Consider the following 144,179-nt stretch of genomic DNA (forward strand, 5'->3'; position numbering starts at 1 on the left):
AAACAAATCATTTGGTTCAGTGAGCCGGAAAATATGCAAGAAAGCAGGGGTCTTGTTGAGGTGTTAGCCTGTGGCAATAAGTCTCCATGTTGGTCCTCTATGATCCACCAAAGATCTTCATGCCATTTGTATAGTCCACTCCCATGTTGAATCAAGGCTGGTCTGTGTCACCAATAGAATATGGTGATAATGACAATGGGTGACTTCTGAGGGTGGTCTGAAAAGGCATTGCACTTCTGCCTTGGACTCCTGCATTACTTGCTCCAGGGAAAGCCAACTGCCATGCTCTGAAGATATTCAAACAGTTTTGTGGAGAGCCACTGAGGCCCCATCTTGCAGCAAGCACTAACTTGCCAGCCCGGAGTGAATTAGCCAGGAAGTGGATCCTCCAGCCCCAGTCAAGCCTTCAGATGATGACAGCCCAAGCCCATGCAACTCATGAGGGACCTCCAAGCCAGACCTACCCAACCAGGCCACTTCCAGATTCCTAACACTCGGAAACTGAGAAAGATAATGTACAATTGTTGTTTTTAGTTACTACATTTTGGAGTAAACAGAACACAAATTTTCTGAAAACAAACAAACAAAACCTGTCACATACTTGGGTAACTGTTCAAGCATGAACTAGAAGAGAAAGAGATGGTCTGAGAAGTCTCCCTCAGTTGGTGCCTTTCTAATATGACCTGTTGGCCAAGGTGATTGATGACATTATATGAGTTTAGAGAGTTTTTCCTGGGAGCGATGGCTAATACTGCATTTGCCCAACCAGCTGCACAATCTGATTAGAGATATTATGATGTTGGCAAATTGCAAGACATTCAATGTCTAACTGTTGAATGAATGAAAGAAACAACAAACAGGGCAAGCGTCACTAATTAATAAAAAAATTTGAATTTGCTACAAAATTACTTGCATTTATCCTCCTTCACCTTAGAAACAATACATAAATATCCTTTTACGAACTGCTAGTCTCACTACCTGTAGCCCAGAATGAGAAATTTAACATTTTTAAACTGCGTTTGCCAGAGTGTCTCTCAGCCTGAGGACATCTGTCTGCGGAGCTGCTGCTTATGCATGCTGGGTACAGCCGGGGTCTGGGTAGGATTGGGCTGCAGAATGGAATAGGTCCAAGCTTACACTGACTTCTTGCGGAGGGCAATTGTATTAGTCCATTTTTGCACTGTTATAAAGAAATACCTGAAACTGGGTAGTTTATAAAGAAAAGAGGCTTAATTGACTCACAGTTCCACAGGCTGTACAGAAAGCATGGCTGGGGAGGCCTTAGGAAATTTACGGTCACAGTGGAAGGCAAAGGGGAAGTAAGCACATTTACATAGCAGGAGCAGGAGGAAGAGAGTGAAGGGTGGGAAGTGGGGTGCTACACACTTTTAAACAACCAGATCTCATGAGAACTCTACCATAAGACGGCCGTAGGGGACGGTGCTGAATCATTAGACACCACCCCCATGATCCAATCACCACCAGGCTCCACCTCCAACACAGCGGATTACATTTCAACATGAGATTTGAGTGGGGCACAGAGCCAAACCATATCACCAATTCTGCGAAGCTTGTACTACTGAATAAAGAAGATCCTTCATGTATGCATGCTTGTACACATGAACTCACAAATGTTTACTGAGTTCCTGCTATGATTTAGGTCACATGCCAGGCTATAGGGATACAAGGTGAGCAAAGACAGATGTGATCCCAGTCCTCATGGAGCTTACAGTCAAGCTGGGTGATGGATGAGTAGCCGTGGAGATAAGTATGAAAATTCAGCCACGGGAAGGACCACAAAAGCAAGTTCTATGGTGCTGTGAGTGAGTAGAAAGGGGAGATTTTACCTGGTCAAAGGGTTCTAGGGAAACTCTAATAAAAGCTGAGCTTTGAAGGATAGGTGGTAAGGCAGAAAGGAACAGAGGATGGGATCAGTTGGTGCAAAAACCCTGTGAAGAGGCAGCAAGACCCCATGACTGAAAGGGCAGGGTGACTGGAGTGATCGTGGATGGGATCTTCTATGGAGAAGGGGGAAGGAAACTTGAAAAGGGCTCAGCACTGCAGAGGAGATGGAGGAACAGAGGCAGGAGAAGCAGAAGACAGGTCAGGACAGGCTCCAGTGTCAGAAGTCAGGGAAAGATGCTTCCAGAACAAGGAAGAGGCCTGTAGGCTGAATGCGCTGAGGGCTCACAAAATCATGATTGAATCTAGACAGAGAGTAAGGTCCCTTCCCAGAGTGGAAGCTACCTATAAAACAGCTCAAGCCTGCTTTTTCATTTCAGAAGATCATATGAATAACAACTCAGTACTATCTGTGAGCTGTGTTAGGGAAGCACATTGATTTGGATGCTACAGAATCACAGAATATTTTCTCCTAGATGTTTTTGTGCAGATTCTAAAGAATGTAATGAAAATCGACTTCGCTTCTCAAGCGTGGCCAGAGAGCAATAGTTATAATGTGGATGCAGAAGATGGTGCTTTTTCCTAAGTCAGGGAAATCTAACTGTAAATAAAAGAGGCCCTCATCCTAAATGCCTCCCTGTCAACATTTTATTACTTACGAATTTAACACTGGAGAATTCTTGTTTTGATGGCCTATTGTGCAAAGAGCACTTTGTTTGCAGGTGGAGTATCAGGGTTTGCCTCCTAGCTGTGCTATTCGTTAACTGCATGAACATTGGCTGGACACAGAACCCAAGTTTCTGCCTCTGTGAAATGAGCATAACAAAGTGTCACCCTCCCTGATGGTTCATGTGGATGAATGAGCGCACACGTTGTGACTATGTGAGTTGCAGAGCACCGCATCCTTATGGAGAAAAGACCACAAAGCCTTATCAGTCACTTATTTACATCCTAGTTAGAAGGAGGTGATTGGATCCTTGAAGGAAGGCTTGATGGGTGGTGAGAAGGGTGCAGTATGAAAGGGCATGATGTGCTTGGGTAGGTGCCTTAGAGGGAGACATCAGCCAGGAGGGAAAGGGGCTGGGATCACCACTGGCGAACTGTCTACTTCATCACTTCCTCCAGGCCAGTCACACTGCACAGATGGCAAAGCCCCTGTCAGTTGTCAGCTGGTGCAGATGCCATTTCACAGGTGACCACAGGTCTGTGCTCCGATCATGGACCAGGCACACAGGTGGGGTTCATTATGGGACTACTGAACAAATAATGAATGTCCCCATTTCCAGAGTGAGTGCCTGTCTGTCCTTATGCTATCTGAGGCATGAGGGGCTTGAGTGGCATGCCCTGTACACACCAGCATGGGCTCGGGTGGGCAGCTCTGCACTGCTCATGGACTAGCAGTTGTGGTCTGCTCTTGACAAGACGCTGGGAGTCAGAAAAATGCAGCCTGGGAAGGCAGCCAGACATATGTTTTCTTAGCATAATGCCGGGCCAGCTTTTCAAACTGCCAACTGCAACTTAAAGACTACAATTTGAGCTCTTGTTCTACTCAGATTTACTAATGTCTCCTCCCCAAACTGTGCTCTTTTTAATTCCATAGGATTAGCGTGATTAGAGTGAATGTCTGCCTATGGGAAGTAGACATAGGGTTAAAAATCTTCTTGGTGGGAAAATAAGTAAAGGAAGTGTTGGGCAACATTCATAAAAATTCCTTTAAGCTCCATGGCCTGAAGATTACAGCACTTGTCACATTGGATTGTGATTGTTTTCAGTTGTTTGTTTGTTTATCTGTTGCATTTGATTGTGAGTGCTTCAAAGCATGGGCTATCTGTGTCTTAGTCACATTTGCACCCCCAGATTCTACAACATGGCATGGAACAAAAATAGGTGTTCAACAAAGGCTATATAAAGGAATAGATGAATGAATGATTTTTCTTGTCCCCACTGACAAGCAGTAGTTGGCAGAATTGGAATATCTTCTTCCATGTGTGGAATGTAGGCTGGATTGACCTGGGCCATTGGACAGAAACTTAGAACACAAATCTGTGAGTTTTTTTAATTTAATCATGCCAACCATGCATATGTGAGGCTGGTGTCTGACACCTTAATCCTTCATGTTTCACTAATTCCCAGTAGATTTGTACAACAGAAGAGAATTGCCTTGGCACTGCCTTGCAATGGAAACATGTTAGAACTTCTGTGCACAGGAAGTGTGTTTTGGGCAATGATAGATTCATGGCAGGGTTTTTTTTAAGAAGCACCATTTCTTGTCTGCATCTTTGAAACTCTAAGAACATGAGTGATATAACATCGAGGTCTCATGTAGTTGTTTGCTAAGAGGGATTGGTCACTATCTGGATGATAAGGAAGTGTCTCCGATAAATCTGCAGTGGGTATGGGGACATGGGGTGTGCAAAACAGACCTTTATTTGTCCTCTCTCCCTTGATCCTCATAGTTTTAATGAAAATGAGAGAGAGGGACCTTCTGAGTGTCATGTGTGGTGGAGAGAGATGTGTACTTGGGGTCAGAGGCTCAGACTGGACTCCTAGGCTCACCAGTTAAAGGGCCAAGCACATGCCACACAACCTCTTGGAGCCTTGATTTTCTCCTATAAAATCAGAATAGTGCCCCTAAAGTTGTTATGAGAATCAGAACAAAATGAATACTGTTCAAGAAAAGTAGTAAAGCATTATTTTATTATTTTATTTTATTGCCAATTAGAAGCTATTTCTATCATCCTTCTCCCAGGCAAGGTGAAATTGAGATGGCAGTGTCGACTTGCCTGCCTCTATTTTCTTTTCCCTTTTCCCTCTGTTCATAGAATGCTGGGGACTGATTCCTCCAGATCTTCTGTGTCTGATTTATTGAGCTCTCCACAATCACAGCAAGTGCTATAGGTGCAAACTCTCTTTTGTTCTCCTTCTATGTTGTCTTTTAAAAACACATCACTATTGTGTAATGGGTATTGTGTAGTGTCCTGCGGCGGTCACAATATGCGGATATATTCAAATGTGGTGCTTAAAAAGGAATTAAAGAGCCACATGAGCCAAACTGAAGACTGAACAAGATTTGATGTCAGATGAATAATATGAGACACACACTTTCAACGCTTTACTTGAGTCTGTACTGGAAGGTCATTTGAACTTGCTTCCCATGTATCCATATGAAACTCAAGAATAGCATTTTAATTTACCCTATCACATAGGAATGCCAAGACAATGTATATGAGGAGTGCTGAACTCCTTGGATGTATGGTTATTTTAAAAACAACTAGAACCAGAAATAGGGTATATGAACATAAGCTGATCTGTAAAGCCAGAAAAAACCACAGAACTAAGGCAGACTAATAAGTCATTGATTTTAATGACTGGCCATCCATCTAGCCCCAGAGCAACCTCCACTCTGTTTGGTTTTGATGAACAAAATACAAGCAACAATCAGGACATCAGGAAATTATGTGAAAAAATATTAAAATCTTAAAATCTTTCACAGGACAACAGTATTGACATTGGACTCAAAACTGACAAGAAGGAAGAAAACTTCCTTGTGCTCATATTTTTGAGATGACCACATTCAGAACAGATGACTGACTCCGAGTTCCATTTTCTTTAAGATCTTTTAAACCTAAAGGTAATAATACCTTTTGATTAAACACACACTCCCAAATTTGTAATGAAATCAGAATCAAAACTCATAAGTGTCAGTAATTTCATTTAATATCAAACAGCCCATGGTTGAGGGTTCTGAAACTCTAAAATTGGAAGTAGTTTTGCATTGTGCTTCACTCTGAAATGTACCCCTAAGAAAGTTGCTCTAATAAGTATCATTCTGGGGAGGAAGATACGTGCACATGCATCTCATGAGGATGGAGGGAAGGAAACTGATGTCTGATGAGCTTTCACTGTGTGCATCTACAGATTATGGCATATGATTAGTTCATTAAAATGAAATTAAAGAGTGACATCCTGAAATTACAGAAGTCACAATGGAGAGTTAACGAGCAGCATGAGAGCAGTGTGACTTGGTATATTGCAAATCCTCTTTTTCTCTACATCCAATGAGTCAGAAAATCTCCCAAGCCATACCTTTAAGATGCATCCAGAACCTCGTTGGTTCTCATGCCCCACTGCTGTCCATCATGTCCAAGCACCGTCTTGCCTCACTGGGATTGTAAGAGCCTGCTTACCCGTGTCTCCTCTGATCAGAATTCTCCAGTGTCGCCCTTCACCTCTCAGAGTGAAAGCCTAAACCCTTCCTGCAGCCTGTAAGGTCCTCAGTGCTGCCTCCCCTTCTTTGCTTTTAACTTACCTCCTGCTATTCATCTGCTTTTAGTCACTGCTAATCCCCGGGGTCTACAGCAGTGTTGGGAACAGAGCAGATCACAATAAGTATTTGCTGAATGAATGAATGAATGAATGGCAATTAACCTCAGCATTTCCTGGATGTTACTGTGTTTGGTTCTGTGATGGCCTCTTTTGGGTGACAGATGAGCAATAAAGATAAATCTTGGTTCTTGCCCTCTTAAGAACAGGGGGGAGTGCACTAGTCAAGACTCATTGGTTATAGAAAATAGAAATCTCATTCCAAGCTAGCAAAAGGGAGTGTGCTGTCCCCAGAACCAGTGTTCAGAAAGCGCAGGGGTGAGGCTGGAGCCCGGGACTGTTGCACCTGCCCGGCGCTTTTCCATCTGCTTGGCTGCTCTCCATGCATGGCTTCCTTCTCTCTGGCTGGTGTCCCTGGAGGCTGGAGCCAGAGCCACAGGCCCACCCTGGCTACTGCATTGGTGTCCTGTGGCCGCTGTAACAAATAATTACAAACGGGGTGGGTGGCTTAAACAACAGAAATTTGCTCTCTCAGTCTTGGAGACCAGAAGTCTGAAATCAGTTCCACTGGCCTGAAGTCCAGCACAGGCTCCGGAGGAGCCTCTTTCAGCCTCTGGTGGCTGCCAGCATCCCTGGGCTGTGGGTGCATCGTTCCCATGACTGCCTCCGTCCTCACCTGGATTTCTCCTGTGTGTGTCTATCTCCCTCTCCTTTGTTTTATCAGTTACATACATGACTGCATTAGGGCCCACCCAGATAATCCACGATAATCTCTCCGTCTCAACATGCTTAATCACTTTTTAATAAACCATGTAAGGTGACATTCACAGGGCCAGGGACTAGGACAGGAATGTCTTTTTGGGGAGGAAGGCTGTGTTTCAGCCTGCCGTGGCTACCATCCTTCCAAATCCACGAATGATGGGAGGAAAAAGACCTTTCCACCAGCCTGCGTTAGAAGAGTCCCGACTCTGAGTGACCCTGTCTAGGCCACTGCAGAGCCCTGAGCCAGTGGGAAGTGGGGCTTTGGGAAGGAGTGGGAGTAAGGAGGGGGCCTGTCTCTTGGTTGGAGTTGGGGAGGGAGCTACCATTCCCCCAAAACAGGCAGAGCCGGGTGGCTGCTGGTGAGACAGAAACCACACAGCTCCATTAAATGGCATGCAGGGAAACATGGTAACATAAGGGAGTAATGCAGGAAAGTGTGTTTAGGCTGGGCGTGGTGGCTCACGCCTGTAATTCCAGCACTTTGGGAGGCCAAGGTGGGCGGATTGCTTGAGCTCAGGAGTTTGAGACCAGCCTGGGCAACGTGGGGAAACCCTGTCTCTACAAAAAATACAAAAATGAGCTGGGCATGGTGGCTGAAATCTGTAGTCCCAGCCACTTAGAAGGCTGAGGCAGGAGAATCGCTGGAGCCTGGGATATGGAGGTTGCAGTGAGCCAAGTCTGCACCACTGCACTCCAGCCTGGGCGGCAGAGGCAGAGGGAGACCCTGTTTCAAAACAAAAACAAAAAGAAAAACAAAAACAAACAGACAAAAAAAACCTTTGCTGGGAAGCAGGAGAGTTCCCTGGAAAGGAAGGCGGTAGGTTTACGCCTTTCCTGGGTGCTCAAATTCAAAGAGATACTGTATTTCTAGTTTTCATCTCTTTACAATTCATTTACCTTTTTTTTTTCCTCTCTGCAGAACACAAATCCGGTCAAGTTTTGGGTTGTCATGAGGGAGAACTGACAGCGCTGGGCGGTGAGTTCAGCCAGGTTATCTCTGCGAGGACACCGGTCGGCGGACAGCAGCACGCGGCGTCCAGGACCCGGCCTTCCTAGAACTCGGGTCACTGTAGCCTCCAGGGGCGCTCCGAGTCCATCTGGAGGGCCGCGAGGCTTCCAGGCTGGAAGGAGGAATAGGGAGAATGAGGAATAGGGAGACCTGGGGCAGTGTTAAAATTACAGAAATTACTGTAAAATTAACAGAAAAAATTACAGAAAAAGGCGAGGTCCGCTGAGTCCTCGGCTTGGGCAACAAGGCACACTGAAAACTGGGTTCCTTTTCGACCGGCATCGTGCGCGCCCTAGAAATGACAGCCAGACGGAGCAGGGTCTAAGGACGCTGAAAACCCCTGACGTGGGCGCGCTGGGTGCGGGTAGGGACGTGGAAGGACTGGGCTAGCCACAGGAACTACAGCGCTGCGGGCCGGGTGAGGGGTCCTGGCCCGAGTCCCCACGTGGGGCGCACAGGTGTTTCTGTAAGGGGACAAAGGGCATTCCTCGGCGCGATGGGCGACTTCCCCAGCCAGAAAATGAGAGGGTTAGACGAGGGGAGGAACTTCCTCAGCCACTTGGCCCAGCACAGCTACCGCCGCAAGTTCAGAACCTCTAAGTCAGTCCGGGGCGCTCCGGCCCCTCCGTCCCGCGCCCCTCCCGCCTCCAGCCCGGGCCCCGCCGCCCCCGTCGCCCCCGTCGCCCCGGTCGCCCCGGTCGCCCCCGCCGGCCCAGGCCCCGGCCCCGCATGCCGGCAGGGGGCGCCCGAGCGCAGCTAAAAGGCTCGGCGGGAGGTCGGCGGCCTCAGTGGCGGAGCGAGGCTGCCGGTGAGCGGCCTGGAGCGATCGCCGCGGGGCAGGGGAGCGGCGGGCACCGCGCAGAGCGCGCAGAACAGACGGACGGCGGCGGGGACCCGACGGCGGCGCCTCTGCACTCCCCAGACTCCGGCCAGCGCCCCCCTGCCAGCCGCGAGCACCCAGCCCCGGCCCACCCCGGGCTCCCGATGGCCCCTGAGGCCGGGGCGACCCTGCGCGCGCCGCGCCGGCTGTCCTGGGCGGCGCTGCTGCTCCTGGCCGCGCTGCTCCCCGTCGCCTCCTCGGCGGGGGCCTCAGGTACGCGCCGCGCCCGGGCCCCCGGCGCTCCTCCGCTCCCCGCGCACCCTCCTGCGCTCGGGCCCCGTCGTCCCGCTCAGTGCTGGCTACGGGTAGTGTCACTAGCCTGTGCGTCCTCGTCACTCGCGGGTCGGGGCACTTGGCGCCCTGTGTGGGTGGCGGGAGCGCGGACGCCTCGGTGCCCGGGGACCGCAGCGCGCTGGCGTTTAACTTTGCCATCGCCCGCCCTGGGGTCGGGAGGCTCCAGGCGTCTAAGTGTCCCGGGAGATTCAGGCACAGCGGGGAAAAAAGGAAAAGAAAGGCGACTTTCGGCGTGCGGGCTGGGGTAATGCCTTTCTTTGCCCAGAATTTCCCGGGAGCGTAGGTGGTCATCCTTCTTTCTCCGCGTTCACCTCACCCGAGGCAGGATGACAGGCGCACTCGGGAGACCGGAGGGAGGCAGAGCAGGGCTATTCTAGAAGGTCGTGGGGAAAGGCTGCGAGCTGCCTCACGGCGTCGGGTGCCTCTGCGCTCCGGAGGAGACGCGCTCCAGTGCCAGCTCGGCTCCAGGCGGCAGGAGGTCCGCGCGCCCGGGGGGAACGTTCAAGCTGGGAGAAAATGTTTGTCTTGAGAGGAGGGAGAGGGAAATGAGAAAGCTGATTCCAGAGAAGCTCGTCCTTCCCCGATGGCTGAGGCTGCAGCCAGGATGGATGCTTCCTTTGAGAGCAATGCTTTTCAGAAAATGCTAGCGCGCTCCTGTCAGATTTCTTGCAAGTTTCCTGCAGAGAGAGACAAGTTTGTGGCTAGGTTTTCATTCCTAAGCCTTTGGCGGCCCTTGTTCCCACCTCCTGTGCAGGCATTTTTACACTTGAAACTGGCTTTTAGGTCACTGGTTTGTAGAAATCCAAGAAGCAGACAATGATTGTCAGATACTATTCCAACGAGGGTACCAGTTTTATGATGCTATTTAGTGTATATATTGTTCTCTTACTTCAGAGGTAAAGGAAGAAAAGTTGGGGATCACATTACTTTGTGACTTTTTGGTAGATACATCATCCCAATGCTTGGCTCAGGTTTATGCGAGGTATTCTGATGCCAATGCCACTTTCTCATAAAAGGCAGTGCCTGCCGTAGGGTCTTTTTCTTCCCATTAGTGATCTCTAGGAAAGTATTCACTGAACATTTTGCACAGTACTTGAGAGGAATAAAACTAAATAAAGTCTTCCAACTTCCCCATCACAACTCCTGGCTTTTGTTTTTCTAAGTGAAAATTTTCCGGGTGCTGGAAGAGTTTTTGTTTCTGAAAATGGTCTGAAACTGGAACCAGTGCTGCCCTGGCTTTGTGGCGATTCCAGCCTTCTGCCTTTCCGATTCCTCTGCCACCTGCCCGTGGGTTGCATGTGAGTGGGTCCGAGCGGGGTTGTTTGTGAGAGCTCCTGGAATCCCACCGCGATCTGCACTCTTGCTTCTTTCGCCTTCTGCTCTGTGAATCACTGTGCTGAGGAATGCTGGGGCTGGACGGCTTCCCAGCCCTTCTCTCTACTGTGTTGACGTGGGATCTACAGTCAAATGATGACCAGACTACAAGTGGACAAAAGAGGACAGGCACATTTCAGAATGAATTCTACTAAATTTAAATTAAGTCATAGAAGGATAGAAACAGACATAGCAACCTGTAGATAGCTCCCCATGCTGTGGATGAAATTATGGGGTACATAATTTCTTTCATGGGCTCCCTTTGACAGCAACGTCATGGATAGACTGCTCCCTCTCTCTGGTTGAACTAATGCATGGACCAAGCGAGCTGCCTGTGTCAAGCTCTCCCCCTCACCACCCTTTTGGGGCCAGAATCTCTGTAAGGAAATTACCCACGGCCACATAATAGTGGCTCCGAGGGACTTTGCTTAAAGCAGGACACACTGAAGATCTGGATAAGCCCTTCAGTGTAGGGTCAATTAAACATAAAACAAAATAAGCAAGCAGTGTTGCCTCCTCCACACACATCCATCCCGACAATAGGATACTATGCAAACATTAAAATTATGATGGCCTTGCCAGTCTGGTATGATACATTTTTCTAAACACATGTGGATGTACTCACACATGCACATATTTACAGTGGGTATCTTAGGGTGGTTAGGGGTGATTTTTATTTTCTTCTTTAAAGAAGCTTTTAGGGAATTTTCCATGTCAAAACTATTTTCAAAGTAATACTAAGATTACTAAGATGCTATTTTCCTTTTTCACAGTTGACATTTGCACTGAGGGTGCAAAAGCTTGATGGGTAAACTGCGGGTGCCTTACTGAGAATCAAGGCAGGGACATCGCCATGCACTAGTAGTCTTTGAATTTTGGGGGGCCTTTGCAGTTAAAAAAAATTTGCCAGTTTCATTAAGAATGTTCTTGATGCCACAGTAAAATTATTAATTTTACCAAATCTTTGTATCTTTGAGTGTATGTCTTTTTAATAGTGTAAATAAAAGGGAAGGACACATAAGTTACTACTGCTGATGATGAAGTTCAGTGGCAACTCCAGGGGGAAGCACTGGTGTGATTGTTTGAGTTGTGCATTAAGCTAGCTGATTTTTTAAAATGGAATGTGGTATTTACCACAAAGAATGACAACAGACAAACTAGAGTTATTCTGACTTGGGTATTTGGCCGATGTTTTCTCAAAAATGAACAAAGGGAACCTGCTACTTCTAGTAAAATAACTGCTATTATTGCTTGCCAATGATAACATTTCAGCTTTCAAGTGAAAATCAGAATTTTGCCAAGTTGTTTCCACCACTGTAAGCTTGAAAGTTTCCCAATATTTAAATTTTTTTCTAGTGAGATCAATGGTGATATAAATGAATGTGATTTGTAAATGTCATCTTATAAAGTGTCAACATTTGGATAATCTGCATAATCAAATAAACCAATAAATCCAAATGACCAGTGGAGCCTTACAACAATCTTGCATGGGTAAAAGATCTGTTCAAAGTGCATGATAGCCCAATGGATTTTTAATGTAACAAAATATGAAAAATTCTTTATATGATTTCAGATTCTAAGAATTGGCTACTTGATGAATTTTGGTGTAATATCAAAGATTTTTCAAAATTATCCAAAAAGGCTATTGAAATAGTTGTCCATCTACACATCTGTGTGAGGCTGGGTTTTCTCCAACCAAAACAACGTATTGCAATAGATTGAATGCATAAGCAGATTGGGGATATTCTATTAAAAAGATTTGCCAAAATGTAGAAACAAAGCTGCTCTTCTCACTCATTTCTCTTTGTTTTGGAAAACAGTTACTTTTCATATAAATATATTTGTATGTCAACATGTAATGGTTTATTATTGTTTTTTAAAATAAATAAGTACATATTTTAGTTTTAATTCCCAGTAAAGTCAATAAGGATAGATAAAACTCACAGAAACATAACCTCCTTGGCATCCTCATAAATTTAAGAATAGAAGATAATTCAGACACCAAAATGTTTGAGACACACTGGTATATATGGAGGGAAGCCGGTTAAAAATCAGGATGCCTGGGTGTGAGTGGCAGTGCTGTCTTGTACCCCTGGGGGCCTTGGGCTAGTCTCCGCTTCAGAATAGGCCAATTGAAGGAGGCTCCTTCCATCTCTGGAAGCCTTTAGAAGATTGCCTGTGGCTCAACCTGCATGTGGCTTTATGGGGTTTCCCTGTTACTTCAGTCCTCTTTGAGAGAACGTGGTGAGACCCTCTCTCCTTTTTTGTGCACTGGAACCCGCCAATGGCAGATGGAAGAGCTGTTTTGTTCATCAACTGATCATGAAATTTATTCCTGTGGAATCAGAGGTTGTAATAGGATTGCAGAGTGACAATTTGCATCCCTAGAAAGTTATCACCAGACAGTTCCAGAGCATGATCAATATACCCTACCAAGACCATTCACATCATACTTAAGTTCTAAAGGCCCGTTGCCTGAAAACAGGAGGGGAAGGAGAGTGTATTCATTTCCTATTGCTATAACAAATTGCCACACACTTAATGACTTGAAACAATACAAATTTATGATCCTTATTATAGTTATAGAGATCAGAAGTCTGAAATGTGCTGCGCTGGGCAAAAATCAAGGCCTGCATTGAAACTTTAAGGGAGAATCTATTTCCTTGCTCCTTTTACCTTCTAGAGGTGCCCACATCCTTGGTTCTCGGGATTAGGACAAGGACATTTTTGGGGAACCATTATTCTTCCTACCTCAAGGGAAGGGGGGGGCAGGGAGCCTGGAAGCAAACATTTCGGGAGAGGCTCCATCACCCTTGGCTGATTAAGGAGCAGACCTCTTTTCATTGCCCCCCCCCCATGGAACTTGGGGATTTCTTGAGTTATAATTAAACTGTTATCAGAAGCTTTTATTTCAGTCAAAAAAATAGAGGTATTTAAAGGTATAAAAGTAAAGGAGAGAAAGGAATATGTATGTGTATGTATTTACTTGTAACTGCACAGGACGTTTCTGTTAGAATACCCATGAAACGACAAACTTTAGTGCCTTTGGGGAGGAGAGCTGGGTCGCTGGGGGACAGTGGTGGATACTGTTTCATCCATCTCTTTTTACCAACTTTTGTAGATGTATGTTAGAACATTTGGAATCAGGGAGATGTGAATTGGTTATTCACATTCGTGAGCACCCTGTTTTCCTCCCTCCGAAAAGTTATCCTTGCCTATGAAAAAACCTGCGTCTTCCTCCCTCGGCCAGGCCTGGGCTGCGCGTGCGCTCTGAGGCCCTTAGAGGGCGCTCCTGGACTTCTGGAGCCGAAGCCACCACCCGCAGGCCCTTCCGTGCAGCCCTAGTTGGACTTGGCTGGCTCTGTGGCTTTATAGAGATAAGCAAATTAGGACAAACATCCAGTTATCTGCCCTGTTTCTCCCTTAGTGCTTGCCTTTTGGCAATTTTTCTACTCATTGGCGCTTTCTTCATATATTAAATGGGAAAGGACAGATCACTAATTAAGAGTCGAAATGGCTGCGTGTTAGCAAATTCAAATAAGCACTAGTGAGAAAGGAAATTGCCTAGACCTGCAGCTGGGGTCAGAAGCCCGCTGGCTGTTGGGGTGCCGCTGGTGCCTCTGCAGGCCTCCACCAAAGATGCAGCAGCTGGAAGATGGGGTGAGCGTAAGGGATGTCGCAGGGGTACCAGCCTTAGTAACTGCCTCCTTGGCCCTGATGGGTCACGTCTCAGCCTCTCCCCTCCACCATCAATGTTAATTTTTGTATCGAGAGGATAATATTACAAGTATAATGTCTAATTATTATAATTATATACTATGTATTCTAATTATTATAATAATGCTACACTTGTAGCAAAATAACTTGAGAGGTGTTCATGTTAATTACAAAGTAGATGCTGCTCACATTTTTTTACTGCGGTCTCCTATATGTGGAGGAAATGATTTAATTATGGCATTCTTATAATCTATAAAGTACAATCTACGTAATTCTATTTTCAGTTTTATGAGGAATTCCTAGGTGTACATTTTTACTTCCTTTTAATAATAACTGGCAGTTTAGAGTGTCACGGAGTTCACCATTTCTCTCTGTTATTTAATTTAATTTTCACAGTGACCTTGTGAAGTCAGTAACATCCTCATCTTGCTACTGGGGGAACTGAGGTCAGAGAGGTTAACTGGTTTTCCCAACGTCTGTAATCTAATACTCAGTCTTTGGGGTCCAGATCCCACACTCTCCCTGCAGACACTCCTGTTCTGGTTGGTTTGTGCGTTTACTGTATCTCCTTGTTTTCTTCTCTAGGCTGAATGTGACTGCCAACACTCACATCTTTGATCTGCTCAGAATGCCTTCCTGAGTTTACTTTTGTAACATTGCTGTTGGCTGTTGAAAAATGATTATGTGAGGTACTGAAATGTGTTGAACTCCAGCAGGGCTTAACTTAAGACAAAGTGGCAGTGAATCTAGCCTCTGCTACAAGTCGGATTTGGCCTGTGGATATGAGCAGGGTCCTCACTGTGGGAAGCCCCCTTTCCTTGGTGGTCCTGTCAAGCTCGCCTGTCAGCTCCTTGAAGCCGGTGCTGAGTGTCTAACCTGTTACCCAAACTCTTTACCACTTAATTTCAGGGGCTCTCCGTGAGTGCTTGATCCTTACCATGGAAATCACAACTTTGAACCTTTGAGACTGTATTTAAACAGAAGGCTCCCGGAAGTGCCACCACCTTGTGCTAAGACATTCAGTTTTGTTTACTGGACCATTTAAGTCAAGGAATAATGCTGAGAAACATTAGTGGCTAATATATACGGTTGACAAGTCCCTACGTCTCACAGAGGTGGTGAGGCTGATGCTCACAGCGTTAAAGTGTCTTGAACTTCTCAGGAGAAATGTGCCATTTAAATGCTGGGCTCTGCTATTTAGGGACTGTTTTATGGTGTCACGTCCCTTCATCTGCTTTATTAGGTCCTAACTGATCCACCAATTTGGCTGTGTGACCTTGGGTGGGTCATAACTCCTCAGGCCTCAGTTTTCTCATCTGCAAAGGGAGGGGATTGACCTAGATATCGTGAAGGGCCCCCCAGCTCTAACTTTGTGTGAGTCTCCATTTGAAGGATGTCCATTCATTCATTCATCCATTCAGCAAGGGTTACTAGGAGTCAGACAAAGACATAAAGTCAGATGAACATAGTGCCTGCTGTCAGAGGACACACAGGCAAGGAGGGCTGGATGAGGATAATGCAGACAGGTGATGCGTGCTAGGACAGAGGTGGCACAGGTGTCTTGGGGGTGAATTGACTGGGAGGTCAAGGCCAGCTATATTTGAGCCCTTTTGAGAAGGGCATAGGCATTAGCTGGAGAAAGACGCCAAGGAAGGACATCTGTGGTCGAGGAACAGACCCTGCTGCACATGTGAAGTCACATGCAAGGAACCAGGAATGTCCAGGGTGGCTCCTGCTAAGTGCTGCTCTGGGTCAATGGGTGGCATTCGGGGTTGGAGGTGTAGGAGGCACCCAGCTCAGGAAGGTCCTGGGGTCTGACCTTGATCCATAGTGTTGGTGGCCACCGAGGGAGTGCCATAATGTGGCACGTCGCTGGGTCAGTGGGAGGTCAGGTAGCAGCCAATCCCAGTACTGCATGGGGCTCTGGCCAGAAGGGGCCATTGCGGCTTTTGTTCATTGTTTGGGGCTTCTTCTATATTTGCCTACTTGTCTGGGGCCTTCTTCATGACCATATAGAGCAAATGCCTATATTGTATTGCCTCCAGTCATATCTCATTTGAAGAATCATCTTTGTTCCATGTTTTCTGAAATGGCTCATATGTTCTAGAACAGTCCTATTTTGGAAAGGGCTCCAGGGTAGCATAAGTCTCATGTATTTACATGTGGGCAGTCTGGTAGGATTGAATTATAGTGCAGGTCTTGAACAGTTGAGTATGTTGGCTTTGGGGCCAGGGGTGGGTCTGTGCCGAATTCAGTGTGGTTCCCGAGGAAAGACCCTGTGCAATTTTAGGAGTTCATGGGTGGGGAGTGGTAAGTAACTTGGCTTAAAGAGGAAATAAATGGACACGATTTACTGAGACTTTCACTAAGTCTACAAACAGAGTGGAGATGAGCATGTGCCGCTCTTGAAGAAGTGTGGATAGCGGGTACCTTAAGCCCTAGTGCTGTGGCTGGAGTTAGCTAGCATTTTAATAAAGTACCTTAGAAAGGTGTGCAGTGATGTCTCCTAATTTTTCATGACCCCTCATTTGTCTGGAGATGAAGTCTCATCCACAGTCACCCATGGCGGAACTCACGGGGCTGGATGGGGTGTGACAGGTGTGGTCAGGTGTGGTGTCCTAGGAGCTCAGGAGAAGCCGCCCTAGCTAGGCAGGGGAGGGCAGGACCTGGGGCAGGCGGGCTCACTGTGAACCCCTTCTGAAGAATCAAGAGGAGAAGCTGCTTTTGACAAAAGCTCTGTGAAATTTATGGGTGCTCTGGGGGCTGGTGGGGAAAACTGCCATGGTGGCACAGAATCACATATAAAATAAAATCCCCCTGCAGAGAAGGCTCGGCCTCCTCTGATGGATGTGTGCTCGTGATGATGCATCAGTCACACTTAGAGGACAGAAAGCTCAGGTGTGCCCTTCACAGAGAAGCTGGCGTGGCTGTGTTTACTTTAGTGCAGTGTCGTGGGGTGCTTTCAGTGATCATTTCTTATGGCCGATTCTGCTGTGCCCATTCCCCCCTAGACATAAAGGTCGGCGGTTTGGACTTCACCCTAGGCTTAAATGCTATTTTTCAAAAAATGTTTTAAAAAAGTTTTAATTTTGAGATAGTCATAGATTCCTGTTCAATTATAAGAAGGATGAATGTTGTCAGAATCAAAATGGAGTCACTTGTGCTAAAACCCCTGACAAACAGAGCCATGAAAGGCCAGGAGGGGAGGGTTCTATGCACGAATGCCTGATAACAAGAGCTCTCAGCAAAGACTACAAAAATTACAAGCTTGCAAAAGGCCGTGACAACCTGACATCTGCCCAGCAACTTCCTGTCCATCCTCAGATTGGCACTATCCTCTTCATTGATCCTTGTAGCCAAGGATAATTATCTCAAGACAATTGCTATCATCCTTATTTTCGCTTTAAAAGCCTTAGTCTTCCTTTCACTCCCCGAATATGCCTATAGTTCACCGTGGCATACAAATTCCCATTGCAATACATACTCCTAAATCAACATCATTTTCTCTTGGAGTCTCCCTCTCTGTTGTTTAGGTTGACAGCAGTAAGGTGGACGTACCATGTACCCTCCACCCAGTTTCTCCTAAAGGCGGCATTTGTGTAGCTGTAGTGCTGCATCCCAGCCAGGACAGTGAAGATGCAGAAGAGTTCTCTGAGAAGGCCCTGGTGCTACCTAATGTAGCCACATTTACCTTCCTTCCTCCCATCCACCCCAGACACAAATCTGTTCTCCCATTTTATAATTTTGTCATTTTAAGAATATCATATAAATGCCGTTCTACAGTATGTCACCTTTTGAGATTGTCCAAAGCCTATTTTTAAATGTATTTTGCCCATTCTGCTTGTGATCACTGCAGTTAGCTTGCAAGTGTTTTTTTTTTTTTTTTTTTTGTAAATGGAGAAATCATGGCATGCAATTTGGCATCTCAGGGAAGTGTGGCTACCACCCTGGTCCAAACTGTATTACCTGGATTTTTGCAGTGACCTCTCCATAGTCTCGCTGCTCCTGTCCTCTCCCGCAACATTCCAGTCTCAGGACAGCAGCTGCAGCGATTCTCGTGATGCACAATGTCACAGAACCTTCCAATAGCTCCCTGACTCCCTCAGATACAAACCAGAGTCCCAACAGGTTTTCCAGACTGTGCATGATCCTTTCCATATCACGCCCTCCCTCGCCGTCTGCCATCTGCTTTGGCCTCCGGCCTCCTGGCTGGTCCTGCAATGTACGAGGCCTCTTCCAGCCTTAGGGCTTTTGCACTGGCCATTCCTTTTGCCTGAGCAACCTTCCATGAACATCAGTGGGTTGATAGCTGGGTGCAGTGGCTCATGTCTATAATCCCAGCACTTTGGGAAGCCAAGGCAGGCAGATCACCTGCCTGAGGTCAGGAGATCGAGACCAGCCTGGCCAAAATGGTGAAACCCTGTCTCTACTAAAAATACAAAAATTAGCCAGGCATGGTGGCAGACGCCTGTAGTCCCAGCTACTCAAGAGGCTGAGGCAGGAGAATCGCTTGAACCCAGGAGGCGGAGGCTGCAGTGAGACAAGATTGGGCCACTGCACTCCAGCCTGGGCGACAGGGCAAGACTCCATCTCAAACAAAAACAAAAACAGTCTATGGGTTGATGCCTCATCCTCTTCAGGTTCTTTGTGCAACATCTTCTCAAGAGGCCTCCTGGACTTCTCCCTGCCTTTTACAGGGTAATCCTATCTTTACCCCCAGCACATCTTATCACTACCTTATTTTGCTCCACACCCTCATCAACACCTGGCATTTCATATATTTTACTGGCTTATTTGATACTTGGCTATCTTCCTTTGCTGGAATGTAAGCTCCATGAGGGGAGGACATTGTGTTGGTTTTATTCCCTGCTGTAGCCTCTGTGTCTAGAATGCTGCCTGCAAATAGCAGAGGCTCAGTGACTGCTTACTAAATGACTGGATGTGCTTTCTTTGGTATTAGTTACATATGATATACCTAAATATATTTATGTATGTTGACCGGCCTCCAGCAGAATAAGGGGGTGGTGCCGAGTGTGGGACAGTGCCCTGCTTCCCTCCCACCCTAACTGTGTGGTGTCAGCATATGCATTAGTGAGAGAGTTGCTTTGTGTTGGAAGTCCATTTTCAGTTGGAGAGAAGAATTGAATTTACACAGTATGTGAGTGTCCTAGGGCTGCTGTAATAAAATACCACAAACTGAGTGGCTTTAAACAACAGAAATGTATTATCTTGCAGCTCCGGAGCTGGAAGTCTGGAATCTGTAGAGCCAGTCATACTCTCTTGGAAGGCCCTGGGAGAAAGCCTGTCCTTGCTTCTTCCTAGCTTCTTGTGGTTTCCTTGGCTTTTAGACACATCAGTCCAACCTCTGCCTCCACGTCATATGGCATTCTCCCTGCGTCTTCTCTTATAAAGACACTGGTCATATGGGATTAGGTTTGGCCATCTTAACTCTGTAAGACTGTATTTCCAAAATTTCCCAATAAGGTCACATTGGGTTAGAATTTCAATATATTTTTGGAAGGGATACAATTTAACTCATAACGTATGGTGTGCTTACCAACATGATTCCTTTTCTTTTTTTAGTTTTTAATTTAATTGTAATTTTAAGTTCCAGGGTACATGTGGAGGATGTGCAGGTTTGTTACATAGGTAAATGTGTGCCATGGTGGTTTGCAGCACCTGCCAACCCATCACTGAGGTATTAAGCCTGGCATGCATTAGTTATTTTTCCTGATGCTCTGCCCCAACCCCTGTCCTCCCCTGACAGGCCCCAGTGTGTGCTGTTCCCCTCCCTGTGTCCACGTGTTCTTATTGTTCAGTTCCTACTTATAAGTGAGAACATGCATGTTTGGTTTTCTGTTGCTGTATTCTGCTGAGGATAATGTCTTCCAGCATCATCCAAGGCCCTGCAAAGGACATGATCTCATTCCTTCTTATGGCTGCATAGTATTCCATGGTGTATACGTCCCACATTTTTAAAATCCAGTCTATCATTGATGGGCATTTGGGTTGATTTCATGTCTGCTGTTGTGAATAGTGCTGCAATGAACATACGTGGGCATGTATATTTATAATAGAATTATTTATATTCTTTTTGGTATAGACCCAGTAATTAGGTTGCTGGGTCAAATGGTATTTCCAGTTTTAAATCTTTGAGGAATTACCACACTATCTTCCACAATGGTTGAACTAATTTAAATTCCCATCAACAGTGTAAAAACGTTCCTGTTTCTCCATAACCTCGATAGCATCTGTTGTTTCTTGACTTCTTAATAATCGCCATTCTGACTGGCGCGAGATGGTATCTCATTGTAGTTTTGATTTGCATTTCTCTAATTATCAGTGATGATTCCTTTTCAGTAGGCAAAAGAGTTCATCAGCTTCCAGCACTGGGCCATAGCTCAGATGAGGAAGGGATAAGCCCCTGAGATGCATTGTGTGCTGAACTGTCAACCTGGAGTTCCAAAGACCTATGGACATTCAAGTGGTCTTAATTATTTGATCAAGCCTGGCTAGGTCTTTCACTGATAGATTAAATAATAAGTAATTAACTCACATCTTCTGTGGGCAAGGCACTGTGCTAGGCTCTGGGGTTACAAAGATTTAGCAATAAAGAAGTTGGGATTGCTGTGGCCATCAATGACAATCAAATATGATAAATGTAGCAATATAGGATCATCTTGGACTTTCTAATCAACTTCTACTTGCCAGATGTAGTGTTTTTACATTGAAACATAGAAAATTGTAAGATCAGGAAGAGGAACCACCAACTATGTCTGAGAACTTTGCCTGGTGGGCACACTTTGGTGTTGACTCAATCTGAAACTCAAAAAATCAGTACATTTTTTTTCCTATTCTGTAAAATTTGGGATGTGCCTTTCTCTTTTTTTCTGTCTAGATTGTATTTTCTAGTTGAGACTTCCAGGTCATGAGATGAAGGCAGTCTTGTTCTACCACAGATGGTCCATGGGCCATGGATCTGATAGCCTTTGACCTTCTTGATGATATGGAAAACCACCATGTTCTCTTTTCCTATAACATGTGCCCTGGCTCCAGTCTGTTTTTTAATACCACTTTCCACCTCACCCAACAATTTCCTTCTACTGCTTTCTGATAGACTGGGAGAATTGAAGTATCTTGTTTTGGCTAATAATTCTCAGAATCCACATATGTACCTGCTGATATTCAAACAAACCACACCCAAAGGATGTGAGGCCTTGGGGTGATCTTATTTTCACAGCTGCATCATGACTGCATGTTCAGTGCTAGCACCTAGGGAGGATGAGGTTCAGGGGACAAACACTAGATATCATCTGAGCAGATTGTGTGTCCCTCTTAACAAGCATGCGGAATCTGACTTGGGGTCCTTGGGATGAGTTCTGTGGGGTCCACTGGCACTCTGAAATTGTAATGTAGTTTCATTACAGGAAACAATTCTCAGCATTTTGAGGAGTCAAAGATAGGCTGGGTCACAGCCACAGAGAGGGACAGACTATGAGTCCTCTTGGAATTCAATCCCTGGAAAGCAGTGAGTGACCCAGGGCTTCCACACATGGGGAAAATCTCTAGTAAAATCACTCCTTGAATTCCATTAATGCCATACTCTGTTCTCTGATTATCCTAGCTTTGGGAGGACTTCTGTTCCCCTGGACCCTGATAATGTTTCTTGTTAGTGGCACTCAGCTGATAGTAAATGCCTGATACCCTCACTCTTTCATGTGCCACTGTATTGCTTCCTTCAGTAAATTGAAGCCCATTGCCTTTCTTACATATCTCCAAATTAATTCACTTGTATTCTCAGGGGAGTGGCTTGCTTAGTAACTCTATGTCACCCAGTTGAATAGCATATTCACAGATGTTTACCTTTGAAGGTAGGGAAATGTGTTGGAATTTGACTGGGTCTGTCCAGTCATGGAAATCATTGAAGACTATTTTGGATTTACAATCAATAGGCAGATGGAAGAGGAGAAGCTGAATCAAATTATCTAAGTTTCCTTTCAACTGTCAAGATTTTAAAATTCCAATTAAAAGTATATTTTCCAAGATGGAAGGAAATGAGGACCAAATGCCAGCTCTGCTGTGTGCGGAGGGAGAATTGGCCAAGAGCTGAGATACTGGGAATCAGGCTGGGTCATTTTGTACTGGGTTGTGATTGGGGATATCAGGTGTTTTGTGGCATTTATTCCTCATATTGATGTTATCTCACATGTGTGGAGTGTTCTATGATTTTCTTTCATATTTTATTCTTGCATCAATCCTATGAGGTAGGTAGGATTAGCTACATTCATAGAAAAACGGACTAAGTTTGATATTTGTGGAGAGAAACTTGAGTGGCATATTTGCTTTCTCTGAGGGCCTTGAATGGTGGTGGACACTCTCTTTCAAGAGGAGAAAAATGGGCTCTTTTCAGCCTCGACTTGACTTGACACTGGTGGACATTCCCTTCTTCCTGAAAATCTCTCCTGCTTCTGTGATGCAACTTTTTTCTGGTTCTCCTACCACTAAAATTTCAGATTTAAACGATTTAAACTGTCATCCCTCAGACCTCTGTGTTCTTTGGGTGGAGATGTTGAGTAGACAGTTGGACACACTGGAGCTCAGAGGAGAAGCCAGGGCTGCAGCTGGGAATTCAGGAGCCTTCCACATATGGATGGTCTTTGCAGTCATAGCACCAGGTGTGCTACATGGGTAGAGAAGAAAGGAGTGCAGCAGAGAAGAGGGAAAGCCAGAGCTGGGCTCTACAGTGCTCTACCATTTAGAGTTCTGGCAGAGGAGGAGGAGCTGGCAAAGGAGACCAAGACGGGGTAACCGACGATGTGGAAGAGAAACCAGGGAGTGTGGTGTCCCAGAAGCTAGTCTAGTGGTCAGGGAGGACCCGAGAAGAGTTGCTTCTAGGTGGAGACGCTCACTGTTGTTGGACATAGAGTAAGCTGAGGAGCAAGAGATGAAGATTTGGCAGCATAAAATCTTGCATTCACAAGATCCATTCAGGGCACGAGCTCATGTGTCCTTACGCATTCAGCTGCCGCCACTAGCTTTCAGTTTTATATCTTTGGTTCTGATTTATCTCCAGGTTTATACTTATTGCTTTTAATTATAATTACAGCTGAGAGGGAACAAAGTATAGTAGAAACAGCATGGTCCATAGTTTCAGATGGGTCTGAGCTTGACTGTCACTTACTAGATGTGTGCCCTTGGGCAAATCACTTAACTTTCTGTGACTCAGTTTCCTTATTTATAAAAATGCGAACACCGAAGTGCAGTGCACAGGCTTTGAAATGGGGATCAAAGAGAAAATAGTTATGATAACACAGCTGATTTTAAATCACTTCTATGTTGCTAGTTCCTTGCTTAGAATCTGACATATAGTAGGCACTCAGTAAATATCTGTTCCATAAATGAATGAAATGGCTGGCACTAAGTAGGTGGTCAGCAAATGTTCCTTTCTTTTCTTTTTTACTTCCTTAAATATTTTTTTCTATTACAAATGGATCCAAAACTTAAACTCTTAGCTTATTAGGTGTGTAGTGTATTTTCCCCTTTTTATTGATAATTTACCTATGCCCATTCATAATCATTAAATGAGTTTTATTATCTGAAATGTTTTAAAAATGGCTCATTAGCAAGTGGCGTTGTCACTGGGTCTGTGTGGTAGCTGGCTCTTGGTCATGTCTGTCTCATTCACTCTGTTTCAAACCTACCTCTCCAGAACCTTTGCTTGGCCTCTCTTCTAAGGGTGTTTTTCAGGGAGCTTTCTGAGTAACAAGAGTGGTGATTTTGGGTACAGTAATGCCCAAGTGTTTAACATAGTTAGACAATGACTTTCACATTTTGGGAAAACGAATAAATTTTCAGGGAGTGGTTTTTGGTCTGGCATGCCAAGCAGTTTATAGTAGGCTGAGACTAGCTGGACTAGCAAACAATGGTCATTCTTTAAGAAACTATTTCTTGGTTACAAATTGAATTTGAAGAATGTGCGAAAAAATTCCACAAAAACCTGCAAAGTACTGGCTTCTAGTTGGGTCTCTGATGCCTGCCAATGGAAGGCATGAGCCCTTCCCAACTATAGGCATTTGCTCTTTAGGGCCTGTTATTTCTTATGATTGTTATAAACAAATATATCTATGGAATTCCTCCAGTTTCATTTCCCTAAACCATTCTGGGAAGCTGGTGGTTTATATGGAGGGTGGCGGGGGGAGTCTTGTTTTTGCTCTGAAACAGTAGCTTTTGCTTACACTGGATCCTAAACAAAATGGCCAAGAACTTTAAAACCTCAAATCCTAATGATTGAATTCAGCCAGATCTGATGGTGAAGTTCAGTCTGACTTACGGCTGCATCACTCTCTGGGCAGATGTAATTACTTAAGTCAATGGCCTACTGACAAATAAGCATTGAAATGGTCAAAATTAAATTCCCAGAGGGGATCCCTTAAAAATAACAAACAGAAAGTAATGAAAATTAAACCAAAGCAGTTCTCATTTAAAAATCAGGACGATGATTTGATTTTACAAATCCAGAAGTGATGTTAGGTAGCAGTGGGTTGGGCTGCTGACAACAGTGGCTAAACAAGTAAGAGAATTATCTCATTCACCAGTAAACTTGGGAGCAGAGAGACCAGGACTGTCCCATGGTTTAACAAGGTTATGGACACACAGCCTTGTTCCATTTTCCACTTTGCTGTCATCATTCTCAAGATTGTCACTCCATGTTTTAAGTTGGCAGCTGCATCGCCAGGTATAATGTTGACATCCCAAGGGGTAAAAAAGGAGGAAGGTACAAAAGGCCACCAGCCCATAACAGCCAAACCTAACCCCTTTAAAATGCTTTCTGAGAAATGGCAGGACGAACCTCCCTATGTCTGTCATTGGCTAGAGTTGATCATATGGCCATCCTAGCTGCAAGGGAAGCTAAAAAGTCATGACTGAATGTTTAGTATTCCAGCCTCTGTAGTAGAAGGCAAGGGAGAAAGAAGCTGGGAATAGCTTTTGGGTAGCCAATCCATAGTGTCTACAGTGGTGGTTTCTGAATTTAATGCAATCTGCCAGACTGTTATATATTAGTTGGGAAACTGGACTTGAATGGGACTAATAAAAATCCAGCTTAAAATGTCTCAGAAACATCTTGAGGGATAAGGGAGATTTATTTTAAGAATATTCTCTGAGCAAATTACAGTCAGTTCCTATTGGCTTGAGAGTTTGATTTTAGTTTTGCTGCTTGCAGTTTATTTTGAAACAGAATTTCTTCATGTTTCATTTTACTGTTCCATTTTTGTATTTTTCTGCTTTGTAGATCTTTTCCAAGTTGGCGGGTGGTGGAGAAGGAGGGAGTAAAGTAGGAAGATAATGAAAGGGAATAATGAAAGATGAACTATATTAATGAATATTCTTTCTCTTTGCTCCAATTTCCCCTGAAATGCAAATAAACAAACAACCTAGAATCTAACACATTCTAGGCAAACTTTGTCCATAAGGAGCCATTAACCCTTGAGATAATGAGAGCGCTTCTGAATGAAAGGCTTAGTTTGCCCACATCGTGCAATGGTGCAGGCGAACTTGGCTGGAGGTTGGGAGCCAATTCCTGAGGTCCCTAGAGGCAAAAGTGAGCTGCCCAGGCACCATGGAAGCTCTTTCCATGGGACCTTTTCATGTGAGGTAGCATGCCTGGCAGTCGCCTGCATGGCAAGCTGACATGCAGCCCCCAGGCAGAGCCCAGAGACACAGGGGTCTCTGGCACAGGATGCAGTCTACTGAAGCCCAGGTGTGAGGATCACCCTGACATGCAGCCACTTGAAACTCACCAGAGGTGGAAAGCACTCGCACAGAAATGGGTGGAGGTGGTGGTGGCGCTGACAGTCTGGAGGGGATAGAAATGGATCTGACAAATGCCATTTAAAGATTGGCCAGTGGTTCCCCCTTGGAGATTTGGATGGCTTCACCATTTGGCTTCTTTGAGATGATGAAGAAAAAATATGATTCACAACTGTATTCAGTGACTATCCAGTGTACCCTTATAAGTACATTGGCATGCATGCATGAAAATTTGGCCTTTTTGTCTGAATAAAATGATGCGTTGTTATCAAAATGCTGGAAGAACAGCTGGTGACAACCACAGGGAATTTACGTGGGGCTGGGGTGGCTGGAGAGGTGAGCCCAGGGGTGCTGCTGGCTCCTCTGCTCAGGAGTGAGTATTGGCTGCAGCCAGTAATGGGGACCTGCAGCCTAGGGCAGAGCTCCTCACTCCATCAGTGTCCACCCTCCCCAGGTGAACATAACAGAGCGCTTAGGGGCCTGGAGTAGAATCCAGTAAGTTAGAGTTTCATGGGGAAATGGATTGGGCAGTGAGGAATGTGAACCAGGGATAAAGTCTGTAGGACACGATCTGCTTCCATTGCTGTCCTCCATCTCCCCTGGGACCTGGGACACCTGCTTGCCTTGATGTTCCTCTGACCTGACAAAGCACCAGGTGGTGTCAGAGTTTTGTTTGTAAAGCTCTTTCAATTTCCTAGTGTGTTTTATAATAAGTTCAGACTCCGAAGAGCTAGGGTTTGATTTTATTTTTTGTACAGTTATCCTTAAAGAACCCAATGCCAACTGTGGAAAACACTTCTATTGAAACCCATGAGTATTGAGAAATGTTAGAAGGGGACCCAGGTGGTTATTTTCATACCCAGACTTTGTCTACCCAACAGCAGCCTCCTCGGGGAAAATTCAATCCACCATCCGCTAATTTTACTAGTATTAGTTTTACATCACAGAACCATGAAACAACCTGGACTTCCAGGGTTTTTTTTTCTGGGTGGGGGGCTGGGTCATAAATATTTGCCAAATATAATTCCAACATCCATTTGAAAAAATATTTAAAATTTGGTCAGTCATTTGAGTCGTTCTAGTGTTTTGCCCATGTGTTGTCAGCCATCTGATGTTTCTGAATTTCTGAATATTTCTGTGCTGTCTGGTATCGTATGAATAATAGCTGAATTTTTCCACCTTTCCTCTGAATCCTAGTCTCTGTGTCGTATATCACATTGATTCCTACCTCCAAGCTATACTGCTATTGTAGTACATCCTAACCTTTTCTGGCTGATTATCTGTTGACTTTTTGGTCCAAGACGTGTGGTTACACTGAGATCTGTGTTTTCTTCATTTCAGAGTCTGGGAAGTATTTGGCGGTTTCCAATGGAAAGTAAAACTTGAACTTCAAACAAAGATGAAGTAGGGAGACTTACGTAAGCATGAAGGGTTTGTTGCAATAAAGAGCAATCTTTGGTATACTTAAGAAATAACTTCAGCATTTTTGGGGTTTTATTGGACCAGTGTATTTCCAAAGCCCTTAACATTCCTTTGGGAGCTTCTTTGTAACTTAGGCTGTCCTCACTGGCTCCTTGGCATTTGCTGCAGGCTGGGTGGGCTGCCGTGAATGCTCCACTAGGAATGGCAGCCGTACCAGGTGGTATCTGCCTCAATTTCTTTTTTTTTTCTTTTTCTTTTTTTTTTTTTTTTGAGACAGAGTCTCACTCTGTTGCCCAGGCTGGAGTGCAGTGGTTCAATCTTGGCTCACTGCAAGCTCCGCCTCCCGGGTTCACTCCATTCTCCTGCCTCAGCCTCCTGAGTAGCTGGGACTACAGTCGCCTGCCACCAGGCCCAGCTAATTTTTTTTTGTATTTTTAGTAGAGACGGGGTTTCACCGTGTTAGCCAGGATGGTCTCGATCTCCTGACCTCGTGATCCACCTGCCTCGGCCTCCCAAAGTGCTGGGATTACAGGCATGAGCCACCGTGCCCGGCCGCCTCAATTTCTTTGAGTGCGTCCAAATACACTGGCTGTGGGAGTAGCTTCAGAAATGTTAATTTTTACTTTTTTTTTTTTTTTTTTTTTAAGATGGAGTCTCACTCTGTCATCCAGGCTGGAGTGCAGTGGCGAAATCTCAGCTCACTGCAACCTCCGCCTCCCAGGTTCAAGCGATTCTCCCGCCTCAGCCTCCAGAATAGCTGGGATTACAGGTGCCCACCACCATGCCTGCCTGGCTAATTTTTGTATTTTTAGTAGAGACAGGGTTTCACCATGTTGGCCAGGCTGGTCTTGAACTCCTGACCTCAGATGATCTGCCCGCCTTAGCCTCCCCAAGTGCTGGGATTATAGGCGTGAGCTGCTGCACCTGGCCAATTTTTATTTTCATAGAAGATCTCGATTAATAATGTTCTAGCCCATCGGGGTCTGACTATGGATGGCAAAAACCCAACTTGAGCTCATTTAAATTCCAGAATTCACTGGTTCTTGGCACTATACCATGGGATAGGCAGGGGGCCAGCTGGCCTTTGGGATGCCTAGAACTAGGGCTGTAAGCATCATTGGAACTCTCTCCTCACCTCTGGTCTCTTCTCAATGTGAGAGCAAGAGCTGGTCACCAGCAATGCCAGGATTCTTCCTCCACAGCCTCATGAGTAGAAAATACTGGCCATATCTCCGGTCCAGCTCCAGTTAGAACAATTCCTGGGAAGTTCCCTGGGCAGTTTGGGGTCACACGTCCATTACCAGAAGAATCAGGGGAGCTTTACTGGATAGACAGAAATGATGTGTATTGTTTCCACAATACAGTGTGGATTGGCTTCCTTATGGAGATTTTGTGGAGGACTCTAAGAATTTAGGCAAGCAGGACACTTTGGATTCACTTATTCTTACTTCAGGGAGCCCTGAAGAAATGGCACTGATTTCAGTGAATGATGGCAGAGGCCACAGTTGCTAAGGGAACTCTCACCCCTCCTGGGCATTGGAAAGACTCTTCCCTGGCTGAGGCCGAATAGTATAAGAAGTAAAGGAGGAAAGCTATTTGGACTTTAATTTCTTTCGGTTTTGAGCTATGAGACAAAGAAAGCCCTACTTTTGGACTTTAAATTTCCCCTGGGAATTTTGTGATGGGAGGGATTTCTGTGAAAATCTGGGTGTTTTTATATTGCTTGTATTGTGTTATGAGCAGATTGTCATGCCGTTATGTCATCTCATTCCTGGGACTGTGCTGGGCTTTTTCGGACAGCATAAACTGGGGAAAATTTGGCATTGGAATAGGTCAGGACAGCAGTAAATTTTCAGCCTGGAGGTCAGCTTGACTTTGGAGTTGGCTAAAGAATGAGTTTTACCCATGTCAAAGCCTTCTGGGGTCCTGATAGGGGCGGTATTCCCATCTTTAATCCCAGTAAGATACATGGCAGGTCACTGATGAATCCAGGTCATCTCCTGAAGGTGGGGCAAGGTGGTCCTCATCCTCACCCTGAGGGGCAGCCACAGCTTGACCACAGGTTGACCGTTGCACCCATTGGGTCAGGGACAAGCAGCTGGGGATGTTCAGGGAGCTTCCAAGGAGAGGAGCTGTGGTGCCAATGAGCACAACAGAGGACGTTTCTGGCCTGTCCCCTATCCCGCACTCCACGCTGCAGCCGAGGGCGATTGGGAGGAGTACAGCCTGGTCGTCCTTCTTTCTTTACCTGGTGGCGTGAATGGATTAGAAGCCACAGGTGTGAGTGTCTTCTCTCAGGTCTGCCTTCCTACGGGAAAGTTCCATTTGGCTCCACTCCCACATCCCTGTGGGAGTTCATGGGGTGAGGTCTAGGCCGGTTGCTCTCTGTCCACAGCTGGGAAGCTGCTTGCTGAGTAGTCTGCCCTGCAGTCTCCTTCTGGGTCCTCCAATGGTCCAGAGCTGGAGCAGGGAGACGAGGAGGTAGGAAGCACAATGGTGACCACACGTTAGAGCCCACATTCTCCAGTTCAGCTTTGTCAGCAATAAACCTGATATTTTGCTTTCTGACTCTTTTATCTGTTTGTTGAATTTTGTTTTGAACTCAAATGTTCATCATGAGCACTTTTGTGCCTCATGCTTCAAGTTCAGGAATGGGTGCTTCATACATTTAGCCTGGGGAAATGAAACTGAAATGTAATTTGTTATTGATCAGCACACTAGAAATATATAGGCCCTTTTATTGCTTGGCCAAATGTATTCCATTTGGTATTTGTATCAGTTCGTTCTCATGCTGCTGTAAAGAACTACCTGAGACTGGGTAACTTAAGAAGAAAAGAGATTTAATTGACTCACGGTTCTTCAGGCTGTGCAGGAAGCAAGGCTAGGAGGCCTCAGGAAATTTACAAGCTTGGCGGAAAGCGAAGGGGAAGTAAGCATGTCTACGATGGTGGAGCAAGAGAGCGAAAGGGGAGGTGCCACACACTTTCAAATAACCATATCTTGTGAGACTCTATCATGGGACAGCACTAGGGGGATGGTGCTAAACCATTAGCAACCACTCCATGATCTCATCACCCCGTACCTCCAACACTCAGGATCACAATTCAACACGAGATTTGGGTGGGGACACAGTGCCAAACCATATCACTATAAGAGATGGGTCCTAGGAATCAATGAATTGTCTAAGTACAGTGGGACCAGGAGTTTTGAGATCCAAAGATAACTCAAATCTATTATTTGAAGACTTGATTTTCAAATCAAATCAAATGGATTTTTAGTTACTTGAATAATTTTCTCAAGGGAATACTTGGTAGAAAAATCAAAGAAGAAATAGCATTTGTTTTTCTTGCAACTGTTCCATCATTTATTATCTCAGAAAATATTTGGTTTTACCTATTCAACATTTTATTAGTGGATTTTTTTAAATCTCAGCTGTGTATTTTAACTTCATTATCTACAACGATTATGTGAGTGGTAAGCTCTGTTTCAGTGCAATCACAGAATTAAAAAATGTAAGCATGCTTATCAGTTGCTATTTTGTTTCTAAATGGTAGGCTGACTGTAAATCAAACTTAAAGTATTCATTTATACACCTAATATTGAATGCTGACTCTGAGCCAACACTTTCGGTGCTGTAGAACATTTGGCTAAAATCAGTGCATTTCAAAGTTAAAATGGAGCATATGCAAAGGAATTATGCCTGATAGAAGATGATTTTATTCTTTGTTTATCCCTGGATTAGTCGTCCTTTTTTTTTTTTTTTTTTGTGACAGGGTCTCACTCTGTCGCCCAGGCTAGGATGTGGTGGTACAATGATAAATCACAGCTCACTGCATCCTGCCCTCCCAGGCTCAAGCAATGCTCCCACCTCAGCCTCCCATGTAGCTGGGACTACAGGTGCACGACACCATGTCTAGCTAATTTTTTTGTATTTTTTTATATATAGAAATGAGGTTTCACCATGTTGCTCAGACTGGTCTCAGACTCCTGGGCTCAGGTGATCCACCTGCTGCAGTCTCCCAAAGTGCTGGGATAACCTACGTGAGCCACCACGCCCAGCCATGTCATGCTCTTATAACCACCTCTGCCCCCACCTCTAAAATCTACCATCCATTCATCTTTTTCCTTTTACCTACCTTGAGAACTTAATGAAGTAACTATATGTCATTAAAAAATTGAAACAAAACCAAGACCAAAAGCAACACTTTTAATCCAGAAAGATTCAGTTACTATTTCAAATCACAGTTTTCTCAGCATGATTTCTTTATGAATTGTGTCATTATGGCATTATTTTTACCATTGATTCACTTTATTCACTGATTCTGAACCTTCCTTCTCTTTATTCTGAGAAACAGTGCTTGACAGAGTTCCCTTGAGAGGAAGCATGCTTATTTTCGTCCACCATGGATATGCCTGGACACTGAAGGATGATGCTGAACATCTAATTCAGGTGCTTGGACAGGTGGTGTTGTCTGAACCAAGATTTTGAATAATTGGATATTGAATTTCATTCTGAAAGTGTTCAGTTTGAAACTCATATTGGACCATATAGACAGTAGGGGAATATTGGTCTGGAATGGTTAGGCCAGAAATAGACATGCAGAAGTCAACAGTTTTGCTGGTAGTTGAAGCCTGTGTAGCATCCCACACTCCTCTCCCTGAAGGCTTGCTGGGATGCATCTCCCTACTTCTTGGAGCCCAGGACAGCTTTTTCAGAGCCTTCTGGTCTCTTGAGGGACAGAGGGGAGGTCTGGGGGTGTGATGTGATTCCTTGGACAGATCTGTACCTGATGCCTTCAGGGGCTGGGATTGCTCTAGTTCCTCTCCAGACTTTAGCTTTCATCTTGATTCATAGACTTTCCTCACGGACCCAGATTCACAGAGTCTCTGAATTGAAATTAGACACGAGGAAGTTGTCTGGGTCAACAACTAAAGGATTTCTTCTGGGGTCAAGGTAGAGGTCACTGACTGGCCGCCAGTGGACTGAGTCTGGCAGCTCGTGTGTGTATGTGTGTGTGTGTGTCCCTACGTAGTGTTTTTTTTTAATGGAGTTAATCACCAATTAATATACAATTGGGAGTTTTCACACAAAAATCAGGGTTTTAGCTTCTTAGAAAAAAATCCCAGAATGTCTGACAATGTGGAGCCTGGACATTTTTGTCTGAATTTCTTTTCATCAGCAGGAACCTAAACTGAATTGTGCCTTTAGATGGAGCATATATTCTCCATAGATGTCACTTGCTGGAGGTTCATGGTCCTTGTAGGCATTTCATGGTCTTCATTACTTGCAGGCATGGTCCTTGGAGACTCCTGGATTGATCTTGTTGGTCTTACATCTTTTCCTTCAACCATAAACCATTTAAGTGAGCACCAAGTGTGTAGGCAGCCCTGAGTGAGAAGATGAGGTATGGTGCCCCATCTACTATGATGAACAGACCCTGCAGATATATTGGTCAGGTTGGCCCAGAGACCTACTGCTGGACTCAGGCTTAGTTCTGGACTCAGCATGTCAGCAACCCCGGGGAATCTCTGGAGGCCTGTCTGTGCAAACTGAAGACTCTTCAAGGACAGACATTGAAGAGCCATTGGAATCTTGGAATCCATCTATCTAAGAGCAGTCATGGATCCATACTTTGACCCTTGGACCAAACTGGCCTCTTTGGGCCCTTTTGCATAAGTCCTGGAGTTGGTGCTAGACCAAAGTAAGAAATCTAGGTGCTGATTGTGCCCTTATTTTTCATTCTCCAGCAAACCAATAGAGGTCCTATTCCCCATGGGAGCTATGGCACAGAAGTGTCTAGCCTGGCAATTGCTGGGTATCTGAACGGCCACCAAAATATTATTTTGCCACTCAGTCCCCAGCAAAATATTCTTGAATCTGAATAAAGTTTACTGGTATGAACTGTGGAAGTGATTTTGCTGTGTTATGAAATCTTTGAAGTCATAGCAGGCTGTTACTGGCTTTCTTCTTCTGTCTGGAGCACCTTACCATCTGTCTCCACTCAAAGACAGTCTTGAATGAGGAAGGACACAGACAGGAAATTCTTTTCATGTAACCCAATTCCCTTAGGCTGCAACTTAAGCTCATTTTTGCATCCTGTGAATATGAAAAAAACATCTTGTCATGGCCCTACCTTCATGCATGGACTGTGAAGTTTCCTCCCAATGTTCCCTCTATTGGACTATATGATTCCTGCTGAATTGATGTTTGGGTTTGTCATTTTTCTTTAGAGACCCAGTGCATGGATAGATAGCTTTAAAGAATGTATCCAGTATCATCTTCATTAGATGAGAATACTGTAAATGATTACAAAGATTCTATGATTCATTTGTCCAGCAGAGAGGATGGTCTGTTTCAAGTTTCTAAGAATACTTAAAAATAAACAAGGACTCACTTTGTCATATTTCATCTTTATGCTATCAAAGTGCTGATTCCAGAACACAGAACTCAGAATGCAACCAACAGAGCCCAAAGCCACATTCACACTCCTTATAGCTTTATTTCACATTGAACGATTGCACTCATGAGACCATCAAAACAATGATCGGGAATAGAACAAACTGTCATACTTCTAACCCCAAGGATAAGTTTTCTGTCAAGCAATCTAAGCTCATGCACATTGATTTGTGCTTGCTGGAATGACTGCTCCTTAGTTAGATGCTGGTTTGATGACTTCACTCAGAGCTGAGGCACTGCAGGTGAGAGGCAGGGCTGGAATGATGGGCGGGATTGCTTTTTATCTGGGTCTCCTATTTGTCTTTTTGTCCAGTTCTCTCTGAGTTAGTCATGGACGAGTTAGGCATGAAGCACCAAAAATGACATCAATTTTAATATCAACGTCGATGGGAATCCAGGAAATGAAAATATCTCATCAGGTCAAGTGTTTTGTTTAACTGGCCCAGTCTGTGTGTGGTGCGGTGGGTGGGAGGAGGAGGTCGCGATATTTGGCCTAAGGCATTTTGAGAACCTTAAATTCAGAATTGATCTTATAAGGAGACTGACGATAAGGTTGCCTGTAAGGTTTTGTTTCAGGGTCCCCAAAAGGCCTTTATGTTAAAAATAACCTTCATTAGGTAACTCTCTAAGGCTTAAATTGTCACTATTAGAAAGTCACTCCTCTGGTTTAAAGTTTTGTCATAAGAAGCAAATTCCTGAGAGAGAACATCACTCACTTATTCCATTCCTTCCAGAAGAGAGGGGTCGATGAGGACGCGCAGCACAAGGTGAAGTGATTGTGGTGGGTAGGGAGGAAGAGTGCTCCCAGGAGAGGAAGATGGTGGGGGAAGGTGGGGTGGAGGGTGGTGGGGTGGTAAACAGCTCTGGAGATCTTACAATTTGTTTTAGGATAGTATGTTTCAGTGGATATGGTCATTGATCATTGATAATAAGAGAGCAATTCCGAGGGAGCATGAGCTTCTGGCAGAGCTGGGCTTTAGAGTTGGGCAAAGCCATGTTTGTAGTTGGCTCCATCCCTGGTGTAGCTGTGTGACTCAGCACAGAATAATTTCCAAGGATAAATGCAAGGTATCGCAGAGAAGAACAATGAACATATTTATAAATTGCTCTTTTCATGTGTCAGTAATAAAGGTAAATCATGTTCTGGCCTAGGTAGCTGTGTACTGATTGAATCACTAGTGCCCGGTAGAAAATGTGACAGTATTTAGGTTTCACGTTTCTCACATTTTAGAATGTCTATTCAAGATCTCGCTTTTCTTGATGGAGATTTGCTGTAAAGAAAAATGCGATATGTATATTCATTCATTTATATTCTTCCTTGGGAGAAACATTCAACCATGAACTTCCATTTGTAGTTTTCGGATATCTTGTTTTGCTTCTACACACCTTTTGGTCAGTGTGAAATGTTGGATTCCTGGGAATGATTCCTGCTGAAGTTGCTTGTAGGTAAGGAAAGGTAAATGAAATTAGAGAAGAGTAACCACTATTGCTAATTTTAAATGCCTAGAAAATGATTGGTGTCTTCATAGTCTTCCCAACTCAAAATTTCCCAAAGAGCATGAGGCCACTTACCTGTGATTCCTCCCTCACAGGTTTACAGGAACCTCACCTCTGGAGTTGGGAGGGAATGCTTTGTAGATTTTTGTCCATACCCTAACATCATGCTTCTGTCTCCAGAATAGACATTCTTTCTCTAACGCTTCAAAATCCTCAAATTCATACTCTTCTTTCATCCCTTGAATTTCTCTAAGGAGTTCTTTCCCTTGCTAATCATTTTACTCCAGAGGCAATGGGCAATTTTGGGAGGACTGATGTGTGTTAGAATTATCTATGTTTATTCTGTTCAGAATTTTCATCCAATATTAAAATCACATACTAACTCACATATATGTCATCACTAAACATGCTCCTTTTCTTTTCTTCTTCCCTGAGCCTCCAAATGCGTTTTTCTTAAAGTTACTGTTTAAAGGCTGTTGGTTTTGTTTTTAGGTTACTTTTTTCTTTCTTGCAGCATGCTTTACTCAATAGTCAGTTTCAGTTCCAGGTTTGCCCTAGATTTGTTTGACTGTTGCTTGAATATTTCACACACGTTTATATTATGTTGCATTACAATATCAGTTACTTAGTGAGTAGAGAGATTTTGTTTGACAAAATGTTATGTTTCACTTTAGTAATTTTGAAAATGAAGTGAATTTCTTTGGAACCTCATAAGTCAAGATAAAAAAGTGATTGTACTTGGTACTAACTTGTTTTTCTTCTGGAACACAATATGGAAACATTTAAATTAGACATATGCAGATAGAACCAGAGTTTTACTCACCCTTTAAGCTGTTGATGATCTTGGTTTGTTTTCTTTGTGGAAATGAATGCTTCTGTTATCTCACTTAGAATACAATGGATATTTTTCTTAATCAGGACAGTTTTATGCTGTTTTCTCAGAGATGTTTAAAGATTGTCCAACTGTATCACACAACATACTAATAACTTATTTACTATATAAATGCTACTGGAGAGTATGGCAAATCACTAATTTGTTATTCTGTCACTAGCAAGACAGTGTAATCAAGCCAGACAATGCCTAGAGTTTATATTGATTTATTTCCCTTTTGGTTTAAATTTACCACCCACAGTTATCCAAAATACACGAAGGCCTGTGGGTTTGGTATATTTGTTTTGTTGCCATATTGTAATGCTGTGCAAATACATGACTGTCCTTAAAGTATTTCGGATCATACTGATTAAACGTCATTTACTGTTTTCCTAACAATATCAAAGAGGATTAAAAAAATTCATTTTCCCAATCTGTTATTGCCATGAGTTGATAGTTGCGCTGTTTACATAGTTGACCACCCACTGAAGCCAAGGCACGTGAAACTGCTGTCCACTAAAATGGGCCTGAAAGTCACGTGGGACCCACCCAAAGATGCTACCAGTAGACCTGTGGAGCATTACAACATTGCCTATGGGAAGTCACTGAAAAGTCTTAAATACATCAAGGTGAATGCGGAGACATACTCCTTCCTTATTGAGGATGTGGGTAAGTGACACTCTGATCTTGTTCCCAGTCAGAATTAACTGTGCACCAACATTCTCAGTTGCGTTCTTAGGATGACTGTGAGACAACCCATGGCTGGGCTCAAGGTCCCTTACGATTCTTTGGGAATGGAGAGCTGAGTTCTGAGATGCTTGTCAGAGGCTGCTGTTTGACAGCTGGCGTTGGGCACTTGGGCTTCCCCATCAGTGCATGTGAACTCAAGTATTCCTGTTTCCAAACTGATGCAGCAGATGATTTTTAGTTTCTGAATGTGTTTTCAGAAAGTAGATTGATCCTTTTTTGCTTCATAGAAACTTGACTGCTAAACAATTGAGTGGGCTGATCTAGAGACTTCGAACTTATATGCCATTTTATAATCAGGGATTGGGCAAGTTGTATGTCCCTGTAGATGTGGAATACGTTATGCCTAGCCACGTCTGGTTAGAGATGTAACACTTTGCCCCATTTAAATTTGATTTTAACTTGATTCTGGAGGTTTGGAATATTTGAGATCTTGCCTCAATATATTTTGTCTTATAAGTGCAGATGTAGTTGGTTTTGGGCTTAGGCTTCGAGCTGCCTCTGAATCCTCTGTCTTCCACTTTTTGATTCCAGTAACCTAAAGCCCCATTGATTCTTACACCATGTCATGGCCCAACGTTAAGATGGATCATGAGGAAGGAAGAGAAGTCAGCATTTAGGAAACAGGTCTCCTCTTGTGCCACCTTAGCACTTTGATCCTTTAGTGGATCATGGGCTCCTCAGCTTTGGTCCCCTGACCACAGTTGATCACACTTACTCCTTCTCCACCTCCTGCATTTGACATCACGCTTCCTGAGTAACAGAGCAGAAAGTGTATAAAAGAGAGATGAAGGAAGACAGACTCCCTTCCTCATGGCTTCAGCTAAATGTCCATTTCCCTTAATCTCTTCCACATCACCTTGGCTCCCCAAGTCCAGCTGTGAGGTTAAATGGAGATTCTATCAGATCAAAGGCATGAGCAGATCATATCTGCTTGCTCAAACCTTGGGTTGTTATGATGGCTGCAGAGAAGAAAAACATGTGAAAAGAGAGTCGTAGAGCTCACTAAAAAACAAATAGTATCTCCCAGACAACTTTCTGATGAGTTAACTCTATGGGTATCAAACACATGTGGATTAAATTTCTTTGAAATACAAACAAGCTCAGAGTAAAGAGAGAAAGTGTCTGGTGAAGCATGATTCTGCATTCTGCCTGACCCCGGGGCATTTCCCAATTAGCCTGGTGGGTCGTGCCAAACCCTGAATGCCACCAGGCCCTGCTACAGTGAGATAGAAGTCACTGTCTTGATCACAGCAGGCATCTCAGGGGGCATCAGCCAGGCTTCTGTTCATGGCCTCTGTCTTGAGGACTGAGTGAAGTTTTGTTACAGTAATGCTCCCTACTTTGAGAAATGTCATTGTCATTATGACCTTTGACAGAACTAACCCTCATCTCTCCAGCTCTCATCCCCTGAAATACCCACAGACTTTCATCTCTTCAAGGAATTGGCACCCCACTTACCTGTCACAAGAGAGTGATTCATTTTCAGGAAACCTAGTACTTAGTAGGGTTTTACTTTGCAGAGCTACACGTTCAGGGTGCCCTCCCCTGTAACACGGATCTTCATTTTTTTTCCCATCCCATCAACTTTAGGAGCTCAGCCTAAGAGACCTCTGCTATTTGGCCTTGACCCCTAGATGAAAGTCAAAAAGTGAAGCCCAGTTATGTCAAGATTAGCATTTCCAAGACTCCAGGATATATACATTTTTCTAGCTTTTTGTTGGAATGGTCAAAAACAACGTGCAGACATAGTAAGGGGAACATTTTATTGTGAAAAGGAGAAAATTTCATGAAGCTTTACGTATTGCAGTGAAGATTTCCCATGTGCTACATTTTATGAGTTACATTGACATTTCTTATTATTTTCTGGAGATTTTCATCTGGAGCCTCTAATGGGGAAAGATTATTAGTAGTGATTGACAGTGTATGTTCAAACACCTATTTAGTGGACAAGGAGTTCCTGTTTCCTACATGGATTTCACATTAAAACCTTCGAAAGCTCTTTTTGTTGAGTGTTGATGAATCCAGGTTTATTCCACATGGCATGTACCTTGTATGAAATAAAGTTTATGTTCTTTGGGTCATGTGTTTTTCAGTTGCATGAGAAGAATGTTAGTGATTTTAATTTAAAAAAAGAGAGACATCTATCATTATGCTTGTCACTGAATTTGGATTTTTGTATTTGGTTATAACTGGTATAAGGAAGATGGTTATTCATGGTTAGTGAGTGAAACTCTGTCATTCTTGGAGATCTGAATCGGTGGCTTGATATGAACCGTATGTTTCAGAGCCGGGGGTAGTGTACTTTGTGCTGCTTACTGCAGAAAACCACAGTGGAGTGAGCCGTCCTGTTTACAGAGCTGAAAGCCCACCTGGTAAGTCCTATCTAGAATCAGAGGCTGTAGTGTTGTTACTTAGATTGGGAGAGACATCCCTCCTTGCTTCTTCCAGTAAATATAAATTTAGAGTTATTAAATAATTTTTGAACAAGAACGTTTTAGACTTGTATAGCAAGCTGACAGATTGAAAAGCGGAAGAGGCTTATCTTTTCTTTTAAAATAGTTTTAATGTAGGTTATTAGCATTTCATCCAGACGTTTTGAATACTCGCTAGAGTAAACCATATGTAAAAGACGTAAAATATGTATTGTCCGTAAAGCTGAGGTGTTGAGTCACTAACATGGGCTGAGCAGATCCTTTTGAAGATTGTTGAAAAGATCATTTAATTATACATTATGGATGCACTGTAATGTGGAAAACCCAACAGTCCTCGTTTCTAACTATCAAGTTGCATTTCCCTAATTTAGGAGGTGAATGGATCGAGATTGATGGTTTTCCCATTAAGGGTCCAGGACCATTTAATGAAACCGTCACAGGTACTACTTCCTCTTTCGTGTCAGATTCATGTTTTCACTGAAGCAACGTCTCGCAAGAGAGTTGTGCTTCCGTCACACACATGTGCTCACAAACCTTCACTGAGTTCCCATCGCTAAACTAACACACACGCCACACAGTCTTGGTCAACCTGTTCTGCACCCGATGAACTAGACTGTAACCAGTGTTGCTTATTGTTCACCGTTCTTTCATGTTCTCGCGTGGGGAAGTGTCTGTGTCTACATCTGGGGATACTGTTGCCCTCTTCATAGGCAAATATGGTGGTTGAGATGGCAGTACTGACCAGATTAGGATATTTATAGCTCTTCTACCAGTGAATCAATGAATGGGGTCCCCCCAAAATAGTGGCTTTTACGGGCTAACATGTTGCTTCAAGTCTTGCTTTTTTCTTACGACCTTGGGATATTTTGTGATATGTTAGATGACCTACCTTCCATCTCTGCTCCATATTTGTGTATCTGTTTGTTTTCTCATTTGGATGTTGATGTTGTCTGGTCATGTTGTTTTACTTACTGAGAAAAGTGTTGACCTTTCTTGTGTGTTTCTTGAATATATTTAATTGATGGTGAAAAAATAATGTAAAATGAATGCAGTTATTTCAGAGTGTGGTTGGGTAATACCTCGAAGGCACTATGGTGAGGAGCTATGTTTTATTTTCACGTGTCGTGTGTTTAAATATATCAATCTGGCATTGTTGTTGACAGGAAGGTGAGTATGATGAAACCAATGACACTTATCTGCTTTTCAGACCAGATTTGATGGTGTAGGCAGTCTTCACAGTGCATGCTATATGAAAAGGGGGTGGAAGAACAAAACATAAGAAAAGAAAACTGGCTTTTGGGGAGAGACTAAGTGTTCTTGTTTGAATGACTATGAGGTGTTGCAACGGAAATTTCTTGTAGCTGATTTGAGAAGAGAGAATGGAAGTTGGAAGAGGGAAGTAAGAACGAGATATGGACTTAGGAGTCATGCTATAGGGCAAAAGTTGAAGTAGAGAGCTCATGAATGGCTGAGGATTAGCAGAAAGAAGAGCAGGAGGCCGGGAGTCAAACCATGGAAATACTGACAGTAAAATGGTCAACAAGTTAGTACAACTAGCAAGTGTGCAAAGAAAAAAAGGTGTTTATTTTCAGAGGTTGTTTACCTCTGAAGACACCCACGTAAACAGACACGTATGAACCTTTTACTGATGGATGTTTGCGCCTTGCATTTGAATCTTATATTTTGTATTTTAAATAAGCGTTTTATTTTTACATCCTTCCTGATAAAGTTTTTTGAATGACAGTAGTTTTAGAAAAAGTGATTTTCTTCTTGCTTTTTCAGGAGTAATTAATTTCTTATGCCCTCTTTAATAGTGTGTGTGCACACACATGTATGACCTTTCTGAGTAAGTAAGCAGAAACCCTGGGGACCAGGGATCAGACAGCCGTGTTCCAGCTCATTATTGGTTGTATGTATTGTGAGATTATTTAACTTCTCTCTGCAGAAGGCTTTGCAGGCCCTGGTCGCCAAACCACTCTGCTATAATACATGATGTTTCATTTGTCATACCTGGTGATTAAAAAAGATACCAGAAGAAACTGCTGGCTCAAACCGCTTGAAGCATGTAACATAAAGCAGAACTTAAAACAACAACAACAACAACAACAAAAAAACAAACCAAGAATATCCAGAATGCACAGACTAGGTTAAAGTACTTCACAAATTACATTTCATTGTTAATAAAAAATAATAATTTATGTGAAATTATCAGTAAGTGATCACCATGTATCTATACTTTTTGACGAGGCTTAGAAAATATGATCTGCTATTATTCTGAGAAATTGTTAAATATATGATAATCTTGTCAAACAAAAGAAGTATTCAGAATTCCCTGTCTTCATTCAAAGAGGAATTTGCCTTCAGAAATGCAGACATTAGCATGGGCACCTGGTGTAAGGCCCAAAGGGATTCACTTCAGTGCTTTGACTGATAGGGTCTCACGTCCTTCCTGTGTTTTATTAGAAACCAGAGGAATAACCATTCTTTTAAGCTGCTAGAAACAATGGCTGCAGTTCTGATTCCAGAAGGCCTCCTTTTGCGGGCTTACAGCTATCTCAACTGAACTGTCTTTACCTAAAAATAGGACTTTAATTATTTAATTCATTTATTACAGTCGGAGGTCTACGTGTTAAAGATACAAGCTAGATAAGGGATCACCTCAATGAAACTTACATTCTAATGAGAAAGAAAGATAACAAACAAATATGCACAAAATGATGCATATAATCTATTAATTTGCTGGGGCTGCCATAACAAAATGCCACAGACTGGGTGGCTTAAACAACACAAATTTATTTCTCTTGATTATTGGGTCTAGAAGTCCAAAGTCCTGATGTTGGCAGGTTTGATTTCTCCTGAGGCCTCTATCCTTGGCTTGTAGATGGTCACCTTTTTGCTGTGTCCTTGAATGGCCTTTTCTTTGTGAACATGCATCCTTGGATCTGTGTGTCCACATTTCCTTTTTATAAGGTCACTAGTCAAATTTGATGAAGCCCCAGCCTAATGGCCTCATTTTAACTCACCTCTTTGAAGACCCTATTTCTGAATACGGTCACATCTGAGATACTGGGGTTAGGACTTCAACATATGAATTTGGCAAAGGGGGCACAATGCAGCCCATACCACAATCATAAATTATTTTAAAAATAAGCAGTACTGTAATATAGAATAAGCAGATGGGAGTGAGGGTTTGGGAGCCTAGGAGACCTGATAAAATGGTGGCACCAGTGAGATCGTAAGGGACTGTGAGGGTGAAGTCATGTGCGGAGGGGAGGAGGAGGACCATGCCAGAGAGTCCTGGAGTTTGGGCAAGACTTAAGCAATTCCCAGACTGGTCAGTCGTCCAAATATGAAACCTCTCAGGACTCAGGAAATGACAGGACCGAGCGAGAATGCGGCACGAGGGCAGCAGTTTTGGCTCCTCTTGTGTTGCTCATCTCACTTCTTCCAGCCAGAAAGCTTTCTTTGTACTTAATGCAGAATCCCTCTTGCTGGGATGGAAACCTTTATCCTCTTGTTCTGTCCCCAGGGAAGAGATGTCACAAGTCTGTTCATTTATTGGAATACTATTATGGAGCTTTTCTGTAGACCTCTTTTCTGCAAGTTGTTTTGGCTTTTTTCTGTAACAGGATCTGGGTAACCTGGCAGTGCAGAGCCAGGCCCTGGGGGTCAGGACAGGGACACAGACACGTCCCCACTCTGCTACCCGCCAGCCTAGAGCCTCAGCCCAGGTAGTTAGTCAGCTTTTGTCAAACTCTTCATCTGGGAAACAGTATTAGGTTCTGGTTAAGTATAGTTCTGAATATGATCATATCTATTTAATCATTTTTAAGGTTTTTCTAAAAATCAAGTCCTCTGTGCTTTTCTCAAGTTTTGGAGCCTAAACTAGGCCTAGTACTGAAATCAAAGTCTAATTTCTGCCTCATTTTTCTTTACATTATATTTTAGTTCACGATGCTTGTTCATTTTTTTGGACAAACGATAGCTTGGACTCAAGTTCAGCAGAGAGTCCACAATTACTCCTTGGCCATTTCCAGATGATGCTGCGTGACAATCGCTTGCGGACCAGACATTCCCTTATCTTGGTCACCCACTGACTTCCGGGTTGCTCCCTAAATCCAGCACCTTCAGGCACTTGGCGCATAGTGGGTCTCTATTCCAGGCATCCGTGACAACGGCCCATTTGATATTCTCACCTCCTGGCTCTAACTTCCACCTCCCCTCATGGAGTTAAAGTTACAGATAGAGTTGATCCCTTCCAAAATCTAGACTCCTGGAATCCCCATCTGATCACCACCATTTCACTTCCTCAACGCCCTCGCGTCAGAAGCTTAATTTCAGACCATAGTAGACTTTGGACCTGTAGACCCTTCCCAGCTGCGGGGTCCAGAAGCTGCCGCTGTCCTGTTTCTTCTTTACTTTATCCAGGTCCCATCATTCCAACCACACTCCACATGCAGGTCTGCCCCCGTCATTTCAGTGGCCTCACTGCTGGAGCACTGCCTCTGCCCGTGGCTCTGCCAGGACCCCCAGCTATCTAGCTTTCTCTGTCTGCCATGCTGATGGCTGGGCTTCGTGAGACAGATGAAGAGCTGATCTGATCTGAGTTACAACGGCTTGTCAGAGCTGGTTTTCTCACTTCATCCAGGTCCTCAGTGCTGCTTGGCCACTTCCTGATTGTCCTCACAGTTTCCTTTCTTTATGCCACAGTGGCTAGTCCAAAATGTCACCACTGTGCTCCAGCCCATTTCCTGGCCTGGGTTCCTTTCACTTCTAGTAGGTGACTTGCTTCCTGCTTCCCTGGGGGGATGAAGGTTTCAGCTGACATTGCCCCTCTCCCTTCTTCTCCCTCCTGAACCCTCACTGCTCCCTTCCCTCCTGCTGGCTCTAAAGAAGGGCTGTTGTCACCTTCTCTTTAAGGCTGACTTCATCTACATCAGTTTCTTGGAAAGCATGGTAGACCTGAGGGCAGATCTGGGGTGGGATTCATTTTTGCATCCCTCCCAGTGCCTGGTTCAGAAAGTTGATACCTACTGTTGAACTAATTATTTGACACCAAAACAATGAAACTATGAAAACATGAAAAACCAAAGTTTGGCATTGTAAAGATTTCTTATCTAGCACTCTTTTCATGGGCATATCTATAGATTGATGGGACATGTATACCCCAGACTTGTATTTTGGCCTTTTCTGTCAGTATTTCATCAAAATGAGCACCAATTTTCAGGCATATGATCTTGCCGGTTTATTTAAATATGACTGATGTGGAAGTTGAAAACTCTAAACCTAATGTCTTGAGATGGCTCTCTCTCCAATCTGCTGATTCAAGAGCATAATTAATCCACCAAACCATAATCTCGACACTGTTCACCTCTGAACACCTGGCTCCGGCTCCAGGTTCAGACCCTGACTAGCTCTCAGCCATCAGCAACTCCTGTCTTCCAAGCACCAGATTTCTCAGCTATGAAATGATGGGATTCAACAAGAGGCTTCTAGGTTTCTTTCTAAGAACTTTCTTAGGCTCCAAAGTTCTTTCTAAGGTTCCAAGTTTCCTTTTAGTTTTGAAATGTCATGAATCTATGAGGCTGAGTGGACTGATTCCACTTTTAATGAATGATGCTAAGCTTTGTGAGCAGTAGAAAACCATTTGTCATACTGAAAAAATGGCTGTTTTCCTATTTCTTTACCCTACTTTGAATGTTTTAGGTCAGTGCATTCAAAAGTCATATTAGTGAAGGAAGAAATGCTAAATTATAATTGCTGTATTTTGAGAATGTACTTAAACACACCAAAGGTACACAGAAGAAAGACTCATCCCCAGTGATAACGCTGGGAAGCACCTCTCCCAAGGCCCCCTTATTGGGTGTCCTCCCCTCTGTTTGCAATGGCGGAATTCTGCCGAATGAACCAGTGGAGCTGGCGATGTCAACTTATTTAAACTGACATGTGTCATTGGCACTTGGTACAAAAGGTGCCAGCAGAGTAAACCAATAGGCAAAGCAAGGGCTCCACCAGATGTTTCTGCAGCCAGGCAGCGGAGCTGCCGTGCACCAGACTCGTGCTTAACATGTACCCCAATTCAAAATCAAGGAATTAATTATGAATCAAAGACTGCCTTCTTTCCAAGTACAATTTCAATCAAAGCCTTTGGCCAACGGGGAATTAATACTGTCTGTGGCATTACTTTCACAGTAGCTTTCTCATGCAATTATTAGTTTTATTTAGTGTGCACTTCACAGGGCAAAAGTTCATGGCCTGGAAGGTGAGCTCCTTAAGGGCAGGGTGCTTTGATTTACTCATCTTCCTATCTCCAGAGCCTGGGGCAATTGCACAATGGGTGCTCAAGAGACGTTTGTTCAGTGGAAATGCATTTGGCGGTTGCTTCTGCCCCATACCTGTGCTTGGTAGAGGAGCGGGCATTGACAAGAGTGTTGACAACAGCTGGGGCTTGGATGTTGCAGAGGTGCCTGCGAGAAGATTGGGGTCATCTCTGTCTAGTTCAACGTTGATTCGGGGGGGTCTGGGCAAGCCAGTTTGCTGAACTCAGATTGGTGCTACCATTAATCAGAGATTCTATTTCTTGCCTTTTGCTACTTTGAGGGCCTGGGCAAAAAAAAGTGTGAATCTGTAAAGTGGAATTCTTTGGGCTGGCTGGTCTATGAAGATGAGGTGTTTGCACAGCCAGATCCATGGGCTGTGGGGTGGCCTGCCCACTACTCCCTCCCAAGGAAGTACTGCCCCAGAACGAGCCCTTCCATCTTAAGGGCTTGGATCTCTTTATCCGAGTGCTCGTTTCAAAGCTGCCTCTCATGTTAAAATATAGCTAGACTTTGCTAATTGTAGAGCCCATTCTTTAGGTAATAAAAATGTGGGAGACAGAGGTTTGTGTGAGAAGCTGTTTGACTCCATTTAGCCAGATATCCCTGGAGAGAAGCAAAGGCCTCAGGAGTCCCTGCTGGCACCCCCCTACCCCAGAAGAAATGCCATGGAAGGGAGGCAGGAAGGAGCTAGCTGGCCAGAAAAGGGATTGATTGGGCACAGCCTTCTCTTACCTTTGAGCTGAAATCACAGGCATTTCATGTGAAGACGCAAGCAGTGGGGGTGAGGCCCTTTCTTAGGACACCAGGACGTGTGCCTATTTCAGAGGCTGATGAGCAGCTGTTCCGAGTATGAGGGGCGGGGGCTCTGGGAAGGTGGGAGATGGGTAGTCCCTGTCTGTGCCGCCTTGCATGAAGCCCTTGCCTTCAAGTCCTGGACTTGCCTTCCAGTTCTGGAAGAACCTATGGTAGTTTAACAAAACCTAATACTTCTGATGAGGCCAGCAACTTGGGGTTCAGTTGCTGCTTTCTGATTGATATCTGGGCTTTTCTCCGGATGTCTGTGAGAAAAAGAGGGCAGGTGTGGGTCTGTGATACCTCTGAGAGGGGAAGCAGCTTTTGTGGGATCCTTGCAAATTCAGATATTAATCCTGAAAGGAAGCACTTTCCTTTTTAAAGTTATCAACCTACTCATATATTGTAATTGGATCTTTCATTTGCAAGTGAAGCCAATGTGTGTGTGTGTTGGAGAACAGTTAAAAGTTGAAGTAACCAATAGCTATTCAACAAAACAAGGTCTTTGATTGCCAGAAAACAACTGCATTACTTACTATTCTATTCCCAAAGGAAACAAATACAGAACTTTAAACTAAAACAAACAACCCCCGACAAATCAAAACTCTTTGAACTGACATCCGGTGTTAAATTTTCCTTAGAATATTTAACACTCCTTCTCTTTGCTTAGAGGCTGTGAGGCCATCTCTGTGTTATACTGTGGGGATCCAGCCATTAAGGTTGGAAAAAGATTATTGCTTTCTTTGCTTTCTGTGGCCCTCATGAATCCTGTAGGGGAATGGCTGAGAACTAAAGCACCACAAGATGGATCTAGAGTAGATGCTTCTAATGACTCTATACACTCACACCAATGATGGAGGAAACTTTCATATCCAGTCCCCCAGAGAAGCTGCCTGATCCTTCCACACTGTGTTGGTGGGGATTGGGCTGGGGATGGGGAGTGAGTGAGCTGGGCTCAGGGTAGGGCTGACCCCAAGCTGCTGTTGCAGATGGCACAGCGATGTCTACATCAGAATCATGAGATGGCTGAAGAGGGCAACTGGTATTGGTCTTCTGGGTCTAGAGATAAGCTACAGCCACAAATGGGTCACAGAGAATCTAGCCTTGCCTACACAGTGGTAGGATAAGGGAAAGATTCCCCTCAAAAGGCTTATGATCTATACAAATTGAGAGCCATATCCATGCAAGCAACTGTAGAACCTCTTAATTCTTGTGGTCGTGGGAAGGGCTTCATGGCCATCCTGTGTAGAGCTCTTCATTGTCACTAATGCAGGGGATGACCACTGTCTCAGGGCCACTTGGCATTCTGCAGCCCAGCACAACCTCAGACCTGTACCATGAAACTGACGGCACAAAGTAGTTTTTATTGATATTCATAGCACTCCACTAGGGTCAATACCAAAGTCAGCTACTGACTGACATTTTGGGTGACATCCTGAAGCCACTGCCATACCAGTGATTCTCAGGGCTTCTCAAACTGGGGTCCCCAGAACTTGGGAGAACGTGACACAACCAAGATTCCATGAACGCATAAGGTCAATGGACCATGTCCAACAGGGAGAATTTTCCTGATGGCCAGGCATTGAAATGTTATTTTTATTTTTTTTTTTTTTGAGACAGAGTCTCGCGCTTCTCACCCAGGCTGGAGTGCAGTGGTGCAATCTTGGCTCACCGCAACCTCTGCCTCCTGGCATCAAGCGATTCTCCTGCCTCAGCCTCCTGAGTAGCTGGGATTACAGGTGCATGCCACCATGCCCAGCTAATTTTGTATTTTTAGTAGAGACGGGGTTTCTCCATGTTGGTCAGGCTGGTCCTGAACTCCCGACCTCAGGAGATCTGCCTGCCTTGGCCTCCCAACGTGCTGAGATTACAGCCGTGAGCCACCATGCCCAGCCTACTTTTAATTTTTAAACAAACACCAAAATATTATGGAGTAGTCTACAAAATGTAAATGCAATTTTGAGATAAAAATGAAGATTAGGAATGAATTTCCACGCTCCAGGCTTCTGGGGAGGGGTTCATTCTCTCTGCTGTTAGATAGACTTTGGTGAGAAGTTGGAAGAAAGCTTAGTTAAGTGACAGAGTGATTCAGCACTTTTTCTGTGAAACAAACAACACAAATTCTTTGAAATGGAGTGGCCCCAGGATGGCTTAAAGAGTTTACTTTGCACCTGAGACAGTCCTGATGGATTTAGGGTATCACGCTTGGGGGCACAGATGCCAGCAGCCTTGCACCGGCAGCCTTGCACCATCATCTGACAGCAACATCCCTTTCTTGACTCCATATCAAGTGGCATTTCCTGGGGCTTCCTGATTTGATGACACCCAGGATGTCAGGCAGGATCCTGGAAGGCAGGAAGCCAGAGTCTCTGAAAAATTGGATGCTTGCTGTGGGCAGCAGAAATCTCAAACTGAAGGTGGTGATGTTGTCTGGTTTGTTTTGAAAGTCAGTGTAAATGCTTTATAAAGGCTCTTTGGGCTTCCACGATCCATGACATTAATAATTGGCATTGATTAGCTCAGGGGAGATCAAGGTCCTCTTTCTTTTTCTTTCTCTTTTTCATCCTTTTTTTTCTGCTTTTAAGACCTCTTCTCTTCTTCCAACCCCTGAAAATGCAGCAAGAGTTACTAACTGCAGGGGTTGGCCGAGGGGTGCTTCTCTGGCGTCTCTGGAGGAAGCAGGGTGTTGCTGTCTTTAGTGTGCTGGCCAGATACTTGACTCCTCATCAGTGGTCTTTCCCAGAGCACTAGACACTTACATATTTAAGAGGAATAGTGCAATGAGCAGATCTTGATGGGACAGATGGCGCTGATTCCCCCTGAAGAGCAGTCAGGTCCTTGGGAACTGTGCCAGCTTCTCTGTAAGTGGGGCACATGCACATCTTGCCATGGCGTCCTGGTGCTGCCCACCACATCCTTCACCAGTGGGATTTAGGAGGCACCGAGAGGACCTTCCTGTGGAGAAGGCGTGATGCTCATGCCACACATGGCTACTGGTGACACCAACTCTGCAACCACCATGAGCTTCTCAACAAGAGGTGCTATGGAGAGAGCTAGGGCTACCGATCCGACAGATGGGGTGCCAATTCTGGCTTCGGCTTCCTGCAGTCTGGTTTTGAGATGTTCCCTTAGCCTTTCTGAGCCTCACTTCTTTGGTCGGCAGATGGGCTGTGATTGGGTGACTTCAAGGATGTCTGTCAAGTGCCCTTTCTCCTTATTGTTAACTAGCTGGGCCTAACCAAATATCACAGAAAACCAGTACATTGTTATAAGTATTGAGGCTGCTTATGGGAGAGAAAATATGGCATTAAGGAGGGACTTTACAGTAAGTATTGCAAATATTGGGTATGTAGAAGAAGAGTACTGTAAATCAATTTGAAGGTGTTTCAGGAGGGTTATGTGTCAGAACTTGCACAGGAAGAATGAGCCTGTGGTGGATGCAGGCTGGGGAGGTGTTTGCTGGAGCTCACTTTGGCGATGTCAGGCAGCACCAGGCCTGGGCATGAGCTGGGGTCAGGGAGTTCAGATGCAGAGTGTGGCCAGCAAAGCTGATGTCCTGCCTCCATCTGGCTATCAGCAGCCAACCTTCACTGCTCCCGGACACACATTCCCTCCCCTTTCCCTGCCCCCTCTTTCTTTTTCCTCTCAGGCTTCTCACCTCTTCCTTATCAAGCTTCTTCATCGGGAGTGTGCAGAAGGCCTGGTCCTGATGGAGGTGGGAGGCCAGGTGTGTTTTCACCTGGCCAGGTGCTTCTGGTGCACACTGAACTTTGAGCACCATGGCTCTGGCCTAAATGGCTGGACACCCCCTGACCCCCACCCCCCACGTGCAGATTGGTGTCCACAGTTATACTGAAGGCTGGTGCTGGGGATGGTGGAGCAGCTGCCTGGGGTGAGGTGGGTATTTGAAGGCCCGTGAGCATCAGGCCTGCTCTTTCAGGTCACGGGGATAGAGATCAGAACCATCTTTGTGAAGCTGGTGGTCAGCGCAGTGGGGTGTCAGATTGGCCAGTGGGACAAATCAGACAAATTGCGGCTCTTCAAGGCTGTAGATGGAATGAAACCTCACATTCTGCTGGGAAGTGAGCATGTCCTGCCAGGCAAGACCTGGGCCAACAGAAAGTGGCCACCAGACAGCTGTGGTCATGCATTCTTTTACACCAATGAAGAGAGGGATTTCGAGTCACTGATAATTGCTAGATGTTGATGAAGATGAATAACGCTCTTCATCTGGCTATAAGCAACCCCATATTTGAAAATATTTTCAATGTAAAGGGTCCTTGGCAATAAGCCCTCTCTTTTGCTCACATTTGGTTCTTTGAAACACTTTTTTTTTAGTGCTCCTGTATGCAAGGCCTGGTGGTAAGCTCTGTAATACATTCACGGCTCCCATTCTGAAGGGGGCTACCCACTCAGGTAGTGAATCTAATAAGCAAGGGATTTCATTTTTGTCAGTTAAACACAACTAGTGTGTATTAAACACAACTAGTGTGCTTAATACAGCATATGTCAGGTATGGCACCAAATGCTTTACATGGTTATATTACAAAGCGCATATGCTGTGCACTATTTTACAGAAGAAACTGAAGTTCAGAGAGAAGTCTAAGCCACATAGCCTGTAATAGATTCGATTCAGACTTTGACTTCAGAGCCTGTGACTTCAAGCCCAATTCAGAAGCTACCAAGTTTAACTAGCACAGAATGGGTAAAACATCATATTGAATTTTAGATTTTTTTTCTTTGTAAAAAGAAGAGATTTTGATTCTGTACAACTTCAGAATATTTGCCAATTTGCAAAGCTGGTGGCACAAATCAGGAGAAATACTTGAATCCTGTCTGGTTTCTGAGGCCTACTGCAATCTGGATGGTAATTGTTTCACCCAGGGACCTGCCAAGTGGGTGACATATAATTAGTTGCCACAGGTCTTCTGTTATCAGCCAGTTCTGAGTGCAATTCACCTGATTACATTGTACCAACAGCAGTTGAGGGAATGTGTCCAGCCAAGTTCGAAGTACATTCAGTGCTGGTGGATGCGAGTTCCATTACCCTTGGCAGTTGTGACTTCCTGTTTTCAAGATAAAAGACTTACACAGATTTATTAGAGAATTTCAGAAGGCTTTGGTGAGGCTATCACATACAGCCCAGAGAAAACACTTAAATAGTTTAATTGCAAATGAATTTGAACCATATGGCTAGTTTTCTTAATATGCACATCAGTTTAAAAGAGGATTACCAGATGATCTATAAAAGATGTTTGATGGTATATATAACCCAGAGTATTAAAGAAAGGAAATTTTCAAAATACTTGAAAAAAAAGATGGGGTTGGTTTTTCTAAACCCAAAGATTTGAAAGAGAGACAATTGTGTTTAGGGGGAGGACATTCTCACTTCACTCCAGTTATTACTGAGACAGCGAGCTCCATGTTGTCTAGGGAACAGTTCTTCCCGGGTGGTCTTTGGTGACAGTCCTTCTCTTGTCTGTTTGCTACCTGCTGAGAATACTTTTTGTTATATGTAGTGTCTACTGGGCAAGGCAGTCATGTGTTTATACTCTGAAGGGAGCCTGTTGGCTCAAAACCCTTGTTTCACATTCATTAGAAGAGGTTGGGAGGTTGGTGGGATGGCCCATGGGGTAAGGGGGAGCTTAAATGAAAGGGGCATCATGGAAAGGGGATGAAACTGGGAATCAGAATGGCTGAACTCAGGTCCCTGCCTGGCCCTAAACAGCCATGTGACCATCTGTCAGCTACTACTTCCGCTCTGTGAGCCACAGTTTTCTCATGGGAGTGATGAATCTATCCTACTTACCTTGGAGCTGTTCTAAGGACAGCTAGATGAACTATGTGAGAGCTTGCTGCAGAGCGAAACATTCCATAAAATAGGGGGATTGCAAGAGCCAGCCTCAGCCCTGTCCCCAAAGCTGTTCAGTGGGCCTGGTCTCATTCTAGGATGGACAGCAAGGCCAGAGCCTGGAAGGGGGAAGCGTGTGCAGTGAGCAGGAAGCTGTTGTCCCTGCTGTTGGGGTGTGTGGCTCATGCTTAGTGAACCTGGCATGGTGCAGGACAGAGCCACCGGCAGACACTGCAGGCAACAAGCTTGTGCCATCTGTGACCAGGCTCCTTGTCCTTGGAACTTCACTCCTGACTCCTCAGGGACCCTGCCCCTCAGGAAATTTCAAAGGCCTTTAAAATAATTTTTATTGCAGCTTATTACTGTTGAGTGTCAGGGACTGCCGAGTCAGAATTGGTTTGTCCTGGAACAGAGACCTGCCATCCTCCCCAGGGCCCAGCAGGGACACTGTGACCCCCAGTATCAGTTTCCATCCCCACACACATGGCTGGGAAGGTCTCAGGACTGGAGCAGAGCTTAGGGCAGAGGATGCTGTCTTTGCTCAATGATTTGTGTTTCAGCTGACTCACATAAGACCCGCGTGTGTGTTCTCAGTAGATCTGCTCATTTTACTGGACTATACTTTTGGACTAAAAACCAACAAACAAAAACTTTAAAAAAATTACTACCTTGATTATTGGGGAAAGTATTTGTTGAACATGCCATGGTGTTCTCTTAGTAGCCTATAGGAATGGGGTGCCCAGTGACTGGTTGGGTAGCTCCAGCTAATCTACAAGTGGATATTCCTTTTGGTTAGATTCAGGACGTTGGAACCAGGTGTCTGCCATTTCAGCATCTCCAAAGGCTACCGATTTATGTGTTCTTGAAGCGCATGCTAAATCATGATATTAGATTTTGTTTTTATGTCTTAGTGTTGAAATGTTAGCCTAGCTGGGAATTTTCAAGTCTAATAAAATTAGTCAGAATTGGTGATGGGGTTAATGTATATATGCAGGAAGAATGCTTGGGAACTAACTGCCTTACACAATTAAAGAGGTGCTCCTTAGCCTAACTGGATCCCCAAATGAGGGCTTACAATGTGGTTAGTGGCAGTCACATGATCCATAACCCTTGTTTCCAAACATACCAGCTCTTAGTTGATATACAAGCAAAATTTTAAACACTAAGTATTGACCACCAGGATACACTGCTTTGGGAAAGTTTACAGTGAGGGCATTTCTTGAGATTAACTGGCTTAGCAACAGATTTCTCAAAATTGATTAATGTAACAAGTAAAAAAAACAACAGACACAGAGGATAGCAACGATGGTGTAGCATGGCCAGGCTTTGTCTGGAGGAGCAAGGCTTAGACATGGAAGAAAAATTAGGACCCAAAATAGAAATCAGTTAAGGATTCATTGTGAAGGCAAGGAAAGCCCGTCTTTTCAACATTACAGTGAAAAAGCTTTCTGGAGGAGAGTTGTAAATAGCGCATAATTTCTCTCTGCTATATTTTGCTACTGACCTTTAGCTCTTGCCAGAGAATATATAGTTTTGGCCTAAAGGGGACAAAAGGAAATAGATAAAAAGGGACACTGTAAAACATCCAAGATTTCTGGCGGGCAGTCTCACAACATGGAATGTTTTATTTTAATTTCTTGAGACCTTTTGGTATGAAATGTGGGAAGGAATATGTGGATAGAGTATTGATACCCTTGGGGGAAAAATGTCCTTACTAGAATTAGTTACCAAGAAATGCATGTTTGAAGCTCAGCAGCTAATTGTTGAGGCTCAGGGTCTGGAGACCTCATGTGCGTGATGGCAAACTCTAAGTGGTCTACTGTCTAACCACTTTTGTGTCCTGCCCTCTTTAAGAAAAGGAAGTGCCCAACAAGCCCTTGCGTGTGCGTGTCCGGTCCTCAGATGACAGGCTGTCCGTTGCGTGGAAGGCACCACGCCTGTCTGGAGCCAAGAGTCCACGCAGATCACGGGGTTTTCTCCTGGGCTACGGGGAGAGTGGCCGGAAGATGAATTATGTTCCACTGACAAGAGATGAACGGACACACGAAATTAAAAAGCTAGGTGAGTTTCATATTCATTGGTATTCAATGTTTCCATGGTCTTTGGGATCATTTCAATATTTAGAAGCTCATTCATGACACAGCATTATATTTTAGTTGTAATGTCCACTTGCCAGGTGTTACAATGATTTGAATCTCTACTGTTTCTTCCATCTCCATCCTGGATGCCATCATTTTAACCTTTTGTTAGTGGCAGCCCCAGGCTGCCTTCCTAGTGCCTGTCAGTTGCTTCCTGATCTGACAGCACAGACTCCTTCAGTCAGGCCATTTTCCTGGACTTGAGAGTAGGGCTAATCTTGTCATCTTGGCTGTTTTTGTCATTTTGTTCTTTGAAGCTTTGTCTTAGAATCCTAGGACACTGGGCCTTGGGTCCCATTAAGATGAGTCATGGTAGCTCAGTGAAACTGCAAGTCAGGCTTTATTAGGGTTCTCTAGAGGGACAGAACTAATGGAATACACACACATATATAAAGGGGAGTTTATTAAGTATTAACTCACACAATCACAGGGTCCCACAATAGGCCATCTGCAGGCTGAGGAGTAAGGAGAGTCAGTCCAGGTTCCAAAACTGAAGAACTTGGGGTCCGATGTTTGAGGGCAGGAAGCATCCAGCACAGGAGAAGGATGTAGGCTGGGACACTAGGCCAGTCTCTCTTTTCACATTTTTCTGCCTGTTTATATTCTAGCTGGGCTGGCAGTTGATTAGATTGTTCCCACCCAGATTGAGGGTGGGTCTGCCTTTCCCAGCCCACTGACTTAAATGTTAATCTCCTTTGGCAACACCCTCACAGACATACCCAGGGTCAATACATTGTATCTTTTTTTTTTGTTGAGACGAAGTCTTGCTTTGTCTCCCAGGCTGGAGTGCAGTGGTGCGATCTTGGCCCACTGCAACCTCCGCCTCCCGGGTTCAGGCGATTCTCCTGCCTCAGCCTCCTGAGTAGCTGGGATTACAGGCACGTGCCACCACACCCAGCTGATTTTTGTATTTTTAGTAGACACGGGGTTTCACCATGTTGGCCAGGCTGGTTTCGAACTCCTGAATTCAGATGATCCACCCACCTCAGCCTCCCAAAGTGCTGGGATTACAGGTGTGAGCCACTGCACCAGGCCAATACTTTGTATCCTTTAATCCAATCAAGTTGACACTCAGTATTAACCATCACACAGGCCATCCTCCCTTTTGTCCAGCCCCTTATTGGGCAAAGGAAGCACTGGCCAGGGAATGCTGTTGGGAACCTTTGCTGTGACTGGAAGAGATTATGTGCTCGTTCTGGCCTGGAGGGAGTCCTGATCCCTGCAGGCCTTATTCATCCATAAGCCTGGATAGCTGACATAGGCTTGGCTCTCTGAGAGGCACGACTTGTCGACTTATCCCTTCGGCCTGATGCTTCCTGCCTGTGGAGATAGTGCCAAGAGCCCTCTCACCCCCTGCTCCCTGCCTCTCTCATTGGTGAGTTGGAAGGAGCATGGGGTAAGCATGGTTGGGCCCTTTCATCTCTGCCCCTCGTGGGGAAGCCGGGCCACAGAGAGCACACGCAGGGCCCAGGGCTGCTTGAGCAGAGAGCCTAGTTCTGGGTTCCGTGTAAAGTATACTTGCCCTATGTTCTCCAGCTTGCTTCTTACTTACTGTCATAAGGCTTTCGGCCCCCACAAATGACTGTTCTGGCATTTCCTAATCAGGTCAGTACTCAAGCAAGGAAAAGGATGTGATTTATTGGGCCTTCTGGAAGACTCCAGTAAGACCCAGCCTCTCTTCCCTTACCTGGAGGGATCTCTTCTCTTACCTGGAGGGACCTCTTCCCTTACCTGGTCTCTTCCCTTGCCTGTAGGCAGCGTTTCAGCTTCCTGCCCCGTGGTGTGGAGGCTGGAGGTGGGAGCGGTGGGGAAGGTGCGTGTGCTATGTGGGGATGCGCTGCTGAGAAGGCAGCCTGGCACCCATTGCGTGGCGCCTACTTAGTCTTAAAAGGTAAAATCCTTCAGACAAGGAGGGGGATGGGCAGTGAGACTGAGACGGATGAGACCAGACAAGGGCGTGGTAAAGGAGGAAAGGGGAGAGTTGCCTAGGAAGAGAGATGCCGGCCTGCACAGAGAGAAACCGGCTCAGGAAACAGCCAAGGCGGGCGCGGAAACAGAGCACTTGCTTGGATGGAAGCCCGGCGAGCCCACACTCCTGGGCGCTCTGAGAGCTCCTAACTGCGGAAGGCACAGCCATGCATTTCGGAGGCTGGATGAGCCGCTCTGCGCTCTTCAGGACCTCCGAGGCCAGCCCCCTGGGTCCAGGTAAGCTGACTCTACTTTGTGTGATGCGGACCAAATTCTACCCCGCGTATCAGCAGTTTGGATTTGATCTGGTGGAGACATTGGGTGGATGGTCACATCAGATCCCTTCCCTGATACAGCCTAGGACGTCCCTGTTCTGTTTGTCGCTGTTCAGCCACCTGCTGAAGACTGTCTTGGAGGAGCTCTGCTGCCTGGTGGGTGTTCCAGGCACGGGCTGACCGCATGGCATTTTGTGTGTTTACATGGTCTCCACACGGTGGCATAGGCAGCGGAGAGAGCCAGGCGCAGCGTCACAGCCAGCCCAGCGTACGGCCTCCAGACCTATTTAAGCAAAAAGGAGACCAGCCACCCCTCTGTTGCAGCGGCACGTGAAATGTCAAGGGAATGCAGGAAGCAAAAGGAGAAACTCTAGAGTGATGTGCTTTGCCAAGCATGACTTTAGTATTAGCAGCAAGACCTCGAATTAGAGACTCAACCCCCTGAAGCCACAGAGTAATTTGTATACCCTTCAGTCATTCCTTCCTGAGCCACCCCTACACAGGTAAGCCGGCTCTACTTTGGTGATGCGGACCAAATTCTGCCCGGCATATCAGCAGGGAAATAGAGTCCCTGGTTTTGCATCTCCGCTGCTGCAGGGGAGCTTTGTTGCAACGGACAGCTTGCTTTGTTCTGAGCCTTTCGGGAACGGCACACACTAAAGTGTCACTTAGCATCAACAAGTGCTTCAACTGGCTGGATCTGTTGTTGTTGTTGTTTTTATTTCTTCAGTAGTGAACTGCTGGCTCACCCGAACATAGTGGAAGGGTGTTTTTTGCTGCCTGAACGTAAGCAAATATTGGACCTGAGATCGGGGTGGGCTCCGGTCCCCACCTGGGTGGACCGGACAGCCTCTTGGGCTTCTGGTAAAATGAGTTAGCTCTTAAATTTTCACACATATAAAGCACTAGACTTGCTACCGTGAATGATGTAAGAGGTCACCGTGAGGAGGAGGGCTCCTGGAAGCTTGCCCCATCGCGGGTAAAAGCGGGTGCAGGATGGGGCTGAAGTGGATTCTCCTTGCGGTGTTGGAATGGACCTGCCGTGTCATGGGAAGCCTGTCTACCCACTTATCCTGCATGAGATTTTCAAGCCGTTTATACCAGAGAGGCCACAGAGCCCTTGGTACTACAGAGAGTGGTCACATGCTAAGGAACCTTGAGGGGTGGGCCTTATGTCCTGCAGCGGAGTGCCACTCTCCGAGCCACTCTCTGTCACTAAACACGTCTTACTGGACATCTCATGCATCAGACGCGATCCCAGGGAGGCACCAGTGTTTAACTGACTGTCCAAGGAGGCTCCACAGAGAAGGTGGCATTTGGGCAAAGACTTGCAGCCGGAGGGGCCCTGGAACTGTCAGGGGAGAGGAGGCTGCAGGATGGGGAGCTGAGAGGGAGCAAGGGACTTCCTCTACAAGTCACCAAGGAGCTGTGGGAGTGGGGGAGGGCATTTGTGCTGCATCCATTACACACTTGAGGTCGGGATGTGGGCAAATGTGGCGGCACTGACTGGGGGTTCCTGGGGTCGCTGGGCTGATGATGTTGGGGCCATTCTGGGAATTTCATTTCCCCTCTTTTTTTTTTTTTGTGACAGGGTCTTGCCTGTCACCCAGGCTGGAGTGCAGTGGCATAATCTCAGCTCACTGCAACCTCCCCCTCTCGGGTTTAAGCGATTCTCCTGCCTCACTCTCCCAAGTAGTTATGACTACAGGCACCTGCCACCATGCCCAGCTAATTTCAGTATTTTTAGTAGGGGCGGGGTTTCACCATGTTGGCCAGGCTGGCCTCGAACTCTTGACCTCAAATGATCAACCCACCTTGGCCTCTCAAAATGCTGGGGATTGCAGGTGTGAGCCACCTCACCCGGCCATTTCCCCTCTTTATTCAAAAATCAGGGGCACAGAAAGAGGTCATCTTGACACCATTGCATATTCGTCAAATCTCTATGAGGAAGAGACAGCTTGCTGGGTGGCTGTGGCCTGTTCAGCTCTGCACCCGCACCTCCTCATCTGCAGTTATTGAGAGCCAGGCTTTGGTGCCCACAAGCCTGGGTGTGCCTGTTTCCTTGTCTGTGAAGTGAAGACAACAACAGTAGCTTCTGCGCGGGGCTTTGTTAAGACTCAATGAAGAAGTGCGCGTGAGAAACTTAGCACAGGGGAGAGCTGTCACTTTTTCTTAATGATAACCTTGGGCCAAGTTTAGTTTCAAGAGTGCAGCAAATCAAGAAATCTGGGCATTAAAAAAAAATCTCAGAACTTTAAGAAATACATTGAAGGCATATACAAATTTCAGTTGTGGGAAATTATTCGTTTCTTGGTGGTTCTTGAGAAATGATGGGACACTGCTTTCCACATTTAGTTACTTGCATGCGTCCCTGGACTGTGAGGTTGAATGGCCATTTTTGTTTGTTTGATACTTCTGATGAGATTCAGTCGTCAATAGCACCGAGTAATGAACAGATCTGAAGTGACTCCTCCATATAGAAGCTTAGTTTGATGTTCTGTGCATTCAAGTGTTACAAACTATTCCCTCCCTTTTACAAAACACACATTTTAAAATTTTCTGGTAGAATAAGAGGTGAGTGCCGAGTGCCTCCATGTAAATAATTTACTCATTTATGGCTAGAGTATCACCCGCTTTCTCTCTGGAGAGAGCAGGCTGTCAAATATTGTCCTCTTCCCTTGAAACCTCTGATTCTTCTACAGCAGCTCACTCTCCATAAACAGTCCCTCTGTGTGAGAATTTTGAACACAAGTCTTCTTTCATGTTTAGCACAACATGCTTGTAAAGACAAAAGAGCTATTTCCTGCTGCCATCTGAACACGTGCAGTGCCTGAAGGAGAGTGTGTGCTCTCAGCTCCCCTTAGGATCTTAGTGTCACGTCTGTTAACTTACTTAGGTCCTACCTGATATTATAACTATTGTCACTAGAAATAGGCCAGATTGCCTCATTTTTATTCTTGAAATGATTAAAGCTGCAACAGAAGCCTTGGTCAGAGAGTCTGGAGTAAGGCATTAGCAATTTTGGATTCAGGATAGACTGTAAGTTATTAAGTGTGTGACCTGGGCAAGTCACTCAATTGTTAGGGCTTTATGTTCTTATTTGTAAGATAAGAAGGTCAGATAAAAAATAAAAAAGGTTTTACCTGGGTCTCAGACTTTATGATTCCATAGTAATCGAGAGGACAAGTTTTGTTCCATCATTGCATTTTTTTCTCCAAATACAATGACCCCTGGTATACACTGGATTGGCTCCAGCATTCCCTGAGTATACCCAAATCCATGCAGACTCAAGACCCTGCAGAATCCACATACAGTAAAGGCTGGCCCTCTCTGTGCATGGGTTTGGCACCTCTGGAATACAATCTTATCTGCATCTGGTTGAAAAGAATCCACGGATAACGTGGATCTGCACAGTTCAAACCTGTGTTGTTCAAGGACCAACTGTTCAATTTTCAAATTCAGGCTAAGTTGCATGCTAGTGGGACCCTCGGAGGGTGCGGGCAAGAACTGACTGAAAGAACCATCCAGAAATAAGGGGTACATTTAAAGTCTTCCATTTGCTGTTAGCAAATCTTCAGAGACTCTGTTTTGAGGATTTTAGTTCTGAAGGGCACAGCATTCCACAGGGAAAGAAAGACCTGGGCTACTCATGTTGCACATTGGCTATTCTTTTCTTTTCTTTCTTTCTGGTGACAGATTAAAAACAGAGTAACCTCCTCTTCTAAATTTTGGAAGTAGAAAGAAATTGGGGGAATTATGTGGGTAAACGTGTTATTCTTTTCTTTTTTAAACATTTATCTCTTTTTGATGATTTTGTTTTTGTTTATCTCTTTTTGATGCTGATGAGGTAGAAACCTATTTTTCAGGAATTACTGGTAAAAATCAGTTCCCTATTTTCTAACATAATAGTGTTCTTTTTGAGTTTAATTCCTGCAGTTCTTGGGCTCGCCCTTCATGGTCCTCAAGAAGTGGGAATGCCCCCAGAAAGAGGAAATGGAAAAAGGGGAAGGGGAGGAGGAATTCAGAACCCCCCCCTCCAGCCCCAGGGGATGTGTGTTCCTGAGAAATGGAAGTCAGAATCTCATCCCTCACTCCCTGGTCCACAGCCTCGGAATCCGTGTATGTGGTCTCCCTGCAGTCCATGAACTCTCAGGGCCGGAGCCAACCAGTCTACAGGGCTGCCCTAACAAAGCGAAAGATTTCAGGTATGTTTCTCAGGATGCATTTGATCAAACCATAGTCTGGTATGAATGCTATGTTGTTTCCAAATGATGCTGGCTGAATGATGAGTTACATGAATTTTATTGAGGCTAAAAGAAATAACAGGGCAAACGTGGTCACATTTTGGGTGTAAGCGTGCTGCTTTTATACGCAAAGGCTAGAGTGCTTTTGTGATGGAATACATTTCACTGTTTATTTTGAGCCACTTCACTGTGCAGTAGATTTGCTGAGATAGGAGCAGCCAAGCGTTCGTTCCAGTAAAGGTGCAGTGTGACCCAAGCCTAAATTGCCCTGGGTGATGCACTGAACGACGTGAGAGAGAAGGAAGAGCAGGCGGGAGGTGGTGCATGCAAGATAAGTACACACATGTTATTTCAGCTATATTTGCATTAAAATGGCATTGAGAATCCTCAGAAAAAGCATCATAGTGGTTTGCTGAGAGCCTGATCATTGTCCACATGGTTACATTTCCCACGTCCCTTCACAGGCATTTTCTATATTCCTGATACATTAACAAATGACAGGTACCTTTTCTGGACCACATATCTTAATTTAAAGAGGCAATCTACGACATAATTATTTTCATGAGTTCACAACATAAAATGAAAGTTATACTGTTTTACATTGTATGAAGTTCCACAAATACAATGTTTCACTCTTATTATTGATGAATTGCTGCCATAGGATAAGTCCCTATATCACTTTTCTAGCAGGCTAAATATTTTCACCTTCGCCTGCTGGTGGTAAAATCCACATCCTTTTGAAACACGTTCCCTGAAAAGTGAGAAGAAAAAATGAAACAAAAAACTAAAACAAACAAAAAACCCAAGAGATTACAGAGTAATATTGAAGACATCTTGTGAGTCTTTTGAACTAAGACTATAAGCTTTGTGACTGTGATATGTTCTATTGGTAACAAAGATAAATCTCTGTAAGAAATTGGCAAACTGACTTCTAGTTCATATCTGAACATGTTTTAATCTGTCTTGGACTCACACCTTCTAAAATGTGAGGACATCAAACCCAATGTGAATCTTGTGGTTGTTTGAACCAGAATTTTCATTTCATGCCATGATCATCAAGGAAATGTGAGTTGAGCTTTCCTTCTCCTAAACTTTTGCTTCTCATGAAAATGTTATTATTTTCCAGAAACTTACAGTGTATATTGAGAAAGCACTGAGTTACTTGGACCATCTTTCACCCAGGCAAAGCATCCCCTTTGTACTGTTTTATATGTCGATTGGGTTGGGCAGCTTTTAAAGTGAAATACTCATTTTTTGTTTTTTTTTTTTTGAGACGGAGTTTTTGCTCTGTCGCCCAGGCTGGAGTGCAATGGCACAATTTCGGCTCACTGCAAACTCCGCCTCCCGGATTCACGCCATTCTCCTGCCTCAGCCTCCTGAGTAGCTGGGACTACAGGCGCCTGCCACCATGCCCGGCTAATTTTTTGTATTTTTTAGTAGAGACGGGGTTTCACTGTGTTAGGCAGGATGGTCTTGATCTCCTGACCTCGTGATCCGCCCGCCTCGGCCTCCCAAAGTGCTGGGATTACAGGCGTGAGCCACCGCACCTGGCCAAAATGCTCATTTCTTAGCCTGTGTTTAAGAAATGCAAGATGGAGATTTTTGTTTTTCTACACTGACCAATCAAATAATTGTTTACCTTTCTATCAATTTCATTTTGTCTACCTTACACACAAGCAATCTAAAACTTATGCAGGGTGAATAATAGCCTGTCAAGGACTGAGGAACTCAGAGCAGAACCTGTTGTGAGAGAAAGCCTTTCTCTGGGTCTCATTGTCATTTCAGAAGAGGACGAATTGGATGTACCTGACGACATCAGCGTCCGGGTTATGTCATCTCAGTCTGTGCTTGTGTCCTGGGTGGATCCTGTTCTGGAAAAACAGAAGAAAGTTGTTGCATCGAGGTACTTTTGCTTATTTATTTGTCGTTATATATGAGAGATGGGGTTTTTCTGGCCCTGAAAAGACATGTATTTAAAGATTTTATTTTCTGACTTCCATGAATGCTCGTCTCTTTTGTAGCTGAATAGCTGAATGGTAAATATTCTATAACAATCTAGTTAATCCCAAGTGTGCTCACACATTTCCCACAAATCAGATGTTAGCAGGGCCTCGTGTGTAGTGCACACAGCAGGAACTCACATCTCACTTGCTCAGTGATTTATCTTGTGTCTGGAAATTTCCTAGATTCCATTTCTTTCTTTGCCTCTGTTTGTGTTTTGCTTTCTCTCATTGATGTTCTGTTCATGCACAGGGTCAACTTTGGGAGGAGTCTCACCGTTCCTCCTGTGATCCAGGAAGAGTCACTGTAGGATGGACTTTATGTAGAGTGGTGGACAATGTCTAATGCCTCACACTTAGTAGTTCCTCATTAGACTTTGCTGAACACTGACTTGCTTCATGTCTGGCTCATTTATACATAACAAAATGCACCTTATCTTCTCTTAAACCGTGATGTTATGCTATTCTGCCTTTTATATTCATTTGCAACAGCAATAAAAGGCAAACCAATCATAAGGTCATAAGGTTAAAATATTTTTATGTTAAAAGGCCACTAGTGAACATCATTTCTAGTTAGTGGTAGGTTAATATAGCCATGAAAATTGTAGTTCTGTGACTGAATACATTAAGTAACCAAGAGAAAGCCACAGATGTGGTGGCCTGGTTATTATATATTAATTTTTCAACCTCTCTGCAACCAGGAAAAGGGAATATAGTTTAAAATGAATGGGATACGATGACATTATATATATATATACACACATATAAATGATTATTCATATTAGATATATAGTTTCCTTCACTGTCTGCTAGTAAAAAAGATAGCTGCTTTTTTTTGAAAGACCTCAGAATATTCATAGCGATTCTCTCCCTAGCCATATGGTCTTCTTCAACATGAAGTGTTCCTTTTACCATTGGACTTTGATTTCCAACATCTTGCTGAAACCAGAGAAGGCTTGAGTTTTCTTAGCAGAACTGTTGTGTTAATTGGTGTGCTGTGTCTTCAACTGAAATCTTCTCTTGACATATTCAGTATAACAAATAGCACATTTTTAATGTATCAAATGCTTTCTACTGCAAAGAGATCACAAAGACAATTTCTTTGAAAGGGAATCTAATAAATGGCGTTTGCAGCTCTTAGAGTGTTGAGAGTGTCCGCTGTCAGGGGTTGCTGAACTGTCCATATTTGGTCATACTGTATTTCTTCCCTGATAACCATGCACCACAGTTCCTTTTATAGGCACCTCTGTCCTGCTCTGTTTATTTCACATTTTCGCTCCTTTTCACAGTAGTAAGTCTACTCAAAACCACGTGTTCCCGTTCCTCCTGAACCTATGGAAAACATGCCTGATTTGGGATGAAATGAGTATTTTTTGTCTTTCTTTTCTGGAGAGCTGAGATAACCTTGGGCCAGGTCCCTACTGGTGCCTTGAGTAGACACAAATACAGACACACACACACACACACACACTCTAACACACACACACACACTCTAACACACACACAAACACATATCCCTGATAAAGTAGTTGCCTCATAAATGCTGTCTCCCTTCTCTCTCTTCCCTTTGTAATCTCTGCTTGCTCTTTTGAACAGTAAGATTTTTTTGGTCTTGAAAAGACACTAAGCTCTGTATTTTTCTCCTACTTTCTTTGCTTGGAACTTTGAGCCAATAACGTAGTCAAAAGTTTAGATTTTTCTCCTCTTTGATTTTCTTACTTACCTCCCAAAGTCATCACTTATGAGGAAGGAAAAACAGCAAGGCATCTAGTGTTGAGTTGCAGAGAATTTGGATAGATCATTGTGTTGTGTTTTCTTATAGACAGTACACCGTGCGCTATCGAGAGAAGGGGGAATTGGCCAGGTGGGATTATAAGCAGATCGCTAACAGGCGTGTGCTGATTGAGAACCTGATTCCAGACACCGTGTATGAATTTGCAGTCCGTATTTCACAGGGTGAAAGAGATGGCAAATGGAGTACATCAGTCTTCCAAAGAACACCAGAATCTGGTCTGTATTTGAAATGGCCTTTGAATTTTCAGTTTGGGAATTACACCCAAAATAAGATTTAAAGACAATGTAAAATGCCAATAGTGACAAAGGCCAGCATGGGCATTTTTGAAAGCCATGTTAACCCTAAATTATGGTAGAGTTTCTATGCATACATGCAAAGAAGTTAAGGAACTGTTTTTTGGGTCCGTGTTTTACCGTCTGTTGGCCTTTTCCACTAGCATGTTGTTCATGTTGTTCTGACATGTGGAGCCCATTAAATCCCAGTGTGTAGCATGCGTCAGTCACCATTGTATGCGCGAATGCCCCCGGTGATGGATGGCTCTTGCATGTAGGAGAGCCTTTGCTTTCCTGAGGCTGAGGTTGCATTTGATTCTGGGAAAAATTTTGGTCTGTATCCAAGGCTACCATTCTTTTCTCTTAAACTATGTCTTTCAAAGTTTTATTAAGAAGAAGTTGGAACTGGATCTTAATCTTCTTTGTATATTTCAATATTTGGCAATGAAAGAAATTCTGAATTACTAAGACCATTTCCCTAGATATGTCTAAACTCACTAAATGAACTGGTTGTAGTGACATAAATCACTATATTACACAAAGAACCAGTGTGGAATTTTCTCTCAGGTATAATAAAAATTAACACAGTAGCTCTTCAATTAAAAAAAATGTCTCTAATAGCACTAGAGACCAAGTGCTATTTACATCTAGAATGTCCATTAAGGCATTTAAAAATGTTTCTTTCCTTGTCATTTTGTAGCCCCTACCACAGCTCCTGAAAACTTGAATGTCTGGCCAGTCAATGGCAAACCTACAGTTGTCGCTGCATCTTGGGATGCGCTACCAGAGACTGAGGGGAAAGTGAAAGGTGGGAATCTCACTCCCTAAACTGTAAGATGCATTCATTCTGATGAACATGGCCTCTGCTTATGGCTTTGTTGACTGAAAAAGAAATAGGGAAGCAACATATGTCTAAGAGGTGCTCACCCAAGGGACGAGGATATTTCATGCAAGATTTTCATTGGCCAAGATCCAAGCAGTCACGAAAGTGACTGTTCTTTTCATCCTCCTGTGAAGGCTTTTTGCTGTTGCTGTTGGGAAGGATGTTTTTCATTGCATGGGTGTGACAACATAACCTTTTCACATCTGAACAACACCCTAGCTTCCATGCTATTGGTCTTTTCATTGTGCTAGGAAGATCACGAAAGCAGGTGTCAGCAGGAATCCTGCAGAGCCATCAGTATCTTTCATGGGACCACAAATACATTTAATGGGTTTGAAAAAACTCAAGTAATAATTGCTGGAAAATGGATTTATTCCCTATTTGTCACCATTTATTTATGTGTTTATTGATGTCAAGGAAAACATAACACCAAAATAGCAAAAAAAAAAAAAAACTAGATATTTTAAAGAATAAAAATAGAGTAAAACATTCACAACTGGTTAAATTTTAAAATAGTCTGTTGAGAATACTAAATAAACACAAAAATCTTTTATTTTTAATGTAAAAGCATTTAAGAACCTTTCAGAATCTGTTTGGATACATTTTAAAGAGCCATACTGAAGTTTTTCCTGGCACTGCCTATGCAAATGTACTCTAAGGGTAGGAAGGAATGGAGGTTTCATTCAAGAAAGAAATAATTTTTATTGTTATTAGATTTGAGGGGCAACTTTAAGTCTAATATGTCCAGAAACTATAAAATGTTTGTATAAGCTTAAAGAAATCCAGAAAATTACTACTAGTCTCCTTTGAGAATTTCTTAATTGAAAAAACTGAATGGTTCTCTTTTATATTCGTCCAAAAGTTATGTTTGCTGACATGTAGGATGTCTTTTCTTGGAATAATAGAAGTTAAGGAAGGTCGATGTGGAACTGTATTTTCTATACTTAATGCTTTTTCACTTTTTTTTTTTTTAAGAATAGATTGTACTATTCTTCTTTCTCTTTTTTTTTTGCCATTGGAATAAATCCACAACAAGAGAAAAATATTAATTTGGTCCCTTTAAATCAGGGGTGTCCAATCTTTTGGCTTCCCTGGGCCACACTGGAAGAAGAATTGTCTTGGGCCACGCATAAAATACACTAACACTAATGACAGCTGATGAGCTTTAAAAAAAAGGTCCATGCATAAGTCTCATAATATTTTAAGAAAGTTTATGAATCTGTGTTGGGCTGCATTCAAAGCTGTCCTGGGCTGCTTGCAGCCTGTGGGCCACGGGTTGAACAAGCTTGCTTTAAATCATTCTTTTTACCACGATTTGAACTTTAACTCCCTCTGTATTAAGTATTGTTGTGCTGCCGAGAAGACCTCTGAAAATTGAATAAAGACTTTTTTTTTGCTAACTACTTTTTGTTAGTTAAAAAATGAGAAGGTAATTATTGCACCTCTAGTGACTTTATTCCCATGCTACCTATGTACTCTTCTCTCTCCCTCATCTTAGTTGATATTTACAGTTCCTTGGCGAAAGAAGTTCCATGGTAGTCAATTAAATATTGCAGAAATAATAACAGCTACTGAGTTTTTATGTCCAAAAGAACTCGCATATCTTAAGCCTGCTTAGGTCGTTTTTGTAAGGGTGTAGTGGTGAGATTAAAATTAATAATTACATCGGGGCATTTTCTATGTACAAGAAAGATAAAACGTAATAGAAGAATATACTTTGACAAGGCTAAATTTATTTTCCAGATGGATTTAATTTATTTTAAAATTTGAATCACAAATTTTTATAGACAATGGTTCTCTTAATTCTTACTTTTGACCACCACAAATGACAAGTTTGTTGATTTTCAATGAGAAATGAATGCTGTGTTTTTTCCAGACAAATGCTGCAAAAGCATTTTTGGTTGAAAAAAAATTTTTTTTTAAATGAATGTACTTTTTAAAAATTGGAGCTAAGGGAAAAGAAAAGATCATCCATGCTCCTGATAATTCTTGACTTTTCTGTGATTCAAGTTATTTTTCTTTGCTCCTACTCATTTCTTTTACTTTTTTCTTTTCTTTTCTTTTCTTTTTTTTTTTTTTTTGAGACATAGCCTCACTTCATCACCCAGGCTGGAGTGCAGTGTGCAATCTTGGCTCACTGCAATCTCTGCCTCCAGGGTCCGAGTGATTCTCCTGCCTCAGCCTCTTGAGTAGCTGGGACCACAGGCATACACCACCATCACTGGCTAATTTTTGTATCTTTAATAGAGACGGCAGTTTCACCCTGCTGGCCAGGGTGGTCTCAAACTTCTGACCTCAAGTCATCTGCCCGCCTTAGCCTCCCAAAGTGCTGGGATTACAGGCGTGAGCAACCATGCCCAGCCCCTGCTCACATTAATTTGATGTTTTGTAAATCTTGGGTTCATTGAGAGGAAATAGGCATGACAGTTTTTAGTTGAAGGTGAAAATTATTTTTTAAAATATTATTCCCTTATGTTATAACATTTCCAAGTGAGCATAGACATATTTTAGTTCCTTGAACTGAATTTGCTATGGTTTTCCAAATTCAGGGCTATTATATGACTCTAGTGCGAGCCAATTAAAGATGAAAACATTAGCTATCACATAAATCTATTACTTAGCAACTTTTCTTCACAGCTCTAAAATACTGTGAAATATCTTTATCAGGATATACTAAGAACTTTTATAATTCCTACAAAAATGAAGTTATATTTCAAATATGGAATTTTTCTGGCTAAATGTGCTAATAAAAATAACCCAGGTTAATAAAGTAAAACTCTTGAAGATATCAGATGCTATTCAGGATCCATTCCTAGCAGTTGTCACTTCTTTTTCCTTAGTTTATTCTATCACAACATATCAATCATAGCAAATTAGTAAATAAATACAATTTTAGAAACCCAATGGTGTGTAAATTTGGGGTGAATTGTATGAAGACTGGCCTCCTGGCTTTCATATGTTTAATTTGCTTAAAATAGCGAAGTGTCAGCTAATTAAATACATAGCCATGTCTGGTTGCCTGAATGAATGTGAGTTCACCTTCTGCTGTGTCTTCATGCTCCAGCTGGTGACTTGGCGTGCATTGCTAGCGTATTAATTTTAGTAATGCACGTTCTAATTCGTCCTGCCCATACAGTCTGTCTGCTGGACACAGGACTGTTTTCAGTTTCCTCCTTCCAACCATCTGCCAAATCATTTCAGAATACATTCTTTCATACGCCCCGGCTCTCAAACCATTTGGAGCAAAGTCCCTCACCTATCCTGGAGACACTACTTCTGCCTTGGTGGATGGTCTGCAGCCTGGGGAACGCTATCTTTTCAAAATCCGGGCCGCAAACAGAAGAGGCCTAGGACCTCACTCCAAAGCCTTCATTGTCGCTATGCCAACAAGTAAGCATTATGTGTCTGTGGCTGTCTTCTCTCTCTCTTCATTCCTGCTGTTTGTTTTGTGTTCCTTTGGATCATGCTCTTGGGTTTGGAAATGCTCAGCAGATGATTTTTCCAGGCTAAGTTGCATATTGATTTTTAAAATATTTTTGTGTTTCCTTTAGAAATTAGTCTTCTCAAAGATGAAAATGTTATTGATTATTAATAACATTATTATTTCAGTATTATTAATGTATTAATTATATGATTAATCTGACATCATTATTTAATTTTAGGCTTGTGGTAACAGGGAAAGAACATTTTTACAAATGGTAATGTGACATTTTTCATTGTCAGCTCTCTTCAATTTCTATGTAGCTTTAAAAATGTTTAGTTGCAAAAGCAGAAAGGACAGGAAATGGGTGAGGGTTAAAAAAATTACCCGCTGGGTACAATATTCACTGGCTGGGAGATGGGTTCACCAGAAGCCCGATTCACCATGATGCAATGTATTCATGTGACAAACCTGTACGTGCAACCCCTGAATCTAAAATTTAAAAAAAAGTAAAATTTAAAAATAAGATGAAAGTAAAATTTTTGGTTTGTATTCCATTATTTAGTAATGCAGCTGTACGCAGAAGGATTTCAGTTGTCTAGCTTACCTGATCAATATCCAAACCAAACAAGTTAATAAAGATCCACAACTGGAAGGGAGTGTTTTTGGACTGTGTTTTCTTTTCTACTTCCTCACATTTATACTGGATATTGGCAGCTTTTCCTTCATTATGTGCTACGAAGACCCATGGTAGACTGCAATATTAGACAATTTTGTCACGGAAAAATCTGTGAAATGGATGACATTTGCCCCTCCAGCACTCTCACTGCAATATAGGTTCCTCTCCCCTATAGAATCTCTTCCCTCAGTCAGTCTGCTCTGAAGACAGAGTGATTACGGTACATTTAATATAATGTTTGCCTCTCCCAGGAGTTTTTTTTATTTTAAGCCTTATTTTAGAATTATAAATGTGTCCACTATTAATGGAATTTTAAACAAGAAGGAGGAAGCAGGTAAGGACATGCTATGAGAAGAGGGAAATTTTTGTAATGCCTTAAAAATTAGAAATTGGTTGCTCATCACACATTCCCCATCACTTTGAGTATAGATTATTCAGCAATTTGCACCAGGTGTATTCATGTTTCTTGTCTATTAAGGGCAGCTATAATGCATTTGTAATTCACTGACAATTAGTTTTATTAAGAAACTCCTATGAAGATTTTGCATTTATAAAATAAATGAGTTACTTCAAAGTACTCATTTCAGAATTTCTTCAAATAATAAGATGTGGCATAACCTGGTTCAATAGATAGAGATTCAATTCACTTATATTTTCTAGGACTATATTTGTTACTTAAAGCAAAATATAAGTTTTAAAAAGAATGCTATCATTGAGAAAACACGTTTCCAGTGTTCTAAGGAATTAGAAGTTAGCCATTATGACTACTGATTTGAAATGCCTGCATATGCTGTTTTTAATACTGTGTCTCACCTCCGCTTTTGCTTTTGAGTTTCTTCTTTGACAGGCAATTCTTTAAAATCTGTTGCAGCCAGTAAGGCGGATGTTCAGCAGAACACGGAGGACAATGGGAAACCCGAAAAACCTGAGCCTTCCTCACCTTCTCCCAGAGCTCCAGCTTCCTCCCAACACCCCTCTGTGCCTGCTTCTCCCCAAGGGAGAAATGCCAAGGACCTTCTTCTTGACTTGAAGAACAAAATATTGGCTAATGGTGGGGCGCCCCGAAAACCCCAGCTTCGCGCCAAGAAGGCAGAGGAGCTGGATCTTCAGTCGACAGAAGTCACCGGGGAAGAGGAGCTGGGTTCCCGGGAGGACTTGCCCATGTCACCCTCAGACACCCAAGACCAGAAACGGACCCTGAGGCCGCCAAGTAGACACGGCCACCCGGTGGTTGCTCCCGGCAGGACTGCGGTGAGGGCCCGGGTGCCAGCGCTGCCCCGAAGGGAAGGCGTAGATAAGCCTGGCTTTTCCCTGGCTACGCAGCCCCGCCCAGGGGCGCCCCCCTCGGCTTCGGCCTCTCCTGCTCACCACGCGTCCACCCAGGGCACCTCTCACCGTCCTTCCCTGCCTGCCAGCTTGAATGACAACGACTTGGTGGACTCAGACGAAGATGAGCGCGCTGCGGGCTCCCTCCACCCCAAGGGCGCCTTCGCCCAGCCCCGGCCAGCCCTGTCCCCCAGCCGCCAGTCCCCGTCCAGCGTTCTCCGCGACAGAAGCTCCGTGCACCCCGGCGCAAAGCCAGCCTCGCCGGCGCGGAGGACCCCCCATTCAGGGGCCGCGGAGGAAGATTCCAGTGCCTCAGCCCCACCCTCAAGACTTTCTCCACCCCATGGGGGATCATCTCGGCTGCTGCCCACCCAGCCACACCTGGGCCCTCCACTCTCCAGGGGCGGGAAGGATGGTGAGGATGCCCCAGCCACCAACTCCAATGCGCCATCACGGTCCACCATGTCCTCCGTCTCTTCTCGTCTCTCGTCCAGGACCCAGATCTCTGAGGGAGCGGAGGCTTCTGATGGTGAAAGCGACAGTGACGGCGATAGGGAAGACGGCGGAAGGCAGGCGGAGGCCACCGCCCAGACGCTGCGGGCCCGGCCTGCCTCTGGACTCTTCCATTTGCTCAGACACAAGCCCTTTGCTGCCAACGGGAGGTCTCCAGGCAGGTTCAGCACTGGGCGGGGACCTCGGCTGCAGCCTTCCAGCTCCCCACAGTCCACTGTGCACTACCGAGCCCACCCCAGGGTTCCCTCTCACTCCGATTCCCACCCTAGGCTTAGCTCAGGTATCCATGGAGACGAGGAGGATGAGAAGCCGCTTCCTGCCACCGTTGTCAATGACCACGTGCCTTCCTCCTCCAGGCAGCCCATCTCCCGGGGCTGGGAGGCCTTAAGGAGAAGCCCGCAGAGAGGGGCCAGCCTGCATCAGAAGGAACCCATCCCAGAGAACCCCAAATCCACAGGGGCAGATGCACATCCTCAGGGCAAATACTCCTCCCTGGCCTCCAAGGCTCAGGACGTTCAACAGAGCACAGACGTGGACACGGAGGGTCATTCTCCCAAAGCACAGCCGGGATCCACAGACCGCCACGCGTCCCCTGCGCGTCCTCCCGCAGCACGGTCACAGCACCATCCCAGTGTTCCCAGAAGGATGACACCCGGCCGGGCCCCAGAACAGCAGCCCCCTCCTCCCGTCGCCACGTCCCAGCACCAGCCGGGACCCCAGAGCAGAGACGCGGGGCGGTCACCTTCCCAGCCCAGGCTCTCACTGACCCAGGCCGGGCGACCCCGCCCCACGTCGCAGGGCCGCTCCCACTCCTCCTCGGACCCTTACACGGCGAGCTCCAGAGGGATGCTCCCCACGGCCCTCCAGAACCAGGACGAGGATGCCCAGGGCAGCTACGACGACGACAGCACAGAAGTCGAGGCCCAGGATGTGCGGGCCCCCGCGCAAGCCGCGCGCGCCAAGGAGGCAGCTGCGTCCCTTCCCAAGCACCAGCAGGTGGAGTCTCCCACAGGCGCAGGGGCAGGTGGCGACCACAGGTCCCAGCGCGGACATGCGGGCTCCCCCGCCAGGCCCAGCCGACCCGGCGGCCCCCAGTCCCGCGCCCGGGTCCCCAGCAGGGCAGCGCCCGGGAAGTCGGAGCCTCCTTCCAAGCGGCCCCTGTCCTCCAAGTCCCAGCAGTCGGTCTCAGCAGAGGACGAGGAGGAGGAGGACGTGGGGTTTTTTAAAGGCGGGAAAGAAGACCTTCTGTCTTCCTCTGTGCCAAAGTGGCCCTCTTCCTCCACTCCCAGGGGCGGCAAAGACGCCGATGGGAGCCTCGCCAAGGACGAGAGGGAGCCCGCCATCGCGCTTGCCCCTCGCGGAGGGAGCCTGGCTCCTGTGAAGCGACCTCTCTCACCACCTCCAGGCACCTCCCCCAGGGCCTCCCACCTCCCTTCCCGACCGCCGCCTCGCAGCGCTGCCACCGTGAGCCCCGTCGCGGGCACCCACCCCTGGCCGCAGTACACCACGCGCGCCCCGCTTGGCCACTCCTCCACTACCCCGATGCTGTCCTTGCGCCAGAGGATGATGCATGCCAGATTCCGTAACCCTCTCTCCCGACAGCCTGCCAGACCCTCTTACAGACAAGGTAGTTTATTTTTTCAAATGGTCTTTCTTTAAGGTGTTCAGTGGTGTTCATGGCAATGCCTAAGAAGTTTTTATTCTATTTTATTGAGCACCTACTATGCCCAAACTCCGTGTTAAGAGCTTTGCACATGTGACATAATTTCATTCTCTGAACGGTCCCTAGGGTTTGCATTGTTATCCCTGTTTTCCAGATGCAGAAGCTGGGGCTCAGGATCTGAGGGGCTTGTCCTAAGGCAGACAGCTCAGAGCTGCCATTCCAATCCCAAATGGCCTAATTTCACAGCCATTACTAACCCACATTGCCTCTAATTCCACAGTCATTTCACTGTCCTACATTGCCTCTTTGAATTCCTTGGCATACACTCTTAACCTGTGAAAATATGTCACAACCATGATGCCCAACTCAGGTTCTTCTTAGTTGTTCATGTGCCGCCATGTGTTTAAAGGATCCATGGTAGCTGGTTAGATACATATGTAGGCTTATCTTGTTCTTGTCCTTATCTTGTTCTCATCTTCTGCATGCAAAACTCTCAACCAAACAAACTGTGAGACAAACTCAAGTATCTTGGGTATGAATTGCTCAGACAGTGCAATTAGTGAATGTTGTCTAAAACCTCCAGAAAATGCATGTTAAAGATCATTGTCGCAAAGAGGAGTTACAGACAGATGCGTGCTTTGTATTTCTATAACAGAGGGGTGAACGAAGTCAGCTATGAACTTGGAGTTTATGTCCAGGGCAGGGTCTGAGGTATTTACCATAAATTTGCATTCAGTTAAATGGTGCTTTAAACTCTCCTTGTGTGTAATTGGGGCTTTATAGAACATTCTTGAATGAATGTATTTTTTTTTTTTTTTTTTGCAGATCTGTAAAATGCATTGTTATTTTAGCCCAATGTAAAGACATAGAACAATGCCCCATATCAAACTCAGTTTTCCACTAAGATTGACTGTTTTAATCAAACCTAGCACCCTGATAGTAGATGTAAAACTCAACGTTCCCTTGTACATAGCAGGAACTCAATAAATATTTAATAAATAAATGAAGGAATGAGAGAAATAAGTGTCTGACCTGCAAGTAGCAGTCAGAAAGCCCAAGCACTTTGCCAAGTGGTCAATGCTGGACCAGAGCAGACTGGAGCTGATGAGAAACATCTCCATGTGAGGCAGAGACAGACAGAAACAACAAATGTAAGGGTGCTGCTGCATCTTCTTACTGTCTGAGCAAATACTTCTGAAGCAGCCCCACAGCGTGCAGCAAGCTTTCAGACAGCATTGTGCATTTGCACTCGGCAATTGGTGATTGGGACCCGAGTCAGCGGGGAATAGCTGTGTTTATTTTAACATCCCTAGAAAAGTGGGACAGCATCTAGTACATTTTAGACATAATTTTCTCTACCCTTCCAACCCTTCCTTCCTCCAACTTCCACGTGGCTAAAATAAAGCTACAGCTACTAAGATCTGAAGTTTTCTCTGGCAAATTTACTTATGCCACACACTCTCATTCCCACAGTATTGTCAGAAAGCTGTGACTTTACTGTATTCTTAATTACATTCATATCTGTTATGGAGAAGTCATAATTTGAGACTATCATTATCTAATATATTTGAGCTATTGGTTTAAAATTCTGTTTAGAGCTTCTATTTGAAATGATGTGTTACTACTTATAGTTTGGTATGAAGCCAACTTCCCGGGCATGTTGAATTTACCAGGCTCTGTTATTTTTATTTTTGGTACTGTGTAGGTTATAATGGCAGACCAAATGTAGAAGGGACAGTCCTTCCTGGTAGTAATGGAAAACCGAATGGACAGAGAATAATCAACGGCCCTCAAGGAACAAAGTGGGTAGGGTAAATTTCTTTACACATCCCGGTTGTTTTCATGCTGTTGAGAAGAGAAAAATGGTGGACATTGTGTAATGATAAATGAAATGGTCTTTGTTCTTCTTCTCTAGTTTTAACTACTCATATGTACTTGTATAGAGTTTCTTTTAATACTCGGAAAAATCTTTGGTTCTCCTGGTAACTAGCTTGTTTTCTTCTCATAGCTAAGATAAGGCATGGGCCTTTGTTTTTCATTTGCCTTGACTGGTTAGGAAGGTCAAACGAATGGATGGCCCAACCATAGCAATTATAGACCCAATGGATGGCTGTTCAAAGGAACTTATATTTTCCCTGTCCTGGTAGCTTCATTTTATTTTTAGGTTTTGTTTATTGTTTGATTAAACATTACACATATTTTCTGTAAGTCATCTCAAATCCTTTCTCAAAGGACACAGGGTAAAAATAAACAAACAAAAAACCCTGAATGATACTGGAAATTTTTATTAGATCATCTTTTGAATCTTCCAACAAGTGTTGGACTAAAATTATATATTAGTATTTCACGTATGTCCAAACAGCTTTAATTGCTTGGGGTTAAGATAAATGTTTAGGAGGTTTTGGTGGGTTGAGGGTAATAGAACACTTTACAATGTTCAGGAATTTAAAGTACTTTTTCTAAGAATAAAAAAATTATTTATACTGTAATTCCCAATCAAAACTTCCCATTTATAATGATAAGGTTTAGGGAAACGTACTGAAAGACTATGACATTTTCAGTCATAGGTGATCTAAAGATGCATGTTATCATTTCTTGAAGAGAAATTTATAGTAGGAAGAATGCACATTAAAGCAAAATGCTATTGCAAACAATTTTGAATGGAAACAGCATGGGGTAGATTTCAAAATAGAGTTTATATAAATTTTATTTTAATGCCAAAACAATACCCACCAAAGTGGCTTGCTTGCAGGGCTTCCTCCAGTACCCTGAGTGTCTAAAGCAGTGGTTCTCAAAGTTAAGCCAGCTCAGGATCACTGAGGATTTTGTCAAATACAAGTCTCGGGTAGGGCTGGGTGATTTGAGTATCTGACAAGTTCCTGTGTGATGCTGAGGCTTCAGGTCCAGGACCATGCTTTGAGAACCACCAGCAAAGAGCATGAGCTTGTTCCTTAATAGGGATAATTATAGCTTTCTTCAAGTTTTACAGTTCCTTAGAATGTGACATTTTTTGCATGCACACTATATTAGGCAACGTGATTACAAATTATATTGTTTTTGTTATAGCAACTTTGATTTTTAGCGTTAACAGCAAAATGGAAAGATTTTATGTCTTTAATATGCCAGCAATTCACATTCATTGCAAAAAGTTAAAACAATTCATATTGAAATATATGAAACAGAAAATAAACATTCTTCACCCAAACTACTTCTCAAAGTTAACCACTGTTAACCATTTGCGGTATAACCTTCCATAATTTTTTTCTCTTCAATTTTAAGCTTATATATGCAAAAGGATATATTTTTATTTTTGCAAAATAATCAGCCCTGTAATCTGAGTTCACATATATGTAGAATGTATGTAGAATGTCTGCATAACATTCTACCATATGGATGGGCCACAAATTATTTAATCTCTCCCCTCAACTGAGAGACACATTGTTTCCTTCTTTCCAGCATTAGACACAATGTACTTAATGGTAAAAATATTTTGAACATCTTTTGTGATTTGAGAAACTTAAAACAATTTACATGTTATATGGGTAAGCAATTATAATATGAAAGATGACTGTTTTGTACTTTTTTTTTTTTTTGAGACGGAGTCTCGCTCTGTTGCCCAGGCTGGAGTGCAGCGGCGTGATCTCGGCTCACTGCAAGCTCTGCCTCCTGGGTTCACGCCATTCTCCTGCCTCAGCCTCCCGAGTAGCTGGTACTACAAGTGCCTGCCACCGCGCCTGGCTGTTTTTTTGTATTTTTAGTAGAGACGGGGTTTCACCGTGGTCTCAATCTCCTGATCTCGTGTTCTGCCTGCCTTGGCCTCCCAAAGTGCTGGGATTACAGGCGTAAGCCACCGCGCTCAGCCTGTACTTTATTTTTTAAGACTTTATGAATGATATTGACAAAAAGAATGTCTTCTACTCACATTATGGTTTCCTTCTGTGGAAGCTTCAGGGGTATGTACATATATAGTTGGACTAATGTGACCATTTCAAAGTGTCCAATATATTCTTTAATCTATGTCATGGATTTAGGTTGTGGACCTTGATCGTGGGTTAGTATTGAATGCAGAAGGAAGGTACCTCCAGGATTCACATGGAAATCCTCTTCGGATTAAACTAGGAGGAGATGGTCGAACCATTGTGGGTAAGGGAGAATGGTTTTTAAAGAATAAAAGCCTACTGAATTAGCAGTAGGATTACAGCTTCTATCTTCCTTCTCCCCCTCATTTATAATGATTGGTCTTGGTTTAGTTACTTTTACCCATGTGAGAAGAAGAGCCTCAAAAGAGGCAGAACTTGGTGTTTCCCCCAGAGAGTGTTAGTTCTCTTCCTGCAGGCTGCACCCTCTAGGAAATGTGGCCCTTTACTTTGTTCTTAAATTGGCCCTTTCAGAGGAGGGGTCCACAAACTACAACCTGTAGGTTGTAGCCCACTACCTATTTTTGTAAGACCCATGAGCTCAGAATAGTTTTTACAGTTTTAAATGATTGCCAGAAAAAAGAATATTTTGTGGCGTGATAATTATATGAAATGCACATTTCAGTGTCCATATGCAAAGTTTTATTGGAACACAATACACTCACTTAATTATGCATTGTCTAACTCATTTTTTATGTGTTGTTTATGTATTGTCTATCTTCCTTTTTGCACTCTAAAAGCTGATTGAGTAGTTGCAATAGAGACCATCTGGCCTATGAGGCTTGACGTATTTGCTTCCTGGCCCTTTACAGAAGAATATTTCCACCTTTAATCCAAAGTAACACTTTTCTCCCTTAGGCATAGGAATGAGGTAAAGGAAAGTATTTCTTCCTTTGCCAGACACAAGAGTTATCTGAGGATCGTGGAGCATACTGATGCAATATTCATTTATCCCTTTGCCTTTTACTGATTAAAACACGATAATACGTAAGCTTTGAGAAGACACTTGTTGCTTGCTTTTTATTTTCTCTGGATTGATTCACCGTGTTGCATAGCTATTGGTTGATTTTGTTTCAGATCTGGAAGGGACCCCCGTGGTGAGTCCTGACGGCCTCCCACTCTTTGGGCAGGGGCGACATGGCACACCTCTGGCCAGTGCCCAAGATAAACCAATTTTGAGTCTTGGAGGAAAGCCGCTGGTGGGCTTGGAGGTCATAAAAACAACCACCCATCCCCCTACCACTACAACCCCGCGGCCCACCACCGCCACCACCCGCCGCACGACCACCACCCGCCGCACGACCACCAGGCGTCCAACAACCACAATCCGAACCACTACGCGAACAACGACCACCACCACCCCCAATCCCACCACTCCCATCCCCACCTGTCCCTCTGGGACCTTGGAACGGCACGACGATGATGGCAACCTGATAATGAGCTCCAATGGGATCCCAGAGTGCTACGCTGAGGAAGGTAACTGGCTTTGTTCTAATGCTAACCACTTACCAGGCACACTAACATGCCGCAGCTCAGAGCAGGGTGGCAGAGCCTGCAGGGGAGGGATGAGCACCGTGCGCAGCAAAGCAGCAACCCGATGCATTTTTGGTCCCAGCAGGTTTGTTTGACAGTACCATGCCACAGCTAAGGTTGGAAGACTTAGCAAATAAAAATATTGCATGGGACATATTTATATGAAAAAATTATTTCCTGTTCACTTAAAGTCAGATTTAACTGGGCATCTTGTGTTTACCTGGCAATGCTTATCACAACCCAAGTCAAGAATTTAGTTGAAACTTGTGACATTATTTGTTTGGACTAGCATTTCCCAAAGTGTGTTCCAATGGACATTGTAGATTAGTGGTTGTAATATATATGTATATACTTAAAGGGTTCTGTGATTATCTATGTGATTTAAACAACGTTGGATAAATTTCTTACTGTTGTAACACTTAGATCACTGAATAGTCTTGTTGAGAATCTCCAAGAAAAGGAATGTTTTCCCAGCATGTTCGGCAGCTGAGCACTTTTTTGATCAGCTCTCCTTTGGAGAATGCCAATCCTCACGTAGCTGGGATTCCTGTGGGAGTGTGGGCTTTCCACTGGGTAAGAATGCGCCATTTTCCCTTCTCTGCCGATCTGCACCATCCTGCCGCCCCTGATGTAAGTCTGTCTTCCTTCTGAAAATGGCTTGTTCTCCCTGAAGAGCAGGAGCTAGGACACCTTTATTCAGGTCATCGTGGAGCCCGTATATCAATATATCTCCATCCTTTCTGCTCAGTCCCCTGCTCAAGCTGCTTTGGAAGAAGTCATTCTAGATTTGTATCAGGCATGGAGGAGATAGATTCATCTTCTTTCCGTCAGTTTGAAATGAATTGCAATGTCAATTATAAAGCTTAAGTCTTTTTAAACCAAGGCAGAGTGAAGATGTTTCCTTTCAGGAATCAATCTGGAATTCTTATGCAACGTTATTGACCATGATAAGCCCAATCAGTTTGAACATGAATACTGTATCCAAAATGGGAATTCTGTTGGAAGTTAGTCTTTCTGTGAAAAAGTTATAAATAAACAGGAAAACTTGACACATCTAAAAAATTCACACCAAAAAAACATGGAAACACATACAGAGGGAGAGGAACAATGGGAAGAAAATTTCTACTCTGTCCATTGACCCAGTGAGTATAAATTTGAATTTACCTTTGAATTTCTAGTATTGACATCTGACTTCTGCATGCATTAATGTGTTTAATTTTAAAGGCTGAAATATAATTAAAACATAATTAATAATTGGTTGCAAACAAAAATTGACTATATTGGATTTGATTTTAATTACGGTTGCTATTATTTCACATTTTATTTTGTCTGCTTTTATTAGGCCTCCTAACATGTTCTCTTCATTTACTTTATATTTTTGGACTTTTATTTGGCATGAAAGTCAATATTTTTCCTCTTATTTTCTTTGCAAATCATGACATATATATGTTCACTCCTGTCTAGTCTCCTGATTCCCTAGTCCAAGCTAAAGAATAATTTTCCTCTGGACAGCATTTGAAAATAAGTACAAATCAATACAAAGTCTTAGGGAAAAGTTAAATGTGGGGACAGTAACGTATCATTCTCATATCACATTTTAGTGCACTATAATTTGTTAGTTTAAAAAGACTTCCATATGGCCTTTCTTATTTCTACTGTTTCACTAACAACTTCATTAAACATTTTCTTCTTTATTAACTGTAATCATAGTTATTTTTATCTTTTAATCTTTTTAAACCACTTTCTTGATGTATGCATAGAAAAAGTTCTGCATATTTAATCCATACACGTCGATGAGTTTGGAATAATAATACACTCACAAAATCATCATCCTGCTAAGGCCACAGACACATCCATCACCTCCCAAAGTTCCCTCCCACTCCCACTCCTTTGTTGTTAGTATTCCTCTTTTTCCTTTCTTTATAGTAAGAGCGCTCACCATGAAAGTGGTCTTTTTTTGTGATAAGAAATTAAATTTTTACTATTACAAAGATACATGCACATGTATGTTCATTGCAGCACTAGTCACAATAGCAAAGAGATAGAATCAACCGAAATGCCCATCAACGATAGACCAGATAAAGAAAATGTGGTCCATATACACCATGGAATACTATGCAGCCATAAAAAGGAATGAGATTACCTGCTTTGCAGGGACATGGATGGAGCTGGAAGCCATTATCCTCACCAAATTAACACAGGAACAGAAAACTAAACACCGCATGTTCTCACTTATAAGTGGGAGCTGAACAATGAGAACACATGGACACAGGGAGGGGAACAACATACATTGGGGCATGTCAGAGGGTCAGGTAGGGGAGGAGAGAGCATTGAGAAAAATAGCTAATGCATGCAGGGCTTAATACTTAGGTGATGGGATGATCTGTCCAGCAAACCACCATGGCACATGTTTACCTGTGTAACAAACCTGCACATCCTGCACCTGTACCCCAGAACTTAAAAATAAAAATTAAAAAAAGAAATTAAATTTTAAAAATGTATTAATACTAGCTCTGTTGAGATAAAATTCATATACCACAAAGTTCATTCTTCTAAAGTTGGTGGATGTTAATATATTTACAGTTGTGCAATGATCACCACTATTAGATTCCATAATATTTTCATCACCCCAGGAGAAACTCCGTACTCATTAGCAGTCAGCCCTCATTCCTCCTTCCTCCCAACCCATGGAAACCACTAACGTACTTTCTCTCTCTATGGATTTACCTATTTGGGACATTTTGTATAAATGGAATCATGTCATATGTGGCTTTTTGGGTCTGGCTTCTTTCACTTAGCATAATTGTTTTCAAGATTCATTCACATTATAGAATACATCAGTACTTCATTTTTTTTTATTCCATTGTATGGATATACAGCATTTTTTCCATTCATTAGTCAGTGGTCATTTGGGTTATTTCCACTTTTTGGTTATTGTGAATAATGCTGCCTTGAACATTTGTTTTGTTTGTTTGGTTTTGTTCTGCTCGATCTGACTTCTCTATTGGATAATAAACTCCTTGCAGTTGAGACAATGTCTTCTGCTTCATCTGTAATTTCTTGTGGTACCTAAGTATGTACCTTTGGATATCCAAGCAAGACCTTAAGGTATAGGCATTTTCCATGTCCTAAAAGCCGGTGCTGTTTTTTTTTTTCAGGTTCTGTATCTACAGCAAATCTGATAATAGATGGTGTATATGGAATGTGATGAACCAGATGAACATCTTCAAGAATTTGTAGCATGATCTTGTTAAAGGTTGCAGAAAAACATCAGTCATTATGGAAAACAGATCTTCCCCACCACAGCTGGGTCTCCAGATAGAAAATACTGAGAAATTCAAAAATTCATCTGAGCTAGACCAACTGTACAATGTGCAAATATCCCTGAGTTTCAAATGGCTGTCATTTACCTTCTGTCTCTAAACTTCTACTGAGAATAATTTTTAAAAATATTTTTTAATATCTCTGGAGCAAAGGCCTTACTTCTTTGGTGACATTTTTCACTTATTTTTTTTGTGGCTACTTGATAAACTACTGAAGAGAATAAACGACACGACTATGGTTGATGGCTGGCAACTATGTTTATGTGAAGAGGCTGAAGCTTTTCACATTGGTGCTGAGTTGACTTGTAAAATATCCAGTTTTGTATAGTTCTGAATGGTTTAAGATGACATTCAGGTGGGCCAAAGTAAGGTGGTCAGCTTTTTTTTTAATTGTAAATATATTTCATTACATCTGGAAGTTATTTTTACTTGGAGCCAGGATGGTTCTATTTTAGAAAAATTATGCCTATGTTTATTTGGTCTTAGGAAAAAGAACACCAAAATCACTCAGTAGATTGTTTACTTAATGCCAGAGGACTTAACTGTCACTCGTCTCAGGAAGTGAACTCATTTGCCAGTAAAAGCATCATTTCTGTGGCCTGCTGCATGCACTGGAGTATTTCAGCACCTCAAGGAGTTACCCATAACACCAGAGTCCATGAAGGAAATGATATACTTTTCCCTTTTCTTGTTCACCCTGGGATGCAAAAACCTCACAATGTATTTATTTTTTATCTGGCGAAAAACAATACTGAAAAGAAATGACACTGAACTGATAATGAGGAAAAGCGAGACGATATTCCTAAAGGTTAAATTGACAAGGGAAAGAAATTTCAGGCCAGGAAACAATGGCAAGATAATCCCAAACTTTACAGAGTGTGAACCTGAAAACTGATTTGAACAAGCTCAGAAGTAATTTGTCTTGGATCCCAGGCATATTGACATTGGAACGACCAAAGGAAAGTTTGTGTTTAATAGTTTTTCATGAAATGGCCATTCCACCCCTAAACGGATGGATAATTTACAACTTCTCTCTGCTTAACATTCATTGGCTGCATCAGAACACACCAGAGTCATTGCCTCAAGGGCCAACTCTTGGGCCTCAGAATAGGAGCTGGGGGCTTCTTACTGTGATCCCAGGAGGGCTGGACAGACCACTCGAGGTTGCCATTGCCCTTTGTGGGTGGAGTTTGTTTTTACGATGTAATATTAATGTCATTCGAACTAGGCTAAAAAAGGCTGGTAGAATAATGACATAGGAGTTTATATACCTTCTACTTCAATTTCCCCTTAATTACACTGTGGAATGGTGATTCTAATAGAGCATTTTTACATTTACAAATAATTTTATTGGTTAGTTCAACTTTTAAGAAGTGGAGGCAGTTTTATGTAGTATAAAGTAAGTAGTCTTTGGAGCCAGAGTACTTGAAGTTCACATTCTCTTTTTGCTGTCTTTTACCATCTGCATGCCTCAGGCATGCTGTAAATCCTCCCAGAGCCTTGGTGTCCTTGGATGTATTAGTTTTCATACTGCTATAAAGATACTACCTGAGACTGGATAACTTATAAAGGAAAGAGGTTTAATTGACTCACAGTTCTAAATGGCTGGGGAGACCTCAGGAAACTTACAATCATGGCAGAAGGGGAAGCAGGCACATCTTACATGGTGGCAGGTGAGAGAGAGAGCGAGAACGAGAGAGCAAGTGTGCAGGAAAAACTACCATTTATAAAACCATCAGATCTCATGAGAATTTACTCACTATCATGAGAACAGCATGGGGGAAACTGCCCCCATAATCCAATCACTTTCCACCAGATCCCTCCCTGGACATGTGGGTATCATGGGGATTATAATTTAAGATGAGATTTGGGTGGGGATACAGCCAAACCATATCAGCTGAGAAGTGGGTATTTATAAGCTCAATGTATCTCAAGGGTTTGTTGTGAAATTATATATACATAAAAGTGGCTGATACACAGAAGACATCTGGGAAACCATTCACTAATCACTTCTTCCTGTTTTTCCCACCTTGCCCCCTTTTGAGGGTGCATTAAGTTTAGAGAGTTCTATATAATTGCTGTGGGCTTCAGGTCAAAGGGAGTAAAGGAATTCCTTACGATTTTTTTTAGCTATAAAACCTTTTGCCTCGGGATTTTATCAGCTACAGTGAGATGTTCTCCTTTTTACAGCTACATCTGTATCTCCCAAGTAGAGAAATAGTATAATCGATTCCATCACATCTTTTCCAAAAGACTTCTGCTTAAACTGCCCTGATAATGGAGGCGAAGATGCCTTTTATGCTTAAATCACTCACCTTTCTTAAATCACTCACATGTTACTTATAATATCGGTTTAGTCGTTACGGTAATTTTAATAGTTCTTCTAACCAGGGTTTCCTGGCTTTTCCAAAAATCACATCTGAAAATTTATATTACATTTAAAGTATAATTCTGTAGTCAAGATAGATCTATTGGTTAGTACAGCCCAATCTGTAAAGAGAAATTTGCAATGATTGGCATACTTTTCCAAATTTCCTATGCAAATTAAGAAATCTGATTTATCTCCTGAGTCGGTGAGAGAGGATGGGAAGTCAGTAGGAAGTAGAGAAGCACAGGGAACTGTCATTGGTAGAGTTTGCCAAGTTGGGATGTAGAAGAGGTAGGAAATTATCCTGCTTCTAGAATATTCCAGAAGTAAGATGGAGGAGGTGGAGGAATGAAGACTGATGAACAGGGGAGTTCACATGTGAGGGGTTTTTTGTCACCATCCTGAGCACCAACCGCCCACTCTCTTCTGTCTCTTGTGACTGCTTCCTGAGAGCACCTGCTGTGGCATGAGGGGCCGGGGCCTTCCCTCAGCATCAGAGCCCTGCAGGCGAGTGGGCTGAGGTGGTGGGAGGGAGGTGAAAGAGAGCTTGGTGGTGCTGAGGAGTCTGGGAATGTGGAGTGGGGTGTTTGCTCCTAATGGGGCGGGCATTTGTATCGCTGTTTCCTGGGCCCAAAGGAGAGAAAGTCTGGGTTCCGTTTCAGTGTTTTGATGATTTTCCTCCTGAAAAAGTTGTGGAGACTCTGGTCTTGGGGACTTGTTTTCATGACCTGCTTGAGGTGAATGAATTGTCACGCTCTGGGGCCTGCTTCTGAGAGAACCATGGAGAAGGAGCGCTGGATGACCGGTCCTTTTCTCTGTCCTCACTAGATGAGTTCTCAGGCTTGGAGATGGACACCGCAGTACCCACGGAAGAGGCCTACGTTATATATGATGAAGGTACAAACTGGCTTTTGAAAAATTATTTGCACACTTTCTTTCCTAATCAAAGGATCTGATTGTAACTATTGAGTGGGTGATCTTGATGGAAGTTTCCTTTAGAGCTTTGGGCCGGTGGCAATGCCGAGGGCTGGCTTAGGGAAGGGTGGTTGTACCCCACACTTCTATGTCACCCCCAAATGCATATTTGATCTAAGAAAAACAGTGTGCTTAACATGCAGATGCAGCTTCCCATCTGGTCCCTGTGCTCCCCGTTCCCTCCCTCCCAACCCTCCTTGGGCCCAAGGAATTCTGGAATTATCCATCTGGGCTCCCCTTCAACCTTTATTTATAAAACTTACTTGTTTAACAAGTCCAACTTCCTTACTTGGCTCTTCTCTTTCTTATTCCTTTCTTTTCTCTCCTTTTCTAATTACATAAAATATGTGATGCTTAGATCTGTTGATTTCTTATCATAGAATCTTTTCAAGGGTAGGTTTGTAAGATTAGGAACATAGGCCGGCCGCAGTGGCTCAAGCCTGTAATTCTAACACTTTGAGAGGTCAAGGAGGGAGGATCACTTGAGCCCAGGAGTTCAAAAGCAGCCTGGGCAACATAGCAAGACCCTATCTCTACAAAAAATTAAAAAATTAGCCAGGTATGGGAGCACACACCTGTAGTTCCAGCTACTTGAGGGGCTGAGACAGGTGGATTGTTTTGAGCCCAGGAGTTTGAGCTATGATGGCACCACTGCACTCCAGCCTGGGTGAGAGAGCAACATCCCATTTCAAACAAAAAAACACTGTTTTTTAAGGTTAAGAATACAAAGTGCCTTGGACGGCATCTGGGAGAGTCATTCAATAAGTGGTAACTAATGGTATTATTACACTTAGAACCTTGTGATTGTTTTGTGTGATTTGGAAGTTGCCTCTGCAGTTGAAGAAGTTCTTAAAGGAATCTTGTCCACACCCAGTGCCGGCCTTTGACACCAGAGCTCAAGATTCTCACTTTTGAGGTCCACCTTTTCTGCAATTATTCATAGCTCTAATTGTCTTAAATCACAACTGTGCAAACAATGTCACCTTTGATGTGTTATTTATTCATAAGAAAGCTCGATGTAGTGGTTTAATCCCAAGGTTTTCAAACAAAAACTGACTTAAAATAAAAACAGCAAATGTTAGAAAGCAAACGAAGTTTTTTTTTAGCACCTTTGAAAATACTAAGCATCTTTCTTATCTTTGAACAGTTTGAAAAAGGGGCAGTTTTATTTTCTTTTTCAAATGTTAAAGGATTAGTTGTCTTGGCAGGATTAATCCCACCCCCCATGCCCAGAAAAAGTTCACACATGGAAGAAAAAAGATTTTTTTTTTTTTTTTTTTTTGAGATGGATTCTCGCTCTGTCGCCAGGCTGGAGTGCGGTGGCGTGATCTTGGCTCACGGCAAGCTCTGCCTCCTGGGTTCAAGCGATTCTTTTGCCTCAGCCTCCCGAGTAGCTGGGACTACAGGTGTGCACCACCATGCCCAGCTAATTTTTGTATTTTTAGTGGAGACGGGCTTTCACCATGTTGGCCAGGATGGTCTTGATCTCCTGAACATGTGATCCACCCGCCTCGGCCTCCCAAAGTGCTGGGATTACAGGCGTGAGCCACCACGCCAGGCCAAAAAAAATTTTTAAGAAAAAACTTCAAGTTTATTTTTTGATGTTACCTTCTATTCTCTAAAAGGGAACATTATGCAGGTAGAGCATGGCTTTGGGCCAGTGCCATGAGCTACAGTGCTACAATGGATGGATTCTAAGGTTCTCTCCAGCTCTGAGTCTAAAACCCCATTTTTCTGGTCATATGTGTTTCTTTTTGCCCTTTCTGTCTTCTGTCTGCAGCTTCTTTTCTGCAGGGACAGAAATGGGAAGAAATAGCATTTTGGTAGAAACAAATTACGTTTGGGCATAGCATTTATTTTAGGGTGTGTGTGTGCGTGCACGTGTGTGTGTGTGTGTCTGTCTGGGTTTCAGCCTACAGTTGAATGTAAGAAGGTATCATTTGACTATAGACAGTGCCCCTTTTCTGGCGGTGCCCAATTACAGAGCCTTCATATCATTTCAGATTATGAATTTGAGACGTCAAGGCCACCAACCACCACTGAGCCTTCGACCACTGCTACCACACCAAGGGTGATCCCAGAAGAAGGAGCCATCAGTTCCTTTCCTGAAGAAGAATTTGATCTGGCTGGAAGGAAACGATTTGTTGGTAAATATAATGTCCTTAATCAGAGAAACATGGGTTTTTAACTTTTGGTCTTTGAAGAAGAGCATTACTAATCTTTTGGCCTGGCCAAGGCAGTGCATTTTGAGAAGTTTTCCCAGAATGAAGTTTCCACTGGGGATAATTGAGTGAGTCAGTCTTATGTAGATATGTATTATTTTGCTTTCTGCCAAAATCAGAAGAAGGGAGGATTTGGTGTCCAACAGAGAGAGCTGAGAGAGACTGCCTTGCATAGACTAAGAGTAAGAAACACTTAAAAACCATCTGGACCAGGGAACATGAGTGTTTTTATTGTAGCCAGTTTTTCTATGACAAGAATTACCACTGGGCCTTGTGTGTGTACTGTTTGTTAAATTCTTCCTGAAAGGTTAGCTGCTTACTGAATTGAGCCACTAGTGCCTATAATGTCACGGAGAGGAAGCTTTTTTCTTTCGTTATTTCCTATCACTTTCATTAGTTTCAAGGATTTGGGATCTAGAAATTCATTTTACTCTTCTTTCTCGGTAATTAGAACAGTTTCAATAGGAAATTCTGTGAAACTAAACTGCATTAAGTCTTGCAAGTCTTCTTTTCCCATGCCCTTAATGAACCTCATTAATGAGACAGCTGGATTAATATATTACTAAGTGGAGACAAGCAACAGCTTAAACTAATATCATCACACTTTCCTGTTTCCAAAACAACTGTTCTGCCATGAGCAGAGAACAGCTCTTGCTAGCCAAGATGTAGTGACTGAGTGTCTAAACCACACATACTTGAAGAACAAGAATATTAATTTGAGGTGGCGTTCCTGAGGCAGACACTAACACGGGTCTCTGGCATGCAGCTGCCAGGCTGCGTTTACCACATGCGCTGACTTCTCTCCCGGCAGTTCCATGATGGGAATTGAAATGCTTTCTGTGCTATTATTAGCTGTTCCACAGAACTCCTCTAAACGCTAAAGGCTTACTATTGTCTGGCTCTTTTCATAAGTCTACAACTCTCTAAAGCATAGGAGCCCACTCCCTAAACTTCCTGATAAGACCCATGGACAAGTTCTAAAGGCCTAGCTTCAGACTAATTTTTTGGAAAACACTGCCTTAGCTGTGTCCCAGGGACTCTGTATCTTTGTTCTCATTAGTTACAAAGAACTTCTTGACTTCTGCCTTAGTTTCATTATTTGCCCAAAAGTCAAATAGAGAAGCTAAAAACTGCATTCAGTCCAAATAGCCACTGAGAATGACAACCTAGCAACAAAAGATACAGTGGAATCTTCAGAAATTGCCAGACATTGTTACTGGAGATCACTTGAGAGTTTTGCATATACAAAGCCCCAATCCCAAGTCCTTGGCATTTCCAATTTAGTGGGATATAATAGAAAGAGTTAAGGGCTGGGGGTGACAGCCTCCTGTCTGATCCTTGCATAGTGGGCACTCTCAGCGTTGGCAGGAGAGATGGTAACATGAGGCCATCGGTTCATATCCTGCCTTACTCCCAGGACCGTGCATCCCCTGAAATAATGTATGTAGAAAAATCTTCAGCCATCTGTAAATGTGAGCAGCTATTGTTATACTAAGCAGTAATGTTGTAGACAGCAGTTCAGGGTCGGCCTTATGCACAGATGCTCCAGATTGTTGTGGGGGTTTATGAAACTCTAGGGAAGGCCACCCAGGGCTGAAGCTAAAGGCTGCATATCTTGATCAGTATACATTTTTTCCTGGTCCCAAGATAGTCAAGGAAATGAACTGTGTTGAGAGAATGCTAGTAAAGTGTTGAGTGGGCCTGACTCACCCTTTTCCAAATGTGGGGCACAGGAATGGCAGCAAGCTGCAGGCTTATATTACATTGAATTATAGTTTCATGATCTCTCAAAACCACTTTGAGGGCATAGTCATTGATGTTGATGGGGCAATAGGATCTTTTGGAATTACCAGATTGAAAGACACAAACACATGGATCCATTAAGGAGAGCTGGGAATGTGTTTCTGAGCTTGGCATCAAGGCTGACGGAGCCTCTGTCCAGCAGGAAAAGACTGAATGGTGGGTCTGACTCTGTGGAGCAGATGCTATGTTTCTGCCTCCAGAAAAAGCCTCCAGCAATCCAATTGGTTATCTCTGTTCTTTTCCAGCTCCTTACGTGACGTACCTAAATAAAGACCCATCGGCCCCGTGCTCTCTGACTGATGCACTGGATCACTTCCAAGTGGACAGCCTGGAAGAAATCATCCCCAATGACCTAAAGAAGAGTGACCTGCCTCCCCAGCATGCTCCCCGCAACATCACCGTGGTGGCCGTGGAAGGCTGCCACTCATTTGTCATTGTGGACTGGGACAAAGCCACCCCAGGAGATGTGGTCACAGGTGTGTCCTAAGCAGATATCAGAGTTCCCATGATCTGTAGGTGGGAAATGTGGACAATAAAGAATGATGGATGAGTGGACGGGTGCATGCATGGATGAGTGGGTTGGATGGGTTGGATGGATGAATGGGATGATGGATAGATGTCTTCCTTCAACTGGATGAAATATAGGCAACAATGGACGCCTCATGGGGTAGGGTAAGGAGTACTGGATGGAAGTCAGAAGTCCTAAATCCTCGTCCCAGGTTGATTTGCATGATCTTGAGCTCAGTACTTCATCTTTCTGGGCCTTGATTTCCCCACATGCAAAACATCACTACATCTCTAACATCCTGTAATCTTGCAAATGGCCAGGGGGTCCAGCTAGCCCCTTGCAGGATCAGATCCTGCAGTGAGCGTGACCATAAGATCCCACTGGGCCACACAGCTGTCCATTTTTGGAGTCAGCCCTCGGCTTGTGTCTCTGCCTCTTTCTCTCCTTTCACCTCTGTTGGGTGCTTCCAGACAAATCTGGGTGCTTCTCAGTTCCTTATGTGGGATTTGGAGGTGATGAAAAAATGCCCTAGGATCTTGAGCCTCCTTGGCCTCTGAGATGTTTAAGTTCACTCTGCCAAGGACATATTTGAAGATACATCTTGAAATTTAAGTTCTTATGGAAAGAGAATTGATATTTTCTGTGAATAGTTGCAAATGTTTTTTTCTGGGCCTCTGAGCTGTGTAAGAGGAAGAAGTATGGCTGTGGCTGTGTGCGTCTCTGACTGGGAGGTAGCAGTCGCATTAGAGGTCAGAGTTTGACATTCTCTGCCATTAGTGTGCTAGTGCAGTTTGCACAATTCAAAATTTCTAGTGCTTGTCTTGGTGTTCCCACTATTATATCTTACAATGAAAAAATGTGTCCAAGAATATCCAAAGAGCATCTTCTCTTGTGGAATTTGTACGGCAGCGCAAAAGCTAGAATAAGGGACACAGAAAAGAAGGCTTCTGGGTGTTCTGCCAGGTGAGACTGAAGGGCGTGGGATGCAGGGAGGGTGTGGGATTGAGGAGGTCGAGTCTTTAGCGGAACTAAAAGTGCAGTCCTGGGTAGGTGCTACATGGACCGCCGTGAAGTCTATGGTGTTCTGAATAGAATGCAAACCAATCAATGGAAGGAGGCAAGCTTGTAATCAAACAGCTAGAAAATATTTTTATTAACTGAACACACTTCTGTGAATGGTAATTTTTAAAAGCAAGCAAGAAAGCATACAGAAAAAATAATTTAAAACCTTACTTTAAGCTGTTTAGCTTTTGACCTCTTGCATAACAGATATTACTTAACATAAATATATCACTGCGCCCTGATTCAAGGGGCTTCTAAGAAACATTGGCTGCAGAATGAGAGTGTATTGGCCCCACTAAACATGCCTTAAGGGTTCTTGCAGTGAAGAAGGAGCTTTCAGAGAACTCCCAACGAATGTCTCTGAGACTTAATTCAGATGTGATTTCTGTATTGTCCTGTAGAGGTCGGGCTTCTGAAACACCCAAGCCTAGGCATTCCAAGCCATTCAAAGCTCCCTAGAGCCTTAGTGTCCTCACATGCCCCACCCTGCACCTCATCCGAAACGAAACCTCAGAGCCCCAATCATGAGTACTCATGACACTAGCATAAATAATATGGATGAGGTGTTTATAGGGCACTCCCAATACAGAGCCGTGCCAACTCCTGTCAAGCTGATTACTGTGGAACACTGCAGCACATGACGCCCTGTGGTGTGGGGGAAAACACCAGACTCCACAAGGCTCAGAGAGAGAATAGCGGCAGCTCGTCATCCATTAGTGAACCAAACACTGGCTCTTTCATCTGCAGAACAACGAAGCCAAGTGAATACATCCTAAACTTAAACGGAGCATCGCATTATCGGGCCCCCTGCAGGGCATTTGAATCCTGCTGGCTACATGGATGTTGTGTGCTCTGCTCATTTCCACCTGCTATTCTTTCTTTCACAAGCAGTCAAGTCAATGTGTAATGAGGTGGTGCCTGAACAGTGTGAAACTCCTAGAATTCCTGCCTGCAACCTGTTGCTTTCCCAAATCACTCCTGATGAATGAAGTTATTACTTTATTAGGAGTCATTCTGCAGGAAATCACCAACATGATGACCTCTTAGTTTTTCAGGACGAGCTCATCAGTCACTTTCAGGACTGGTTTTGATGAGAACAACAGAGATATCAGGAGTTATGCTGTGCTCAGCAAGCACCTTATCAAAACCCCAAAGCTCTCAAAACCCAGACACGGGATCAGCCGAGAAACCAGCGCCTTACATGGGAAATGCAGGGTTCTGATGGAAGCCAGAGGTCCAAGAGTCTAAGCTTTGCCAACTCCATTGGAAGCCGGGTTTCCATGGCACACGTGTGACCTCCATCCCCTCTGGGGTGGGCCATTGTGTGCAGCACCAGTGGAAGCATGCAGGGCTTGACTACACTGTGCCAGAGGTGAAATGCCGTGGGGAGGGCAGCAACTCTTTCCAAGTTCAATGACTCTCCTCCAGGGAACAGTGTGGGGAGGGCTCCAGGGTCCAGTTCACCTGGCTTCCGGGCCCAGCTTGCCCATTTGTTAGTTGTGTGACACTAATCAGTGATCATAGGGTGCTAAATAAAACCACGTGCACCTCTTAGGTGCATTCGATGTTGTTGATGTTTTCCTTCTTCTTAACTTGTGTGATATCTCTAAACCTCTTCATCTCCTTGCAGGCTTATACAACATTCAGTGGTAGAATTTCTCGAGGCTTGGTCCTGGAGCCTCTTTTCCTCTTGCTCTGTCTTCTCTCCCCTCAGAGTCTCATCCATACACATGGTTTTAATTCATCTCAGAAATGAGTCATTGATTTATATCTCAAGGCCAGGCCATCCTCTCCTCTGAGCCCCAAATAGTAAAATCAGATGCAAATCGTAAAATCACTTGATGTCATCACTGGGATGTCTCCAGAGCATCTCAGACTTGGTGTATAAAAAATCAGACTCATCCTGGCTAACATGGTGAAACCCCGTCTCTACTAAACATACAAAAAAATTAGCTGGGCATGGTGGCGGGTGCCTGTAGTCCCAGCTGCTTGGGAGGCTGACGCAGGAGAATGGTGTGAACCCGGGAGGCGGAGCTTGCAGTGAGCCGAGAAAGTGCCACTGCACTCCAGCCTGGGCAACAGAGTGAGACTCTGTCTAAAAAAAAAAAAAAAAAAAAATCAAACTCATCATCCTTTGCATCCTTCCCATTCCCAAATCTGGCCCTCATCTGTGTTTCCCGTTTCAGAGAACAGTCCCACTTTCCACACATTTGCTCAAGCCTGAAGCCTTAGAAGCATCTTCAAGTCTCCTTCTATCCCACTTCTATATTCAACTCATCATTAAATCTGGTCAATGTTGCCGTCTGGATTCCACTTGAACCCATCTATTTCTCTCCATTAGGTGCCATGCTCATCTAAGCTATTGCCATCTCTCACCTGTAAGAGCTGTCTAACTAGACTGTCCCATCCACATCTGCACTCCCACACCCAATCCATTCGGCATTCTGCACAGGAGAGATGTGTTGAATATGCAGACCTAATTGTATAGGTTTAATGTTTTAACTGTCTTTCCCTTTCTTTTAGAATGAAAAGCAAAAGCCTAGCATGGCCCAAGGGTGCTGCCTAGTTTTCCCATCTGTGCTGCTTCAGCTTTAGCTCATGCCACCCATTCCTGCCATTTATGGTTTCCAGCCACACTGCCTTCTCCTGGGTCCTCCCTCTTCAGTGTCTTGCCCAGGATTCCCACTACCTGGAATCCATCCCACCTCCTTCCACACAGCTTATCTGCTTCTTATCCTTCAGATGTCAACTCCTTTTCTGTGATCCCAGGGAAGCTCTTTATGTCCTCCATGGTGGGCCAGCTCCCGCTATACACCCTCTTGCAGCATTGTGGACTGGTCCTGCAGAGCACTCAACTCAGCTGTGTAATTCTGTTTCCCAGTGCACCCTGCTGCTTCATGAGCTCCTGGTCACTACTTTATCTCCAGCACTTAGTATAATGTCTGGCAAATAGTAGTTGCACAACAAATATTTGTTGAATGAATCAATACTTGTGAACTTAGACAAGATATTTAACCTATTGCTAAGACTCAGTTTCCTCATGTGTCAAAATGAGGAAGGCAATACCTACATACTAGGATCATGAGGATTAATCAAAGTCAAATTGAATTGAGGTACCTAGTTGGCATAATATTTGGCTCAAAGGAAGTGCTTGACAAATGTTTTCTCCTTCTGTGTACACATAAGAGACCTAGGATATGGGATGCGCTGAGCTGTGGGATGAACTTTACTTTGCCTCCTGGGACAGCTGTAAAGGCGGGGCAGGTGTCAGGGCCAAGGGTGCACCCGCTGAGGTCTGTTGTTAGCAAATAAGACAGAGAAGGTTGGACAATAGAAAGAAGAGCTGCCTCACTGCTGTGATTAGACAGTGAGGGCAAGGGCAGCACAGACACTCAGCAATGAGAAATCGCAGGACAGCTTTCACCAAGTGGGCATGGGACCCCTGGGTGTGTGGGGTCTCTCAGCCACACACACATGCACAGCATCCACCAGCAACATTCTTGGTTTCCTGTGCAGGGCAGTGGTGTACTACCTTACCAGGAAGTTCTTAAATACATGTGTGGAGGGCACTGCTTTTTTCTTCTGCTTTTGTTTTTCTCTGTGTGATCAAGATGAGACATGATTAGTTCTGAGGCGATGGGGAAGGCTGGGGAATGAGCAAGAGAAGTAGGGGGCCAGCAGGTCATCAGGAAGTGTCTTAGTTTTGTCATCCCCATCTGGATTCAGCAGAAGGTACCAGCGTTACATCCCATCCTGTCCCACAGTGCCACGTGCCCTCCTTCCTGTAGTTCCCACATGGAGCTGCATCTGCAGCTTTGCCTCACACCTGTCCTCAGTGGGTTACATCTTGTGTGTGACTTGGTTCCTTGGTGTCCATTGGGTTTTTCCTGTTTCCATTTTCAGGTTACTTGGTTTACAGTGCATCCTATGAAGACTTCATCAGGAACAAGTGGTCCACTCAAGCTTCATCAGTAACTCACTTGCCCATTGAGAACCTAAAGCCCAACACGAGGTATGATGTGTCAGTCATTTAGAAAAGATGAGACCCGTGTGCATGGTCGCTGATTTGCTTTGGTTGGAAACGAAGGGAGGAATCAAAATGTTTTTGTGATTTCTTTGAATACCCTGTTTGGTTCTAATAGAATATCAATGCGTGCTCACCATATGTCATATAAGTTTCTTAGAAGAAATGACTGTATGTATTGTTATTGTTAGGCTATTGTGCTTATATTTTCCTCCCTGTTTACCTAAACACTACCTGCCATCAGGGAAAGAAAAGTTGTTATCTGTGTTGAAAGAATCGGTCCATTTTTAGTCCTAATATTGTGGCACTAGGCATCGTAACCTTCAAATGTGAAAATGGAGCCACAATCACTAAACACTTTAATGAACTGGTTCCCAAACTCTGTGATGTATAAGTTCACATCATTCAAGAAAGATGCATTTTACACATTTGTAGAGGTTATAAGCATGTCTTCTTAAACTAGGCGTGGCTGGTCAGAGAATCATTTTGGAAGCCAGAGTTTATGGCCCTTGGCATGACATAGGCAAAACTGGTTCCCAGGGGCACAAAGAGAGTGACCGTTCATTCCCCTTTTATGCCATCTGGTTTTGGTGGTAATGACCCTCGGAAAGCTCCCGGGTGGGTGAGCATGGGAAAGCACCAGGCACTTGATGGTCAAGAGTGGTGTGCTGGTAAACTGGCTCTCTGGGAAAAAAATTCCTTGGTTGATACCATTTGCCAATTTCTATGGTGTAACTACTCCCATTGTGGCCAATTTTAAGCCACCATGGGCTTGCAGACTTCCTGAATACTTAATGACTGGCTCTCACAAGCTGGTACACATGGGTCCAGCAGACTGCTGTTGTGGGGAGCCACCATATTTGCTTAGCAAAGAGCTCGAAGTGAGGTGAGGGTGCACCCAAGGCCTCTCATTTTCTACACAGGCTGAGGAACATGGAGGAGGTTGGAACAAAATGGCCCTCATTAGACAGGCATGTGGTAAAGGGTGTAGAATCTGGACACTAGCTGTGGGCACTGAAAGGCTACTGAATGAGCTGTGAATTTTCCTCAAGACATTTTAATGTGCCATTTGGGCCCGCTTGTGCTGAGCTTTCATAAATTGTTATGAATTTTGGGATTTGGCAAATTAAAAGCAAGTAGTAAACCAGGAAACTGAGAAAGCACTTTTTAAAAACTTTTTCCCTAATAGTAATGGCAAGTTAATTTTTTAATCAATTAGAGAAAACAAAACCAACAAAATTAGAGAAAATGGAGTCAATGTCTTTTTTTTTTTTTTTTTTTTTTGGCGTGTGCAGAGTTACAATGCTTTTGCAGCACAGCCTCTGTATCAAAAAGCTGAGAGGCCTTCCAGAGGCCTTGCCACAGAGCTACTTACAATAGAATCTGAATCACAGCCTCCTGACTCGCCGAGTCCAGCGTTCTTTCCACAACTTCTGCTGCCAGACTGATGTTGAGTTTTGAGTCATGTCAGGAGGGTTATGTAGGGCGATGGTTTACTTGTTCTTTCAGAGAGTGTGCATGGCTCATTCATTCAGTCCTTACTACACACTTCCTGAGCGCAAGGTGGAACATCAGGGCTGGGCTGGGGAAAATACATATGGCCCTGCCCTCAAGGAGCTTACAGTCTGGTAGAAGAGGCAGATTTTTTTAAAAAAAACAACATAAATATAAACCTCCCCGATGGGTGTACATCTCCAAGTACACCATGCTTTGAGAGTATATAATGGGGGATTTTTTTTCTTTGTGAGCTTGGGGATAGAGAGGGGAGTCATATGAGGTTCTCTGGGAAAGTAAAACCTGAGCCATAAGAATCAGTCATCCTGCACAGAAGGCTGTGCTCCCAGCAGAGAGGATGCCTCAAAGAAGTGTGTGTCTTAGGAAACAAAGGAGGCCGATTGGGAGGAAGGGTGAGGAGAGGTGGGACAGACAGTGCCAGGGGCTCTTGGGTTGGCCCCACACACACTCAGTGTCTTGAGGCAGAGGAGGAGCAGCAGCTGCTAATCTCCCTCTCCTGAAGTGCCCACCTGCTTATGTGCTCTTCTGGTAGAGATGCTGGCAGCTCCTCCTGCATTTCCTCAAAACCCTTTTGAGCAGCTGCTAAATTTTAGAGCTAAGAAAGTACAAGTGTGATGTAAGGACACTCATTTTCCCCTGTGTCACTAGAATGCAGATCATATCTGGGGAATTCACTTTGGTCGTCTCAGTCCTCATGGGGGCTCTCTTGAGAAACCAGCTTCTGAGTCAATGCAGGGGAGACCAGAAGTCAGTCTACCCAAAAGAGGGGCCAGGGCATAAAAGTGAGCTTTGGTTATTTACAATTGGATCTTGCTTTTGACTTTAAGTGAGCATTGTCTACCTTGGTCACCAGACAGAGTCCCAAAGAACTCTTTGGAGTCTGCATATTTTAAATCCATACTGAAAACACACAGACTTGTCATGATTGAGGCTGTTCAAAAGAAGGTGTCAGAAGCTTATATAAGAAGGTGAGGCATGGATTGCTTTTGTTACTTGGCTGAGGCAGAGACTATTCAAAGTATGAAATGTATACTTTAGCCCATCGAAAAAGTTTCATGTGGGTTTTAAAAATGGAATTTTACTTTTTGCTTAATTTCATATTGTTTTTCAGCTCAGCATATTTAAATTTACTTTGATAGCTTAGGTGAGGTTCTAATGGGAATATGTCTTTGGAATGGTCACGTGAGTTTCTGGAGGCCTAGAATCATTGTGTCAACAGGGAAGGTGGATTTGGAGAATATTTAGGTTTCAGTGTCAAAACAAAATCGATACAAACAGATCCATCTGAATAGTGGGTCTCAGCCTGACAGTCACCCTTCTGCCACCTCCTTGATGGCATAGAGGCACTTCCCTCCGTGGGGTTGACTACTCAGCAGAAGTGTCCCATGGAGCCCCTGAGTATGCATCCTTCCTTATGTTTTAATTTCCTTTTCAAAAAAAAGTATCTGTAAAGTTTGCCCAGGACTGCAAATGTATGCCAAACCCACTGCTCAAACTGCCTGCAGAGTTTTGCCTTAAATAACTCCACAACCACTGCATAAAAGTATGTGTAACTGGGAAAACATGAGCTGCTGAGTGAATTGAGATTTGGAAACTCATATGTTCTTAATTGTGCATATCTTTTTATTTAAATTGCAATAAAAAAGAATACTCCTAAATAAGATGCAAATGGCTTAGGAAGACTAATTTTACCCAATGGCTTTTCTTTTCTTTCTGTTTAATCAAACTCAAAGTAAAGTATCTCTGTTCTGAGGCCAGAGACTGCCTTGGTGATCCAGCAGCTCAGAAGGCTTGAGGCCAAGGCTGTTGGTGCAATAGGCCTAATAACCCTTTGCTCTCTGAATAGGAATAATTTGCTTTTGAAAAATATAGTGCATTTTAATTAGTACATGGAATCTGTGTGCCCGACTTAATCAAATAAAGAATTTTATAACATTTAAGTGTGACATTCTTACTGGCCAAAAGCCAGAGAAGAGGTCCCTTATGAGCTCTCTAAAATGACAGAGCCACCAGAGATTCTTTACCTCTCTCTTCATCTGTAAGTAGCTAAGCATTAAAAGAGCACATAAAATATCTAGAATCAAGAGGTGAGGAAAGCACAAAGATTAAGATATAGTGGGACACAAGTGTGGTGTTGGTCTTTATTACTTCTCTAGCCACCATTCTTTTTCTTTTGCTTGCAAGAATGCAAATAAGATGCTTCGAGACTCAGTCTCCCTCCAGATGAGCTAGCTGACTCAGGCAGTGTGCTTTCCAGCACATTCTGTGTTCCAAGACAAAGTTTAGCCCTACAGAAAAGGCTCTGTTTCCGGATCTTTCTCCCTTCCCCTTCTTGGACTTGTTTCTCTTTCCTTGAGGCGCAGAAGCTCATAACTCAGTGACTTTTAAGGTGGTCCCTTCCCAGCTCCAGAGCCAACCACTGCGTTTCTCAATGCACCCAAGACACCATTGTCATGTTTGCTTCCCTGAAGAGGCAGCCTCCAGCCAAGTTCGTCCTCTCCCTGTCAACCATAAGTTGCCTGGTTGCTGGAGCAAACGTCCTGCTCTTCCACATGGACTCCAGGGATATAATTAGGTTATAATTTGAATTCTGCTTTGGAGTGTTTTGCTCCACCACCCTCTCTCTCTTGGGCTGTGGGACTGAAGCGGAGACCAGAGTCTTAAACCTGAGCGAGAGCAGGGCTAGAGGAGCGTCTCACCAGGGATGAGCTCAGGTGAGCCTGCGCAGAGCAGGGACGGTCCTGATGCAAAGGAACGCATGCTCAGCAAGCAACCTGTGTTCTAATATGTCCCTTCTATTGCCATTAGCCATGTGTCTCTGCTATGTTAATTGTATTATTTAGAGAATTTATTCAAAACTGAGAAAGTTCAGAAAAAGACACGAAGAATCACTAGTGCTGTGTGCATTTGTGAAAAGTAGAACTCAAAGCCTGTCACGGTTCAGGTGTTCAGTAGTTTGGGAGTCTGTTTTGTTACACAGAAATCAAATACACGTCTCTTTCAAAATATATTTTCTTCCAACTCCAGGTATTATTTTAAAGTGCAAGCACAAAATCCTCATGGCTACGGACCTATCAGCTCTTCGGTCTCATTTGTCACCGAATCAGGTATGAATGACTTCACATTATGATTTGTTTTACTTTTCTAGAAAACGAAATAAATAATCTAGAATGATAGCTACAATAGAATAAATCCTTACTTTTCTATTTAATGAGCTCATGTTGGATATCTGTTTCTAAAGTAAACATTATTTGCTTTGTGCTAGGTTAAAACTTGGATAATAAAATTAAAAGTAGTTTACACAGGCTCTCTGAAGAATAGAAAGGTCAAATTCCAATGAAAGGAAAAAAAATCTAGATTTCAACAACATGGGAAAGATAAAGTTGACACTATCTGTACAAAATTTAGTTGCAGAGTTTTAAAAAAATTATTGCAAGCACATAAAGAACACACATGTCATGTGGCTGACAGGAAGTTGCCTCTCCAATGAGCCAAGACATTGGATGACCCCTTTAGTAGAAAGCAGAGATATCTTTAATTAATATTGAGAGGTTAATTACAATATCATTCGCTCTTACAAGCAGTATCATTCAGAGCATGCCTTTGCATTTTGGGGTGCTGGTGGGCAGAGCTCTCAGTTCCTTCAAGAAAATGTTCCTGGTCAGGGGTGGTGGCTCATGCCTGTAATCCCAACACTTTGGGAAGCCAAGGTGGGAGGATCTCTTGAGACCAGGAGTTCAAGACCAGCTTGAGCAACACAGGAAGGTCCTGTTTCTACAAAAAAAATTTTTTTTTTTTAATTAGCCAGGCATGGTGGTGCATGCTTGTAGTCCCAGCTACTCAGGAAGCTGAAAAGGGAGGATGGTTTGAGCCCAGGAGGTTGAGCTGTAGTGAGCCGTGATCACGCCACTGCCCTCCAGCTTGGGTGACAGAGTGAGACCTTGTCTCTGAAAACATAGTTCCTATGACCTATGGTCCAATGTAGCACATGCAGAGCCAGCTACTGTGACAGTTCTTGGCCCAGAGACTTTTCCATGTAGGAAGCCAGGCTGAGTTCAGATCAACCCAGCTAAGCCAGCCCTGCACCCAGCTTCCATTGGCTAGATTACCTTCTACATGCAGCCTGATCCCAGAAAATGGGTCATTGGAAGATATTTTTAATTGTAATGATTTAAAAATTTACTGAGTCAAAATAAATGAAAACATAAAATCTTTTGTAAGAATATGCTTTATACCAGAAATGTAGGCAAAGGACCTCAAACATGTTTTCATCTATTTTTTTAAGAAATATGTTTCTGTTAGTAATTAGGAAACAGCAAGAGAAAATTTTATCTGTGGTTAATTTGCTAAAGTAAGGGATGTGTCTGTGATTATGACTGCATTTCCTAAAAGCAAGGTGGACCTTGGCAACTATCAGAATCAACATGAAAAAAATATTTAAAAAAATTCAAATCCAAAAAGCTATCAAGAAACTCCGATCTGAAATCTTTCTGAGAGTAAAAGTGATATACACGTAACTTCTGGAGCTGCAATCTAAAGTTTTGATAAAACAGCTGTCTTCTACCTTCTCCTCTAAGAAAAACTCCTAACTCATTGTTTATGGCCTCCAAGGGGTGGGTGAGGAAAATTCAAGGCCCCACCCTACCCTCTGAATAAGAATCTTTCTAGGAAACACTTTCAATGAGCTCCAAGAGGAGCCTCACACATGAAAATTGGACAGTTAACTTGCTCTGGTCATCTTCCTTTATTCCATCAGTTTATTCAAGTTTCTCCTTCATTTTGTGCTACCCTGCTGAAAATGGTTAGGCGAGCAACAGGAAAATGATAAAGTCAGTGAATTATGGCATTTGCCAAACATAACAATCTGAAAATTAATATAGAAAGTAAATGTAGTGTGTGACACAGGCTGTACCACGAGGTCAGGTTTTGTTGTCCGTGCTGGTGTCATTTTGTTTGTTTCACTCCACCTGCCCTGGGGTATTTGGGACTTTTTTGGCAGACTGCTGAACTTCAGTTCAGAGCAGGGGAGCAAAGAGAGCATTTGACACTTACAGCTATGGTGTGTCCCTCTATTTTGTGGATAGCAGAGGACATCAGAACAAATGGTCTGTACAAAGCACAGTCTAGGGAGATTTGGGGGTGATGGAAACATTTTTGCAGGCTGATTTTGGCAGGATTCCATGAACCTATGCAGGCGTGAACATTCATAGGATACATACCCTAAAACAGCAATTTACTGTATGATTTTTTTTTTTCAAAAATAATAAAAGAATGGTCCAGATTTACCTAGTTCATGGCATTTTATAAAAATGAACTTTTTTGGCCGGGCACTGTGGCTCACGTCTGTAATCCCAGCACTTTGGGAGGCCGAGGCGGGCAGATCACGAGGTCAGGAGATCGAGACCATCCTGGCTAACACAGTGAAACCCTGTCTCTACTAAAAATACAAAAAATTAGCCGGGTGTGGTGGCCGGCGCCTGTAGTCCCAGCTACTTGGGAGGCTGAGGCAGGAGAATGGCATGAAGCCGGGAGATGGAGCTTGCAGTGAGCCAAGATTGCGCCACTGCACTCCAGCCTGGGCGACAGAGCGAGACTCCATCTAAAAATAAAATCAGGTAAAATAAAAATAAAATAAAAAATAAAAAATTAGCCAGGCATGATGGGGCATGCCTGTAATCTCAGCTACTCAGGAGGCTGAAGCAGGAGAATCACTTGAACCCAGGAGGTGGAGGTTGTGGTGAGCCGAGATCGTGCCATTGCACTCCAGCCTGGGCAACAAGAGCAAAACTCCGTCTCAAAAAAAAAAAGAAATTTTTCTAAAGCAGAATTCCTTAAAAAGCTAGTGTCATATTCTCTTAAGTGGTGTTACTTGTGCTAAGGTAGAGACAGGTTTTACATTTGTTGAGGTATAAATGGCATACAGTAACCTGCACGTACTTGAAGTGTACATCTTAATATATTTTGAGTTGTGCTTATACCCATGAAGCCATTGTCATTGTCAAGATAGTGAGCATATCCATCTCCCGGACAGTTTCCTCCTGCTACTGTGCAATGCAGCTTTCCCAGGCCCCTTGTCTCTCCAGTTTATAGGCAAACATTCATCTGCTTTCTGTCACTATAGATTAGTTTGCACTTTCTAGATTTGGGTATCAGTAGACTCATACAGTATGAACTCCTTTGATTGGCTTCTCTCACCTAGCATAATCATTTTGAGATTTATCCAAACCATTGTGTGTATCAGTAGTTCACTCTCTTTTACTAGTGAGCAGTATTTTCTTGTATGGCTGTGCTACAGTTTGTTTACCTAGTCAGATCACCTGTTGATAAACACTTGTGTTGTTTCTACTTTTTGACTATTACAAACAAAGATGCTATAAACATTTATGTGGAAGTGTTTGGATGAACATATGTTTCCATTTCTCTTGGATAAATGACTGAGTGGAATGGATGGATTTTATAGTAGCCGTACGCTCACCTTTTTAAGAAACCACCACACTATTTTCTAAAGGTAGACAATTTTTTAAATGAATACTGAATTATTTTGTAATACATAATATCAAAACCTTATTATTTTCAGGGATCCACAGCTTCTAGGTAAACAGCAACACACTCTAACTAGAAAACAGTATTTCTCAAAAGGAAATGTTTAGAAAATAAAACCAAGGAAAACGTTGGCATCTATCAAACCTTATCTTTTTCTTTATTCTAATTTGGTTAGCTATTTCAGTTACACTAACAATTTAAAGAATTGCATGATTGTGAAATATGGCACAAAGTCCATTATTTCTTTTTCATTCTACAGATAATCCTCTGCTTGTTGTGAGGCCCCCAGGTAAGTTTATCTTCTTGATAATCTGGACATTCTGGTAATCAAGTTGAATATTGAATGTGAGATTGTTGTGATTACTCACAATTAGAAAGTCTGGACCATTTTCACAATTTTCTGTCAACTTCTATGCTTTCCTTGCATGCTTCATCCTGATCTTTTTTACTCTGTGGAAAGAATGACCTGAGAATTTAAAAATAGAGCCATAGCAATCAACATCTATGAAAAAACATTATGGAGTAGCCAGTCCTATGAAACAGATACTTTATTTTCATGACGATTTGAATATTTTAAATCACTGAAAAGGCAGCAAAGTGCAACAAGTAAAACAGCAAGTTTTACGTTGTTTTTCAAGGAAATTGAGAAAGCCTTGTTGCTTAAGGGCGAAACAGGTCTTCTGAGTAGCAAGAAGTGGAGTCTATGCAGAGGTACCTGGGGACAGGATGGCATGCCCCAAAAGACCAAATCTGCCATTACAGCTTATTTTCCTTGCCGTTTAAAGACTTCTTAACTCTGAGAATCCCTTATTGAAATGTGAATACTTTAAATACGTTCCAGTAAATGGAATGCCCCAAATGTACTTTAGTACTAAAAAGGACAGAGAAAGAGAAGGAAGATGGGAAAATTTTGCTCAAAAAAGCCCCGCAAGGCCAGGCGCGGTGCCTCACTCCTGTAATCCTAGCACTTTGGGAGGCCAAGGCGGGCGGATCGCGAGGTCAGGAGTTTGAGATCAGCCTGACCAATATGGTGAAACCCCGTCTCTACTAAAAATACAAAAATTAGCTGGGCATGGTGGCGTGCACCTGTAATCCCAGCTATTCAGGAGGCTGAGGCAGGATAATCCCTTAACCCAGGAGGCAGAAGTTGCAGTGAGCCGAGATCGTGCCACTGCACTCCAGCCTGGGTGACAGAGCGAGACTCCATCAAAAATAAACAACAACAACAACACAAACAAACAAACAAACAAAAAGCCCTGTAAGGAAAGGAAGGCCCAGGAAGTCAGTTGAATTTCCTGGCACTTTGTGTGAGAAGACACACTGTGGAGTGCTTACCCTTAGCAGGTGTGTTTTGTGTTGTCAAGGCGGTGAGCCTATCTGGATCCCATTCGCTTTCAAACATGATCCCAGCTACACGGACTGCCATGGACGGCAATATGTGAAGCGCACTTGGTATCGAAAGTTCGTGGGAGTTGTTCTTTGTAATTCACTGAGGTATAAAATCTACCTCAGTGACAACCTGAAAGGTAAGTCTTTGTGCATGGTTGGCTATGGAAGGTATGGAACATTTTGATTTATCAAGTACAAACTTGGCACCACAGGTGCATCAGAATGTTTATGAGGACTGGAACTATGATTATGGCTCACTCTGCCTCTAATACAAACCAATTTTACAGATCCTACTTTGAGGATACTAGTTTTTACATTGGCAACCCAAAAATATTTTAAAAGATTTACTATGTTGGCCGGGCACAGTGGCTCACACCTGTAATTGCAGCACTTTGGGAGGCCGAGGTGGGTGGATTACTTGAGATCAGGAATTCAAGACCAGCCTGGCCAACATGGTGAAACCCATCTCTACTAAAAAGAAATAAAAAATGAACAAATGAAAAATTCACTATGTCTTAGGAATGACATAGTGACTGGCTATGTCATTCCAAAATTCTGTTAGAAATCTAGGGTTTTTTTTTTGCCACTAATACAATAATAATGAGTATGAGCGTGAGCTGGAATAACTGAGGAAAAGTTTCCTCTCCAGCCCCTGCCACAGCCACAACTTTACAGAGAAAAAATGTAAATGGTGGAACATATATGAGCAGTAATATTTATTCTGTGTCCTAATAAAAATCACATTGTTTTTATCATGGTAGGAGATTAAAACAAAGAATAACTCGAGTGCTTTGAGCTACTAACACTTCCAAATGCGATTTCTATTCAGCTGGCTTTTCACTCACCCACCGACACAGCAAACTTGTTTTTTATTTTTAAACTTGCACAACTTTAAATTTTTCAGTGTATACATTGTTAAAACTTTACCTCAGCTGGTCTACATTTTGTTATTGGTCAAAAATATATTTTGGGTATTTTTTGTTGTTTTTCTTTTTCTTGTTAGTAGTGATCATTTGAAAACTATCAAAACAAAGTCCCTCCTTCAACCCCAACCCTAGCAAATTCTGTGTTTATGCTTCTCCCAACAAGCACGGTCTGTCTCTTTCTCTCTCTCTGCTCTTTTCTTTCTCTTCCACCACTGTCCTTTTCCTCCCCTGCTTCAGAATTCCTAGGAGAGGCTGCATAACCATGTGTCATATCCCAGGATTGGGAGAAACAAGTTTGTCCTACTGTGCAGCCATGGCTCAGGACCATGGACAGCGTCTCACGCCACAGGCCCGCCCCCTCCTAGTTACACATGAAAACAGATTCTTCTATTTGTATAGACCTTCCTGCCTTTCATAATAACTTCATGATGTATCCTACAACTATCATAGTTTTAATCATTCCTTTTTTTTTAGAACTAAGGAATAGAAAAGTCTACTCGAAACTGCCTATAGTGTTAATGCTGTAGTTCCAACTTACTGGACATTCATTAAGTATTTAGCATACTTTGATCTTGCTGAATTCTTACAACCTTTTTGAGATTGGTGCCATTATCACCATTTTCAGACATGAAAAGTACAGCACATACAGTTTAAGTAATATGCTCAATTCAAACAGTCTCCAAAGCTTGTGCAAAAAAACTCCTAAACCAGTTGTGACTTTCTGTACCTAGTCATGGACTCAATCAATTCCTTCATGCAGATACATTCTACAGCATTGGAGACAGCTGGGGAAGAGGTGAAGACCATTGCCAATTTGTGGATTCACACCTTGATGGAAGAACAGGGCCTCAGTCCTATGTAGAAGCCCTCCCTACTATTCAAGGTAATACAAACAAATGCCTTATATATTGCCCTGGGAGGTGGGAGAGAAGGATTAATAGAGGGGGAAATCCACAGTAGGACTGCCTTTGCCTTGTCATTTGAAGATGGATGTTGGGAGCACTTAAGGTCATAAAAATAAAAAAATATAAAGAATCAACAAAATGCTTCCATTATGTATGGGTGAGGGGGTGAGTCTCAAGGAGGTGGGGAATGGCATGAACAAAGGTACAGAGAAGGCAAAGATAAACACACATGCAGACCCACCGTGATGTGTTTCAGGAGGTAATGTATAAGCTATTTGATTGTCTGTCCTACAAGCCTGTCTTGGTTTTGTGGCCCCACTGCAAGAGGACAACAGCCTGGGCAACAGAGCAAGATCCTGTCTCCAAAATAAAGAAAAAGAAATAAAATAATAAATGTTAATCTCATCTAAGAAATAGTTTACAAAAACATTTAATGTTGGATCAGATATGTAGCCTAGTCCAATCAACACATAAAATTAACTATTACAACAAATCTACAAACTATATCACCTTTCTTCATGTTTTTCTGGGTCTTACAGTCCCTCAGGGTTACTAGTATCTGCATTATCCATATTCCGTGGTGTCCCTGTGACTGTGGTCATGGGACTGGCCCTGAACAGAGCTGCTGGCTATTCAGCACACTCACTGGTGGAGGGGCAGGCAGCTATTTATTTGGCAAAAGTAAACAGGGCCAAGAGTGTGAGAACAGTTACTGAGTTTCCAGAAAAATTTTGAGAAGGTTGGAGCATCCTTCCTACTTCAAGGGAGAAATGGTCAGAAATGCTACGGGATTTCTTTGAGAGATTTCCTTGAAAGGTCTAAAAATCTACCCGAGAGTCCAGGAATTAAGCCTTGGAGGATAGAGGTAAGTTGGGAGCCCTGAGCTCTGTGAGGATGGGGCAGGAATCTGGCTCAATGTCATCCATCCAGGTCAGGGCCTGCCCGGTAGCGAGTGCTGACTAGCAACTGGCTAAAATTATCCTCTTCTGTGGGGAGAGAGATATCACGCCATCCTAGCTGTGTCACACATGTGTGGGGACTGGACGATCTCTGCAGAACTGTTTGGGATAAAGAAATACTTTACACTTAGTCACTGGGTTCCTATGGAGGAGGCCTGAGCTGGTCCCCAGCTCCAGCATGGCCCCTGAGTTATAAGCTGGGCTTTCCCAAAAAGCATAAGAGACAGGTGGGGAAGACTCCACCCCAGGCTGGGGTTGGGGCTGGGCCCAAGGTCCTGGCCCTTCCCCAGGGCTATGGCAACTCCACACAAAAATGGTTCAGTTTATTTGAAAGTAGCATTTTGTCACAAGAACAACTTACCAGAGGCCTTCTGTCTGAAGGAGGCTGTAAAGATGAGTTCTACCTGTTGGTTCAGGGGCCTCTGACACTTTTCCCCTCTCCTGTTGCCCTTCCAGGCTACTATCGCCAGTATCGTCAGGAGCCCGTCAGCTTTGGGAACATCGGCTTTGGAACCCCCTACTACTATGTGGGCTGGTACGAGTGTGGGGTCTCCATCCCCGGAAAGTGGTAATCACAGGACCGTCATGCTGCAAGCTTGCCCTGCCCAGCCCCACCAACTAAGTCGCACTAAGGGCTGTGAGCAAAGACAGCCAGCGTGCTCAGCCCTGCTGCCCTAGGTGCCAGGAAGGTCACAGATGGACACTGGCCATTCTGGTCATCTCAGTCTAGAACTCAGTCCCACTTCTTGGCCTGGACAATGAACAGGATTCAGTTTTGCTGTTAACTTTGCTTCTCCACTTTTTTATTTTGTTGTTTGTAATAGCACATCCCAGAGACATCAGAAACCAGCAGCTGATTCAGTGTGATTTCCAGACTTTTTAGGCATGAAATTCGGACACGTCAGTATTTCCAGGAACAGCATATGCATGCCGTTCTTGCTTCATGGAATGCTACATGCTTTCTGTTTTTCTCATTTTGGATTTCTCCAAAACTAACTGAATTTAAGCTTCAGGTCCCTTTGTATGCAGTAGAACGGAATTATTAAAAACAGCGCCAAAGAATATAAATATATCCTACTTGAAATTTACTCTATGGACTTACCCACTGCTAGACTAAATGTATCAAATCTTATTTGTAAATTCTCAATTTTGATATATATATGTATATATGCATATACATATCCACACTTGTCTGCAAGAATATTGATTAAAATTGCTAAATTTGTACTTGTTCACCAGATAAATGTGTGTCAGACTTTTTGGGCAAAAGTGTTGTGTATTAACATCTTTTAGAAGCATCCAGGGATACATACTATGCATACTCTAGCAACGGTGGGAGGTATGCATTCTTTTTGTGGGTGCTGTGGGGCTCTGAAATGATGAGGAGGATGAGATACCATCAGTATCAGTACTAGAACTGGCCACACCATTGACCACTGCACACCAAGTGCTTTCCACCTGAGGCGACAATCTTTCCACATCCACGGGGAAAATATATTTGTTGCCGCCATGGAGGCATATCCAGTACGTTCCAGATGGATAGAGATTTTAGATCCTAAATGATTTAAAAGTCTTGTTTTTAAGAATTCCCTTTGTCTTTCCTTCTTAGCTCAACATCTGCTCATTGAAATAGAAGAATCTTGCCTCTCTTGACTGTAGCACAAGAGGGTTTATTTAAAGGCATTTCGTTCTGATTATTATTATTATTATTATTATTTGAGACAGAGTTTCACTCTTGTTGCCCAGGCTGGTGTGCAATGGCACGATCTTGGCTCACCGCAACCCCGCCTCCTGGGTTCAAGTGATTCTCCTGCCTCAGCCTCCAGAGTAGCTGGGATTACAGGCATGCGCCACCATACCCGGCTAATTTTATATTTTTAGTAGACACGGGGTTTCTCCATGTTGATCAGGCCGGTCTCGAACTCCCGACCTCAGGTGATCCAGCCGCCTCAGCCTCCCAAAGTGCTGGGATTACAGGCATGAGCCACCGTGCCCAGTCCTCATCCTGATTATTTTTAAAACATGCTGTCCTTTCCATGAGCGTGGCTGGTCCCTGTCCCTAAGGCGGCACAGTGCCATGAAGGGCTTATCTTCTTTCGCAAAGCTGTCCGCGGAAGAGCAGCAATGGTGGAAATGGGCTGGAGGCAATTGCTTTTCTGGGGCCTTTGGACTGCACCCCTGTGCAACCCATTCAGCTGCAGAATGCAGTCCCCGTTTCTGGAGTTGATTATTATCAGTGCCAGCACTGAATTGAGGTGAAACCTAATGTGTCTGGTAGGTTTGAAGGTAAAATGTACAAAGACAGAAGTAACTTTGCAGGGTCTTTGTGACGGATCCTTGATGTCTGATATTTTCCTTGTATTCTACAATCTCCTTTCTATAGTCAACAATGGTAAAGAAAATACAAGCATTCTGACCTCCTGGAAAAGTACTAGAATTCCTTAGGGAGACAGATCATGTGTTACCCACGTTTTAGTTTGGAAAATAGGGTAGGAATCTTTAAGTAACTTTGGGATCTCTTATACATAAAAAGGGACTTCAAGAAGGAGATGCCCTATTTTTCACACTAATCCACATTCAAATATGCTTGCAATGCCAAGCCAAAGATACGATCTTTAAATATAACTGAATTTCCTAATAAGCACATTACTTGCTTCCTTTATCTCCTCTCCCTCCAAATTTCTGTGTCAGCATCTGTATTAGTCAGTTTTCACACTGCTGATAAAGATATACCTGAGACTGGGTAATTTACAAAAGAAAGAGGTTTATTGGACTTACAGTTCCATGTGGCTGGGGAGGCCTCACAATTATGGCAGAAGATGAAAGACACATCTCACATGACTGCAGATAAGAGAAGAGAGGTTGTTGGGGGGAAACTCCCATTTTTAAAACCATCAGATCTCATGAGACTCGTTCACTATCATGATTCAATAATCTCCTAAAGGGTCCCTCTCACAACACGTGGGAATTATGGGAGCTACAAGATGAGATTTTGGTGGGGACACAGAGCCAAACCATATCAGCATTCAGCAGCAGATTGCTCATTTCCTGCAAATGTTTTCTTGGGTCTGAATAACTCAGAATGCATGAGAAAAGAGCCATTTGGTCTGTCTAACAAGCCTGTATTGGTTATGGGGCCCCACTGGAAGGCGTGGGCATTAGGGCTCAACATAGAGACACAAGTGACTGCTCCTCTGTGATTTGCTACCCCTGAGAGGAGTTTATGCTCACTTCACAGAAATACAAAGAATTTGCTGGCATGCACTCGTGCAATGATTTTTGAGCTTGGCCTGAAATCTTTAGGCTGTATTTGATTACAGAAATTTGAACTTTTATTAAAAATAAATGTTTGCAATTTTAGATGAAAATTACCATAATTCCCAGATGACAAGAGCTGCCAAAACAAAAACAAAAACAATGCATCTGAGCATAGGTAGTAAGATTGATTATCAATATTTTGTCCAAATTAACCAAATCTCCAGAACTGTGTAAATTCTGGAAGCCACATTTTAGGAAGGCAATTTGCAGGGAGATGCCAAGAAGGAGACATTCAAGTTAGAAGTTTGAAAGCCATTTCATATCAAGTTAGGAAGAACTTGGTGGGAATGTTTACCTAAAGGGGGAAAACCTCATCGATTTAAAAAGCCTGCGAGGAAGAGGACAGTTTGCCAACTCTTGAGGTCAGAAGTAGATACAAGTGGGAATCAGGAAAACAAAACTTGGCCTAATATGACAAAGAATTTTAGAAGGATCCAACTATCAAGTGAGCCTCATTGGGAAACGGTGAGATGTCTGTCCCTGAAAGACTAAATATAACTGGAAATGTCTAAACCTGCAACTTGAGGCCCCTGGCTTGTTTCTATGGCCTGTGAGCTCAGGATTTTTTTTTTTTTTTTTTTTTTTTTTTTTTTACCTATTTAAAGGGTTGTAAGCAAAGCAGCTAAATAGTGTTCAACAGGGGCCACATGAGGTTCACAAGCCCTAAAATATTTACTGTTTGGTCCTTTAGAAAACAGTTTTTGTACCTGGCTGGGCGTGGTGGCTCACGCCTGTAATCCCAGAACTTTGGGAGGCCGAGGTGGGCGGATCATGAGGTCAAGAGATCGAGACTATCCTGGCCAGCATGGTGAAACCCCATCTCTACTAAAAATACAAAAAAATTAGCTGGGGATGGCGGCGCGTGCCTGTAATTCCAGCTACTTGGGTGGCTGAGGCAGGAGAATCACTTGAACCCAGGAGGCATAGGTTGCAGTGAGCCAAGATCACGCCACTGCTCTCCAGCCTGGGAGACAGAGCGAGACTCCATCTCAAAAAAAAAAAGAAGAAGAAATAAAAGAAAAAAGAAAAAAGAAAAAAGTTTTTGTATCCGCAGATTAGCATTTTCTTGATGTTTGAAAAAAGTTTAAGCTATGTCCTAATTTAAAAATGAGCACAAACTACTTAACAGATGTCTGTTCCCTCTTCTCTTACTTAAATTATCTTTATTTTCACCATCACCTCCCAGTGCCGAACACCTGAGCTCTGTGTTTCGTGGTTGGATCCTGGGTTGCCAAGTTCTTATTTGGTCAGTCCCTGGCCTGTGGGGCGGTCTCAGGAAGTGGCATGCTCTTCACGAGGGATCATGCATCTCCGATATAACCATTTTGTTAATAATAGTTGATAATTTCCAGCTTTTACCAGATGAGTTTTGACTTATTTTTCCTCCTTTGACCTATTCAAGCCACATATCTTGGTCGGTTCGAGAGGGTGGGGGATTTGAGAATGTGAGAAGGAGTGGGGTTAGAATGGGTTTGCCTCTCTGGGCATGGAAAGAGTTTCTAGTCGACTGAGCACAATGACAAAATGATTCCATGGATAGAATCGTACCATGTTGCTGGAACACCTCATGTGTTGTGAATGCCTTAAATTCCTGCCATCCCTTCTGATTCCCCACCTCCCTGTAGTTTCCACACGATTTATCTCTCTGTACCCCTGTCCTCCAACTCTACTCTGTCAGCCTCTCCTCCATCCCTTACTTCCCTTCTAAATTCCAGGAGATGACCTCACTTTGCAAAGCAAATTGGAGCCACCAAATTGTAGCTCTCCTCGGTGGAATCTGCATCTGTGCTCATCCCTGCACCTTCTTGCAGAAAGCCGCCCCCTCAGGCCAAGATGAGTTCCTGGCCCCCATGGGACACTCAGACACTTTGACCCCTTGTGACTTCAGCATCTCCCTCTTTAAAGATTCTCTCCCAACATTCAGTCTCCCCATCACTCCTGCCCCTTCAGCTCCCATCACGCTGTCCTCCACTTCGAACTGAGTTTCTAGAATCATCACCTTTGTTTTAGCTCTTAGTCTCCTCCACATCCCATTCATTTCTCACTCCACTGTGCCATGGTTTCCAGGGCCACCTCCTCACACCCTCACTCTCCCAGGTCCCCAGTCACCCACAGGGTCTGAATCCGGTGGCTGCTGGGCTCTGTTCTGTCTCAATCTTTCAGCAGCACTTGGCAGTGTTCACCAGCTTGTCCTCTTAAACTTTCTCTTGCCTGGATTTTTCCCTTCCCCGCTCCAGAAGAGCAGCCGGGCCTTCTCATCCCTTGTTTAAGGAGATGTGGTGCATTGGGGTGAAAACAGATGGTACCTGAATGCCACTTTCTCCTCGGACTTTTCTTTCAAAAGCCTAAACACGCTGAGGAGAATGTGTAAGGGCAGAAGTAGGAGTATGTGAGTGCTTTGGGGGTTGTTGTGGGGTTGAGGCAAGACTTGAGAAGAGCAGTGGACGAGGAGACGTTTCCCCGAAGTCTGCGCAGTGGACGCCAGGCTGGGCTTCCCGGGAGGGGGCCCTGTAGACCACTCCTTCCCGCCTCTCCTGGATGGGGTGGAATGCAGATGGCTGTGGTGAGCCCATGAGGCTCTCGGCTTGCCCAACCCCCATTCTTCCTCCTCATCCCTTTGTTGTGGGAGCGGGAGGGTGGGGTGCCTGCCTTCCTTCAGGGGTCCATGGAGGCTCCGGCAGTGAACACAGAGTTGGTGACACGTTACTCCTCTAATTCACCGAACAAGTGTCAACTGTCTCCAAAATATATGCCAGACACATTTTGAGACACCGTGGCACAGAAATACACGGGGCCACTGCCTTCATGGGGACTGCGTCCAGGTGGGAGCAGACAGAAAACACGCAGCCAGTGTGCCAGGGGTCAGGTTGTGAAAGTGAATGAACGTGAGTAGAACATGAGTAGTACCATAGGCAAGTGGGCCCTGAAGACAACAAAGAGGACCGTCAAATGCTCGGTTCCCGCAGAGGCCTCAGACACTGTGTGGCTGGGAGAAGGGAGGTGAGCATGGCCGGAGCACCAAAAATGACTGGGACTTAAAAACCTCAGGTGCAATTTTCAAAACAATGATAAAGTAATGCTCACTTCCTCACCTCTGCACTCAGCAGGACTAGCCCGCTTTCCATTGTGTTGCTATGCCTTGGATACCTAAGGGAGGGGGTCCTACCCACAGGGTGAATCCAATCCAAATCCACTCACCCCACCAGTCAGCCACCTTCAAGCTCCAGGCATGGAGAGGACAGGGGAGGGACAAGACCCTCCCACCACAGGTGGCCCAATCAGGCTTCAGCTCCCTCCCAAACAGTGTCTGGGATCTTACCATGTATTTGTGTGACTCAAATGTGTGATTTTTCCCAAAACAAAGTGTACCTACCTCCAGTGACAGAAAACTGCTGGCAACTTTTAGAAAACATAAAAATTAATAGAAAAACTTTTATTTTTATCTTTTATTTTATTTTGATCATTTTTAAAACTTTGCCAGACCAATTTTTACTGCCTACTAAACTGTAAAGATCATGAAGACTGAGGTCAGGCTGTTTGTTCACTGTCTTGTCCCTAGCATCTAATCCAGCCTGGCCCATAGCAGGTGCTCCATACGTGACTCTTCGTTGGAAGGACGGATCCTTAACCAACCTGCTGCTTGCCTCCCTGACTGCATTTCTTCTATGTGTGCTACTTCGTTCAGCCTGCTGGCCCTGCTTACATCCGTTCAGGGAACAGAATGAAGGAGGCCAGGGTCATTTTCTCCAGGAAGTCCCGCTGACATGCAAAAATACCTCCAGTGTCTGACAAGAGACTTCTGTTAGTTTGTTTCCAGTTCTGTGATCATGTTTTTCATTTTTTATAATTTTTCCATTTAGAAATTTGAGACCCAGCAGCCAAGGTACCTTATATGCCATTGTAAAGTAGAACCTGAAATATAAAAGTCTGGTATCTCAAGGCTATTATGTTTCTTTCTGTTGGAAAGAAGACTTGCAGTTGGGGCAAAAAATGGGACAGTTGAGGAAAAAACCATGCAAATTGTTCTGAGCCATCATGGCCCCCAGAAGTCTCCTCCTTTCCCTAGTCCTCCAGAATCCAGGTTGATACCGGAAGTCGGGGGATCTGTGCTCAGGCTAAGAAAGGGGTGGCCAGAAAAGGGATCAAGATGGCTCCCTATATTGACTGCTTGCTTTCTCCCTCTGCTCCTAGCTTGTTTTTCATGTCTTTGCCATCCCCTTGCACTGGCCAGGCCAGGACTCCTCAAAGTGCCTGAAAGTTACACCTTATTCTATTATCCTTTCTGAGAAAAGCAGCTTTGGGAAGGAGCAAAAGTAGGCTGCCCTGCCACAGCTCATCAGACAAGAATGATGCTGCAAGGTGACCACAGGGACACTCCAGATGGGACCCTAGGATGTCCCAGTAGGAGGAGATAGAGGGAGAGATTCTCTCTCTCTCTATCTAATCTTTGTATCTATCTGTCTATTTATCTATCTTATCTATTTAATCTATCATCTATCTATCTACTCTATCGTCTGTCTAATCTATCTTATCTATCTATCATCTATCTATCTATCTATCTATCTATCTATCTATCTATCTATCTATCTATCTACTCTATCTATCTGTCATCTATCTGTCTATCTAACTGGTCTTTATCTTATCTATTTTATCTATCTAATCTATCATCTATCTTATCTATCATCTGTCTATCTACTCTATCTATCTTATCTTTTTCTATCTAATCTGTCACCTATTTTATCTATCTACCTGTCATCTACCTATCTAATCTAGCTATTATCTATCTATCTATCTATCTATCTATCTATCTATCTATCACCATCCATCCATCTAGTAATGCCCACCAAGATTTCAACAGTGATACCAGGAGAGGGTTGGAGAGAAAGAGAGACACCGGAAGAGCCAAGCTGGTCTGGGAGTGCCCATCCTTCTGTTTGCTCCTGGAATGTTTGCTCTCACTCAGAAACCTTGGTTTCTGCTCCTCGACTCTTCTCTATCCTTGCTTTCCACAACCTTAGTCACACTTCCACAAAGACAATAAAACCACCTAAACAGATGTGGATCTTTTATGCATAAATTAAGCAAACATTTATAATTTACTAACTACATAAGGTGCTGTGTTGGGAGATGAGCAGCCCAACAGTAAAGAGATGTCCCATTCACATTAGGGAAATTCAAGGAGATTTAATAAAGGAGAGCCAACCGAAATAAAGGCTATTGAGGCAGAAACTATTTGATCAAGGTTTGTTGGAAACCAAATGTGAGAATCGACCTAGGAAGACACACCAACAAAGGGGTATATCCCCAGATCTGTTACAAGTTGGAATGTTTTTATAAGAAAGTTTAGGAGAGGTGAGAGGGACTCCTCTTATCGGGGCTATCCATTGGAGGGTAGGATGCATAGGTTACAATCATTGGCTGCAGATGACAACATATAGGCTAAAATGCTTCACGAGCAAGAGAGTTGGCAAAACTTTATCATTCAGAAACAAATATGTGTCTTTTTCAACGTTAGTTGGCTGCATATTAATCAGTATGTCTCATGATACAACTTAAGGGACTCATGACAAGACTCTATGCAAGGAGAGGATGTAAGCAGTGATTCATAAGACCTTCCCTAGAAGGCTCATTTGGAAGTCTGCCAAATGTGACCTGCAGGTTATCAGAAGCTATGTATGCAGGCATGGACAGGTACCATAGGAATACCACGGAGCCCAAAGGGCCAGAGGAAGCAGTGGTTGGCAGAATCTAGGAGAGTCTCACAGGTAAGTCCAGTTTTAGAGAAATGATGATCTCACTCAAGGGACCGCACCAGCCTGAGGCAGCCCTGCAGGGAGGGAGCCTGGGCTTCCTCAGCCCCACACCCCTCCTGGCCTTCCCTTCTCCCCTCCCCCTCCTATTTCCTGCCAGTGTCCCCATTGGTCAAATCCATCTGGAAGCCAGGTGGCAAGAAGCTGATGGACGAGGCTGATATAGATCAGCCCCTGCAGCAGAGCAGAGTGGAGAAAGGAAGAGAGCAGATCGGGAAGAACAAAATAAAGCATCCGCCACATCTGGGAATTGATAATGCATTTCCCACAATTGTTAGTTACATCTAGCACATTATGATACTGTGAGCAAACACAAGAACAATTTTTAGAGAGCTCATTTAAAAAGAAAAGGGCTTCAGAGTCCCTTCTCTTCCTAGAGATGGTAGAAAGCTTTAAAGGGTATTTTGCCTTGTCAATTGTATATAATTAGGGAAACTCAGACCCAGAAAGCTGAAATAACCAGGGGAAGTCACAGAGCTAGTTATAGGCCTGGGAAGAGAACTTCAGGCCCCCGCTGTTTCCACCAGAGAGATGGCAGATACGGCCCTGGGGCTCCACTCCTCCTTCCCTGAGCAGGGACACACATTGCTAATCAGTCAAGGCATTTTTCTCCATGGAATTTGCCCTCCCTGTCAACACTGACTTCTTGGCCTTTCTCTTGTTGAAAAGCACCTGTGGTCAAGTCCAAACCTACTCGCTAACTCTGCACTCTGCTGCTGTATTCACTGCAAATGTCTCAGTTTTGATTCCTGACAAGAACTAACTCTCTACACTCAGGGACCCATGACATGTGATCCGAATAGAGGAGAAATGATATAGTTTCAAGGAAATCAGTGTTTTATACCCAAGGGGGTCAGGCTTTTTGTTTAAGTTGACAAATTTTGGCTCCCTTCAGAACTAAGTTCCCATGTGGTTCAATTCATCAAGGATTTGGTCAGCCTGTATTGTATACTCAGTGCTGTCTAGCTGGGTATTTGTTGACTTCAAAATGTTGAATGAAACTTAGGGAAAAAGACATCCACGCTATCCTCTGCAACCTGGGCTGATCGGGGTCAGGCGGAGGTGCTGCTGCCTAGCTGTGCTCTGCACCCACTCCTGGGACCTGGATCCGGAGGAGCTCTGCGTTTCCCCCTCGTTCCCGGGCTCAGTGTGGATGTACTTTCTTTCTCTCCAAGGCCACCTCGCAGCCCTGGACAGCATAGCTTGGATTCCATCTGCTCAAACTAACAAGACCCTAATAAGGCCACCCCACTGTCACCTCCTTGGAAGGTTTGGAAATTTGTAGATTTGTGTCAGGATGAAAAGTATGTGAATTTGGTAGGGAGATTTAAAGAAGGGTGTGGAAAGTCTAATGTGAGAGCTAGTCCTGCTGTGGTTCAAGTCTGAGGTTCATTCAGGGATGAATGTGTGTGAGCTCCCTGGGGTGAGGTGATGGCAGCACCAGCTCCTCACTCAGGGACAGGTCTTCATGGGCTCCAAGGTCAGATTTAAGGTGATGTTGGGAGTATGGACGCACCCAAACTTGTGCCCTCAATATTTGAGGATTTTCAGAAGTTTTCTTTCTTTTTATTTATTTATTTTTTGAGATGGCGTTTTGCTCTTGTTGCCCAGGCTGGAGTGCAATGGCACGATCTTGGCTCACTGCACCTTCTGCCACCTGGATTCAAGTGATTCTCCTGCCTCAGCTCCCGAGTAGCTGGGATTACAGGTGCCTGCCACCACGCTCAGCTAATTTTTTGTATTTTTAGTAGAGACGAGGTTTCACCATGTTGGCCAGGCTGGTCAAGCTTGAACAAGCTGTCTAGCGATGAGACCAGGTTCAGAACCACTCCATCATGCTGCTTCTCTGTTCAGCCAGAGCTACAGCTTTCCTTAGAGTACTTGGGGTGAAGGCGAATGGGCAGGAGTGGGCCCCATCATGAAACCCATGAGCCTAGGAGCTAGACGGCACTGTGTAGGCACTGTGAGTCAGAGAAGAATTTTGGCTGACATGATCAGAGTTTTGCTGTAGAAAGGTCTTGAACTCATGACCTCAGGTGATCCACCTGCCTCAGCTACCAAGTGCTGGGATTATAGGCATGAGCCACCGCACCCAGCCCTGAAGCACTTTCTTCATGGCTCATCGTTTACCCATCCTTCCTCTAACACAGCAGACACTGAGGGTACCGCATGAGCCAGGGAGTGCCACGGGGTGATGAGTGCATCCAGCTCGTGCCCATCTCATGGTTCACAGCCGACATTAACACAGGACTAGCAAAGCTGGACTTTCCTATAAGATTGGGGAATTAGACCTAAATGTTGGATACTTTTTGTTTATTTGTTTCTCTGTGTGCTGGCATCTCAATTGTTCTATTTTCATGTGAAGTGCAGCTGCTTTGAGACTCTAAATTCCATTTACAACATTTTTGGGTTGGCCTGTTGTATAGGAAATATTTATTTGGTGACCACAGCTCTTTTCTCTTTTTGATGCTGAATCGGAAAATGCTGTCTATCCATTGAGAATGCTCTAGTTAATGAGAAACAAATGGTGGTCTGAGAGGTACAAAGCTTGTTGACCAGTGTCAGTGAATTTTTATAATTTTCTGTTGCCTTCATTTTGAAAACAGGTTTAACTCTCTCGTACCCAAAGCAGGGCTCAGCTGTGTTTTTGGTACAGTTTCCAGCTCTACCTCACAGCCAAATGGCTCAAGCCGGTGGCCAGAGATTAAACAAAGAGGCACCTCTCTCAGCCAGCATACTGGGCTCCCTGCATTCCCACTGTTTCCTGAAGGCATTTACTGGAGAACTTAGCATGGCCCACACCCTAGTCCCTTATACATACAGCAGTCCTCCTTATCCAAGGTCATGCTTTCTGCAGTTTCAGTTACCTGTGGTACATTGCAAGATATTTTGAGAGAGAGAGAGAACACAGTCACTTAACTTTCATTACAGTGTATGGTAAAAATTGTTCTGTTTTATTAGTAGTTATTGTTGCTAATCTCTTACTATGCTTACCTGATATATTAAACTTTATCATAGGTTTTTATGTATAGAAAAAACATAGTGTATATATATGTGTATATACACACATATGTACATCATATATACACACACATATATACTATATATATACACATATATGATGTATATATATGTATATATACAGATGTATACATATGCATACAGCTATGGTGTATACATATAGGTATATATACACCTATATGCATATATATGTATATATACACCTATATGCATATATATGTATATATACACCTATATGCATATATGTATATATACACCTATGTAAGTTTATATACATATATATGTATTTATACACCTATATACATATGTGTATATATACACATATACATATGCATACAGCTATAGTGCATACATATATATGGTTGTATATATGTGTGTGTATATATACATATATACACCTATATATAACCATATATATATGTGTGTGTGTGTGTGTGTATATATATATATATATATATATATATATATATATATATTTGGTACCATCCATGGTTTCAGGCATCCACTAGGGGTCTGGGAACCTATTCCCCAGAGATAAGGGGGGAGTACTGTACTGCTAGTTGTCACTCTCTCTTTGCCTGACTCTTCATTCTTGACTTGCATGAATCTTTGAATTTTTTTCCGTTGTAGAGGTGTACGGAATTTGTACCTTCCGTCTGAACAACCAAGGGCTGCCCCAGGTCAGTTTTTTTTTTTTCTGAACACCAAGGAGAACACAAGGCTGGGTTCCCAGTGCCACAGCAAGGCCAAGCAGGCATAAACTAGACACAGGTCACACAATGGCCGCAAGGGCATCTGCCAGCATAAATGGGTTTCCCATGTGAGGGACCCCCGGTCTCAAGTCAGATGACTAGGGACTAGACAGTCCTTCAGGAAAAAAAAATATCCCTTGAAAGGCACACTGGAGATACCCATGCTCAGCTCCCCTTCCTTTTCCACTAAGGAGCTGTTGGCAGCTGCTCTGGTACTAAAATTCCAGTTTGGCTGGGGGCTCTCAAAGCACTAGCCCTGGAGATTTTCTTGGTGAAAATTCAGGGCTTCATCTGTAGTCAGGATATTTCAGAGTTAATTTGTAATTACTGAATTGGAAAATAGTTTGTATCCTGGCTCACAGCTGAAATACAAGGTAAATATTATTAACGTATTCATCAATACATCAATAATAGCCAATTTCCATAAGTGCTTACTAAATACCAGGGACACTTCTTTTATTATTATTATTATTATTATTATTATTATACTTTAAGTTCTGGGGTACATGTGCAGAACGTGCAGTTTTGTTACATAGGTATACACGTGGCTTGGTGGTTTGCTGCACCCATCAACCCATCATCTACATTAGGTATTTCTCCTAATGCTATCCCTCCCCTAGCCCCCCACCCCCTGACAGGCTCCAGTGTGTGATGTTCCCCCACCATGTCCATGTGTTCTCATTGTTCAACTCCCACTTATGAGTGAGAACATGTGATGTTTGGTTTTCTGTTCTTGTGTTAGGTTGCTGAGAATGATGGTTTCCAGCTTTATCCTTGTCCCTGCAAAGGACATGAACTCATCCTTTTTTATGGCTGCATAGTATTCCATGGTGTATATGTGCCACATTTTCTTTATCCAGTCTATCATTGATGGGCATTTGGGTTGGTTCCAAGTCTTTGCTATTGTGAACAGTGCCATAATAAACATACATGTGCATGTGTCTTTATAGTAGAGTGATTTATAATCCTTTGGGTATATACCCAGTAATGGGATTGCTGGGTCAAATGGTATTTCTAGTTCTAGATCATTCAGGAATTGCCACACTGTCTTCCACAATAGTTGAACTAATTTACACTCCCACCAACGTATAAAAGTGTTCCTATTTCTCCACATCCTCTCCAGCATCTGTTGTTTCCTGACTTTTTAATGATCGCCGTTCTAACTGGTGTGAGATGGTATCCGATTGTGGTTTTGATTTGCGTTTCTCTGATGACCAGTGATGATGAGCATTTTTTCATGTGTCTGTTGGCTGCATAAATGTCTTCTTTTGAGAAGTGTCTGTTCATATCCTTTGCCCACTTTTTGATGGGGTTGTTTGATTTTTTCTTGTAAATTTGTTTAAGTTCTTTGTAGATTCTGCATATTAGCCCTTTGTCAGATGGATAGATTGCAAAAATGTTCTCCCATTCTGTAGGTTGCCTGTTCACTCTGATGATAGTTTCTTTTGCTGTGCACAAGCTCTTTAGTTTCATTAGATCCCATTTATCAATTTTGGTTTTTGTTGCCATTGCTTTTGATGTTTTAGTCATGAAGTCTTTGCCCATGCCTATGTCCTGAATGGTATTGTTTAGGTTTTCTTCTAGGGTTTTTATGGTTTTAGGTCTTATGTTTAAGTCTTTAATCCACCTTGAGTTAATTTTTGTATAAGGTGTAAGGAAGGGATCCAGTTTCAGTTTTCTTCATATGGCTAGCCAGTTTTCCCAACGCCATTTATTAAATAAGGAACCCTTTCCCCATTGCTTGTTTTTGTCAGGTTTGTCAAAGATCAGATGGTTGTAGATGTGTGGTGTTATTTCTGAGGCCTCTGTTCTGTTCCATTGGTCTATATATTTGTTTTGGCACCAGTACCATGCTGTTTTGGTTACTGTAGCCTAATAGTATAGTTTGAAGCCAGGCAGTGTAATTCCTCCAGCTTTGTTCTTTTTGCTAAGGATTCTGTTGGCTATGTGGGCTCTTTTTTGGTTCCATATGAAATTTAAAGTGTTTTTTTCCAATTCTGTGAAGAAAGTTAATGATAGCTTGATGGGGATAGCATTGATTCTATAAATTACTTTGGTCAGTATGGCCATTTTCAAGATGTTGATTCTTCCTATCCATGAGCATGGAATGTTTTTCCATTTGTCAGTACCTCCTCTTATTTCCTTGAGCAGTGGCTTGTAGTTCTCCTTGAAGAGGTCCTTCGCATCCCTTGTAAGTTTTATTCCTAGGTATTTTATTCTTTTTGTGGCAATTATGAATGGGAGTTCAATCATGATTTGGCTCTCTGATTATCTGTTATTGGTGTATAGGAATACTCATGATTTTTGCACATTTATTTTGTATCCTGAGACTTTGCTGAAGTTGCTTATCAGCTTAAGGAAATTTTGGGCTGAGATGATGGGGTTTTCTACATATACAATCATGTCATCTGCAAACAGAGACAATTTGACTTCGTCTCTTCCTATTTTAATACACTTTATTTCTTTTTCTTGCCTGATTGCCCTGGCCAGAACTGCCAATACTGTGTTGAATAGGAGTGGTGAGAGAGGGCATCCTTGTCTTGTGCCGGTTTTCAAAGGGATTGCTTCCAGTTTTTGTCTATTCAGTATGATATTGGCTGTGGATTTGTCATAAATAGCTCTTATTATTTTCAGATACCTTCCATCAATACCTAGTTTATTAAGAGTTTTTAGTATGAAAGCCTGTTGAATTTTGTTGAAGGCCTTTTCTGCATCTATTGAGATAATCATGTGGTTTTTGTCACTGGTTCTGTTTATGTGATGGATTACATTGATTGATTTGTGTATGTTGAATCAGCCTTGCATCCCAGTGACGAAGCTGATTTGATCGTGGTAGATAAGCTTTTCGATGTGGCTGCTGGATTCAGTTTGCCAGTATTTTATTGAGGATTTTCGCATCTATGTTCATCAGGGATATTGGCTTGAAGTTTTCTTTTTTTGTTGTGTCTTTGCCAGGTTGTGGTATCAGGATGATGCTAGCCTCATAAAATGAGGTAGGGAGGAGTCCCTCTTTTTCTATTGTCTGGAATAGTTTCAGAAGGAATGGTACCAGCTACTCCTTGTACCTCTGGTAGAATTTGGCTGTGAATCCGTCCAGTCTTGGACTTTTTTTGGTTGGTAGGCTATTAATTTTTGCCTCAATTTCAGAACTTGTTATTGGTCTATTCAGGGATTCGATTTCTTCCTGGTTTAGTCTTGGGAGGGTGTATGTGTCCAGGAATTTATCCATTTCTTCTAGATTTTTTAGTTTATTTGCATGGAGGTTTTTATAGTATTCTCTAATGGTAGTTTGTATTTCTGTGGGATCAGTGGTGATATCCCCTTTATCATTTTTTTATTGCATCTATTTGATTCTTCTCTCTTTTCTTCTTTATTAGCCTGGCTAGTGGTCTATCTATTTCATTGATCTTGTCAAAAAACTAGCTCCTGGGTTCATTCATTTTTTGAAGGTTTTTTTTTTTGTGTCTCTGTCTCCTTCAGTTCTGCTCTGATCGTAGTTCTTTCTTGTCTTCTGCTAGCTTTTGAATTTGTTTGCTCTTGCTTCTCTAGTTCTTTTAATTGTGATGTTAGGGTGTCGATTTTAGATCTTTCCTGCTTTCTCTTGTGGGCATTTAGTGCTACAAATTTCCCTCTACACACTCCTTTAAATGTGTCCCAGAGATTCTGTTACATTGTGTCTTTGTTCTCATTGGTTTCAAAGAACATCTTTATTTCTGCCTTCATTTCATTATTTACCCAGTAGTCATTCAGGAGCAAGTTGTCCAGTTTCCATGTAGTTGTGTGGTTTGAGTGTTTCTTAATCCTGAGTTCTAATTTGATCACAGTGTGGTCTGAGAGACTGTTTGCTATGATTTCCACTATTTTGCATTTGCTGAGTAGTGTTTTACTTCCAATTATATGGTCAATTTTAGAATAAGTGTAATGTGGTGCTGAGAAGAATGTATATTTTGTTGATTTGGGGTGGAGAGTTCTATAGATGTCTATTAGGTCCACCTGGTCCAAAGCTGAGTGCAAGTCCTGAAGAATATCCTTGTTAATTTTCTGTCTCATTGATCTGTCTAATATTGGCAGTGGGGTGTTAAAATCTCCCATTATTATTGTGTGGGAGTCTAAGTCTCTTTGTAGGTCTCTAAGAACTTGCTTTATGAATCTGGGTGCTCCTGTATTGGGTGCATATATATTTAGGATAGTTAGCTCTTCTTGTTGCATTGATCCCTTTACCATTATGTAATGCCCTTCTTTGTCTCTTTTGATCTTTGTTGGCTTAAATTCTGTTTTATCAGAGAATGAGATTGGAAACCCCTGCATTTTTTTGCTTTCCATTTGCTTGGTAAATATTCCACCATCCCTTTATTTGGAGCCTACGTGTGTCTTTGCATGTGGGATGGGTCTCCTGAACACAACACACTGATGGGTCTTGACTCTTTATCCAATTTGCCAGTCTGTGTCTTTTAATTGGGGTAATTTAGCCCATTTCCATTTAAGGTTAATATTGTAATGTGTGAATTTGATCCTGTCATTATGATTCTAGCTGGTTATTTTGCCCGTTAGTTGATGCAGTTTCTTCATAGTGTTGATAGTCTTTACAATTTGGCATGTTTTTGCAGTGGCTGGTACCAGTTGTTCCTTTCCACATTTAGTGCTCCCTTCAGGAGCTCTTGTAGGGCAGGCCTGGTGGTGACAAAGTCTCTTAGCATTTGCTTGTCTGTAAAGGATTTTATTTCTCCTTTGTTATGAAGCTTAGTTTGGCTGGATATGAAATTCTGAGTTGAAAATTCTTTTCTTTAAGAATGTTGAATATTGGCCCCCACTCTCTTCTGGATTGTGGGGTTTCTGCCAAGAGATCCGCTGTTAGTCTGATGGGCTTCCCTTTGTGGGTAACCCTACCTTTCTCTCTGGCTGCCCTTAACATTTTTTCCTTCATTTCAACCTGGGTGAATCTGACAATTACGTGTCTTGAGGTCGTTCTTCTCAAGGAATATCTTTGTGGTGTTCTCTGTATTTCCTGAATTTGAATGTTGGCCTATCTTGCTAAGTTGGGGAAGTTCTCCTGGATAATATCCTGCAGAGTGTTTTCCACCTTGGTTCCATTCTCCCTGTCACTTTCAGGTACACCAATCAAACCTAGATTTAGTTTTTTCATATAGTCCCATATTTCTTGGAGGTTTTGTTTGTTTGTTTCTTTTCATTCTTTTTCCTCTAATCTTGTCTTCTCACTTTATTTCATTAAGTTGATCTTCAATTTCTGATATCTTTTCTTCTGCTTGGTTGACTTGGCTATTGATACTTGTGTATGCTTCACGAAGTTCTCGTGCTGTGTTTTTCAGCTCCATCAGGTCATTTATGTTCTTCTCTAAACTGGTTATTCTAGTTAGCAATTCCTCTAATCTTTTTTCAAGGTTCTTAGCTTCCTTGCATTGGGTTAGAACATGCTCCTTTAGCTTGGAGGAGTTTGTTATTACCTACCGTCTGAAGCCTACTTCTGTCAATTCATCAAACTCATTCTCTGTCCAGTTTTGTTCCCTTGCTGGCAAGGAGTTGTTATCCTTTGGAGGAGAAGAGGCATTTTGGGTTTTGGAATTTTCAGACTTTTTGTGCTGGTTTATCCCCATCTTTGTGGATTTATCTACCTTTAGTCTTTAATGTTGGTAACCTTCGGATGGGTTTTGGTGTGGATGTCCTTTTCATTCATGTTGCTACTATTCCTTTCTGTTTGTTAGTTTTCCTTCTAACAGTCAGGCCCCTCTTCTGCAGGTCTGCTGGAGTTTGCTGTTTGCCTGGGTATCACCAGAGAAGGCTACAGAATGGCAAAGATTGCTGCCTATTCCTTCCTCTGGAAGCTTCATCCCAGAGGGGCACCCACCAGATGCCAACCAGAGTTTTTTGTACAAGGTGTCTGTTGGCCTCTACTGGGAGGTGTCTCCCTGTCAGGATACACAGGGGTCAGGGACCCATTTGAGGAGGCACTCTGACCCTTATCAGAACTCACACTGTGCTGGGAGATTCACTGCTCTCTTCAGAGCCTGATGGCAGGGTTGTTTAACTCACTGAAGCTGCACCCACAGCCACCCCTTCCCCCAGGTGCTTTGTCCCAGGGAGACGGGGGTTTTATCTATAAGTCCCTGACTGGGGCTGCTGCCTTTTTTTCATAGATGCCCTGCCCTGAGAGGAGGAATCTAGAGAGGCAGTCTGGCCTCAGCAGCCTTGCTGAGCTGTAGTGGGCTCTACCCAGTTTGAACTTCCCCGTGGCTTTGTTTACACTGTGAGAGTAAAATCACCTACTCAAGCCTCACCAATGGCGGACGCCCTTCCCCCAACCAAGCTCGAGCATCCCAGGTTGGCCTCAGACTGCTGTGCTGGCAGTGAGAATTTCAAACCAGGGTACCTTAGCTTGCTGGGCTCTGTGGGGGTGGGACCCACTGAGCCAGACCACTTGGCTCCCTGGTTTCAGCCCCCTTTCCAGGGGAGTGAATGGTTCTGTCTCGCTGGCATTCCAGCTGTCACTGGGGTACGAAAAAAAAACTCCTGCAGTTAGCTCAGTGTCTGCCCAGATGGCCACCCAGTATTGTGCTTGAAACCCAGGGCCCTGGTGGCGTAGGCACTGGAGGGAATCTCTTGGTCTGCGGGTTGCAAAGACTGTGGGAAAAGCACAGTATCTGGGCCAGAGTGCACTGTTCCTCACAGCACAGTCCCTCATGGCTTCCCTTGGCTAGGGAAGGGAAATCCCCCAACTCCTTGTGCTTCCCAGGTGAGGTGGTGCCCCACCCTGCTTTGGCTTGCCCTCTGTGGGCTGCACCCACAGTCCAACCAATCCCAATGAGATGAACCAGGTATCTCAGTTGGAAATGCAGAAATCATCCACCTTCTGCATCGATCTCGCTGGGAGCTGCAGCCTGGAGCTGTTCTTATTCAGCCATCTTGCCAGCTGATCTACCAGGAACACTTCTAAGTGCAGATTTATTTCTTCTTTTTAGTTCCTTTTGAAAATTTATGTAGAGTAGAATTCACTCTTTTGTTGTACTGGTTTTGACAAATGCATAGTCATGTAACTACTGCTAAAATTTAAATAGAGAAGTTACCTCACCTGCAAAACCCCTGTTCCCTACCCCTGAGCCTGTCAACCACTGATCTGTTTTCTGTCTCTGTAACTTCCCCTTTTCCAGAATATTGTATAAAAGGAATTATACAGATTTTCAAGTCTGCCTTCATTCTGAGTTCTGAGTCATATAGATTTTCAGATCTGCCTTTGTTCTTAAAAGCATAATGCATTTGAGATGCCTACATATTGTTGCATACATCAAGAGTTTATTTGTTTTAATTCCTGAGTACTATTCCATTGCACAAATATACCACAGTTTGGTGATGGATTCACTAGGAGGAAGACATTAGGGTGGTACTCAGTTTTGGGTGACTATGAATAAAGCAGCTATAAACCCCCATTTACAGGATTTTGTATGAACATAAGTTTTTCTCTTGGTAAATATTCAAGAGTGGAATTTCACATGATACGTGTGTGTATGTTTAACCTTGTAAAAAACTGCTAAACTGTTTTCCAAAGAGGCTGTATTATTTTGCATTCTTACCAGTAATTTATGAGAGTGTCAGTTTTTCTGCATCCTTGCCAGGATCTGGATTTGTCAGTTTGTTTTTTAAAATTTAGCCATTCTAACAGATGTGGTGTGGTATCACATCGTAGTTTTTGTTTTCATTTCCCTAATGATTAATGATTTTGACCATCTTTTGTGCTTATCTGCCATCCAGCTATTGTCTTTGGTGAAGTGTTTTTTAAAAATATTTTGCCCATTTCTTTTAATTGGGTTCCTTGTTTTCTTATTATTGAGTTGTAAAAGTGTTTAATATAGTTTGGAAACCAGTTCTTTGTCAGAGATATGATCAACATATATTTTATCCCAGTTTGTGGCCTATCTTTTTAATTCCTTAATAGTGTCTTGTATGTAGCAGAAGTTTTTTGTTTTTCTTTTTTTTTTTGAGATGGAGTCTCACTCTGTCACCCAGGCTGGAGTGCAGTGGCACAATCTCCGCTCACTGCATGCTCCACCTCCCAGTTTCAAGCCATTCTCCTGCCTCAGCCTCCTGAATAGCTGGGACTACAGGCGCCCACCAGCACGCCTGGCTAATTTTTTGTATTTTTAGTAGAGATGGGGTTTCATCGTGTTAGCCAGGATGACCTTGTGATCTGGCCGCCTCGGCCTCCCAAAGTCCTGAGATTACAGGCGTGAGCCACTGCGCCCGGCCTATAGCAGAAGTTTTTAATTTTGCTAAGGCCTAGTTTATCAATTTTTCTCTTTCATGGATTGTGACTTGGATGAAATACTTATGAAATTACAAAGACTTTCTTCTATGTCTTCTTATAGAAGTTTTATGATTTTGTCTCTTACTTATAGGTCTATAATCCATTTTGAGTTAATTTTTTTCTAAGGTATGAAGTACAAGTTGAGGTCATTTTTTTTCCTGCGTATAAGTGGTGTTGCAAGACCATTTGTTGAAAAAAACTAGTCTTTCTGAACTCACTTACCTTTGTTGAAAATCAATTGATCATATAAATGTAGATATATTTATGGCTTCTCTGTTCTGTTCAACTAGTCTATTGGGCCATCTTTATGCCAATACCACACTGTCTTTTTTGTTTGTTTGTTTGTTTTTGTAGCTTTATAGTAAATCTGAAAATCAGGTAATGTGAGTTATCCAGCTTTTTTCTTCTTTTTGCAAAATTATTTTGGCTATTCAAGTTCTTTTGCCTTTCCATGTAAATTTTAGAATCAGCTTGCCAATTTATAAAAAGGAAAAATTCCTGTGAGATTTTGATGGGATTGCATTGAATTTTTAAATGAGTTTGGGAAGATTTCACATCTCAACAATAGTGTCTCCCAATCCATGAATATGGTATAATCTTTCAATTTTTTTTAGCTGTTGATTGATTTCTTTCATCTGTGTTCTTAGTATTTAGTATACAAGTCCTGCATATATTTTGTTGAACTTATGCCTAAGCACCTTCTGTATTTTTTTGGCACTATTGTAAATGGTACTTTAAAAATGTTTTAATTTCTAATAGTTTATTGCTAGTATATAGAATTAGAATTCATTTTGTATGTGCACTTTGTATCCTCAACCTTGCTAAACTCACTTATCAGTATGAGAAGATTACTATGTTGTTGACATCTTGGGACTTTCTGCATAGACAATCATGTCAATATAGATAGCTCTATTGCTTTCTTTCCAATCTATATGTACCTCATTTCTTCTTGCCTATCACTCTATCTTGAACTTCCAGGATGATGTTGAATAGGAATGGTGAAAGAAGACATCCTTGCCTTGCTCCTGATCTTAGGAAGAAAGCATTCAGTCTTTTAACACCAAGTATGATGTTGGCTGTAAACTTTTTCTCTAGATTCTCTTTATTAGGTTAGGAATGCTCCTTCTTATTCCTGGTTTCCTCTGAGTTGTTATCATGAGTGGATACTGAATATTGTCAAAAGCTTTTACTGCATCTATTGAGATAGTTAAATACTTTTTATTGCCCAGTTTATTGATATCATGAATTACTTCATTAGATTTTCAAGTGTGTAAACAGTCTTGCATTCTCAGGGTAAGCCACACTTGGCCATGATGTATTATTATTATTAATTATTTTTATTTTAATAATGTATTGTTAGTTTTAATTTGCTAATATTTTTGTTAAGCATTCTGGCATCTACGTTCACTATGTTCATAATGAACTTGGGTTTTCTTTTGGTACCAGTGAAATTCTGTCCTCATAAAATGAGTTGTTAAGTGTTGCCTTCTCTTCTATCTTTTTGAAGAATTTGTGCAGAATTGCTTTGATATCTTCCTTAAATGTTTGGTAGAATTCCCCAATGAAGCTTTTCAGACATAGAGATTTCTTTGTTGGAAGACTTTTTTTACAAGACATTTTAAACTACATGTTCAAATTCTGTAATAGACATAGGGCTATTCAGGCATGTCTATTTCATCTTAAATAAATTTTGGTAATTTGTTTGTGTCTTTAGAAACATTGGTCCATTTCATTTAAGTTGTTCAATTTATAGTATAAAGTTTTCCACATTATTCACTTATTATTGTTTTAATATCTGTATGGTCTGTGGTGATGCCCCCTCCTTAATTTCTGACATGAGCAACTTTTGCTTTCTTTCTTTTGATTAGTCTGTCAAGATGCTTAGCAATTTGGTCAACATTTTCCAAGTACCAGCTTTGGTTTTAATTTTAATTGTTTTGATGTTTTCAACTTCATTGATTTCTGCTCTAATCTTTATTACTTCCTGTCTTCTTCTTGCTTTACGTTTAATTTATTTCTCTTATTCTAAGAAGGTAGAAGCTTACATTGTTGACTTGAGAAATGTTTCTTTTTTAATATGAACATTTTAATGCTGTAAATTTACCTCCAAACACAGCTTTAGCTGCGTTTCACAAATTCTGACATGTGTTTTCATTTTCATTTAATTTATAGTATACGTTAAATTTTCCTTTGAATTTTCTCTTTAATTCATGGGTTATTTAGAAGTGATTGGTTTAAATTCCAAGTAGTTCCTTAAAACGGAATTATAGTATACTACATGGATTTCAAATTCTGGAGAATGTGGGAGGAATCCTACAGAAGAGATAGCTGAAGAAGGAGCTTCCTTATTTCCCTATAGAAACCTGTATAAGTTCCAGGCTCATCTCCATGATATACATGCACAAGACCAAAGCAACATTGCAAAGGCTTTGAGAACTGACCTAAGATTTAACCACCATCTAAGTCTCAAGCTAACATCTGAAGCTGAGCATGCATGAACAGACATAGAGTAGCATAGCTAAGGTTTCGGAAGCTGGCATAAGATTAAGACCATTGCCTGCAGAAGGAGAGAGAGAATTTCCTGTCTAAACCTAAATAGGTTAATTGACTTACTCTAAACTATCAACATTCTTCAGAGGATTATAAAGGGACATAAGAATGAAAATCTCCACAACACAATCCTCACAGTGTCCAGGATACAATCCAAAACTACTTCACATACTAAGAAATGTCCTCAAGAAGGTCCACAGAAAAACAAAGCCAAGCCCAGAGAGTTCTGATCCTAGGCCACTGTGCTATTAGCGGCTCAGTCAGGAGATGCTTGCACCCCACCTCCAGCCTTCTCCATCCTATGGTCCAACCCTCAGGGAATCAGAAGGTAGCAAGGGGGTTGGGGAGAGTAGGAGCAAAGGCAAGAAGAAGCAGAGAAAAGATGTGAAATGCAACCCCATTTCCAGGCAGCAAACCTCAGATATGATTTGAATGTTGGGAAAAGATTTAACTCTAAATCAAGCTTGAAACTGAACGTGTTCATTAATAATTGAGGCTTCTTTTCCTAGGAGCAACTTAAGGCTTTTCTGTTACTTAAAAGTGACTAGAGATGTCATGAAGTCTGATGCAGTTTTTATCCAAGGAAAGAGAAAGATCTAGCTCTATTAAATAAATGTCATAGTAAAAGAAAAAAGAAGAGAGTTTCTCTGTGATTTTATCCCATGAGTCAGGTTTGTTTAATGTAATGGTTGCATCTGAGTTCCTTTAAAAACTGCAATTATACTACACTTGAAGCTATTTTGTAACTTCTTTTTTTCATTAACAGTATATTGTCAATGTCTCCTCATATACTAGATAGTATTCTGATATATGTATGGGTGCAATGCAATTTACTTAATTTTCTGTCATAGGAGAGTTAGTTAGTTAGAGACTTAGTTCCAATCTCTCACCATAATAAATAAAACTCTTAATGCATCTTTTTTCACTTATCTGTTTTTTTCCCTTTAAAGTCATAGAAATGTAATAGAGGAGTCAGAGGATCTATATGTTCCTCTACAAAAATTTTAACGGCTTACTTTCCCACCCACAATATGTGAGTATTCTCATTTCCTGAAAATCTTACCAACACTAGATTTTCTCAGTTTTTATAAAGCTTTTGCCAATTCTGTAGGCCAAGGAAGTACCTGCCTACGGTTTCAATTTTCAGTTCTTCACATCATAGTGGGGTTAAATATCTTCTCATATTATTTGTCTTTGGGCTACAGCCTTATATGCTATACTAAACTCTCTAATTCAGAAAATAGAAGATGAGTTGTGAATTCTGGCTGTACTGAAACATTGCTGCTGATATCTACTTTTTATCTCGTTTCTCTTGACTGGAATCATATCAATTCACTGAAAAAAAATCAGGCAACCTTAGAGATGGTCTCTAGTTTCTAGAAAGTAGAAACTCTGAGATGCTAACATTTGTTAAAAGAGGAAGGCATCCCCAGAAACTAACTAGTAAAGAATTTCTAAAAAGACGGAATTTGTATTTGGAACACAATTCTTGCAAAATATCTTTAATATCACTGTCTTTTTTCTTCCTGCTCTTAATTCCTTTGGTATCCAGGAAGTAGATTTGATGGTGCTATTTGTCTGTTAACCCCAGTGCTGTGTAACCAGGGTGACCAGATGTCCCTATTTTGCCTTGAGGGGTCCTGGTTTAAGCTTGTTGCCCCAGCATGATCATTAAAAGCACCCACTTTTACTCTCATGAGTGTCTCCTGATTTTAATAATTTTAATACAAACATTTGAATACAAGAATCAGTAATAAATAATTTATTAAAATGTTAAATGATTGCAATATATGGATTGATTTTAATAATAATTAATGTGTTCAAGGTACTTACTTTGTGCCAAGCACTGTTCTAAGTACTCTTTTTTAATCCTCACAACACAGCTTTAGGTAGATGTTCCTAATCTGTTTAGTTTATAGAGATAAAAACTAACAGTGACTGCAGAATGCTAGATGGCGAAGGGGAGACTGAGGATTTGAACCCTGGAGGCCCGACCTCAGAGTCCAGGCTTTTCACTCCCTTGCTGTACACAGGATGCAGCAAGGATGGATGGAGCTTTGGCAACATAACCCCCCCGTCTTCCTTTAGCAACAGCATTCCCAGGATTTAGCAGGGCGCATGCCTCTCTTATGGCCATCTCACTAAATTACGGCCATCTCACTAAGTTATGGCCAATGGGATAGGAACAGAAATGAGTACCTCCAAAGATCGTGACCTTACAAAGAATGGGTATTTGCTCTCCTTGAAACTTCCACCTTCCTTTAGCTGCAATTCAAACATGATGGTGAATTCAAAGCAGCTTTGTACTCCAGAAGCTGGTGTAGAGGTTGGCAGAAGGGCCCTAACAATCCTGGTTGCTGCCTTTGGACTGCTGTGTGAGAGAGGGGAGAAGTCCTGTCTCGGTTAGCCTGTTATATTTTAAAGTCTTTGGGGCATAGTAGCTTACGCTGTGCCTTAAGTAATACAGATCTCATCTGCCTATAGTGACAAATAGGGTTCTGTCCAAAGTGCAGAATTCACTACCATTATTCTTCTCCACAAAATGAAAGCAAATGAAGAGACTGGCAAAAAAGCTATTTTTAACAATCTTGACTATGGATGCTTAACAAATGTACATATTAATGATTACATACAATTTTTAAAAATATGGTTTTCATTCTCTGCATCTCTAATAGTTTTCTTCAGATCCTATAACAAATTACCACAAACTTAATGACTTAAAACAGTACAAATTTATTCTCCTATAATTCTGGAGGTCGAAAGTTTGAAATCATTTGCATTGGGCTGAGGTCAAGATGTCGGCAGGCTGGTTCCTTCTGGAGGCTCCGGGAGAATCGATTTCCTTGCCTTCTTCAGTGTCTAGTGGCTGCCTGTGTTCCTGGGCTTGTGGCCCCTTCCTCCATCTACAAAGCAACCCACTCTCAAGCTTTACTTCTGCCTTTTCCTTTGACTCTGAATCTCCCCCGCACCCCTTTGATAAGAACCATTTTGATTACATTGGGCTCACTCAGATAATCCAGGAAAAATCACCCCGTCTTAAGACCCTTATCTTAATCACATCTGCAAAATCCTTTTCGCTGGGTAAGATAACATTCACAGGTTCTGAGGATCAGGTGTGAACTTATTTCGGAGCCGCTATGCACCCTAAAGCAACATCTATGGAATTTATTGACTTCATCTGAGGGTAAGAGGATAGACATTTTCTCCTTTGATTTGGCCTGTGGTTGTAAGTTGATGTATGGCCAAGGCAACTCGTATGTCCTTTGTTAACATTCCCTGAAGAAAGATGTCCACAGTTTTTAGCTGGACCAATTTAAATAGATCAGCAAATAAAAACGATGGCATCAGAATAAACGGGTGAATTCTGGACACTTGGGAATGTAGATCCTAAAGAAGGATAAAGGCACAGGGAAGGTTGTTCCACGAATATTGATTACATGGAAAAGCTTGAGACTGCATCACCTCTCAATTTGTGCTGAAATTCTATTAAGACATCTTGAAGGAATGAAGTTAGTTGTGGAATTTCATAATTTTGTAATGTTTCATTTACAAGATATTATTCAGAAATACTTACAAAACAATATTTTATAAACAATGGATCTGTTTAAGAGCAGAGTAGCTATGCTTGTGGTTTGAGACCCACTTACTGGACTGGGTACCTTGTCTTCATTCATCAATGTGAACCCTCTCTGTCTCCTTTTCTCCATTCACAAAATCAGGATATTGACATAATAACTAACATTTGTTGGGAAGTCACTACATGCCTTGGAGTCACCCTTGACTCCTGTCTCACACACATCACATCCAATCTGTCAGGAAGTCACTTTGATCTGTCTTCAAAATAATTCCTGAAGCTCCATGGCTACCACCTCCCTTAGAACCTCCCTCCTGCTCCCCTGGGCACTGCAGGAGCCTCCTAGCTCATCTCCCCACTTCTTCTCCTGTTCCTTGTGCTCTCAACATGGCACCCAGAATCATCTTTTTATAACAAAAGTCAAATGCTGTCACTTCTTTGCTCATCAGCTTCCAAGTGGCCTACGCTGTATCAGTCTGTGGCCTGTTAGGAACCGGGCTGTGCAGCAGAGGTGAGCGACAGGTGGCTGAGCATGACCGCTTGAGCTCTGCCTCCTGTTGGATCTGCGGCAGCATTGCAGTCTGTCTATTGCGAATGCACATGCCAGGGATCCAGATTGTGTGCTCCTTAGGAGAATCTAAAGCCTGATGATCTGAGGTGGAACAGTTTCAACTGAAAACGATCCATCCCCATCCATGAAAAAATTGCCTGCCATGAAATGGGTCCCTTGTCCCAAAAAGGTTGGGCACCGCTGGCCTACAGGACCTCCAAGACCTCTTGAGCTTCAAGAGCTGGCTGAGCTGAGAGCAGAGTTGACAAGTGTCAAAGTGGCCGGCGGAGACAGCCAGCTGCAGTGAGGCTCAGGTGAGCCTTTCACTGCCCTGTGTGATGGCATAAGCAAGGGCCACGCTGGAAAAGCACTGGTTCCCTCCTTTCCCATTTGTCCCCACGGGACAGCACCAGGTCAGTGGGTCAGCACAGATGTGGAGACCCACCAATGCAGAAGGAGCCTGTCTCAAAAGGCTCCTGAGATTTTATGGAGTGAGGAGCTGGGGGAAGAAGAGGAGGAAGGACTAGGAGAGAAAAAACTCTGAGTACTGAGTCAGAGTGGAGAAAAGTGTCCCCAGAGCCCCCTTCCCTGATGAGGAAGCTCAGCAGGGATGCTCAAGGAAGGTCCCAGTAGTTGGGCCTTCATGCGGAGGGGCCTGTAGATGTGCCTAAGAGCATGACCTGCTGGGGCTGGAGTCCTGACTGCAGCTCCCCTGGGAGACTGCAGCACCTGGGCTGTGCACCAAGTCTGGTGTGGGGAGGGCCAGCTGACCCCACGCAGCCTGCCAGGAGGGTCTTCGCCATCCTTTATGATCAGGCTTCACCACCCAGTCTCAGGCCAGGTCCTTCACAAACTCCCAGGGGGCCCCTGGGAGAAAGCAAATGGAGGCCTCACACTAGGTGTCTGAATGTGAATTTACAAACCAAGATAACTTTGATAATCAGCAAAACCTCTCCACTCCTCTTACCTTAACAGATATACCTCAGAACTAAAAATTCCATGGAAAAAGTGACTAGAATACATGTAAAAATAAGTATGTATACATAAAACAAATGTACAAAGCTATGGTTTTACATGACCAAATTCTGGAAAATATTAAAGATGACTACATTTCATAATTATTCTGACCTCTTGGTGTGCTGTTGATGGACTGGAGATGTTTGGATGAGTTATAGAGACATTCATAAATTATTTTGTATTTATTCCATGTTTTTGGCCCACGTTTCAGAAACATTATTGTTATAACAATTTTTACATAACTTGTGTTCTGTTGACAGTTGTAATCTAAGCATTAAAATTAAAATGTAAATATAGTCAAAGTAGACAAAATTTTAAGATAGCTTCCTCAAAATTTAAATTAAATGTAAATAATTAAAAATTAAAAGATTTTTCACATTTCTAAAAGTGTTTTTTGTTTTAAATTATTTATAATTATCTATTAAGATATAGAGCAAAATATAAAATACAATTATTGATATACAGTTTAAAATAAATATGATTTACATAAAGCCAAAAGTATTAGTTTGGGATATTAATTAAAGCACAATAAACATTTTTAAAACTATTGAATTATTTTGCAACTTAAGATCCAAAATCCATTTAGGTGCCAATGGAAAGAATTGGTACAGTGGTCCATGAATGCTTTGTTTACACATAAATATGTGTAAACCTGAGTCAGGTGAATTGCCTAATATTGCAAAATATTCCTCAACCTCCATGTGTAACTGTTGGAAATACCACACTAATTTGTGACACCCTCCAAATCAAGAATTAGCATATGAAGAGAAGGAACGCGATAGATATTTAACACCACTAGGAAAAGAAAAACAATTCATTGTGAAAGAGTCTATGCATTTATGTTGTGGATTTGGTAAATTCATTAATTTGTCTTTTCTCTTGCCTACATGCTTCTGCTGCCCAACTCTCTCTGCACTGATGTTGGCCCAACGACCAACATTTGGGCTTTGGAACAGTCACCTCAAGTTTCCAGGACAGGGGATGAGAGATGCAGAGAAGTGTTTCTGGAGGAGTTACTTAGAAGAGTGGATGTTTAGGGCTCCGGTCGCACTGTACCAGGTCTGAGCCCCAGATTCTCAATGCGTTGTGTACCAGGTCTGAGCCCCAGATTCTCAGTGCATCTGAACACTCACTCATTGTGTCAGAGAATTTATTCTGGTGTGTGCACTTGTGATAGCTGAGGGCCTCTAAAGCATGGGTCCTTGGGCAGGTCAGTCCTGCCTTGCTCTGGCTGCTGCCTTTTTCTGGAACATTGTTCTTTTTGATATCTGCAAGGTTAACATTCTCCCCTCCTTCAAGTCCTTGCTCAAATGTCTCTTCTCCTGGAGGCTTATTCCTGATCTACGCCATTTGTATGCACTGCCTCTTGAGATCTGTCTGTTCTTATCTCTGGTTCACAAAAACCGAGGCATGAGAGGTTAAGTAACTTTCCCAAAGTTACGCAGTAGGAGGTGGTAAAATTGTGATAATAACCCATAAGACCATTATGAGGGCTGAGTGAGATAATCTGTTTAAAGTGATTAGAACAATGCCTTGTGTGTGGTAAATATTCAATACATTGCAACAATTTTTTTTTTTTTTTTTGAGATGGAGTTTCACTCCTGTCGCCTAGGCAGGAGTGCAATGGTGCTATCTCGGTTCACTGCAACCTCCGCCTCCCTGGTTGAAGCAATCCTACTGCCTCAGCCTCCCACATAGCTGGGCTTACAGGCATGCGCCACCACGCCCGGCTAATATTTTTTTGTATTTTTAATAGAGACAGCGTTTCACCATGTTGGTCAGGCTGGTCTTGAAGGCTGGTCCTGAACTCCTGAACTCAGGTGATCCACCCGCTTTGGCCTCTCAAAGTTCTGGGATTACAGGAGTGAGCCACCATGCCCGGCCACATTACAACACTTTTTACATGACAGACTGCTCCTTGGTTCTCTGGTTGCTGAGAAACAACCACACTCATAAATGCATGTTGTTTGCTAAGTTGTTTTGTGACGGCATGGTGGCTGAAACCCTGGCATTGTTCTGGGCTCATTAATCACACAGAACTGTTGCTGAAAATACTGTGGGTTTGATTAAAACCTCAAATGCATTTGTGCAGCTCCCTTTCCTCAATTTTGAATCCCACCCACATGTTGATGGAAACGTGATCCTATGTTGCTGATCCATGCTCATTGACTGAAATGGTATTCAGTTGGAGCCAAGAAGACTGCCTTTTTCTTGCAAAAAAATGCCTAAAGTCATATTTTTCAAGTGGGAAATAACAAAAACCTTAATTCAATCTGAAACACTACATCACTAATTTTCCACAGATTCTGATCTGGGCCAATATGAGTAATCCTCAGCTTGTGAAAGATTCATAGTTAAGAACTCATCTTCCCTGTGTGTGTGGTGATCACCAGTGCAAACCAAACATTCCTAAATTCATTTCTCCCGAAGAAGCCATCACGGCCTTGTAAGAGTTTTCCAAAAGTCTTGTCGAATATTCCTGATACAAATCTCCTTAAAGAAAACCACCTGAATTTTGTGACTGTCATCAAATCATTTCCTAAATGTCTTACCTATTTATAGAAATAAATTATATGTATACAAGATAGAAATTATGAAGAGCTATATATGTCTGTTTCTATGTCAAAATCAAGTTAGTTGTACAGTGTATTTTAGGGGAAACCCTTTCTCAGTGCATATGGCTCTAGAGCTTTATTTGGCATTGTAAACACACATGCAGAGAGCCTGCTCCCCTCTTGGGTAACTTTTCCTTGCTTCTATTTAATGATGCCTGCCTCAGTGGATTTGTAAACACTGTGGAAGAACATGAGAACTGAGCTGCTGTAATTATGCATGTCGTATTGTATAGGCTGCACAGAATGTGGAAAAACCTATTTTAAAAAAGAATTTTTAAGATCTGTCTCTGCTTTATATTAATTTTCTTCAATTTGAAACAACCAAAACCTGTTACCAAATTTGAGATAAAATTAGACTGTTAATTTTCACATGTATGAGAAAATACAGAGTATTTTGCTTATTAAACATATGAAGTAACTAAAAGATCCCAGGAAAAATGATTGCGTTTGTCTTCCCTGCTGAGCAGACCCAGGGCCCTGTCAGCAGTAGCTATAAGGGGCACAAGGCCCTTCCACACATAGGCATTGCAAAGAGCATCTTAAACTGCATCCTCTCCAAAGTTTCTTTTCTCTTTCAGAGTTAGGAGAAAAATTAGATATAATAAAACATTGAGAATCTTCTTAGGAACATGGGAGGGAGGCTGCAGGTGGAAATAAAGGCAAGGAAAGAGGGAGGGTTGGAGGGCTTTGGCCGCGGAGAGTTGTCATGCCCTCGGAGTTGGGTCTGCAGCTGTGAAGGTTGACCTGGATCTGTCAGTAGGATGTGAATGGCCTGTGTGCCCTTGGCAGAAAGACGTCCATGGTGTGCAGAGCTCTTCCCTGTGGGAGACATTGCTGTCTTATTAATGAATGGGTACGGGACATCACTGGGACTGTCATCAAATATTCTGGTTCTCTCTCTCTCTCTTTTTTTTTTTTTTTTGAGACAGAGTGTCGCTCTGTTGTCCAGGCTGGAGTGCAGTGGCGTGATCTCAGTTTACTGCAAACTCAGTCTCCTGGATTCAAGCGATTCTCCTACCTCAGCCTCCCAAGTAGCTGGGACTACAGGAGTGCCCCACCACACCTGACAAGGTTTCACCATGTTGGCCAGGCTGGTCTTGAACTCCTGACCTCTAGTGATCTGTCCACGTGGGCCTCCCAGTGGTTCTCTTCTTTCCAAGCACACTCTGTGGCTGAAATTCCTGTTCTTCCAGTGGAAGTGATGTGCACCAGCTCCTGGAAGGACCACCTCACTGCCAGTGGGAGGCACTTCAGCACCCCCTTTTCCTACTTTGGAGGTTGTGAGGTGAGTGTGGTGTGGATCCCTGACCATCTGGGCCCTGGGTGAGCACCAGGACCAGAGCTGCCAGCTGGCTTAGTGTGCCCATGCACAGGAGCACAGTCCAGCCCTGTCGTACTGCTCCTGTGATTCCCAGCCTGTCCTGACCGCCATCTGCTGTTTTGGTTTGCCCAGCCTGTTTCCCCTACTCAGATAAATGCTCCTCCTTCTTCCCTGAAAAAGAACCAGAGGACCCACCCATTCCAGTCTGATTTGGGTGGAGCTGCTCTGATTTGGGTCCTCCAGCCCCAGGAATAGATCCACAAAAAGGGTCAGGCACCTGAGAGTACCCCATCCTTTTAAAATTCAGGATGTCCATGATTCGAGGTCAGTTAATGAGCAACCCCCCAGGACTATTTCTGCAACATTTTGTAAAGAGGTACTCCCTGTGCCCCTGGGTTGGTAGGCTGATGCTCCTAGTGGTCACCTCGCCACCAACTGGAAGATATTAAAGCAAATACAAAAGAAAACAGACCCAATATATGAGAGAAATGAGTTCCCGGAGACATAATTTGAGTCCTTGGGTCCAGCTATGCCTGAAATAATGCCCTCGGTAACATCACAGTTATGTAAGTCAGTAATGTTGATTTAACGGAGAAGTCAGTCTGAGTGGGTTTCTGAAACTTGGACCTGAAAGAATACTGACTAATACATTTAGGAAAAAAATGAATGACAGGGAATTCATAGACATACCCATCTCTTAGACTTCCCCTAAGACCATACTTTTGCACCATAAGTGCTAAGTGAGAGGGGAAGGGGGTGGATCAAAAGTTAGGAGCTCTTGTTCAGTGAGGTAAGGAAGAGGTGTCTGGCTGAGGAGGGGTGAGGGAGGAGGGAGGAGGGGTGAGGGGTGAGGGAGGAGGGGTGAGGGAGAAGGGAGGAGGGGTGAGGGAGGAGAGGTGAGGGAGGAGGGAGGAGGGGTGAAGGGTGAGGGAGGAGGGGTGAGGGAGAAGGGAGGAGGGGTGAGGGAGGAGAGGTGAGGGAGGAGGGAGGAGGGGTGAGGGAGGAGGGGTGAGGGAGGAGAGCCAGGGTAGGCACAGGGTTTTAGTCAATGATCCTACAGTCTGAAACCACATATTTACAGCTTCTTCAATGTCCTTCAAGAGATATCAGACAATGATAGAAGTCCTTTTCAATGCGATTTGACTTTTAAACTGAGATTCTTGAACCTGCTAGTGCTCTGTTTCTGAGCCATACAGGTCTCTGGGTTTCTAAATTTGGTGTCTATTTGTAAAGTGCGGTTTGTAGGACTGCTTTGGTGGAACATTTTCTTTCTCCTCAGTTCCAATTCCTCTGTTTATAACTTTTGTTTTGACTTAAAAAAACTTCAAAAATCTCTACAGACTTTACTTCTATCCAGTATTAATATTCTCAGAAAAATGATAAAGAAGTATTAGAAAAGGACTAATATGAGATCATAGAAATGTCCAAGTTTTGAGTATGATTTTATAAAAATAACAGGCTAAGAAAAAGATTCTGTTTTATCAGGAAACTGTTTTTAGAAAGCCTAAGTGTTGCATTTCATAATGAAATCTGTGCTGAACAAAGGTCCCTTGTGTTTGTTGCCTTAACTGACTTAGAAAGTTTCTGGAGGGCAAATTTGGGTTAGTTTTACAGACAGTTGATGATTTCCGCATGCACGAATTACCTGAGAAATTTAACATAGACCTGACCAGAGAGTCTTCTGCTCACCAAGTCAATCCCATTGTGGTTGGCATTTTGGTTATTATGCTTTTTAATGTTATTTTGAAGTCTTAAACATACAATGCTAATGTTTAGGAGGCTATGTATGAGTAAATGAATAATAATCCAACTAGTATAAATGTTATTTGAGATCTAATAAGATCAATAAATACTTGTTGCCCCAAGCTGAAAAAAGAAAAGGACAGAAAAGACAGTTGACAGTTAATAAATTAATACTCTTTCTATTCTTGGTGAGACCCTTTCCAAAGAATTTGTCTAGTTTTTTCCCATTGGAAGAGACTTGGAAAGAATTCAGGGGAAGAATTCAGGAAAAAAAGTGTCTAAAAGGAAGAGGTAAGAAAACCTGTGAAGTTAGTTTCATGGAAATGAGAGCATCTCTCTGAGGAAGTTAGTTTCATGGAAATGAGAGCATCTCTCTGCAGAAGAGGAGGCAAAGCTGTGACAAAGACTGGCTTTAAGTATCTCACAGGGAGCCGGTGGTGACAGGCTGCTAGCCAGGGGTTCTCCATCTCAGGAAGAACAAGAAAGATTCAAGCCAAGGAAGAATTTAATGGCATACAGAACATCTAAGAAAATTGCACTCTCATCCAAGAAAATATTTTAAGTACAAGAGACTTTCTTCTTCTTTGTAAGGCTCTGAGGAAAAGGAGGAGCAAGAGGGCTCCTGAGACCTGCCTGTTGCAAAATCAAAGCAGGACTCCAGGCCCAGTATCTCTTCATGCCTTTAATTGTGCCCACCCACAACTTTCCAGAAAGGGTCCCTGTTGGAATGTGGACACCCACATAGAAACAATAGAAACCACTATAAAACCACAGGTTACTGGCGCTGGAAGGGACCTTGGTTCCTTCAGAGTCCTCTGACCTTCACGGCACTCAGCAGGCTTTGCAATGAGGTGTTGTTTATTGTCTGATGTCCTCCCTAGATTATGAGACTCCAACCCAGTGCCTGGAGCTCTCAGCAGTCAACCAATATTTACTGAAAGAGCAAGTGGAAGAGTGCAACTCTCTTATTTACAAACGAGGAATCTCAGACCCAAGAGGCCCACACAGTTGGTTAGGGGCAAAAGCATTTCACTCACATCTCCCATATTTCATACATGGAGGATTAGCACCCAATTCAGCTAACTGTAAATCCCAGCCAAAAGCGAACCATTTTCTAGGCAGGGCCTAATGTACTTGCAAAGTATAGATCTTAAATTGCAGAGACTTGTCTTTGAGTTCCTTATAATTCAGGTCAAAGAACACATATCGGGATATGATTTTGGAAATACTATATTAACTACACCAGGATTTCTTTCTCCCTCTTTTTTCTCTGTTGTAGCAGCTAGTGCTGCTGTGCTCATTCCCTCGGAATGGGAATATGGTGGTGTGAAATGCAGACGTCCATTCATTTATGCAGCTATCAATTCATTTCACAAATACTTACTGTGCTTCATGCTGGACACAGATCTCAACCACGATGACCAGGTTGTGAACAATGGAGCCCATTACACTCTTCTGGCTTTGTGTTTCCAGAGTCTCCAGTGGAGGGAATGAGAGGGTGCAAACATCCACAAAATGTCGGTTCTTTTTTTTTGAGATGGAGTTTCATTCTTGTTGCCCAGGCTGGAGTGCAATGGAACCTCTCAGGTTCAAGCGATTCTCCTGCCTCAGCCTCCCGAGTAGCTGGGATTACAGGCATGCACCACCATGCCCAGCTAATTTTTGTATTTTCAGTAGAGACAGAGTTTCACCATGTTGGCCAGGATGGTTTCGATCTTCTGACCTTGTGATCAGCCTGCCTCGGCCTCCCAAAGTGCTGGGATTACAGGAGAGGCCAGGGATGACAAACGTGGGGAAACCATACCATATTTCCCCGTCCCACATCCATGGCAGACATTGCTAATCATTGCTGCATAATCTCTGTGGCCAGTGGTGGCTTCAGGATCTTTCTCAGTCAGTCACTACCAATCAATCAGAACTGGCATGCTAGCTAAGCCTCTTATTCATTCCTGGAATAAATTACATAAATGCTCAGAGGGATTCC

The 144,179-nt window shown here is 43.2% G+C and overlaps 1 protein-coding gene and 2 long non-coding RNA genes across 7 annotated transcripts; 2 read left to right on the forward strand and 1 right to left on the reverse strand.

Moving 5' to 3' along the window:
* Positions 1–5,347: 5,347 nt before the first annotated feature.
* Positions 5,348–10,542, reverse strand: LOC134739765 (uncharacterized). The gene is made up of 4 exons (XR_010126809.1): positions 9,487–10,542; positions 8,201–8,288; positions 7,885–8,108; positions 5,348–6,700 (listed from the first exon to the last, which is right to left on the reverse strand). It is a non-coding gene; the product is annotated as an uncharacterized LOC134739765 (long non-coding RNA).
* FNDC1 (fibronectin type III domain containing 1) lies at positions 8,711–108,848 on the forward strand. 5 transcript variants are annotated; one of them, XM_063666794.1, is made up of 23 exons: positions 8,711–9,089; positions 36,791–36,985; positions 39,352–39,438; positions 39,870–39,938; positions 54,316–54,522; positions 60,949–61,047; positions 62,872–62,989; positions 64,909–65,096; positions 65,854–65,961; positions 69,238–69,426; positions 70,969–73,602; positions 75,344–75,444; positions 77,670–77,781; positions 78,633–79,031; positions 85,608–85,676; positions 87,758–87,901; positions 90,025–90,255; positions 95,253–95,361; positions 99,916–99,995; positions 103,691–103,720; positions 104,796–104,957; positions 106,507–106,629; positions 108,067–108,848. In XM_063666794.1, the coding sequence occupies exons 1-23, from the start codon at positions 8,726–8,728 to the stop codon at positions 108,180–108,182; spliced, it is 5,934 nt and encodes a 1,977-aa protein (XP_063522864.1). In that variant the 5' UTR covers positions 8,711–8,725; the 3' UTR covers positions 108,183–108,848. The 5 variants fall into 5 exon arrangements, with proteins under 5 accessions (XP_063522864.1, XP_054349121.2, XP_063522865.1 ...); XM_054493146.2 differs by having other exon boundaries at positions 71,008–73,602; XM_063666797.1 differs by lacking the exon at positions 8,711–9,089 and adding an exon at positions 35,314–35,394.
* On the forward strand, positions 34,276–35,494 carry LOC134739766 (uncharacterized). The gene is made up of 3 exons (XR_010126810.1): positions 34,276–34,367; positions 34,686–34,715; positions 35,304–35,494. It is a non-coding gene; the product is annotated as an uncharacterized LOC134739766 (long non-coding RNA).
* Positions 108,849–144,179: the final 35,331 nt, after the last annotated feature.

Source organism: Pongo pygmaeus, chromosome 5, assembly GCF_028885625.2.
Source record: "Pongo pygmaeus isolate AG05252 chromosome 5, NHGRI_mPonPyg2-v2.0_pri, whole genome shotgun sequence".
NCBI lineage: Eukaryota > Metazoa > Chordata > Mammalia > Primates > Hominidae > Pongo > Pongo pygmaeus.

Bases quoted from the DNA above. Each gene is read 5' to 3' on its own strand.
- FNDC1 (XM_063666794.1), top strand. From the start codon at position 8,726: ATGCCGGCAGGGGGCGCCCGAGCGCAGCTAAAAGGCTCGGCGGGAGGT. The intron at 61,048-62,871 runs GTATGTTTCTCA...TTGTCATTTCAG, and splicing joins AACAAAGCGAAAGATTTCAG to AAGAGGACGAATTGGATGTA. The intron at 79,032-85,607 runs GTAACTGGCTTT...TGTCCTCACTAG, and splicing joins AGAGTGCTACGCTGAGGAAG to ATGAGTTCTCAGGCTTGGAG.